The 121,896-nt window shown below is 47.3% G+C and overlaps 1 protein-coding gene across 4 annotated transcripts; it reads right to left on the bottom strand.

Moving 5' to 3' along the window:
• Positions 1 to 6,367: 6,367 nt before the first annotated feature.
• On the bottom strand, positions 6,368 to 106,271 carry CDYL (chromodomain Y like). Of its 4 annotated transcripts, none has more exons than XM_044926672.2 (7): positions 105,630 to 106,271; positions 39,422 to 40,088; positions 14,868 to 15,124; positions 13,616 to 13,788; positions 8,895 to 9,105; positions 7,364 to 7,507; positions 6,368 to 6,666 (listed from the first exon to the last, which is right to left on the bottom strand). In XM_044926672.2, the coding sequence occupies exons 1-7, from the start codon at positions 105,780 to 105,782 to the stop codon at positions 6,508 to 6,510; spliced, it is 1,764 nt and encodes a 587-aa protein (XP_044782607.1). In that variant the 5' UTR covers positions 105,783 to 106,271; the 3' UTR covers positions 6,368 to 6,507. The 4 variants fall into 4 exon arrangements, with proteins under 4 accessions (XP_044782607.1, XP_025120990.1, XP_025120988.1 ...); XM_025265205.3 differs by lacking the exon at positions 105,630 to 106,271 and adding an exon at positions 101,988 to 102,258; XM_025265203.3 differs by lacking the exon at positions 105,630 to 106,271 and adding an exon at positions 101,416 to 101,579.
• Between the last annotated feature and the right edge of the window lie 15,625 nt (positions 106,272 to 121,896).

Genomic DNA, 121,896 nt, shown 5'->3' with positions numbered 1-121,896 from the left:
TGCTGCACAGGCTCAGTTGCTCCAGGGCCTGTGGGAACTTCCCCGACCAGGGGTCGCACAGTATCCCTTGTCTTGCAAGATGGATTCTTAACCACTGGACCACCAGGGAAGGCCTCATTAAATCTACTTTTAACTCAGAAAACTTTAGGATTTCATTCCCACCAAAAAGTACCTTTTAAACCAATGTTGACATCATCCAATATCATTTTCACCAAGCAGATGTTTGTCGTTTGTCTGCATCTTCGGAGATGCCATCATAATGTTCCCTGGAGGGTGGAGAGGAATTTCTTGAAATGTTGTCAGTCCTTCCCCTGTTGCTAAGCAGTGAAGCTGTTTTTATTTAATTCAGTTCAGTTCACTCAGTCGTGTCCGACTCTTTGCGACCCCACGGACTGCAACATGCCAGGCTTCCCTGTCCATCACCAACTCCTGGAGTTCACTCAGACTCATGTGTTGAGTCGGTGATGCCATTGCATCCTGTCATCCCCTTCTCCTCCCGCCCTCAATCTTTCCCAGAATCAGGGTCTTTCAAATGAGTCAGCTCTTCATATCAGGTGGCCAAAGTATTGGAGTTTCAGTTTCACCATCAGTCCTTCCAATGAATATTCAGGACTGATCTCCTTTAGGATGGACTGGTTGGATCTCCTTGCAGTCCAAGGGACTCTCAAGAGTCTTCTCCAACACCACAGTTCAAAAGCATCAATTCTTCGGCACTCAGCTTTCTTTATAGTCCAACTCTCACATCCATACATGACCACTGGAAAAACCATAGCCTTGACTAGACGGACCTTTGTTGGCAAAGTAATGTCTCTGCTTTTGAATATGCTATCTAGGTTGGTCATAACTTTCCTTCCAAGGAGGAAGCATCTTTTAATTTCATGGCTGCAGTCACCATCTGCAGTGATTTTGGAGCCCAGAAAAATAAAGTCACCCACTGTTTCCCCATCTATTTGCCATGAAGTGATAGGACTGGATGCCATGATCTTTGTTTTCTGAATGTTGAGCTTTAAGCCAACTTTTTCACTCTCCTCTTTCACTTTCATCAAGAGGCTTTTTAGTTCCTCTTCACTTTCTGTCATAAGGGTGGTGTCATCTGCATATCTGAGGTTATTGATATTTCTCCCGGCAATCTTGATTCTAGCTTGTGTTTCCTCCAGCCCAGCGTTTCTCATGATGTACTCTGCACAGAAGTTAAATAAGCAGGGTGACAATATACAGCCTTGACGTACTCATTTTCCTATTTGGAACCAGTCTGTTGTTCCATGCCCAGTTCTAACTGTTGCTTCCTGACCTGCATACAGGTTTCTCAGAAGGCAGGTCATAGAAGGGTGATATTTTTTTAAATTGAGGTATAGTTGAATTACAATTTTATGTTTCCAGTGTACAACATAGTGATTCACAAATTTTAAAGGTTATACTTCACTTATCGTTATTACAAACTGTCGGCTGTATTCCCTGCACGGTACAGTGTGTCCTTGTGTGTGTGTGTGTCTGTGCACTCAAGTCATGTCTGACTCTCTGCAGCCCCATGGACTGCAGCCTGCCAGGCTCCTCTGTCCATGGGACTTCCCAGGCAAGAATACTGGAGTGGGTTGTCATTTCCTTCTCCAGGGATCTTCCTGACCCAGGGTTCAAACCTGCGCCTCTTGCGTCTCCGGAATTGGCAGGCAGATTCTTTACCACTGTGCCTCATGGGAAACCAATATAGCCTTGTAGCTCATAAATTTAACACACATCTCATCCCCTACCCCTATCTTGCCCCTCCCCACCTCCCTCTCCCTACTGGTAACTACGAATTTGTTCTGTATCTGTGTTTGTTTCTTTTTATTCTGTTTATTTATTTGTCTTTTAGGTTCCACATATAAGTGAAACCCTATAGCATTTGTCTTTCCGTCTCATTTCACTAAGCATAATTTCTTCCAAGTTGTTGCAAACGGCAAAATCCCATTCTTTTTCAGACTGAGTAGCATCGTATGTTGACGCCACATCCTTGTCTTCCGCTCGTCTGCTGATGCACACTCAGGTTGCTTTCATTTCTTGGCTATTATAAACAATCCTGCTATCAACACTGGGTTTCATGTATCTTTTCCAGCTGGTGTTTTCATTTTCTCTGGATATATGCTGAGGAGTAGAATTGTTGGATCATATGGTAGTTTTTAGTTTTTGAAACCTCTGTACTTCGCTAGGCACCAGCTGCACCAATCTGCATTCCGACTAACAGTGCAGGAGGGTTCCCTTTCTCCACATCCTCACCAACATTTGTTTGCGGTCTTTTTGATGATGCCTTTAAAAAAAAAAAAATTTATTACCTGGTGCTGCTCAAGGCCTTGCTTGCAGCACACGGGACCTTTAGGTGTGGCACGTGAACTCTTAGCTGTGGCATGTGGGAATCTAGTTCCCCGACCAGGGATCGAACCCACGCCCCCTGCATTGGGAGCAGAGAGCCTTAGCCACTGGACCACAAGGGAAGTCCCAGTGAGGCACATTCTGACAGGTGTGAATTGATCTCATTGTGGTTTTTATTTGCCTTTTCTGATTAACAGCATCTCTGTGCCGTCTTTGGTTAAGTGTCTATTCAGGTCTTCTGCCCACTTAAAAAAAAAAAACAAAACCTGGTTGTTTGTATTTTTGATATTGAGTTGTATGAACTTTCTATATAGTTTAGGTATTAACCCTTTACTGATCATAACGTTTGCAAATAATTTCTCCCACTCCTTTGGGTTGTCTTTTTTGGCAGTGGTTTTCTTTGTTGTGCAGAAGCTTTTAATTAGGTCCCCATAAAGCTCCTCATCTGTCAAGGACTTCCAATACTGTGTTGAATACTAGTGATGAGTAGGCATCCTTTTCTTCTTCCTGATATTAGAGAAAAGCTTAAAGCTTTTTAACCAAGTGTGATGTTAACTACGGGCTTGTCACCTATGGCCTTTATTATGTTGAGGTATGTTCCCTCTATAACCACTTTCTGGAGTTTTTATCATGGAGTGGATGTTCAATTTTGTCAGCTGCTTTCTCTACTCCTTTTGAGATGATCATAGTTTGTATTCTTCAGTTTGTTAATATGCCGCTTAATACTGATCTGCGGATATTGAAAAATGCTTGCATCCCTGAGATAAATCCCATTTGATCACGGTGTATTATTCTTTTAGTGTACTACTGGACTCGGTTTGGCAGTATTTTATTTAGGGTTTTTGCATCTATGTTAATCAGTGATACTGGCCTATAATTTTCTTTCTTGTGCTATCTTTGGTTTTGGTATCAGGGTGATATTGGACTCATAAGTTCGAAAGTGTTCCTTCTGCAATTTTTGGGGAATAGTTCGAGGACAGATGTTAACTGTTCTTTAAATGTTTGGGCGAATTTACCTGTGAACCCATTTGAGCCTGGACCTTTATTTGGGAGACTTTTAAGAATTTACTCTCATGGGGCTTCCCTGGTGGTCCCATGGTTAAGACTCCATGTTTCCCATGCAGGTGCACAAGTTCGACCCCTGGTTGGGGAACTCAGATCCCACACACCACACAGCATGGCCAAAAATGTATTAAATTTCCTTACTGTTAATTGGTCTCCTCATAGTTATTCTTTTTTCCTGGAGGTTTGGAAGTTCTTCCCTTCAGTCTTAGAAGTTCATACGTTGGAAGTTATCAATGTCTTCCAGGTTGTTCATCTGAGTGAACTCCGGGAGTTGGTGGACAGGGAGGCCTGGCGTGCTGTGATTCATGGGGTCGCAGAGTCAGACACGACTGAGTGACTGAACTGAATTGATACAGTTTGTAGTCTTATCTCTAGTTTATCTAGAGTGTCAGTTCTTTTTCTTTTTCATTTTGTGGTTTTATTGATTTGGGCTTTTTTTCCCTTAATGAGTCTGGTTAAAGGTTTATGAATCTCATTTATCTTTTTGAAGAACTAGCGTAGTTGCGTTGATCTTTTCTGTTTTTTTTTTTTTTGTTTTGCTCTGATCTTTCTCTCTTTCCTTAGGGTTCTGTTTTCTAGTTCTTGTAGGTGTAAGGCTGGGTTGGGATTTTTCCTGTTCCTGAAGTTCCTGTTTCCTTGTATTGCTATACACTTCCCAGAGCTGTTCCTGCTGCGTTGTATAGATTTTCAGATCATTGTGTTTATTGTTTTCATTTGCGAGCGGGCAGAACTCGGGGCCCAGCTGGTCCCAGGACAGGTGCCGGCCTGCTGGCGAGTCTGCAGGGCTGTGGGGGCCCAGGGCTGGCGTCTGCCTGCTGCTGGGTGAGGCTGGCCCTGAGGCTGAAGCTGCCTTGCTGCTCACGGGGGCTAGGCCTCTGGCTGCAGGGCCCCGGGGGCATGCCTGTGCACTGGTGCATGGGGCCAGGTCCCCACGGTCCTGGGCCCTCGGGTGGGCAGGGCTCTGTCCAGGGGTGGCTGTGGTTTCGTTGTGTGTGCTGGCGGGTGGGGCCGTGTGGCCAGTGACATCTCAGTCCTGGAGCCCACAGGCTGGTGGGTGAGGGAGGGGCTGGGTCCCGAGGCCAGTAAGCTGGAGGGGGTCCAAATGGCACTGCCAGCACCTGGGTCCAAACAAGCACCACAGTGTCCATGCCCCAGGGCGAGCGCTGGTTGCCCCCCACCCACCTCTCCAGGATCAGGGGGTAGGCCGGAGCCAGGTGCCTTGCCAGTGACTGCTGCAGACACCTGGACTGGGAGCCCAGCACGGGGCTGCCTGCTCCTGCAGGAGACTCGGACTGCACTCCGGTGTGTGGGCTGCCCGACGGGCAGAGGACCTGATGACGTTGCGACTGTCCCTCCCACACACGCTGACCGTTCTTTTTACCTGTAGTTGGAGGAGATGTTTTCTGGAAGGTTCTGGGCTTTTTCACGGACGGTAGTTCTGCACACAGTTTTTGTTTTTGGCATGCCCATGACAGGTGAGCTCGGGGTCTTTCTACAGCATCATGGCTGATCTCCTTGAGGATGTTCGTTATTACTATACGTGTCGGTACCGAGGTCCCTTGGTGGATGGGTCCAGCTCCTTTCAACTGTACCAATGTGATATGCCTGCCTGTGCCTGTTATTTCACACAAAAAGTAAACATGAGAAACTTTAGAAGTGAAGAAAGAATTAAGAGAAACATTTTAAATGTGTTAAGAAATATTAGTTTTATTTAACCAGTTTTCACAGCTGAATATTTATTCTATAAAAACTTTACAGATTGTACAGTTTATATATAGTTCAAACTACAGAACGAAAAAAGTAGGTCCCACAGATGCAAAAATACTGCACCAAGCAATCCAAGTAAAGGCAGATTTACACTCGGTAAGCTCTCCACGAGGCCGGGAGGAGGTCGGTTCTAAGTAGAAACTTCAAAACTGTACAAAAATAAGGTTTGATTTTATTTCACTCTTCATACATTCAATATGATTGCAAGCTCAGAAGCCTGACGGGGGGACAGGCTTCTGGAGTCGTCCCCACCCCTGGCGGGAATGTGGACGTCTATTTACACAGGGCACTCTCGGACAGCATCCTGTACTTGGTGTATTGTGTAGACGAGAAAGCAGAGACCAAGAACATGAAACGTCGATATTATAAGGTAGTTTTCTTAACAAGGAGTTCCTGCATTTAATAGTGTGCCAAAAGAATTTTAACTTATTAAATAAAATATATTCTAAGTGAACCTAAAAATTACACTTTATAAACATAAAAATACTTTTTATTTTTGGTGTAATACATCGATCATATCTGCAAATAGAAAACCAAAACGGTATATAAAGTAGTAGTTTTCACCCAGCAACAAGAAGCATTTATGTAGTTATTTTTCAAAAGGGTCAGAAAAACTAATTATAAACCTGCTAAGATTAACTTATAACTTAAGATACCTACTGAAGCTAGTCAGTGATTCACTAACACTGCAAAACAAGCCTTCCCCCAGAGAGAGTGGCTTCTTCCTGTTAACTGGGTAAGAATCACACATTTAAAAAAGAAGGAAGAATCAGTTGCTATCTCAGCATGAATCCTAGGCGTATTTTACTTTGGGGGTATATCCATCAGTGGGTGTTTAATCAGAAATACTTATCCAAAAAGGTAAGTCTTCCACATGATTTAGAATTTTCTATCTCTGAGGCTTTGGACCTCTTAGAGATAAGGATACATCTCATATCTTTCCATATTTCTCTTTGGGGCAGGGATGGCGAGGCTGGCTAACACCTCTTTCTTTTCTTCTAGAAGGAAAAAAAACAAGGAAAACATTGTTTCAGACTTTTCTGACACCCAAACCAAGAAAACACACTTTTTTATACAGTACTAGCTGAAGATAACAAAAATTAGAGCCTCAAAGAGCAACCCAGAGCTCACCTTTATACTTTTACACTTGTGTGTGTGTTAAGTATAAAATAATGACGTTTGGACAAAGGAGTTTTGTAGTTATTTATTTTAAAGTTACAGTACTTAAAAACTCCTTGGCAATAAATAGCTTGGCTGTCTCAAGTCCTGCTTCCCAGTAGGAGCTCCGGGCGAGCCTGGCCCGGGCAGTGAGGTCGGGCAACCCGGCCGTCAGAACTCATCGATCTTCCTCTGCAGGTACTTGAGCATGGAGTCCATGCCCTGAGCCGAGCCCCAGATCTTCTTCAGCACCTCGCACTCCCGCTCGTTGGCCTGCTCCAGCTCCAGCCTCATGTTGCAGCGCACAAGGGCCTTGGATTCCTCGAGCACCTGCGCCAGACGACAAGCAGGGAGTGAGTGGGGACTGTGGCTCCAAGCGCTGGTGCCTCGCAGCCCCTACGCTTCTGGAAGCAGATACCAGACCCGAGGCGGCACCTGGCAAGAGGAGGGCTTCTGCTAATGCATGCCAGGCCTGACGAGCGTGTGACACACATTTCACCCACTGTGGGTGCGGGGCAAACTCTCGACTTCAAAGGGCTGTTAAGCTATTTCTTGACAGCCATGCTCTCCACACCCTGGGCCTGCCCTGGCAGCAAGACCAGCTTTGGGCCTGCGCTAGCTTTGCAGGAACCCCACCGGTGATGCCCACCCCTGGGAGGCTCGCTGGGAAAGCCCACCGAGGGGACTTCTAACCAGAACTTACTCTCTGTAATGGGTTGCTGCGATGTCTGGGACAGCTTACACGGGAGCTGTGTCAGTTAACAGGAAATAACGTTTCACCCTCTCATTTGCTAAACGCACTTTCGTAAGTGCTGGACACACGCCAACAAAACACAAACCTACGTTCACTGAGGGGAGAAAACGCGTGGAGAAGTGCAAGGCTTTGGAAACGGTCAAGAATTTAGCAAGAATGCTCTTTGTACACCTCCACGGGACGTTTCTCTGCGCCTACGTCTAACTGCGCTCCCTTGGCTCCTGGCTCTGCGTGCACCCTGCAGAGAAAGGGCGGAACAGGAGCTGGACGTACGACGGGGTTGCAGGAGGCGAGCTCCTTGATGCGGACCATGACTTCCTGGGTGAAGGTCCCAGGCCAGAACACCTGGGAGACCAGCCCTTTGCCGCACGCCTCCTGTGCTGTTAGCTTCCGCCCGCTGAGCAGCATTTCATTCGCCTGGAAGAAAGAAGAGCAGAGCCTGTGTGAGCCGTGGGGAGAGGTAGCAGGGAGACCCAGCCTGGAAACTCTGCTCCGAGTTCAGACGGTGCCCAAGGGTGAAGCAAGCACCGTGGGGAGTGGCCCACTGGCCGGGGACTCTTATGGAACCTAAGAGTCTCATGTAGAGCAGAACCACACAGACTAACCAAGAAATCTAAGGTCCATCTGCTGTAGATCTGAAGCTGCAGCGATACGCGGCTCTGGGGGCGGGCCTGGGTCAGGGGGGCAGGGAGCCGAGCTGAGGCGGCAGGGGGTGCCCACCATGTGAGGAGCAGCGGATGCAGCAGGGCCTTGGGCGGCACCAGGCAGAAGCCCTCCGGGGGCGATGGGGGGCAGGTGTGGCCGCCCCTCCCGAGGACACATCTCTCCTCGCAGCTCTAGGCGTGGTGGGTCCCATGGGCCTCAGATCCATGACCACTGCCCCTGGCCACAGGCAGCAACCAGTGTTGTCCTGCCTCACCAGGACGGCCCCTGAGGCCCACGGGGGGCAGCCAGGTGGGGGGAGATGGAGCGTCCGTTTCCTGCCCCTTTTTTCACCTACTAATTTTAACGTCTGGTGGGGCTTCCTGCCTGAGGCAGGGATCCTGTTGAGGCCTGCTGTGTCTTTCCCAGGCGGGGGAAGGCGAGTTCTGAACCCAGAGGAGCGGCCCTGCACACAGGCCGGAGGTGGAGCCACCCAGCTGCTAGAGGCCATCAGGACAGCCGCCAGACCCCCAGGGACTCTGTCAAAGGGCAAAGCTGGAGCCTGCGCTCAGCAACGAGACACAAAGCCACCAGCTGCTCTGGCCCATGGCAGGCGAGGGTGCCCGGAGCTCCCGGGTGGGCGGGGGCTGCCTCACAGTTTGGCTTCTCCACGCCCACCTCCTCCCCAGTGACTGCTTCTGTAGCCCCCCGCCCGCCTCAGCCTCCTGCCCTGGTTGTAGGAGCAAGGACCACAACACATCCTTTCCAGAGATCCAGAGCTACAGCCCGGACTCCTGGCGTGGTGGGTTATGCAGCAGAGCAATTCTGCCCCTGAGGCGTCCTTCAGAAGTGCAGCTACCAGGCTATCAGGTCAACGCCCTTTCCACTGCAAACTCAGGTTGGTTTGGGTTACAGACCAGGTATCCACCACTGGGGAGGGTCAGTGTTAATTATGCAGGCATGGAGGCACCTCACCAAAAGGCGTCAATACACATGCTATGAACCAAACATGACAACTTCCCACGGGTTCATGAATGAGGACAAGAGCTGACCGACTCGAGTGTTTGATGGGAACTGCCCCCAGAGCGACACCTGTCTACAGTTAGGAGAAGCGGTAACCGAGGACGGGTCCCAGGACGAAGTGTTGAGAAGGGGTACTCACAGATGCTCCTCCCATAATCTTCGGGAACATGACAGTGGAACAGCCGTCTGGACTCTGCCCAAAGGTGGTGTAGGGCGTCTGGAACCACGCCTTTTCATTGGCCCAGACCACATCACAGAGAGGCAGGATGGATGCGCCTAGCCCAATGGCCGGGCCATTCACGGCTACGATAATAGGCTTCTTGAACTGAATGAAGGTGTTCACAAAGTTTCTAAAACAGAAAACAAATGGGGGATTACTCAAAACACTGCATATTTGAGCAACAGAAAGAAATCTACGTGTATGGAATTCAGTACATCAGGACGTGAAGGCCGTGCGCGTTGACCGTTAACGGGCTGACGGCCAGTTGCGTAACTGACGGCCTTCTGGCTGCGAAGGGCCCTGGCTTGTACCGCTGTGCTGCAAAGGCTGAGCAGCGCCCTGGAGGCTGGACAGGCAGCTGTGGCTACAGGACCCATGTGAATTCCCAGGGAGCGGCACAGCAGAGGGTGCTCTCAGCTTGGGCTCCAGGAACCCCGTCTTTCCCTGATGACAGGGAGGAGCCCAGGAAACCTGAAAGGCTGCAGACCAGTCCAGCAGCTCTCCTGCAGGAAAGAGGGCGTGGGGCCACACGGCCAGCCTGGGATGGGGCAGCAGCCTCAGGGCCTGGGTCTGGACTTGGTCTGTGATTTCAGTCAGCTCACTGATGAACTGAAGACACAGATAGTCCTGAGTTTATATGGACAGGATGGAGCGACTCAGACGCAGAGCCGAGACGCTCAGAGGCTGGTGCAAGACCCAAGACCCAACAGAGCACCCCGAGCCCAACACATGTCTGCACAGCACCTCCCACCATTAGTGACGACCATCGAGCAGGCCTCCCAGGGGGCCTGGGTTCCCCCACACAGGGGGCGAGGGGTCTCACAGCCCAGACAATGCCGCTGGTCTCTGTTTTAAGATCAGGCTGGAAAGCTGGGCTGCTCTTCAGTTTAGGGCCGGCTGGTGCAGCCTCCTCCCCACGCTGGAATCTTAACTACGTTCAGAGGCTGCATCTTGTGAAGACTGAACACAGTGAAGGAAAGGACAAACACGCTGGAAATGAATACAAGATAATTCCTTCAAGGCCATCTGAGCCTTGAAGGCTCAGAAGGACAGAATTCCAGATTCTAAACCCTACAGCCCCAGCTGCAGTACCAAAGGTAACAGTCTGGGTGCTGGTCCCGACAATTCAGCAATTTAATCTGTTCAGATGGGCTCTGAAAGTCACAACTTAGCATGCGGTCTCCCCTCCTCTGCAAACGCAGGCATGAGGGGCCATGGATTTCTGGCAGGAGGAGGTGTAGGGGGGTGGGTGGGTGTGTATACAGTGGGGAGAGGGGGCCTCCGTGTTTGGCAGCTGCACACCTCACTCAGGGGACTGTTCTCCAAGGCGTCTGCAGTCAGCCCACTCAGGGTCCCCGGAGGTTGGGAGGATTGAGAATTAACTCACGCCAATGAATGAGAGCGTGGGGTCCTGTCAGGAAGATCACCCTGGGATTCAAGAACACAAAGAGAGCCAGATAACCTCTAAAATAGGTCCTTGAAATAATCCCAGACCATCTCCATGAAGCTGTTCAGTTCTGCCACCTTCTGAGGATCAATGAACCGTGACGGAAATGCATCATCTATGCTCAGTTACAGACGACTGTCGACAAAGTAACCGCCAAGCTGTCTCCCAGACATTTTCCCCAAGTGGCCCCGCATTCAGCTGCTGTGAACGGGGCAAAGTGGAGATGGTTCTAATACTGACAACTGGAAGCCACGGACAGGGATGGCAGCCTCACAAGAAAGAGGGGATCAAACCAGCGTAACAATAGAGAGACCCTAGAGAGCAATGGTAGAATCTTAGACCGCAAGGAGATCCAACCAGTCCATCCTAAAGGAAATCAGTCCTGAATATTCATTGGAAGGACTGATGCTGAAGTGGAAACTCCCAATACTTTGGCTACCTGATGCAGAGAGCTGACTCGCTGGAAAAGACCCTGATGCTGGGAAAGATTGAGGGAGGGAGGAGAAGGGGACGACAGAGGATGAGATGGTTGGATGGTATCACCGACTCAATGGACACGAGTTTGAGTAAACTCTGGGAGTTGGTGATGGACAGGGAGGCCTGGCGTGCTGCAGGCCATGCGGTCGCAGAGAGTTGGACACGACTGAGCGACTGAAGTGACTGACAGAGAAATGGTAAAGGGAAGGGATACTCCATGCAGCACTAATCCTTCTCATGCTGTATGTTCGGAGAAATGTTTGGAGCTGAACTTTTCCCCCTAAGAAGATGAGTTTTCTTTTTTCTCTTTGCTTGGGATGATAGCCTTCTCTACACCTGGGGCCCCTCCCGGGAGCAGCATGAGCAGACCAGCCTGCCCGGGAGTGGACACCATTGCCCCTCCTCAGAGGACGCGACCGCGCCGTGCCGAGGACTCTGAGATGCCAGAGCGAGCACAGTCCGCAGAGAAATCAGTTTCATGTTAGAAACAAACAAAAGCTGCCAGATAGACGCTCACACAACTGCTCTTCTGCTCAGCAGAAACACGAGGGCTCAGCCCCGCGCTGCCGGAGGTGGGAGGCGGGAGCTGCCTGGGCCCCGGATGCTCAGGACCGTCTGTCTGCTGCTTTGGGGGGCGTAATGCAAGCGTATTTTAAACCTTAAAATAAAAACGCATGAGCATTCAGATGTGCCCCATACAACACACTGAATTTAAACTTCCGTTTCCTCTCAACTGAGTGAAAGGCTATGCTGGGAACAGTGGGAAGGAAAGAGATTATATTTGCCACAAAGTTAGCTTAAAAAGTGAAAGTGAAAGTGAAGTCACTCTTTGCGACGCCATGGACTGTAGCCTACCAGGCTCCTTGGTCCATGGGATTTTCCAGGCGTGAATACTCTGGATTGCCGTTCCCTTCTCCAGAGGATCTTCCCGACCCAGGGATTGAACCTGGGTCTCCTGCATTGCAGGCAGATTCTTTACTGTTTGAGCTACAGGGAAGACCTTTAAAGCTTAAAAAGACCAGTCAACAAAATCGAAGTTCTATCCATTCTTTTGGAGAATATCTGCCATCCCAGACCTCACCAAAAAGTTTAAAAACCACCTACAAATGGTAAGCCTCAGAAACGCTTTGGGGAAACAGGAACTGAGCTATCCAGGGCCAGTCTCGCCCTCTCTCAGCCGAGCTCCCCTGCACGAGTGCATCTGGGCCAGGACTGAAGGCGACAAGGGCAGGGTCAAGGGCTCATTTCCTCACGGGCTCTGCTCCCTCCTCAAGCCTCAGCTCCTCCTGGTTCCGCGGACTCCAAAAGTCTAATGCTATAAACCGATCGCTAATAACTTTATCACTCGTGTGCTGAATATTTTTATCACAGTTAATCTGCAAACTGGTTACCACCACCAATCCCAGCCAGGGTTAGCCCCACAGACACATGAGAAGCTCACAGTCTGTGCCTGACCTTTCTATTTCCTACCTTCCTTTTGGAAACTCAGCGGTGCTGTTCTGTGCCCAAAGAGTTAAGGAATTTGAGGCAGGACACCACAGAAACAAACAAGCAAAAAATATACACAGTAATAGCTTTGTGTGTATAAGCCAACTTTACACACAAAACATGAATTTCAGTGCAAATGAGCCAAGATAAAGGTTAAGTCGATCCGGTGTGACTATTTTTCAGATCCTGCATTAACAGAACTTCACATCAACAAAACACATCATTTAGAGAAAAACTGAGTGGATTTTCCTAAAGCAAGATTTGGCATTTCCCTAGAAGACCAATTCAGCTTTTTGTGGGGCATCCTGGAGTCTCAGAAATGGAGTGGGTCGTTGAAAAAAACAAGCATTTAAAGCACCTGGGGTTCAACACACGAGATGGCTGCTGATTTTTCTTCCTCAGCTCTGTCTGATCCCAACAATACAAGCCTGTGCCACGGTCAAGGGCAACCCCGCCCGGGGTGGGGTGGGGGAGGCGTGGGGGGCCTCAGAAAGCCATGTACGGCGGGGCGGGGGGCCGGAACTGAGGTAGAGAAACCAGCTCCCAAATCACACTATCAGGTGGAAATTCACTGTGATCTTACGGAAAACATGCAGCCACCACCTGAGGCATGAGTGTTGGTATTTTAAAAAGAACATTCAGTTCAGTCGCTCAGTCGTGTCTGACTCTTTGTGACCCCCATGGACTGCAGCATGCCAGGCTTTCCTGTCCCATCACCAACTCCTGGAGTTTACTCAAACTCATGTCATTAAGTTGGACCCTTCTTGTGTGACGTTATAGAACTAGCGTGTCATAAAGCCTAGTTGGTTGATTCTGGAGTTGACCAAATGTAAGTTATCACATGAAGGAGGGGGCATCTGTGCTGCAGGCCCTGAACACACATGGTGGATACTCCAGCCATGTGCTGCCCTGGGCTCTCCCCCAGACCCTACCCCCCTCCAACATGTGCTGGGCTCAAGCCAGCCTTGACATCGGCTACCTGCTTGAGGCAAGCTGCCCACAGAACAGACAGATGTGTTAACTCTTGCTAGCAGCGGGTCTCAGGGAGGAGACCCGTCACGGGGTCTGGTTCACGCCGGTGATCTTGTGGACCAGGGTGCGTACCTGATGGCCTTGGCCATCTTCCGGAAAGGAGACCCTCACTCCTTTCATCACTTATTTCAGGGGAGGAGACCCCCACCAGCAGGGTCCGGCTCACGCCGGCCGTCTCACGGAGCGGAGTGCTTACCTGATGGCCTCGGCCATCCTGGCGCTCTCCCTCTTGCGGTCGTCCGTCAGGCGCCGGATGAAGTAGATGAAGTCCAGGCCGCAGCAGAAGACGCTGCCCACAGCGCTCAGCAGCACCAGCTTGCTGTCGTCGGCCGCGGCCGTGCTCAGCGCGCTCTGCAGCTCCTTCATCACCTGAAAGGCACCCAAGAGTGTCTGCTCACCGCACCATCCCGACTCGATTCACTGGAAGCGGGTTCACGGCCTGACACTGCTTCCCACATCTACCGAGTGGCTCGCGATTTCCTTCTTTTCTGAAGCTGGGGGTGGGGAACAGTGGGGACCGAGTGTCGTCAAAGAGCTCGTCGGGAATGCAGTGTAACTCGGGGGACGTGTGCATCTGAGTCGCTAAGCAGTGCTGTCCCCGTGGCTCCTGGCGGGCAAGTTCTGTTCTATCCTCTTGGCATTTCTGCAGTTTGGACAGCAGGTGGCACATGCCACCAGTGCAAAGAAGCGGCTGGTCTGGTGCTGCTTCGTTTTTTGACACAAGCCTCCCATTCTTGGGACAGAAACCTCAAGTTTGGCGCCAAGTGCGGTAAGAGGAAATCCAGCATGGAGGTGTTTTCGGGGCACCAGCCATTTACAACGGTCCCTACGAAGCACTTACAAACACCAGTGTTCTAATGAGGTGCCAGGGACCAGCCCGGACCTGGTGCGCCCTGACCACTGGCCGACACTGAGCTGAAAGCCTGACCTACCATCCACAGGTGGGAAACGAACTATCAGAACTTACAATTTTAAGCATGAAATAGCTCAGGTTCAAACACCTCTGATTTTAGATATGTCATAGAACTAAGCTTTTGAGCCTCTAGGAGCACCCGTCTCCCTCACCCCCTGGAAGCTACTTAACGACCAGCAATAACCGTGTAGGAATCACTGCAGCTGAAGCGCCACTCCACGTGGAGCTGGAGGCTGAAGGGAAGGAAGGTGGGGTGAGCTTCTGGAGGGCTGGACCCCGGGGGGCCTTAACCAAGCCTGAACCGAGAGCTCTGGGAGCACACACCTCACACGTGATTCCAGGGAGGCCCACCCCCCGATCTGGGCGGACGAGGGGCTCTTGGCCAGGAGGTGGGGGCTCAGGGCACCCTGCACCTCCCTGCTCGTAGCTGGACCCGGCCCTGGGCGGGCAGGCGGGGGAGAAGGGCCCAGGGGAGCGGGGGCTTGGCCTGCGGGCCCGGAGACAGCGGCCCCGTGGCCCCTGCGGCAGCGCTCACCTCTGGGTTGAGCGAGTTGTTCTCGGACGACTTGGTGGACAGCAGGATGTGGGTGAAGCCGTCCTGCTTCCGGACCACGATGTCCCGGTACCTGTAGGCGCTCTCCGTCTGCCGCACGCTGAAGCGCAGCCGCTTGTCAAAGGGCTGGTCTCGCCTGTCATCGATGAACTTCCTCTTCCCGGCCGTCACGCCCGTGACCGACGTCTGCAGGGTGGTGGTCCCGTTGGCCGTCAGCGCGTCCATGAACGGGGAGGTGCCTGTAGGGGCCCAGGAGCACAGCGGTGAGCACCCATCCCCAGCCTGCCCTTGACTAGGGAGAAACGCCCATGACAGGCCCAGGGCTGACCGACAGTCCAAGAAGGTTAGAGACCAGAACCTCTGCAGAGTCTGCTTTCAAAGGTGTCTGCTGTCCTCACATGTCTGACAAGGAGCTTGCCCTCAGCCTTCCCTCCCAACAAAGAAAGATGGGAAGGAACAAGCTGGGGGGAAGCTGCAGGACTTGAGACTTTTGAAGAACGGAACTCAACAAGAACAGCTCTTGTGAAGATCACATGTCCTGGGCGTGAGAAGTTGAAAGAAAAAAGGAAACGGATTCAAAGAAATATTACTAGGGCCAAGGCCGTCTAGCACTGAGCCGAGACTGCTTCCGGGTGAGGGTCCACTCGGACAGACACGTGAAGCAGCCCCTGGCTTCTGCAGGCCTGCGGCCCCTGGGCTGCTTCCACGGGAGGTCTGGGCCTCCGTCCACAGTCCTGGTTCTGCCGCGTTTTCAAAGAGCCTCCTAGGCGGCTGGAGACAGCATCCCCACCTGCCACCCGGAAGGCCCGTCCCGCTGAGACTCCTCGCTCCCAGTACAGGGGGCCCAGGCTCGACCCCTGGCCAGAGAACGAGCGCCCACACACTGCAGACAAGACCCGGCACAGCCAAAGGGGTAATTTTTGAAAAAGGAGTTCAAACGTTAAGGCAAACAGTTATCCTCCTCCTGGTGTGAACTGTCTGAATATCATCTAACCTAGTAATAAATGTACAGAGCCTCTGGGTGGAGGAACGAAGGGAAAGAGACCTAAGAAAACTGGATGAGGCTTTACTAACGCAGTGAGAGAGAAGTTCTTAGAGAAGAACATTATGAGCTACAAGTCAAATATTTCCCGTGACGTGAAAGAAGACAAGCTGGAGCCGCTGGAGGATTGGGGAGTAGACATTCAGAAGTCAGATCATCTCCCTGCTAAAACAGGCAGACTTGCATTCAGTTGGTGGAACTGGAGATTTCTGAAGTTAAAAGCAGATTCACTCTGGGGAAAATCTGAGAGCAGTAATACATATACAGTACAAGACTAAAAGCGCATGGCAAAAGGCCTCCCCCCATCAGCCTGGGACCCATCACCACCCCGGTCATGGAGTCTGGTTTCCAGGTCTCCTCAGAGACAGGCTCTACACACTGCAGCACATACTGCACGACGCTTCCCTCTCACCCGCCGCCGACAGACCCGCACAGGGACGTTCGAGGCCCAGCGGCCTGCCTCGCTCGCCTTCACCAGACAGCGTCTCAGGCGCTGTCGTCCATCACCAGCTCAGTCTCCCTGCCCTTTTCTAAGGCTGCTCGGTGGTCCCCTGAACGGACGGTCTGTAATGCTGTTCACCAGCGACCCTCTGATGTTACCGCTGAAGCCGCAGCACATACCCCGGGCTGTGCTGTTCCTTCCAACGTGCCAGCAAACCTGCAGGGTCAGCTGCTGATGGACTCGGAAGCGGAGTATTTCTAACGGAAGAGCGTTTGACCAGGGGTCACCAGCGAGGGGGCACTGCTGGGTCTTCTGAGGAAGCCCTCAGGTGCCCTTCCTGTTTCTTTTAACCTTCAGGCTATCCTGCACTTGTTACAATGCAGTTTTAAGGTGCTGGGGGCGAGGTGACGGAAGGGAGGTGAGTGGACTGGTGGAGGTGCCATGCCACCCAGAGGGGCGGGAGCCCGTGGCTCACCCGAGCAGGGGGGACAGCAGCCAGGCTGTCAGGACCCGAGCTGTTAACTGGCACGGGGCCGGCCCTCCCACCCTGACCTGCTCCTCACGTCTCCAAGGGCCCCCCGGAGACCCCTGTCCACAGAGGCGGAACTTCCAGGCTACGGGTCCACCAGCCTGGACACGCGAGCTTGGCGGCAAGCTCTGCACCACTGAGGCGGCAGGTCCTGCGGAGCTCTCCGTGGTTCTGCATGTTCAGACATGGACTCCTGCTGGCTCGTGTGACCAGCCCTGCTGAACTGGCCTTCACTTCCCTGTTGACACTCTGCTGGCTCTTGGTGGACATCACGGGCCCTGCAATCTCCCAGGGGCTCGAGCCCCACCCCCACCCCAGGGACCCTCCGCTGCCCACCCCTGGGGCCTCGTGACTGTGCCCTCTTTGGGTGGAGAAGTGCTCACAGCAGGGCTGACCTTGGGCGCACAGGCACCAGCCTGGGGCCACCTCCCTCCTGACGTCTGTGCCCGTCCCACGCTCCCCTGGGGCCTCTGGACTCGCTTTTCCCTCTGTCTGGAACGTTCTGGGCCTGGAGCTCTGACAGCTGCTTTCTTCTGCTCATCTCAACGGCAGCTGCAACGCCGCCTCCTCTTGGACCCACGTCCATGGCCCCTCCTGGCACCATCCACGTGCCGGCGGCCCATTCTGGTTTCTTAAGTCCTCACCCCAGCTCTGTTTGTCTCATCTGACTTTTACTAACAAATCGTGGCTGGATGCCGCCAAGCTCCTGAAGGCAGGGTCCCCTCTATCGAGCTCACTGACACACCCCCAGCGCTCAGAACACGTGGTCACCGTTGACCAAGCAAATGAGGGGAGGGAACCCTGACACCCCTCAGCCCAGCCCCCTCCGCTCCGAGCGGAGGGTCAGAGGGCCACCTGGCCTCAGGACAAGCGGGGACTGGAAAGCCGCACTGCAGAGCAGAAGCCATGGCTCAGGACTCAGCGAAGAGGCAGACGCCGAGACCCAGGGCAAAGCTGCTCCCACGGCAGAGACCATGCGACACAGGCGCAGCTCGCCTCAGGCCTGAGCCCCGCCTGACGGACATGCAGGAGCTGACCGCTCCTGGGGGGCGGGCGCCGAGACCACCAGCCGCTTTCCTCGCAGGCACTGGCGTGAAGTCCAGCCAGGAAAACCCACGTTTTAGTACCGCCCCGAAACAAGTTTTATTTTAGAACGTCCTAAGAGCAAAAAAGATACACTTAAACAGGTACTGCTGACCTGTTAAAATTCACTGCTACAGAAAGTATATTTCTAAAATGAAACGTGCTTCCAACCATAAGAGAATCAGTCTCTGGATTTCCTCACTGGCCCACGAGACCCAGAAAATGGAACAAAACCCACCACACGACCGGTTCAGAGCGGACTCCGGGCAGCGAGGACCATGTTTGCCAGCGTGAAGGAGGCGGACACGGTGAGCCTGCGACTCACCAGCCATCTGCCTGGAGGCTGCGTCCATGCTACGGGCAAGGGCTGACCTGGGCGCACAGATGGGAGGCAAGGCGGCCCAGGAGGCTGGAAGAGGAGGGCCTGGGCGTCTCGGACAGCCGCAGCCATCCCTCTCTGTGATCTAAAGCCAGAGTCAGCAAGAGAGTCGACAGACTCCTCAGCCCTCCTTTACAGAGTCTGACTTTTCAAAACACTGTTATCCACACTCTCACTGAACCCAGTCCTATTTAACAATATAAAAGCTTATTATTTTATTCAGATTATATAATCTGCATGCTGAATTCATTGAGAGAAAACTTTTCAAGTAAACATGGAACTAAGGGGTAGACAGGCTTTAAACCTTCTCACTGCTGGCTTCCACAACACGTGCAAGGAGCCCTTTATCCATCAGTCACTGCACACGGCTCTCCTCCAGCTCCTTCCGCCACGGTCCCGGCCCACGGGGGCCTCCAGATTCATGGTTCCCAGGCTGGCTCTGGGCGTCTTCACAGGGCGCGCTGACACACAGTAGGTGCTGCAACGCGACTGGTACGTCAGGAGCCATCTGAGCACCTGTGCGCCCGACGCCCAGCGTGAGAAAGCGTGGGCTGCGCCTCCTGGTCCCAAGTCAGTGTGCACCCCCCCCAAGCTGAGCCCCCTGGGCCCTTGCCACCTCTGGGCCATAAGAACTGACTCCTCGGAGCAGGGGGGCACCCAGCACAGCCGGGACACACATTACAGATGAACATGCCACAGCGCTGAGTACACAGCACCGGGTCCACGCGCCTCCCGCCTTCTCAACAGCATCACCGGGGTCTCCCTCCCCCTGGCTGGTACCACCCTGGGAGGCAGGTGGCTGGAGGGGAGAGAAGGACACCTGTCCTGACTGTTACCTAGAGACGCGTGGGATCTCGGCTGCCCTGCACGTCCACATCTCGTGCGGCACCCCAACCCTGCTCTATCTACCCCGCTTCCAGTCTTTCTCCTCTCGCTTGACCCCCATCAGCCTCCCCACTTCTCTGCCTTCTAGTTTGGATAACTAGCTGTGTTAGCTGTAGTCAACTCATACACTCACTGCCTGTGTCCAACTCTAAGGCCACAACAGTGCACCTCCAACCTTTCATGAAAGTACCTCTCCTACAAAACGAGAAACTTTAAAACGTCAACTTAAATAAAAATGCCTCAGGTGAATAATCCGGTTTTTCTGTAAGCTGGGTCTCTCTCGTGTCTCTGACATCCCCCTCTTGGGAATCAATCAGGTACCACCACATGCTCCAGGATGCAGGCAGGACCACCTGCATCCCTGCTTCCTGAGATGCGCTGCAGCCACACTGAGCCCGGGCCAGGGGGCTCCGAAAGGTCGTACTGAGGAACCACGTGCATACAGCATCTGTATGCAATTAACTCATTATCTTTAAAGAGTAAAAGAACGCCAAAGGATGGGGTGCAAAAAAGCGGCTGTACTGTATGAAGCACACACAGAATTCCTTGAAATGACTAAACAGCTCACAAATGCCAGAGATACATGAAGGCAGGTAAATGGAAAACAGTGAAGTGATTTAGTTAAAAATCTACCGAGTACCAGAATTAAGAATCATTCTGAAAACCAACAGCAAAAACGACACAAGCTGTGACTTCTTCAGCTGATATTATTTTGTTTCTGGAGGGAATCAATCTAGGAATATTAAGTACGAAAAAGCCATGAGGAGGTTTAAAAAGATAAATACTGTCTTGCGAGAAAAAAGCAGCAATTAATGAAGACTATGCGATTTTAAATAAATGTTAGCTAATTAAATTTCCTAAAACCTACACAGGATCAGCCTGATTAAACCAAAGATTCTGAACTGTGAGGTTCACAGTCGTGTGACACTTGACGTGAGAAGTGCAACATCCCTCCGTCCACAGATTCTCAAACTGATTCACAGCAGCATCAGGGCGCAGCTTCAAAACCATGCTCCTGGGGCCATTCCCCACCACCTGGGGTTTCTGGGGTCCCTGGCGGGAAAGCAGTTCCCTTGCATGACTCTGACACCCACTGCCTGACCAGCACAAGTTCCGTCTTAATAGGACTCTCCGGGTCCCCAGAGGGAATGGCCTCGATCAGAGGACGGAGACCAGTCAGCAGGAATGGTTCCTCCCCATCAGAGGAGGGTCGTTAATGTCCAGATGACTGGAACAGACAAACAGGGAAATCAAGAGAGACCGACCATGTGACACAGACCGAGCAGTGAAGGACACGGACCAGAAGACTGCAGGGAGATGGGAGCTGCCGAAGTGTCAATCGGGGTCAGAGATGCAGAGAGCAGTCCACACGAGCGAGTGTGCTCCTCTCCATCAGCCATGGCAACCAGTGAACCAGAGGCAGCAGCAAAGTCTCGGGGTCGGGGAACCAGTGGGGAGTCTGGCAGCCCAGAGAAACGGCGACTTCACCGTTGCCTGATCAGAACTGCGCTCTCACGCTCACAGCTCAGTAGCCAAATGGTTATGTTTACAATTCTGAAACCGTTCGCAGTTCACGCCACGGGGGAGTGCAAACACCTCCAGGTCCGGAAGATGTCCACACCTGTCGTCAGATGGCTCCCGGTTCAGTGACGACTCCTCACTTTCCCCCATCCTTTTCAGAAAAGCAAGAGGGAGAAACGCCAGTCATCAATGGAAAGTGTCTCAAGAAGTCACGACGGGGAGGCGGAGGGGGACTACAGACATCGTGGGCCCGTCGGCACTCGGGGAACCGGGCGTCTCACTGAATCGGTTTCACAAGATGAAAACCGAGGTCCGGCGTTCAGCTGCCCTCCTGAGGTCACGGAGTCCCCATCCAGAACGTCAGAGGGTGCCTGCAACTCCCCCCTGGACCTGCCTGTCCAGTGGAAAACCTTGGGGCTGTCTGTCACCTGGAACTCGTGCTGCCAGGCCAGGTATGGGGAAGGGGCAGTCTAAGCACTCAGAGAAACAGCTTCGGCTTAGCTTTGACACAAACACACACACAGATTTTTGTCTTAAATAAAATATTAGCAAACATAATTTGGAACATAATTTTTTATTATGGCAAAATCACACAACATTTACCATTTTAGTCACTTTTGAGCATACAGTTCAGTGGCACTCAGTACACCCACACTGATGGACAACCACCACCGCCCACCTCAGAACCCTCCGCTCCCCAAGGCGAGCCTGTGAGGTGCGGAACGCTCACCCCTCATTCTCCAGGCAACCATCCCCCTCCGTCCCGCGTCCATGAACATTATGGCTCTAGTCGCCTCACGCAGGCACAGTCGTTCCATATTTGTTCTTCTGTGTCTGACATGTTTCATTTAGCATAATATCTTCGAGGTGGATCCCTGCTGTAGCCTGTGTAAGAACATCATTCTTTTCTAAGGACGAAGAATACTCCATTCCAAAAACAAAAAAAAACACATTTTGTTTATTCAAGGATTCCCTGGTGGCTCAGAGAGTAGAGTCTGCCTGCAATGCGGGAGACCTGAGTTTGATCCCTGGGTTGGGAAAATCCCCTGGAGAAGAAAATGGCAACCCACTCCAGTATTCTTGCCTGGAAAATCCCATGGATGGAGAAGTCTGGCAGACTACAGTCCAGAGGGTTGCAAAGAGTTGGACACAACTGAGCGACTTCACTTTCATTCCCCAATGGCTATCTGGGTTGCTTCCACGTTTTGGCTGTTGTGAATAATGCCGTTTGGACATTCGTATTCACGAGTGGACAAGTACCTGACCCTACGTCCGATTCTCTGGATGTTAACCTAGAAGTAGAATTAGTAATTCCATGGATTATATACAAATCTGTATCTGTTGACAGAAAAATAGACCATATGGTAATTCTATGTTTAATCTTATGAAGTTGTATTTAGTATTTTCCTAAATTAGCTAGACTGTGTTTAATTAGCAATTATAACCGAACTCTTGGAGAAGATCCAAGTCATGGACTGGACTGTAATGACTTCCACTTTCTCACTAAGTTTCTCTGATTTTCCTGGGATAGGGAAGCGGAGGAGACAAACGCTGGAAAGGTTACTACAATAAAACACAAACTGTACAAGCATCTGTAGCCGGTTTTGAGCTCTTGATTTAGAGACAAAATCCTCATAAGACACAGTATTTGTTTCCCTATGGCCAGGGCTCCCTTTCTCCCAGCCAGCCTTGCAGTCTGCAGGTACACAGGAGGCCGCTGCCTCCCTGCGGGTGGGATCTGGGCCTCGTCAGCCTGTGCATCCGGTCCTGAGCGCCAGCCTCGCGGTCAGAGACAGAATCTGCTGGTGACATTCTCACAGGAGAAGAGTAAAAGGAACCTGAAGACTTCTGTTCTCTGGAATGAAACACTCTGGTCAGCAATGGCACCATCAGTCCAGTTTAGTTCAGTCACTCAGCTTTCTTCACAGTCCAACTCTCACATCCATACACGACCACTGGAAAAACCATAACCTCAAAGGTCCATAGACTAGATGGACCTTTGCTGGCAAAGTAATATCTCTGCTTTTCAATATGCTATCTAGGTTGGTCATAACTTTCCTTCCGAGGAGTAAGCGTCTTTTAATTTCATGGCTGCAGTCTCCATGTGCAGTGATTTTGGAGCCCAAAAAAATAAAGTCTGCCGCTGCTTCCACTGTTTCCCCATCTATTTCCCATGAAGTGATAGGACCGGATGCCATGATCTTAGTTTTCTGAATGTTGAGCTTTAAGCCAACTTTTTCACTCTCCTCTTTCAATAGGCTTTTTAGTTCCTCTTCACTTTCTGCCATAAGGGTGGTGTCATCTGCATATCTGAGGTTATTGATATTTCTCCCGGCAATCTTGATTCCAGCCTGTGCTTCTTCCAGCCAGCGTTTCTCATGATGTGCTCTGCACAGAAGTTAAATAAGCGGGGTGACAATATACAGCCTTGACATACTCCTTTTCCCATTTGGAACCAGTCTGTTGTTCCATGTCCAGTTCTAACTGTTGCTTCCTGACCTGCATATAGGTTTTTCAAGAGGCAGGTCAGGTGGTCTGGTATTCCCATCTCTTTCAGAATTTTTTCACATTTTATTGTGATCCACACAGTCAAAGGCTTTGGCATAGTCAATAAAGTAGAAATAGATGTTTTTCCCAAATTCGCTTGCTTTTTCGATGATCCAGCAGATGTTGGCAATTTGATCTCTGGTTCCTCTGCCTTTTCTAAAACCAGCTTGAACATCTGGAAGTTCACGGTTCACGCGTTGCTGAATGTCACCATAAACTATGCAAACATCTACGTTCAGTTCAGGTCACAACTGGAGACACAGAGAGTCCGTGCTGTGTTCAGAGGTTTCCTGGCACAAAGGTCAGTCCTCTGCAGCCTGTCTTGTGCAGAAGAGCCTGCTGCTGGCTCCAATCTTCCCTGGGGGTTCAGCTGAGTTGCCCAGAGGGCACTCATCCCTCAGGGGACTTGGGTTCCTGGATCCAGAGAAGCAGGGAGCCCTCAGTGATCAGAGGGAATCTGAGCATCGTTTTTACTCAGCTCAGCAGAAATGGCAGTCGCGTGTGCCAAAGCTGTCGGCAGCAGCGTCTCAGACTGAGGGCTGGAGACCCTCACTGGGGAAGTGCGCTCTCTGAACAGGCTGGTGGGAAACTTTCACGCAGGGAGTCAAATCTTAATTACAGATGCAAACTCAAGCTATTTAGTTTAGTTTTACTTATGAAAAAGTAAAATAAAAAGGAAAAACTACCACCAATATAAATTTTACCATTCTAAATACACGTATCAGGGTAAGTGCCTAAAGTGAATCCAGTAAGACTGGTGATGCTTTAAATGCAATGCCCCTTAGTTTCTCACTAACAGCTTCCAGTGTAAGTCATATGCTGGTGAGAAAAAAGCTTAGCAAAAATCTTTATGCTATGTCACTTTAAAGTTTCAAAAAAGGAACAGAAAATGAGCAGACCCACACTCTTTAGTCCTGAAATAAAGGATTCTGAAGAAAAACAACTACAAGAAGGATAACAGCTACCTACACACTGCGCGTCTTCAGCAGTGGAATCTTACTGTTCATCTTACCTACGAAAATTTTATTTCTTGCACAAACAATCCTACCTTATTTGACACAGGACTGAATTCGCGCAACACTTTTCTTTACAAAATCTGCCTTGACTTTTAGAACCAGCTTTTGCAACTACTGCTTCAGTAAGAGAAGTAAGGAATCGATTATAATCTTGATTTCCTTAATAGTGCCTGCCCAATAATTTTAAATCCTACATATTAAAGGAAGACATACTTGTGGTCAGATATATGTAGAGTACAACCCAGGCTGTACTCCAGGTAACATTAGCTCAGTCTGCATTTACTGCGTTCAGTACATTCCTGGCTAAAACGCTCCAGCGCCGATTTCCTAGTGCTGGTGCAGGGGTGCCTCACAGAGGCCAAGACCGCAACACCCCTTCCTGGATCACACCATCACCCAGAGCGAGGCTCACAAGGTCAAGGCGTTTGTGATATTCACAGGGAGGCCTACTTCAGCCTTCCACCTGCAAAGCCAACAGCTAGGGACCAGGGGTGAACTCCGGTCATTGGGACTTTCCGTGCTGTCCGCGCGCTCCGTTGCAGCCTGGGTCTTGCGAATCACGCATCAGAGGACAACAGAGCAGCACCATCTCGTGTAAAGAGACGCTGCTCAGTTGCGTCCAACTCTTGGTGACCCCACGGACTATACAGTCCACGGAATTCTCCAGGCCAGAATACTGGGGTGGGTGGCCTTTCCCTTCTCGGGGGATCTTCCCAACCCAGGGATCAAACCCAGGTCTCTGATGTTGCAGGCGGATTCGCTGGTAAAGAATCTGCCTGCAATACGGGAGACCTGGGTTCTTCGTGTGAAATGACTTTCTCCCAACCCCCACCTCATCTCTGAATTAGCAACAGCTTAAATCAGAAGAGCACCTGCACCAACTTCAACTGTGTTCTCAGCTACCACGACTCGAGGTTCGCAGCTCAGTGTGTGTCTAGACCTCGATGGGCAGGAGAGACCAGTAAAGCCACAAAGGCAAAGCTGCTGAACGCACAACTCGCCCTCAGCAAGGTGAAGCCGGGCGACAGCACCGCGGGCAGCCGAGGCCCTGCACCTGCTCAGCAGGAGCGGAGCACAGACTTCGCTCTGGGCTTCCTGGAGGCCAGGGCAAGGCTGGAAACCCCAGTGAAAGATGACTCTAAATGAGAAATGCACTGCTTAAGTCGATGACCTGGTACTTCTAAGACCCAAGAGAAGTCCCTTCCTGAGGGTCTTCGAAAGATCAAGAAACACACACACACACGCTCAGGCTCCCCAAACCAGAAGGAACAAGAGACAACAAAGGCTAAGAGACAGCACACAGAGGAAGGAAAGTGCGAGTCGCGCAGATGTGTCTGACTCTCTGAGACCCCACGGGCCCCACGGCCCACGGAATTCTCTAGGCCAGAACACTGGGGTGGGTGGCCTTTCCCTTCTCCAGGGATCTTCCCAACCCAGGGATCGGATCCAGGTCTGCCACACTACAGGCAGCTGAGCCACCAGGGAAGACCAAGAATACTGGAGTGGGTAGCCGATCCCTTCTCCAGGGGATCTTCCCGACCCAGGAGTCCAACCAGGTCCCCTGCACTGCAGGCGGATTCTTTGCCAGCTGAGCTCTCAGGGCAGCCAAGTCCACGGGGTCACAGAAAGCCGGACGTGACCGAGCACACAACAGAGTGGACCGCACACTCAGTGGCCCCCCCCGAGTGCACCAAGGTGGCTCTCCCCACGCTCCCCCCACACACGAGGGTTTTCCTCCTTGAACAGACTCCAACACGGAGCCTCAGACGCAGAGCTGATCCAGGCAGAGCGGAGGGGTGGGGATGTGCCGGCCCCTCGTTGGCCCCCAGACCCGCCTGGCATAGACGTGGGGCTGGACCACCACCGCAGAGACACTGAGTGTCCCTGAACTTAGGACACTCTGTGAGAAAATGAGAAGGTATGGTTTTATTTTAAAAGGAAACAGGCGGTGAGGACTTGATGCCTGTCCTCAGAGCTCAGCCGCTGGGCTAGGGTGACCACCCGGGGGAAGGGGAGGGTCACACGGGTCACAGGGTAGGCCTGGGGCCAGAGACGGCCACCCCGGGCTCATCACCAGCCCTTCCAGACAAGCTCTAATTACACTTTCAGGGAGTTTTCAGACCATGAGAACGAGGTAAAAATTCAACCCACAGGGAACTTTCAGGAAGCATTCCTTGTGACGCTCACTCAGGATTCAGCTTTTTAGTCAAGATTTATCTCATGAGGACCTAAAAGAAATTTGCTCATAGGAACACAGAATATCTTTAACGTTCAAAACATCTGGTGTGAAGAATCACCTCCCGGGAAAAGGGTAAAGTACGTTGTCTGTACTGAAAACACATCACCCACCCAGTGACCCCACTCCAGGGATTTAACCAAGAACACTGAAAACATGTCCATGCAAGAGCACGCACACACGTGTTCACAGCAGCGTTATGTGCAGGAGCTAAACAAGGGAGTGACCCAGACGTCCATCAACAATGTGGAATATTCACGCTATGGAGTATTATCCTGCCGAAAAAGGAATGAGGCGTCCACTTAACCACTGTAACACGGATGAACTCTGAAAACACGCCAAACAAAAGAACACAGAAAATCCACACAGTTGATTTCATTTACATGAACTGTCTAGAACAGGGAAACCCACTGAGCGGAGAGCGAGTTACTAGTCGCCAGGGGCTGGGAGGAGCGTGGACAGAGGCGGGATTCCAATAGGCTAATCTCCTTCTGAAGCGAAGACAATGTTGAGGATCGGAACAGCAGCTAGGCTGCATAACATGAGGATGTGTTTAATAAAATCTGAAGTACAGCACTTTCAGAGCACGCATTTTACGGTATGTGATCTCTATCTCATTTTTCCAAACACAAAAAAATTACCTATTCAAATAACAGAACCTCAATAGATAGTTGTTGATACAACATATATGTTTACATTCAAATTACATAAGGTACTGTAAGATTAAAAACAGTGAAATCTGAAGTCAGATTACTGTTCCAAGAGGGGACATTACAGGTCAATGCCAATAGTAAGTCAGGATCTTACATCTATAATATTATTTAGTAAAGCAAATGCAACCGTGTATGAACAGCATAAAGTATCATAGCCAAGCTGAGTTAATTCTAGGAACTCGAGGCTGACTTGGTGTTTAGGGGGAGGGGATGAGGAAGGAGCAGAACCCAGAGTAACTGACCCGTTTAAAGGAACAAATGGGAAAGAAAAATCTCAACAGATGTAGGCAATGCAATATTAACTTGTGATAAAACACTGCTGGAAATAGAGCGAACCTTTTAACTAACTACGGACCCAATTCTGAACTCCACCGTATCCACGCCCTTTGCCGTCCCTGGGTCTCCCGCTGTGGACTGGTGGACTCTTGTAGCCTCGAAGCTGGAACAGAGACCTGAGGGGCTGTGGACAGGAGCTTGCCCCTCTGTGTCCTGGATACTGCCACGAGAATGAGACCAGATCAGCCGGAGGAGAAGAGGCCCAAGCTGCTGCCCCCGGAGGTTCTGGCTGAGGCCGTTCAAGGCCCAACAAGGATTTTCAGTTTCACTCTCATCTGAAGTGGCTGCAGGCTGGGCTCCCGAGTCAGACCGCCTTGAGCCCTTCCTGGCTCCCCCGCTCACTGGCAGCCGCCCCACACGGCGACCGTGGGATCAGGCAACCGACACGCGTGAAGCACCTACCCAGGCCCTGACGTGCATCCCGCACACACTGGAGACACGCTACTCTTACTGCACACACAGCACTGCAGTGCTCCTTTCAACCCGCCTTTGGACCTAACTGCTGTTTCTCATCTCCTCAGCTGTGTTTCAGTAACAAACATGTCCATCTTCTATAAGCCTAGAATGAGGAAAGAGAGTCACTTTCAAGACTGTGGCTGTAGTTTTTAAACTGAGGTAACACCAGTTTACAACGTTGTAAGTTTCACGTGCACAGTGTTATCACCCGCCTTCTGCGCGCCCTGCAGCGCGCTCGCCAGCGGGGCCCGTCGTGTCCGTCTGTCCCACGCCGCTGCCCGTCTGCCACTCCTGCCCTCCTCCACCTCCCTTCCCGTCTGGTAACCAGCACCCTGTTCTATGTTGTCCGTTCATTCACACACACACACACACATTACATACGAATGACATCATATAGTACTTGTCTCTCTTCATCTGTTTCATTTAGCACAATACCTTCTAAGTTCATGTTGTCTCAAATGGCAAGATTAGATTTTTAATGGCTTAGTATTCCTTTGTGTGAGTGTGAGCGTGTGTGTTTATGCCTCACATCTTCTTTATCCATTCATCTGCTGATGGGCACTTCGGTTGCTTCCACACCTTGGCTCCTGTAAACGCTACAACGAACACAGAGGTACATGTCTCTGACTTAGTGCCTTCACATTCTTTGGGTAAATACCCAGAAGTAGCACAGACGGATCACAGCTCTGTTTTTATTTCTGAGAAACCTCCACACTGTTCTCTACAGCAGCTGCACCGGTTCACATTCCCACCGGAAGTGCAGGAGGGTTCCCTTTTCTCCAACCCTCACCAACACGTGTTACTTCTTACCTCTTTGGTAACAGCCTTTCTAATGGGCATAAGGTACTACCCCATTGTGGTTCTGATTTGCATTTCCCTAGTAATTAGTGATGTTGAACATCACTTCATGTATCACTATTTTTATTCTTGGATTACACCTTTAAAAATCACGGTTGAATTCAACACTAATATGTTCCTATTTAAAAATAAGTCAGATCTAAGAGAAGAGGTCCCAGGAAACGTTCAGCACCTCCCTGTCTTGTGGCTCCTGGACAGGCAGCTGAATGCACACCTGGAGGGAGCCCCGTCGAGATCACAGACGCCCACCCAGCCGCCCCGAGGTCCTCAGATCGCACGTAATGGCCTCATGACGATGGCTAAGCAGCGTGCCCGACATAACTCTACAGCAAACAGCCTTGATGATGAAACCTGGATCAGCACAAAGAACAGCAAGCAGAACATGAAAACAAGAACTTCAATGATGCCGTTTATAACAACATCCAAAAGTATTAAAAGAGAATCCAAAGGAATCAGCTAATGAAAGACACGTAAGGTCTCTACTCACAAGACTACAGAACACGTGTGCTGACTGTAAATACGCCAATCTCCCCTAAATGACCAGTGACCGCAACCTCAGCTCGGACCCCAGGAGGGCTCTGTTCTCCTGGGGAGTGGAAACCTAAAGCTGACCCTACCCTGGACGTGGACATGGACAGGGCCAAGAGTGACCAGGGCCCTCCTGAACAAGGACACGGGGGAGGACTTCCTCTACCAGACGCCAAGACCTCAAGACACTGCAGTTAAGACAACGTGGGACCGGCTGCAGGACGAGAGAACAGACTAGAAGCCTGGAGACGGACCTGCAGGGACAGCCCCGGGTGTAGCCAGAGGTGCTTATGCATCAAGGGTGACAGTGTACAGAGCCTGACAGCTACATGTCCTCCAAGGCAGAGAGCCCTAAACACGAAAGCTTCTAGAAGACAGCGTAAGACAGTGGGTCTGGAGACAAGGAAAAGATTTAACAGCACAGAAAGCAACAGAAGAAATGGATAAACTGGAGTACATAACATTAAGAACTCTTGTTCATCTAAACACCATCAGAGAACTTAAGAACTCGTCCGCAGATTGGAAAAGGCCCACATCACAGCCCCCACAGAGGCCTGTCTCAGGCGCTGTGCACAGAGCACACACAGGGCTTCTCAGATCACTAGAAGCCACTGGACTGTCATGCCAGGTCCTGTTCACGTGGAGACGTGAGGAAGGTCGAGGTGCTTTCAGGACCATCAGGGGTGAGGGCCCTGCTTCTAGGATACCACCAGACTGTGCTCCCCGAGGGGAAGGGGCTAGCAAGGCCGAGGAGGAAAGAGCCTGGGGGCCAGCGGATGGGTGACCAGGGGCCTGCCCACAGCGCCCACAGGCCAGACCCAGGCACGAGCCCAGCTACCAGTCTCATCTCCGCTGCCGGCAGCCCCTTCACAGCAGAGCTGAGTGTGGCATCAGAGCCCGTCTGGCCCCAAAGCCCACAACACCTCCCACCTGGCTCTTCACAGAAGCAGCGTGCTGACCCCCTAGGCTAGACTGCCCTCTTTGGTCCAGAGTATTCACCAAGCAAGACCTGGGAGAGAGGTAATCCCCTGGAAGGCCTGAAGGGGATCACCGTTCAGCATGAGGACTATTTCTGAGCCGAGAATTATTCAACCAGACTTTGTGTCCTCGGTGAAAAGCAAGAAGTATGGCAATGTCACAGAATCACCAAAGTGAACTACTTAAGACGAGAATCACGGCCTGTGTTTAGAAACTATTCACTTAAAAAAAGCGATTCTGGGGCTGCTTGAAAGAAGCCACGTTTGCTCCAAACAGACGCCTGTAAGTGATCTCTCTCCTTGATCGGAGCGGAGCAGACACAGGCAGCTCCTGACGACGCCGAGGGGTGAAGCGCCCCCAGCTCGGCGGGAAATTGCGTGTGCGCGCATCCTGACGCCACGCTGTCTGCACCCCGCACACACCTCTCTGAGGGCGGGTGTAACATTCCTGTGAAAAGTGAGGCCCAGCCGCCTCCACAGTCCCTCGCCGGGGAAGTCACCCCTTCTGGCCACCTCCACTGCTATTTCTCCTGCTTTGAAAACAAATGAACAAACAATAGCCCAGGCTCCCCTCTGAGCTGTCTTAATTGTATTGGAAACTTCAAAATGACTATGATGATTAAAAACAAATGAAAGCAATGGTAGTTTTAGGAGAAAAAAAAATTCATCTTGAAACCATATAATTTTGACTTTGATCACACAATATCAGGGTCAATACTGGGGCTGCTTATTTTCCCCAAACTCAAGAGAAAGCAAAAATAAAACAAACAACCCTGGCTCACAGGACCGCCTTACAGAGGACATCCCCAGAATCACATGTGGTTTTGCTGCTTCTCAACCACCCCCAGCAAGAGTCTGACGTTTCTGGGGAGTAGAATAACTTCTACGCTCTCAAATGATGAGAACTCACTCATACTCCTTGAGACACCTACACATCTGCTAAAAAGCTTCTTCTTGTATCTCAACTTTTTACTCCTAACTTCAGAGTCCTCGCCGCCTGGCTGTCCCCTCCCACAATCTTATGATCCTCTGTACCTTTCCAAAACACGCGCTGAAAGAGGCAGGCTTCCTTTCTGTACTTGGGGAAGCAAGACAAATCAAGCCAGTAACTGCTTCCCTCTTGATATTAACAGCCATGTCATTTTTAAAGACAGAAAACCACTTTCTCAAAATTGAAACCGAGAGTCTATTCAATGCTTAGAAGAGGCACTCTCACACTGATTATTAATGAGGACTTTAAAGCTCACTATGACTGGATCCTTCGATCAAAGTTCTAAAATCAACAACTTTTGCTAAAAACAGGTGCAGCCGCTACGGAAATACATTTTGGAAGCTCTTCAAAAATTTAAAATGTACAATTACCATATGACCCAGCAATTTCCATTTCTAGGTATTTATCTGAAAAGAATAAAAATGCTAACTCAGAAACACACACACTCTCTTTTGTTCACAGCAGCATTACTTACAATAGCCAAGATAGGGAACAACCTAAGAGCCTGTGGATCAATGTATAGAGCTGTGCGGTGTGTACATACACACACCTGCTGTGTAACACCTCAGAATTTACCACTTGCAGACACGGCAGAACTGTGGACACGAAGGAGCTGAGGACACAGAGGCCACCTGTAAGTTACACGGGGACTTTCACCTGTGTGCAGGGCTGGCACCCCCAACACCCCTGCGGTGTTCATCAAGGGTCAACCGTAATTAAGTATCAACCACCTTGAGATACAAGTGTGTCTATGTCACTGCTGGACTTGAAAAGCTGGTTCCAATTTTTATGTGAGCTAACTATATTTTAAAAACCAGTAACTTCAGGCTGAGCAGCAGCCACCCAGCATTGGTCACCTGATTTCAAACCCCACCCCCAACGCTGGTTCTCCCCTGGCTGTATGCCAAGCCCCGTTATATATCCACGTTATACACAGAAACGGTTATACCATTTCTATCTCATGGTTTCCAAAACTCCAAGACCTGTACTAAAAGGGAATACTTGGCAGTTAAAGCGACTTCTCATTCATAAAACTGAGCGGCACAGTTAACCTGTCCTCCTCCGTGGTGACGGCGATTAGGCTTAATGCCAAGAGCCTGGAGACAGGGAACAAGAGGAGCCTTGCTCCTGCCACACCACCCCTCTCACAAGCCCGCAGGGTCCCGTGGAGGCCGAGGTCAGGGGGCGTCCGGCCGTCCCACACTCTCCCACTTCTCGTGGTACCACTGTCTGTGCGAGCACCACGCTGACGTCTCAGTCCTGCCGCCCCGTCTGACACGTGACAGGTGGACTCACTCACGGGATGAGATACAAAACCCATGGAACAATCACAATTGTGGGCATGCCTCCTAACACACCACGTCTCGTTAACTACTTGACTTGAGGGTTGAATTAGAACCAGAGATTGTTCCTGTTAAGGCTCTGATCCCTGTAGACTCCCAGAAATTGCCATGACGACAGGTAACAGGAGCATCAGTCCCGTGGGCTGGAGAGAGAAGGCTGCTGTGGAAAGCTGACCCCCACTCGAGCTGCCAGCCCTGGGGAAGCGAGGGGCTTCCAGACACAGGACGCGTTTCAGGCTCCACGGCCTTCACCCCTGACCCAGAGGAAGCCAAGTGTTTAATTCTCAAAAGCAAACTTTAAGGCTCCTGACCGCACCCCCCTCAGGATGAAGCAGGTCACGGGAGAAAAGGCACCGGGACTCTCATCAGCTGCCGTAAACCCCTGAAGGCAGATGCCAGACAGGCCCGCACACTCTACCTGCTGGCGTGGCAGCCCCCGTCCTGTGTGGGGTCAGAGGGATGTGCACACACACGGGCTCAGACACGAGACGAGCGTGGTCCCCAGTAAGGCTGATGTGGACGTAAAGTCTTCACATTTTGAAAAAGTTAAAACTAGCCACCCCTCTGCCCCCACCCCCTCCCAATAGGCAAGGGATATATTAAGAAAATCAACAAAAAAATGAAAGCAAACAAGCAACTGTAACAAACAATGATACCATTTTTCTACCTTCTCATCAGGCAGGTAGATTTATGAAGAGTTAACAGGTGAATGGGCACCTGGTCTTCAAGTTGGTTTAGAGATGAATTTGCACCCATCGATCAAAACCTTAGGTCCGCTGTAGCCCTTGCATCCACGCTTGCTCACACCAGCAAGTGTATAGGCTCAAACGACTCATGAGAACCGCATCTCTACATGTGCGTCCACGTGGGTATAAACACACATGTGGGGGGCGGGGGGCGAGGAAGTGAGGCAAAGCACAGAAACGGTGAGCACGCGGATGAAGGGCACAGTGCTTTCCTGGCACGGTCTCCCAGCACGCCCGTAAGGCGGAAATCATATTAAAAAAAAATCAAGCTTACAGCTTAAAAAGAAGTGAGACAGAGATACGAATCTTAACACAGAAAGTTCTCCAAGATGTGACGTCAAGTGAGAAAGACAAACCCAAGCACGTTTATGGAGCAGGACTCCACGCTGAAGAGTACCAGCAGACAGAAAAACATCTGGACTGACACACGTCACATCATGAACGGTCCCTCCGGGGAAGGAAGCGGGACTCTGAGGGGAGCGGCTGATGGTACACTGTCCCGCTCGCTCAGTGTGCTTGTCCAATTCACAGCATTTATGGATAACTTGTGGATTTATTTATTTATGGATTAAGACAGGGGTCTCAATAACATATATTCACTTACAAGGGAAAAAACTATATAATGTGGTTCTCCCCTAAAGGACGCTCCGAGACACGCAGGCCCCACCGCCGCCCGTGCGCGCGCCTGAGGCCAGGCTCGCACCTAAAGGCAGAGCCCGGGCCGCTGAGCAGGGCCGCCCGGGCCCAAGCACAGCGCCCGCTGCCGAGAGGCGCGCGCCGGAGACGTTCACGCGTCAATAACCACGACCACGATAAGGACGGAGAGCTGTTCACCTGAGTGTGAACACACATCCAAGGTGTACCATAAAATTAAAAAAGGAACCTACGTGGCAGAACCGTAAGACAAGCAGGAGCCCACTGATGTATTTAAAAGACGCGCGTGTCTGTACAGTTTCTGGAAGGAAAAGGCTGTTAGCAGCAGTTCTCAGAGGAGGAGGTGGTGGGACCGGGGAGGTGGGACTTTTACCTTTTCTTTTTCCTTTGAGATGTTTTAAGATATTACAGAAAAACCAGACAGAATTTTTTTTGCCAACCCAATATTTTATGTCTTCCTGTTCTTTAAAAATTTTAACTGTTAAAATACTTAATAAAAAGAAATTATGAACACCTGAAGACAATTTTAATCAACACTGAATAGGAACTAAATCTATAAGAACCTAAAATAAGGTAGCGGACAGTTAGATGAACTTAGTATTAGCGGACATCCTGCTCCACAAAACCACAAAGTTACAGGAAAGCAGCACAGGATGGCACTGGAGCCCCCTGGCCCCCGAGAGTCCAGTTCGGGAGGCGGGACGGGGCCTGGGCACGTGCCCAGGTGCTGCTGCTGCTGCTCTGGGGATCACAATCCCGAGAACTGCGGGCACGGGAGCAGACACCACAGAGAGTGGGAAGAGAGAGAAACCACACGGTCACAGGGACCCCAAAGTGGGCTCACCGGTCAACGCTGCCCAGAGTCCCAGGTATCCCTGAGTGTCCCTAGAGACCCTCACAGGGGAGCGGGGGGGGGTGTCCCCCAGGAGCAGAGCACAGAGTGCAGAGGTCCAGGGGGGCTCCTCCCGCGGGGACCCAGGCTTGTCCAGGCGGCTGGGAGCGTCCAGGACACAGGGGCCCATCAGACAGGAGATGCCAACCAACATCCGCTGCTTTCAAAGGGAAATCCCTCATGTCGCGCCCTTGGGCGCACGTTTAATTGACTGTCTGCTACTATGTGGCTTCAAATGCCCTCTCGTCCTGCGGGCACTTCCTGCGGCGGCCCCGCCGGGACCCTCTGCACCCCAGTCTCCTGGCTTCTTAACCTCCCTGGATTCAGCTCCCACTTTCGGCATTTTCCACGCTTACGCAGTAAGCGGCCCAGGCTGCCTCTGACAAAGGAGCTCTGGGCTTCCCTGACGGGCACAGGGGCCAGAACCCGTCACCTGTCTCACGTTCTCAGCGCAGGACTTTACGTGCACCTCTCTGGCAGCATCACACTTCCTCCCGGGTCCTCGCTTTGACTGAAAACGCTCACGAGATGGAAAACGTGGTCCGTTGAGGTGTCTCCTCAGTCATTTTCCTCCTGAACCTGCTGTTAGTAGCTGACTCTTTGCGACTCCGTGAACTGTGTAGCCCACCAGGCTCCTCTGTTCATGGGACTCTCCAGGGAAGAATACTGGAGTGGGTTGCCATGCCTTCCTTTAGGGGATATTCCCGACCCAGGGACTGAACTCTCATTTCCTGCATGGGCAGGCGTGTTCTTTACCAATGAGTTTGGACTTAAAATCCAGCTGCCAACCCTACACCGTAACACTGATGAGGTTTAGATGTCATTAGAAAAAAAAGTTTGCAAAAAAAAAAAAAAAGAAAAAAAAGTTTGCTAATAACATTTTCTCAAAGTCATACTTGTGGAATGGTGATCAACAACATATTTGAATTCACAAAAAAACAAAGTAATGATAATATAGTTTTTAAAAGCAATTGCTTTTGTAGGATTAATTCACCAGGCAATTAAAAGAGCATAAAAACAGAATCATTAACTTATTAATAGACTAGAAAGACAGCTGCACTGCCTAAATTTAAAACTTTTTCTATTTCTGAGTAAAGCAATATATTCATCTTTTAAACCTCTGTTTCATACTTTAAAATCATCAAAAACTAAACACATATGGTTAGTCTGTAAGAGTCACTGTGTGTATGTTAAAATTCTCCAGAAACATTTACTCTTTTGGGTAACAGACATTTAAATATCTGTTGTGCTTGGTAGCAAAAATATCCCCCCACACGATTAATGTTTTGAATAGGAGATGGTTCGTTTCCCAACGACTCCACGAGCAGCGCTTCAATTAGTTTTAGAAAAACAAATCAGGGTTCTGGTGCAGCTCTAAAATTAACCCTGTGTTAAGAATGTGCGAACGTGGACCAACTCCTCAGAAGGGCCTCAGCCCAGCTTGTTGTGAAAGAGACACGCCAAGGGCGAGCACAGGCTTTTCTGGAAGGTTCTGTGCTCTGGCCCGTGGACCTGTCTCTGCAACAGCACCCGTTACCTTGAGCATGACCCAGGGACAGGGCCACACAGGATGCGCGCCAGCTCTTCTGCAGCGAGCACTGTCCTGCCTGACTCACACCTGCCACACGCAGGCTTGGCTCTGGCCAAGGGGCATGGGGCGCTGAGCCCCGTAAGAGAAGATCCCTCCTGGAGCCCAAGTCTAGCGCCTTCTACGCAGCAGGGTGACGGGAGGTGAGGCGCCCCGACCCGGACAAGCAGCCCTGACACCCCTGCAAGCCGGGCCCGCCATGGCCCTGCAGACACTCCCAGGGGGCTGCCCGCCTCCCCACCATCTGTGTGGGGGGGAGGATCTCAATTTGTGGTGGATTTGAGGGGGCAGGAAAGAAGGACACTCCAGGGGCCCTGGGGAGTACATCACTCTCACCCCAACCTACCCACCCCCACAGAACAAGATGAAAGGCCTGTGAGATTTAACGCTCACATGCTCCTTGTGGTTTTAACCACAGCCACCCTTACAGATACTGAAAAAAATTTTTGAAATGGTCAGAGTACTAAAAAAAGAAGTTACCAACTTTTAATTCAAATAGAAGCCACAGCACACCTTGCACAGAACTCAAGGCTTCTACTAAGGGCAGCCAACCCTGCAGAGCTGTGCCAAGAGCAGCACGTTGAAACAGAAGGGTCAAGACAGCTTTTAGTTTGTGGGCGATCAACCACAGAATCTGAGTCCACCCACCGGGACCGTGGCTGCCTAGACCAAGGCAGAGTGAGTGAGTGTGAGTGTGTGTGTGTACACACCTTCTTCAGTTCAAAGGCGATGTCTCTGTCACAAGGCTTCTGTATACATGTGTCTTCCTAGAGCAGTGGCGTGTGAACCTAGAGCAGGATGTGTGTGTGTGTGTGTGTGTGTGTGTGTGTGTGTGCCTCTAGCCCGCAGGCTACGTGGGCTCTGTCACAGTGACTGCAGGTCTTAGAGTGTGTGTGTTGTGTGTGTGTAACCCAGGGCAGGTGTGAGTGAGTGTGTACCCCCTTCAGCCCGCAGGCTACGTGGGCTCTGTCACAGTGACTCAAGTCTGTCCCCGCAACGGGAAAGCAGACACAGACCATCAGCGTGAAGAAACATGGCTGCGTTCCAGTAAAACTTTATGAAACAGAAATCAGAGCTTCTTATGTTTCATGGCTCATGAAGTATTATTCCTCTTGATTTTCTCAAACATCGGAAGATGTGAAAACCGTTCTCAGGTGACAGGCCACGTTGCACAGGCCACACAGGGTCTGGCCCGCAGGCCCAGGCCCCGTCTGCAGCAGCAGAGCCAGGCTCAGAGCAGGGCCCGGCATCTGCCACGCAGGAGGATGCGTCCATCTGTCCATCTGGCGGGGGCAGCCAGCAATGGTACGGAGAACAAGACGGGAGGAACTGAGAAACAGCGCAGATTCCCGCTCTGTTTGAACCCCACAAGCTCTGCGACTTGACCTCCCCATGAAGTGGAACACCATCAGGTCTCGCCTACCCCCCAACTGCTACAGCCCTTCCTGACACCAAGTTCAAGGCCCGTGGCTCACACGAGCTCCCAGAGGCCGAGGGCAGGGAGGGGCAGAGCACCCAGGCAAAGTACGCGTCAGACAAACAAGCCTGTCCCCGTCCCTGGGATCCAGGGCCCGAGACCAAGCCGGGGGGACCCACCACGGCAAGACGGCCGAGTGGGGTCTCCGAGGAGCAGAGCCCCCCACGCCATCACTGCACCCTGTTCCGCGTTCGTCCACTGAGTGTGGCCCAAGGAACATGCACACAGTCCAGGGGCGGCCCCAGTCCTGCCCACGGGTGGGCTGGGGGAGCAGTGGGTCCCAGACCAGAGGGGACCGGAGTCCACGAGGTGAGGGAGGGCCAGGGCAGCTCCCGGCAGAGAAGACCGGGTGCCCCGGAGGCAGCAGGCAGGCAGGGGAGGCCAAGCAGACTCGGAGGCACCTGCTGACCAAGGCGATGGTGGAGCAACCCATCTGGCAACTGGGGATGCCTGTCCCGTTCAAGAACGGATGGGAAGTGGATGGGGGCTCTCAGAGGGCAGGAAGCAAGGGGACCGGTAAGAAAGCCGTGGCAGGTGAGAAGGCGCCAGGACCCACCGTGAGGCAAGGCTTACGTCAGAGAAGACGCAGCAGAACCCTAGAGGCGGTGGCTCACCAGGCTTGGGGAACACGCTGGGAGGGAAGCCGTCTCTGCTGACGCCCAGGTGTGCGACCCAGCGGTCAGGCAGCCCACAGGATGACCACCTGAGCTGCATGGTCCAGGGGCAAGAACAGTGTAAAAACAGTAGAAAACAGCACCCGTGCTGAACGGACCCCTCCTCCGAAATAAAGGTCACAACAGCTGTTTCAGAGAGGCCCCCCGAAATCCCAAAGGCTCTATTTGTGGTCGATACCCTCACTGAAAGGCATTTCTGGTTCTTTAGATGAGATGGGACAGTAAGAACCATGACTTCTCATCACTACTGCTCACACTTTGAAATTTCAGATGGATTCCTAACATGAGACCCAGTGTGTTAAGATGCATAAAAGCAGAAACTAAAGAAATACCAGCCACGACCTACCTAGAGGGGGGCGTTGTTTAAACCAACGGCAGGCGGTGGGCTAGCCTGCCGGCAGCCAATGAGACAGAGCCCGTGCTGACTTCAGAGGCCGACGCCCCAGGCTTCCGGTAAAGAGAGGACGGGCCAGTGAGGTCTCTCCAGGGTTCCCAGAGACACACCTGCTCTGTCGGGAGCAGGGCCCGTGGAAGCTCCTGGGCTCAGGCCGGCCAGCTTGCCTTCCGGGACAGAACCACGGAGGTGAGGGGGCCCCCCACGCCCCTCTGAGATCATCACTCACCTTTCCCGTTTACGGCCAGCCCCGTGGCCATGGCCGCCGTCACGGGGCCAGACGCCTGTGGCACCAGCGGGTGTATCCGGGGCCGGCTCCCCATCCGTGCCCGCTCTGCCCCAGGGCCCAGTAGGGCCCCCACGGGCTTCTCGGCCGCCGCCTCCGGGGCCGCCGTGTCCTCCGGCCCCTGCTCCACGGGGTCCGGCTTCTCGGGGCTCTCGTCCTGAAAGCCGTCCACCGCGGTCCTGCTCTTGATGGGGCTCTTGGGCACGAGGATCTTGATGCCCGACCGGGCCAGGTCCATGTTCTTGCGGGCGGCCAGGCCTGGTGCGGGGCTCTTCCGGAACTTCTGGCTGGTGGCAAACAGCGGGCTGCTCTTGGCCTCATGCTCCTTGCCCACCACTAGGGCTTTGGGGGCGGCCTTGGAGAAGCTGCTGTTGGTTGATCTGGAGATCTGCTTCCGAGCATTGTTCGGGGAGGTCCGGTTGGTTCTGGTGAAGGTGCCCTCCTTCTGCTTCTCCGTGTGGCGCCGGTTGAAGTCGTGGATGTACTCCTCGCAGTTCACCAGGTGCTGCTCTGGCTCCCAGGTGTCGTCCTCACTGTCGTAGCCTTTCCACCTAACCAAATATTCCGTCTTCCCTTTCTTGTTTTTCCTTTTGTCAACGATCCTTTCAACCTGTTTAGAGAGGAAAAGAGAAAAGTATGAACACGTTATCTGAAAAATAAACTGTGAGGGTAACTAATAATAATGGAACATCAATCAGTTCAGTTCAGTCACTCAGTCATGTCCAACTCTTTGCAACCCCATGGACTGCTGTACGCCAGGCCTCCCTGTCCAACACCAACTCCCAGAGTTTACTCAAACTCATGTCCATTGGGTCAGTGATGCCATCCAACCATCTCATCATCTGTCGTCCCCCTCTCCTCCTGCCCTCAATCTTTCCCAGCATCAGAATCTTTTCAAATGAGCCAACTCTTCGCATCAGATGGCCAAAGTATTGGAGTTTCAGCTTCAACATCAGTCCTTCCAATGAATATTCAGGACTGATCTCCTTTAGGATGGACTGGTTGGATCTCCTTGCAGTCCAAGGGACTCTCAAGAGTCTTCTCCAACACCACAGTTCAAAAGCATCAGTTCTTTGGCGCTCAGCTTTCTTTATAGTCCAACTCTCACATCCATACATGACCACTGGAAAAACCATAGCCTTGACTAGACTTTTGTTGGCAAAGTAAGGTCTATGCTTTTTAATATGCTGTCTAGGTGGGTTATAACTTTTCTTCCAAGGAGAAAACGGAACATCAAAAACGAAAAAAAAAACTGTTACCAGGTGATGTAAATGGTTGTCCCCTCTGGAGCCAACCTGTCTAGAAACAGAACACTCAAGGTTTTAATGGTTTTCCTGAGATTAAGTCAAAGTGCTAAAATTTTAGGCCCAGAATATATGAACGTGCGTTACGTTGGTTATTTTTCTGGTGTGATTCAAAGAGGGCCCTCTTTTTACTTTTTATAACGAACCCTGAAGGCCTGAGCCAGTTTCATGGTCACAAGTGGGCAGTGCCGGGCATCGCCCGCCCTCTGCCTGGTCATCGTGGCACCAACAGCAGGCACTCCAGAAACAGAACAGCTGCGGTCTGTGCCAGGTGGTCCGCACCAGCCCACTGAGGAGACAGGGTCTGTACTCCAAGTATTACTCAGAAGCACTCAGTTAGAATCAAAAAGGTCAACAGAGGACCTAACGCTTTCTTGGTAATCAGGTTATTTACCTTTCAAACTGGGTTTTAACTAGTTTTACACCAACATCTTTAAAGGAAGATGCTGTTAATCTCTGAATTTCACAATCAACACATCCCACAACAATTCATGCACCCTTGCCATGAAACATATTGCTATTACCATTACTGTGACAAATTCCACCACCTTAATTAATGTCCTACATGTTAGTAGGAGACTGCCTATGATTCATGTGAACAAAATACATTTAACATAAATGTCTCCCAAGTTCTTGCGGAAATACTTAGAATCTGCTGTTATCTCTCCGGTCAACACAGAAACCACCAGCCCACTTCCCCAGTGGCAGCAGGCACCTCATCCCTTGTAGGCAGAGGCCTCAGCCACACAGTCGGCAACTCTTTAATTAAGGACGTAGGTCTGCGCCACCATCAAGGTCTTCAGCAAAGTCACAGGTTAGGCCAGGTGACACAACGGTGTACCTGCCCACCCCAGCAGGCATCGCCCATTGGGAATGCTCAGCATTCCCAAACAGCAAAAGCTAAGTGCAGCTGGGGATACCTCCCCTATTGTCAAGATATCCCCCTCAAACCCTCCAGCGTATCTGGGGCACAGAGAATCAAAGCCCGAAAACTATAGAACCTTTGGCCACCTGACACATAGAGCTGACTCAGTGGAAAAGACCCTGGTGCTGGGAGAGATTGAGGGCAGGAGAAGGGGACAACAGAGGATAAGATGGTTGGATGGCATCACTGACTGGATGGACATGAGTTTGAGCAAGCTCTGGGAGCTGGTGGTGGACAGGGGAGCCTGGTTTGCCGCAGTCTAGGGGGTTGCAAAGACTCGGACACGACTGAGCAGCTGAGTAACAACTACAGAAAAGCCTGAAGTTAAATACACGTTACTGCTTCTGTGCAACAAGGATGAAGGGTGAAGAAAGACCCTGTTTCAGCAGAAGGTAGACTTTAGACCCAGCAGATGACTCCCCATCACACCAGCCTCAGGCCTGCTCGGTGGACCCACAGGGTCCGGACGGCAGCGCGTGGAGCTTGCAAAGTGGATTTTCTCCCACTCCTTTGCTCGTGAAGAGTTGTGTTTAATGGCGTAAAATATTTCCATTCAAAACATGTATTTCTGGAAAATTCCACGCAAATCAATTTCATGGCAGCAATAACTTAAAAGTTTTAAATACAAGGGAGTAAAGAGATTACCTTGTAAAAGCGAATTATGTTTAATATTTTCTTTCTGTATCAATTTCTACCCCAGAAGCACGAGGGAGGCTGAACCAGGAGAGCCCGTTTCCCTTCCGCCCTTCCCCTCAAGCTGCCGCCGGGTCTCGTCAGGAAGGGCGGGCCTCCTCTGTCCCCGTGTCGCGAGTGCTCCCTCCGGGACGATCAAGGTGCACAGGATCCCCCCCCCAGCCGGTCCCCCAGGGCCTGGGCAGCGCTGTGAGCGCGCGCCGGTGAGACGCTGCTCGGACCCCGGACGGAGGAGGCAAGAGCCGCAGCCAGGAGACCAGGGCTCGTGAAGGGCCGTGCGGGCGGCCGACCACGGTGCTCCGCCCCCGCAGCACAGAGACAACACGACTCCACTCATGGGCACTAAGGCCGGGGCTTATCATTTTCACGCGTCCCCTAGAAGATGACGCTTTTGGTTTCCTTCAACTATTTGAAACCCGGAAGGCTCCCAGCGTGCGCCGCAGCAACAAACAGGCAGGCGCAGGTGCCCTGAGCGCGCATGTGCAGCTCTAACTCTCGCGGGGACGCGGCGCCCAGGGCGCAATCTCGCGGGCGCCCAGGGCGCAATCTCGCGCGGCTCCACCAACTCTCGCGCGGGCGCGGTGCGTGCGAGCGCGTGCGGACAGCGCGTGCAGCTGACGCGAGTACAGAGACGGGACGCGCCCGGACACACGGTGGGTCAGTCGGGCCACCGCCGCCTCGGGCCCCTCACACCAACTTCACACCAAACCGGGACATGACCCCCCCTTCAAGGACAAACGTCCTCCCCCGCTCTGACAGCTTGAAAGTAAAGCGTTGTGTATTCCTTCTCTGGCTGAAATCATCCCCCACAAGAGGGCACATCGCCTGCATTCACCAAGATTCTACTAGAAGCTCGATATTATCTCAGAGCGCTTCTGTGGTGAGGAACACCTGATCACAAGACAATGCATGAAGAACTCTTTGGGTTTTGAGTCCCTTCCTCTTGAAATCCACCTCATAACTGGTTCTGATAGCTAGTATCGACGCACTTTCTTAAAGTGTTAATATATACAAGCATCCACTTCTAGTACAGAATTTCAATGCAAACATTTTTTATGAAACAAATTCTTCATAAAAGCACTGAACTGCAGATACATGTTCTTTTTGTTAGGATTTCCTTCTAAAACTCAATCTACAAAATCAAAATGTGAAAGAAGTAAAACCAAACCTTCCTTAACACAGCAAAGTCCTCTGACAGTTTACAGAGCAGTAGAATTAATCAAAAAGGGTCATTCCAAAACCCAGCCCACTTTCACCGACCTCAGAGCACACAGCAATCAGGGCCCAGGAATGAGTTGGGATGGGCTGAGCGTTGCACAAAACAGAAAGAAAACAAAGGTTCTCCCACTGCCTGTGGCATGTGGAATCCTAGTTCCCAGACCAGGGAGGGAACCTACACTCCCTGCATTGGAAGTGCAGAAGTCTTAACCACTGGACCGCCAGGGAAGTCTCTCTATGAAGCTTTCATAGCAAAAGTAACACATCATCTTTGTGACTTGGAGGTAAGCAAAGGTATTTGAAGTCACAAAAAGCAATGACCATGTTAGAAAATTGGTAAGCCAGACTTCATCAGAAAACAATGCTGAGAAAATGTATAAACAAGCCACAGATGGGGAGATAATATCCAGGAAAAAGTATCTCCAAAGACTGGTCCCTAAGACTACTAAAGAAGTCCTTGAGTTCAATAACAAAAAGACCAAAATGTAATTTAAAAGTGGGCAAAAGATTTAAGCATACATTCCCCAAAGAAGATACCTGAATGGCCAGTGAAACACAGTAAGAAGGGATGAACCCTCATGGTTCTTGAGGAAATGCAAATAGACAATGCTATACCACCCTTAGAAAGCATCACTACAAACAAAGCTAGTGGAGGTGATGAAATTCCAGTTGAGCTATTCCAAATCCTGAAAGATGATGCTGTGAAAGTGCTGCACTCAATATGCCAGCAAATTTGGAAAACTCAGCAGTGGCCACAGGACTGGAAAAGGTCAGTTTTCATGCCAATCCCAAAGAAAGGCAATGCCAAAGAATGCTCAAATTACCGCACAATTGCACTCATCTCACACGCTAGTAAAGTAATGCTCAAAATTCTCCAAGCCAGGCTTCAGCAATACGTGAACCGTGAACTTCCTGATGTTCAAGCTGGTTTTAGAAAAGGCAGAGGAACCAGAGATCAATTTGCCAACATCCGCTGGATCATGGAAAAAGCAAGAGACTTCCAGAAAAGCATCTATTTCTGCTTTATTGACTATGCCAAAGCCTTTGACTGTGTGGATCACAATAAACTGTGGACAATTCTGAAAGAGATGGGAATACCAGACCACCTGATCTGCCTCTTGAGAAATTTGTATGCGGTCAGGAAGCAACAGTTAGAACTGGACATGGAACAACAGAATGGTTCCAAATAGGAAAAGGAGTTCGTCAAGGCTGTATATTGTCACCCTGTTTATTTAACTTCTATGCAGAGTACATCATGAGAAACGCTGGGCTGGAAGAAACACAAGCTGGAATCAAGATTGCCGGGAGAAATATCAATAACCTCAGATATGCAGATGACACCACCCTTATGGCAGAAAGTGAAGAGGAACTCAAAAGCCTCTTGATGAAAGTGAAAGAGGAGAGTGAAAAAGTTGGCTTAAAGCTCAACATTCAGAAAACGAAGATCATGGCATCTGGTCCCATCACTTCATGGGAAATAGATGGGGAAACAGTGTCAGACTTTATTTTTCTGGGCTCCAAAATCACTGCAGATGGTGACTGCAGCCATGAAATTAAAAGACGCTTACTCCTTGGAAGGAAAGTTATGACCAACCTAGACAGCATATTCAAAAGCAGAGACATTACTTTGCCAACAAAGGTCTGTCTAGTCAAGGCTATGGTTTTTCCTGTGGTCATGTATGGATGTGAGAGTTGGACTGTGAAGAAAGCTGAGCGCTGAAGAATTGATGCTTTTGAACTGTGGTGTTGGAGAAGACTCTTGAGAGTCCCTTGGACTGCAAGGAGATCCAACCAGTCCATTCTGAAGGAGATCAGTCCTGGGTGTTCTTTGGAAGGAATGATGCTAAAGCTGAAACTCCAGTCCTTTGGCCACCTCATGTGAAGAGTTGACTCACTGGAAAAGACTCTGATGCTGGGAGGGATTGGGGGCAAGAGGAGAAGGGGACGACAGAGGATGAGATGGCTGGATGGCATCACTGACTCGACGGACATGAGTCTCAGTAAACTGGGGGAGTTGGTGATGGACAAGGAGGCCTGGCGTGCTGCGATTCATGGGGTTGCAAAGAGTTGGACACGACTGAGCGACTGATCTGATCTGATCTGATACCACTATATACCCATTAAAATGGCTAAAAAGAAAAAAACACCAAGAAGGTACAACTGGAAGATTCATACACTCATTGTCAGCAGGATTTTAAAGTGGCACACCCATTTTGGTAAAAGGTCTGTCAGCATTTTATAAAACTAAACAAATACCCACCCTATGACACAGCAATTTCAATCATTACTTACCCAAAAGGAATGAAAACATACATCTACAAAAAGACTTGTACAGAACTATTTATAGAAACTGTGTTCATAAAGGACCCAAGCTAGAAACAGTCCACGTTTGCAAGTCACTGGACAAACGAGTATGTACAGTAAGCTCAGCAAAAAGAAATCAACTAGTGACACACACATACGGGTGAGTCTCAAAACCTTACACTGACTGAGAAAAACCTTCCCTACAAGACTGCTCACTGTATGATTCTATTTAAATGAAAATTCTTGAACAAGCCAACCCCCCATCCCACCCCCACCCCTATTACTGAACAAAACAAAGGCTCTTAGGGAACTGACTGTGAAGGGGCATCAGCTAGCCTCCTGCCTGGGGTGACATTTTCTAGCTCAGAGACTGTGGGCTGTGCAGGTATGTGCCTTTGTTGAGGTCAGCTATATAGTGTTTAGGACAATAGTATACTCTGACTATAGTTTACTAGACTATGACTATCACTCTAATGGCAGAAAGTGAAAAGGAAAGAGCCTCTTGATGAGGGTGAAGGAGGAGACTGAAAGAGCCAGCTTAAAACTAAATATTAAAAAAACTAAGACCATGGCATCCAGCCCCATTACTTCATGCAAATAGAGGCGGGAAAGGTGGAAGTAGTGATATATTTCCTCTTTTGGGGCTCTAAAATCACTAAGGATAGGGACTGCAGCCATGAGATCAGAAGACATTTGCTTCTTGGCAGGAAAGCTATGACAAACCTAGACAGTATGATGAAAAGCAGACGTTGCCGACAAGGGTCTGTATAGTCAAGGCACCAAATAATTGATACCTTTGAACTATGGTGCTGGAGAAGACTCCTGAGAGTCCCTTGGACAGAAAGGAGATCAAACCAGTCAATCTTAAGGAAAATCAAACCTGAATACTCCTTGGAAGGACTGATGCTGAAGTTGAAACTCCAGTATTTTCATCATCTGATGTGAACAGCTGACTCATTGGAAAAGTCCCTGACACTGGGAAAGATTTGATGGAGAAAAGCACGTCAGAGGATGAGATGGGTGGATAGTGTCACCAAGGCACTGAACATGAACTTGGGCAAACTTTGGGAGATGGTGAGGGACTGAGAGGCCTGGCGTGCTGCCGTCCATGGGGTCACAAAGAGTCAGACACGACTGGGCAACTGAGCAACAACAGTATTATTTAAGTGTTTATAGTGTAGTATTTAAGGCTGTTAGAAAAATTTACATCAACAGAAAAAAGCCATAAACAAATATGGAATTCAAGTTAATCAACTGTGTGCTAAATGAAGTTTATTAGTGGGGAATGTTCCGATGTGGACACTTAAAAGATGTGCTGATGGACAGATGGCAGGATGACAAGCAGAATGCTCAGGGAATAGTCTGCAGTGGGCCTATGAATGCTCACTGTAAAATCTTTTCAACTCAGATGTTTAAAATTTCTGTAATTAAAACATATTGAGTAAAAAAAGTCAATATTCATTCTTGATTTTAAAAATGCAGAAATAAAGGAAACCACAATAACTGTTAGGAAAAATGAGTAAGTTCAGTAGTCACAGAATTAAATTAAAAAAAATCAGTGAAGGTCAAAAAATGTTTTTTAAATTAGGTATTTTTATGTAGTAGTGTAAAATAAAACTGAAAATTTTTAATCTCCATTTACAATATAACCAAAAAGCAAAATATCACAAATACATTCAATAAAACATCTAAAATATCCATGTTGAAAATGCCAAAACAAGACTGAGAGAAATCAAATACCTATAAACTGAAAGATACACCATTTATAAATCAGCACTGGGTATTTGTCAATTTGTCCTAAACTGATACACAGATACAACAGAATCCCAATAAAAAATCCCAAAGCTCTTTTATATAAATTGACAACGCTAAAATTTTGTATGTCAAACAAGAATCTAAAAAAGCCAAGACATCCTTGAAACAGAAACACAAAGTTGGAGGGCTTATATCACCTAAATCTGAGAGTTACCATAGGGGCTAAAATTAAGACAAGAGTAAATGCCAATGAGGATCAAGACAACTGGAACTTTCATACATGCTGGTGTTTAATGCTACCAGAAAATCCACTTAAACAGAGGTGGGCGACCAGCAGGGGCAGCTCTCACCCCTGCATCCATAGCAGAGCCGAAAGGAGAAGACGCTCCTTCTTCCCGTCAGGAATTGGCCAATGAGAAGCCGACGCTCTGTTTACCAGGCCCACCCCCTCCCTTGTCCCCTCTATAAAAGCTGCTCCTTCACTTGAGGTCCAGACTTACAAGTGGTTGCCACAGATGAGACCCTGAATTGTAATTCTCTGCTGATCCTGGATAAATCCATCTCTGCTAGAGAAATACTTGGCTATTTGCTTCAGGTCAACATGGGTGAGTGTGGAAAATTGTGTAACAGCTCCTTAAACACATACCTACCTCAGCAATCCTGTTCCTACACATCTACCCGAGAGAAATGGGAACATATGTCCATGGACAGACCTGTAGGAGAACGGACACAGCAGCTTCTTCCTAACAGAAACAGCTGACACAAGTGTCCATCAACAGGAAAGCGTATGAAGGAAATGAGGTATGTCCACACTTTGAACTGCTGCCCACAACACAACAGCACAAGCATCGACTTGTGCAACACAAGTGAATCCAAACATCACCATGCCCAGTGAAATGAGACAGAACACCGCATTACACCGCTTGCACGAGGTCCCAAGGAAGGCAAAAGCAACCCGTGCCGAGAGGTCAGTGCAGCGCTGCCAGCTGGGAAATGAACTCCAAGAAATAACACGGCAGACGACCCAAGACAGTGGCAGGGGCAGACACAGAGCAAGTGGGGGGACGTCCAGTTGCCTGGAGAAGGCACAGGCCCCACCCCTCAGAGCCAGACCGGGAGCCCCGCTCACTCTGCCACCACACATTACCCACAGAGTCAGTCCTGATTCCTTCTTCAGTAGGGACTGACTGACTGCTGCTGTTACATATACTCATTAACTTATTCTTGAAGCAGGCTGGTAGAATGTAAGGATAAAAATTTTGATGGATAAAAATTTTGATGGCCGTGTTTTTACAACGTGTTAAATGCTAACTTAACTTTCTAACAAAAACAAACACGTTATGATTTAGGTTATCAGCAAATGTGGATTTCCATCTGCCCCATGAAAAATGCACAGAACATCCCATCCTTACTTCCCACCTTCCCTCCTGGCGGGAAGACCAGATACTGGAGGTGAAACCGTAGATACTGTTACCGTTCTCACTCGGTGGTCAGCAACTCTACATGCACACGCAGTATGTGGACTCTGTTTGCTAAAAGTCATAACACTCACCCCAGCCATCCACTTTTTCTTCTATGACTTACACAAGTGAAAACAGATTCAAAATTTTTAAAGAGTAAGCCACTTAGAAATTTCACCAGTTAAGTCACATTTCTGGTATTTTGTTCTGAATAAGAGTAGGATGGTATCTGGTACCAATGAAACCATTTGCTTCTTGCATCATGACAAACCAACCACAACCTGAATCCACTCTATGTGTGTGTGTTGTATAAACAAGAGTGAATCAGAACTATTCCTGCACAGCTGCCACAACTGGAAAACTATAAAAACTTATTTCATAACATCTGTATTAGTCTTTGAGGTATTCAGATACCTCAAAATAGAAAAAAAGCATTTGTTATTCTTCACTGACAACACAGACCAAAGATGCAAAATAGAGAGCCTGAAGAAATAATAAAGAAATTCCTGTTCTGAATCAGAATGCTTTACTGTCTGGTGTTATTAAATGGATGGAGACAAAGATGAAATTGTTCAGGAAGTGAGAACAGATAAACTATGACTTCTGACTTTGAGAATGTTCCTTTTCCTAACAAAATAGCAAAGTTAGAAACTACAGTCCTACAGGCAAGCCTCCATATATCCTCAATTATAAGAACTCTCCCAAAGTATTCACTTCTAAACCTACATGTTCCACAAAGAAAGCCAAGCCTAAAAGCCAAAACTTGCCAAAATTAAGTTAAATAAGAATATACCAGGTGCCCACGAAGCACTTAGTAAACGTAACATCTGTGACAGACTTCACTGATGCCCTCTGGTGAAAATCTTTCTCATAAATGGTAAGCTGAGTCACAGAAAGGACACCTTTGTGCAGAAAAGCCCCCGGGTGCTCCGCTAACAGGAACGAGTACACCCACCAGAGAAATACCACCATCCTCTCTGGAGGAAATGCAACTGCTCTACAGCCCACAAGAGACTGTGAGACTCTGCACCAACACACATGTGCACAGACTCAGACCAAGGGCAGACAAACCGTTTAGGATCCAGAATGTAACTGCTCTGGCTGGAAACCCAAACCTCAGCTCCTGCATGGAGATGCCATGGAAGCCACCCTGAACGGCCCCCACAGTGCAGAACCGGGACCCATGCTCACCTCTCCCACTGTAATGTGAGCGTTAGAGACCATGCGAGCTGTACCAGGGTACAGAGGGGTGTTTGTAAGAAAGCGCCCCTTTCATAAATTTTTTTCTTTTCTGGCTGCACCAAGGGGCATGTGGGATCTTAGCTCCCTGACCAGGGATTGAACCCATATCCCTCACACTGGAAGCACGGAATCTTAACTACTGGACTGCCAGAGAAGTCCCACACCCCTTTCTGTTTCCTCTGAACCCCATCTAGGGGAGACTGTTCAGAGCAGAGGGGCACTAACAAATAGTATTTCTATGCAGAACCCCAGCAGCCTTTGGACGATCATGGAAGGGGTAAGCAGAGTCAACGTTTGCAGACTCTGAGCCTGACAAACCAGCTCTTAGAGGTTCTGATTGTGAGACCCTGACAGTCTGGCTGTAGGCCCTTGAAGCAGAAGGATTCTAAAATCCAGTCCTGTTAACCAGCGTCAACCCACCCACCCATTCCACCAAGACCTATGAAGTCCCTGCAACATGTTGCGTTTCTGCTTTTTCTGAGGATACAGGAGGAAACAAAAACAGTATTTATTTCTATATTGGGAGTTAAACTCAAGTGAATGGAGTCAGACAAATTAATAAATGTGAAATACATTAAATACACTTAATAGCCAAGAAGAGAAAAACCACAGAAGACGACAGGATAATGGCAGAGAGGCTGGTCAGGAGGAGGTGGTCTGTGGACACCCAGAAGAACGGCCAGCCAGAGAGAGTGGTGGACACAGACCCCAAGGGGCAGGGGAGAACCCGCAGCGTGACGGCAGCAGGAGGAAGGCCAGGGGGACCCGAGTGGAGGGAGCAGGGGAAGGAGGGAAGGACCAGACCAGGAAAGCTGGGGGTGGGCAGAGAGGTAAATTTAGCTCCTTACAGCCAAGCTGTATTCAGCGCTTGCTCTCAATAAGATGGAAGCCATGGAAGGTTCTGGGCAGAAGAATGATGTCTGCTTTGCATTTCCACAACTCCAGCTACTCCGTGGAATTAAGAAGTGTGGCAAGGCAGCTGTGCTAATCCCAGTGGGAGGAGGTGTGATCTGGACTAGGCTGGCGATGTGGAAGAAATGGTGAGAAGTGGTTGGATTTGGGGTCTATTTTAATGGAGTGCTGATAAGATTTCCTGATGGATGGAATACAAGAATAGGAGAGAAAAACGAAGAAAGAAGGCTAACCAGGATATCTGGCCTGAGAAACTGGAAGATGAAACTGACATTTACTGAGATACGAGAAGATACAAGAATTCAGCTTTAAACACATTAAGAGGAGACGTGGAAGAGGTCATGAGACTCACACATCTGGAATGTGAGCTAAAGATAGAAATTTGGAATTTGTAGGAATTAAAAGTCATTAAATCCACGAGATCATGAAGGGAGTTAAGTATGGAGGGGTGGGGGGAGTTTGAGGACTGGGCCCTGAGAAAGTCAAACATTCACAAAACGGCAGGAAGAGGGGAGTCCAGCGGAGACTGTAAGGGGAGGAAGGAGATGCTGGACGAGGGCCAGGAAGCGGTGTCTCAGGACCAGGTGTCTGAAAAGGCCAGTCCACTGCACCTCACGGTCTTAGCAGATCCAGTCAGACCCAGAAAGAGCACAGAAGAGGCTGACACATCCTTTCCATGGAAAAAACAACTACAAAACTTGGCAAAGTTGAAAAACAACTACTTCGGGGCCTGGAAATCCAACAAAGGCGACCAACAGGTTGACGAGCGTGTACTCGTGAAAATCAGCTGACGTCTGCGAAGAGCGGGGGCGGGGCCCTGCTGCCAGCTCCGACGCATCAGTGCCCCCGCCCCCGCCGCCGCGGGGCTGGCCTGGGGCGTCGGAAGTTTAGCTGTCAAGGGGACCGACGGGACTGACTTGACTGGGAGCAGAGGTTAGAAAATCCACTCCAGGAGAAGGCTGCAGGTCTCCTGGCCAAAGGCTGAGGCCCCAGTAGTGGTGGCTGACAGTGGAGGAACAGGCAGAAATTTAAAGGGAGGGCCTGGAAACGAGACGGGCCCTGAGGGGTGTGATGAACCGACCACATGCCCTGCACACACAGGACGCTCGAGGCGGCTAGCCTAGAGCAAACCCAAGGCAGCTTTGCAAGTCATCTGCATTTTGACCGCACTCCCGACCCAAACACAAACCCAACGTGGAGGTAAAGCCTTCTGGGCTCAAGGTGTCTGACCACAACTTGACCACAAACTACATAGAGACAGGAGTGACCTCTGCAAAGTCAAGAGGAAAATCCAGGTAAGAGATGGGGTGGAAGGAGCTGAGCAGAGAAAATGCATGGCCATGCAACACAAGGCTACAGGATTCCTCAGATTACATTCACAGTGGACTTAAAACACACATACCACCCCCTGCAAAATAAAAACAGGAAAGTCAGGAAAAAAATTAAAATTCTGAAATACACATAAAACACCAATAAAGTATGAGTCATACTCAGAAAATAAAACAACAAAAACCATCTCTCAGTTTAACCAAGATTTGGGTTTAGCAGAAAAAGACTTCAGATCAATTCTTATATATCTATGTATCTTAAAACCCAAAAACACACACGCACATCACCACCTCCAAAAAGAACAATGTTTAAAGAACTCAAGGAAAATATGACACTGATTCAAGTAGGAAGAAACAGACCCTACAAAAATAGAACAGAAATTCCAGAGTTGAAAAATACAGTAAGTGAAATAAAAAATTCACTAGATGGACTAAACAGCAGATGAGAAGGGAGAAAAATCAGTGACTCTGAGAGATTGACAGACTTTACCCAAAGTGAAGAACAGAGAGGAAAAATATATTAAAAGGGCACACATACTACAGAGGACATAGAAAAGAGGAAAAACAGAAAAAAGATATTTTAAGAAATAATGACTGAAAATGCTTCAAATATGAAAGGGATTGTTTACAGATTCAAGAAGCTCAATGAAGCCCAATCAATATAAATAAAAGGAAATCCTTAGGTTTAGAGAGTCAGCTGTTAAAACTTTTGGAAGCTAAGGCCAGGGAAAATCTTGAAACCAGATGGAAAATAAGCTAATGTGTTCAGGGAAACAACAATATGCTGAATCGTTGGCTTTTCATCAGAAACCATGGAATGTAGAAAGCAGGATAAAGACATATTCAAAGCACCAGAAGAAAGCCAACAATTCTGTATCCAGCTAAACTATCCTACAAAAATGAAGCCAAAATAAAAACACTCCAAATAATGATACTGAGAAAATACACTGCCAGCAGAGCTGCCTGACCAAAAACACCAAGGGAAGTTTCACAGGTTAAAAGAGAAAGATTTCAGACAGTGATGCAAAAGCAGAAGAAGAAAGGAAGAGCACTGGAAAGAGTAAGTATGTAGCTAAATACAAAGACTGGTGAATATAGGTTGCTTTTCCTACTCAACTTACTAAATGAAGCAAGATTATATAAAGCCAACATCGTAACACTGTACACACCTAACCTATTAGATACAATGTGTATAACTAAAGTAGCACAAAGGAAGGGGGAGAAAAGGGAGCTTCCCTGGTAGCTCAGTTGGTCAAGAATCAGCCTGCAATGCAGGAGACCCTGGTTCAATTCCTGGGTCGGGAAGATCCACTGGAGAAGGGATAGGCTTCCCACTCCAGTGTTCTTGGGCTTCTCTGGTGGCTCAGCTGGTAAAGCCTCTACTCGCAATGCGGGAGACCTGGGTTTGATCGCTGGGTTGGGAAGATCCCCTGGAGAAGGGAACAACTGTCCACTCTAGCAATCTGGCCAGGAGAATTCCACGGGTTGCAAAGAGTCAGACATGACTGAGCAACTTTCACTTTCAAGGTAATATTAACCAGAAGTAGACTGTGATATGGGGAAGGCAATGGCACCCCACTCCAGTAACTCTTGCCTGGGATTTCCTGGAAAATCCCATGGATGGAGGAGCCTGGTGGGCTGCAGTCCATGGGGTCGCGAAGAGTCGGACACGACCAAGCGACTTCACTTTTACTTTTTACTTTCATGCATTGGAAAAGAAATGGCAACCCACTCCAGTGTTCTTGCCTGGAGAATCCCAAGGATGGCAGAGCCTGGTGGGCTGCTGTCTATGGGGTCGCAGAGAGTAGGACACGACTGAAGTGACTTAGCAGCAGACTGTGATTAGTTAAAATGCTTATTATAATCCTTTGAGAAATCACTAAGAAAATAAAGATGTTTTAAAAGTCACAGAGATTAATATGATAAAGGCAAAAAATGTTTAACATAAAAGAAAACAGGTTCCTTCCCTGGTGGCTTGGTGGTAAAGAATCTGTCTGCCAAACCAGCAGAAATGGTTTGGATCTGTGATCCAGGAAGATCCCACATGCTATGGAACAGCTAAGCCCAAGCACCACGAGTGAAGCCTGCGTGCCCCGGAGCCCATGCTCTGAGACGAGAAACCACTGCAGTGAGAAGCCCACACGTTGCAACCAGAGAAAAGCTCATGCAGCAACAAAGACCCAACACAGCCCCAAATAAAGTTTTTAAAGTTCCTTAAAAAAAAAAAAAAGGCAGTAAAGAAGAAACAAAAACAATGAGATAAGCAGAAAACAACTGGGAAACTGACAAATGAAAACCACGTCAATAACAACACGAAACATCATAGAACCAAGCACTCCAACAAAGTGCAGAGGGCGGCAGAACAGATTTAACAAAGCAGCTACATGCTGTACAGGAGATACAGCTTTAGATTCCAAGGTAAAAAATAAGGTAAAAGAACACGAAAACAGGTAACCGTTTGAGAGTGATTATATTCATATTAGACAAAACAGACTTTCAGTCAAGAAATATTACAAGAGATAGAGAGGAACGCTTCGTGATGATAAAGGTCAGTGTATCAGGAAGGCATGACGACTATAAATGCACGCGTGCACCCAAGAGCCCCGACACATGAAGCAAAACCCGGCAGAAGGAAAGGTTAAACACACAAGCCTACGTTTACAGGTGACGATTCCAATATCCTGCTATCAATAATTGAGAGAATAAAACAGAAAATAAGCAATGCTATAAAAACTGGATGCTGGCATCCAACTCACCCCACCGGACGTTTACAGAACATGCCATCCTGTAGCAGAATACTCATTCTTCTGAAGTGCACACAAAACATTTACTACCATGGCCCATATTCTAGGCCCCGAAACAAGTTTCAGAAAATCTGGAAGGGCTCAAGACATGCAAAGATATCCTACCCAGACACATCATACTCAACTATCAAAAGCTAAAGACAGAGAGAGGGCTTGTTCTCTGACCACAAGCAGTTAAATTTCAATTCTGGAAAATTTCCCAAACTTCACATTAAACAACACACTTCTAAGTATGTCCCACTGGTCGAAGGAAAAAAGCACAAGGGAAATTAGAAAGCATTTGCAAGTAAATGAAAATGCATCAAAATTTATGGGATGCAGTCAAAGCAGCGCTTAAGAGTAAATTTTATAGCTTTACACACCTATTCAGAAAACAAGAAGCTTAAAAAAAAATTAATAACCTAAGCTTTCCATGTTGGAAAACAAGAACAGAAGAGTAAACCAAGCCCCAAACAAGCAGATGGTAGTAAGTAACGAAGACCTGAGGAGAGGTCAATGCAACAGTGGAATACAACCACCAAGAAAAATAATAAAACCAAAAGTTGGTTCTTTCAAAAGATCAACAAACGGATACACCATTAGCTAGACTGACCGAAAGAAAAAAAAGGAAGAGAGCACACAATTTACCAATAACAGAAATGAAACAGGGACATCAGTATGTGACAGAAATGTTAAGGACTACAGTGAAACAGTATATAACAAGAACAACTCTATGCCAGCAAACCAGGCAACTCTGATGCAATGGAGACGTGCCTAGGAAAATGTAAATCATCACAATGGAGCCCAGAACAAACAGGGAATCTACACAGACTTACGAGTCAATAAACTACTAGGTAATTTAAAGTCTTCCCACAAAGAAAAGCACAGGCTCAGATAATTGCTTCACTTATGAACTATACAAAATATGTAAAGAAGAAAAAAGCAGTACTATACAAGCACCGTCGGAGAATAGGAGGGACCACCTCCCAAGTCATTCTGTGAGGCCAGTTTTACTGACCAGAAAAGCCAAAGAAGGACATCATAAAAACAAAGCTAAATAAAAGCAAGTGAGCGAAGAAGAGACCCCTGCAGAACAGTATTTCCAGTAAGCACAGACACGGAAATCCCAAGCCATATTCACCAACATATAAACAGGATTAAACACCACGTCCAAGTAGGATCGCTTCCAAAAATGCAAGGTTGGTTTCACATCTGAAAATCCACTAATGTAACACCTTATTTATTAGAACAGAGAATAAAAGCCGCGGGGTCATCTTGGTGCCCAGACACGCTTGTGCAGTGCTGCTTTTCTCTTCATGATGTATTTTGTAGAGTTCCTAAGTGAAGCTATCTGAGAACCATTTGAACCATTTGAACCATTTGACAAATATAAATTCATGACCAAACTTAAACTAGAAACTTTCTTGCTGGGTAAGGAAATCTACAAAAACCTTCCAGCTACTGTAACACTTAATGTGAAAGGCTGAAGACATTCCCCCAAACACCCTAGAAAGTACAAGCGAGATGTCAGTTCTCAGCACCCCTCCTGACCATCAGACTACAGGTTCTACACAGCACAAAAAGGCAAACACAGACAGATCAAGAATGTAAAACTGTCTCTCTGCAAATGGTATGATTCAGGATGCTGAGGAACACTAAGGAATCTACAAAGTAACTATGAGAACTAGTAAGTGGGTCTGGCCAGCTTGAAGGGTACAAGTCCAACATATAAAACTAGACTGTATCTCTATATAAGAGCAAGGGATAATCCAAGAGCAACTCCAATATCAAAACATTATCAAAAAGAATAACATACTGGGGAATCAGTAATCAATTTAATGACAGAAGTTCAAGAATTTTACATTGAAAACGTCAAAATGTTACTGGGAGAAGCTAAAGATATAAATAAATAGGGCTCATCTTGGTCAACGTGAGGCTGACGTTTGCTAATCCAAAACGGACAAGGAAGTGCTTGACTCTGCTTTTCCTGTCTTTGCCAAGATGATGTTCTCAACAACGGGGTCCATCTGAAGAGATCTCATGCTGGAACCATCAGGCGCTGATGAGCCGGGAGAGGCTGTCAGGCCTTTAGCAGTGAGTCAAACCAGAGAGCTGCCACAGATAATCTCAGAAATTACTGCTGTGGAACTCTCTTTGAAGCTGTAAATGAGGACATGGTCTAGGAATTATAAACTAAGGATGAGAAAAATTAAAGAGCTGTCCTGAAGGGAGAACTCTGCACATGGAGGGCGCTGCCGGACGACAGATACTCAAATGTATTCGTGCTCTGCCCCAGAGGAAGGCGACTTTGGGAATCCTTGCTGATTAGGCCACGTTTGCAGCTCTGAGCTGACTTCGTTGCAGGGAATACCGTTTTAACGGATACAACACTTATTACTTACTGTGGGTTTTATGTTTATATGGCTGGAGTAAAACAATTAGGGTAAGCTGTTGCCAGGCCGAGCTGGCGTCTTATTTATGAATGGGTTTAGGGCTGCTTTATAGGCTTAAATCAAAACCAGTCAATTCATCCACAAAAGCCTCAACACACACAAACACTGAACATTCTTTCAAAGCTAGGACACACGGACTGTAGCAGGTATCGGATCTAATTACAGGGACGGAGACTTTCCACTTTTCACCCTATAGCGTTTTGTTTGTTTAACATAACATGAAGGCAACAACAGAAGACCAGACACACGCAGACCCGCTTGGCAACTCAAGACCAGGACTTGGATCACTTTTTGCTCCTGGTTCCTTTCTTGTTTACTACTAGGGCTTTGAATTATCTAAGAAGGCTTGCTGGGATTTAACGGGGAATATACACTTTGTGCTGGCTGCTGGATTTCAAGGAGATGGTCAGGATAACCAGATTCAAATGGCCATGCAACCCAGGGGCTGAGGAAACTGGGGACAATTCAGCACCAGGAGGTGCTCTGTGCTGAGCAGACCTGGACCAGCACCGCAGCAACAAACCCGACTCAGTCTACCCAGCCATAGTGATGATGCTCGAGACGCGTTATTTCCCCCCAGTAAACAAAAGCTTTACAAAGTAATCTGCAGGACTATTTACTCGTTTAATTAAGAACTCTGCATTACTCATTAATATTTTTTTTCAAATAATACTTTAACTGCTGAAAATCTTTATTAAGTACCCAAGTATCTGCACCCTTCCTGCTCCACACTCCCAAACGGAGGACCAGTCGCCCCATTCACCAGTCAGCACTTCACCAACATAGATTCCGGTGTGCGGTTTTCGTAACCTAACTGCTCTTGATTATCGAATGACGTATTTCTATTTCCTGATCTAAGTGTCATCACAAAATGTATTATATTCAGTGGTGTCCCTGAACACCATTATAAATTTAGAGCTACAGAATTTCTATAACAGAAGGAATTCCATGAACACTTTAAAAACGGATTTTTACAGAACAATGACGACTGTATTTTAAGTGGTCTCAAAATCATTAATGGGAAAATAAAACCACACTGAGTCTCCCACCACCACCTTTATTAAAATACAGACTTTCTCACTAAAATACAAACTTTACTTGTTATCTAACCAAAGGTCACCAAACTCAACTTTTTAAACACGCAGCAATTTTAAGAGGTACTGAACGCTACATCTTCAATTATACCTCAACGAGGAGGAGGGCAGAGCTGCTTTTGTCTGTTTAAAAGCCAGCTACCTCCCCAGTGCCTGGCACACAGTCAGTCAGTATCTCCTGAGTTAATCAAGGAAAGACACGCGATGACGGCATCTGGCTGCAGCGTGACTGAGAAGACTCAATTATCTAAGGCTAAAAGAAGGTAATGGTTATTGCCTGCACTATTTATAAAGCCTTTTTACTAATAATATTCTTTTTACCCACACAACTCTATGAGTAGGTTGAACACGTGTTACTTTTACCAGCTTATTCATGAGGACACAAATTCCGGAGGGAAAGCTGAGGTCCCCTGGCCAGCATGCTCTCTGCAGTGGCAGGGCTGGGACATGCCCTCAGGCCCGTGCTTCCTGGCCGTGCGCCCTGCCCCTGCTCCTGTGAAGCACCCTCCCCCATACCCCACCCTGGCCCCGTTGATCCTGGCACGTTTCGCTGCTCCATCTTGCTGAGTGTACACGTGAGTATCACCGGGGCACAGAGCTCATAGGTTTGTTTCCAGCTGCATCCCTTCAACTTTTAAGTGCCTGGCACACAGCAGGTGCAAAATAAATAGGAATTCTCTTTAAGATTTTTTTTTTTTGGATGTGTGTGAGTTGACAGACCTAGTCCCTGTATCAAAAAGCAGAGACATCACATCACTTTGCGAACAAACGTCCATCTAGTCAAAGCTACGGTTTTTCCACAGTCATGCGTGGATCTGAGAGCTGGACCATAAAGAAGACTGAGTGCCGAAGAAATTGATGCTTTTGAACTGTGGTGTTGGAGAAGACTCTTGAGAGTCCCTTGGACTGCAAGGAGATCCAACCAGTCCATCCTAAAGGAGATCAGTCCTGAGTGTTCATTGGAATGATTGATGCTGAAGCTGAAACTTCAATACTTTGGCCACCTGATGTGAAGAGCTGACTCAGTGGAAAAAGATGCTGATGCTAGGAAAGACTGAGGGCAGGAGAAGCGGGCGACAGAGGATGAGATGGTTGGATGGCATCACCGACTCAATGGACATGAGTTTGAGCAAGCTCCAGGAGACAGAGGAGAACAGAGGAGCCCGGCGTGCTCCAGTCCACAGGGTTGCAAAGAGTTGGAAATGAGGATTGAACAACTGAATTTGTTAAAATGTTGCTTCTATTTTTTGACCAAGAGGCATGTGATATCTTAGCTTCCCCACCAGGGATCAAACCTGCATCAAACCTGCACGCCCTGCATCCCCTGGACCAGGGAAGTCCCAGAAGGAATGATCTAACGGCTTAAACTTGTGGGGGAGGGGGTCTGTTCTGGAATGACCATTTAGGGGAAATTTTATGTTAAAAATAAAAAATAAATGAACAAAGTCCTTTGAATAGTAAAGATTATATTCAGGAGCACTGAAGTGAGAAAGAATAAAGAAAATATACTTAAATAATTGCCCCCAAATAAACTATTAATAATAAGCAACATACAAAGCAGAGAGCACTTAAAGAATCTTTGAAAAAAACATACCACGTAAGTATCACACTGTTCAGTACTGGCTTTACTTTCTGTAACTTCTGTTTATAATTCTGTTAACTTCAAAAAGCACGAGGCAGATCATCACTGACGTGCTTTCCTAAGGGCTTCCCAGGCGGCACTAGCGCAAAGACTCCACCTGCCGAAGCAGGAGGCACGAGAGGCGCTGGCTTCATCCCTGGGTCGGGAGATCCCCTGAGAAGGAAACGGTAACCCACTCCACCATTCCTGCATGGAAAATCCCATGGACGGAGGAGCCTGATGGGCTACATACAGTTCATGAGGCCACAAAGAGTCAGACATCACTGACTGACTGAGCACACATACTTCCATAGACTCATTCTGCCAAAAATTAGTTATTATCTGTTTCAGTAATTGGTTCAGTTCAGTCGCTCAGTCGTGTCCGACTCTTTGCGACCCCATGGACTGCAGCATGCCAGGCTTCCCTGTCCATCACCAACTCCCGGAGCTTGCTCAAACTCACGTCCACTGAGTCGGTGATGCCATCCCGCCATCTCACCCTCCGTCATCCCCTCTCCTCCTGCCCCCAGTCTCTCCCAGCATCAGGGTCTTTTCCAGTGAGGCAGTTTGTTGCATCATGTGGCCAAAGTGCTGGAGTTTCAGCTTCAGCATCAGTCCTTCCAATGAACACCCAGGACTATCTCCTTTAGAATGGACTGGTTGGATCTCCTTGCAGTCCAAGGGACTCTCAAGAGTCTTCTCCAACACCACAGTTCAAAAGCGTCAATTCTTCGGCGCTCAGCTTTCTTTATGGTCCGACTAAGTCACTAAAGTAATCTGTCTCTTGCCTCTATCACCTTCAAAAACAAAAGACCATCCCACCCACTCCTAGGCACATATCTGGACAAAACTATAATTCACAGAATTACATGCACCCCTGTGTCCACAGCAACACTCTACACCACAGTCAAGACATGGAAACAACCCAGAGGCTCACTGACAGATGACCAGATAAAGATGTGGGGGGTGTGTATATATATACACACACATACATATACACACAATGGAATATTACTCAGCTGTAGAAAAGGATGAAATAATGGCACTTCCAGCAACATGGATGGACCTAGAGATAATCAATATGATTAAGTCATTGTAAGTCAAAGACAAATACCATATGATATCACTATATGTAGAATCTAAAATATAACACAAATGAATTTATCTATGAAATGGAAATTCACAGACAGAAAACAGACTTGTGGTCACCGAGGGTAAGGGGTGGGGGAGGATGGATTGGAAGTTTGGGGTTCGCAGATGCAAACGATCACATATTTACTACTGTAGAGCACAGGGAACTATATTCAAGACCCTAAAATAAACCATCATTGGAAAGCAATGTGAAAAAGAATATTTATATGTATAAATAAATCATTTTGCTGTACAGCAGAAATTAACACAACATTGTGAATCAACTACAGGCCAACAAGATTTAGAAAAATAATCAAGAATAGAATGACCTGCACAGGTGTCGCAGGGGCTTCACAGGGAAGCCTTAAGGAGACCATCTCAGACTCATCCATGCAGTTGAGGCCTAAGACCCTCAACACGGAGTACCCCCTAAAAAATCAAATCAAGACTCAGATGCACCATCAGAAGGCTATACATAGCCACACATCAAAAACTGTCCTGGTCTACTACTTCTCCAAGAAGAATTCTTCTGGTCAAAATACCTGGCTTTTCACTAAACGGCAAGAAAAATTCAGGTCAGCCACTCATGATGTAGCTTCCTGCCTGCCTCTGAGACCTTTGCTGTCATCAATTTCAACAAGAAAGCTGTGATTTGTTCTTATAGTCCTGCTCATTTACTCATTTATCAAAAACAGAACATTTTCAAAATCCTAACAAGAGGCATAAATCTGGCCCTGGGTACTAACTAGCAACTGATGTGAAATTGACTGGTAATGTTTGGTAAAGGATATCAAAGGTAATTCTGTCTAAAAGTTTTCACAAAACTCTCCAAACTCTATAAAAATCTGCTATAGGAAAGAATTTTAAGCAAGAAATCAATCTGCTATTCTTGAGCTTTACCCTAAATTCATTCATTTATTAAACAAATATTGAGTGCCTGCTATTTGTTTGAGACCTTGGATATTATATGTGGATTCCTTTGCCTCCACCCCCAAAATCCTGCCTTACAGAAGTTACTTTATTTCTGGAAAAAGCCTGCCAAATTTCAAAGAATAGGTGATTATGATTAAATTTTAAGGAGACCATCCCAGATTGTCTTCCATCAAGTTAAAGCCTAAGACCCTCAACACTGAGTAGTACCCCCTAAAAAATCAAATCAAGACTCAGATGCACCATCAGAAGGCTAAATAAGTTATATTTAAATATAAGTTTAGTTAAATAAGTTATATTTAAACTTCATTATGTATAAGTGAAAGAACAAACAAGTAACAGAAATTTTAACCCTGGTCATTAACCAGACCCCTCCCAGGCCTTTAAGTGTGAGACATGTCCGCTGGCAAGAATGCTCAGAAAAGCTTTAGCAGATCTCCCTAAACATTCTTAAGGCAATCCCAACCTGCAGGAAAAACCCCAAAACTCCTGCAAATAGTTCCTGGTTCTGTCCCTAGATTGCTGGAGGCTTCCTGCATCTTCCAGGTTGCAGAAAAACACAGCTGCTGTTAAAATAAAACAGTGGTTGTGAATGTTTAAGGGCTGGTTTGTTTTCTGTCTGCTCTAAAGCACAATGTTCAGTTCCGTCACTCAGTCGTGTCCGACTTTTTGCGACCTCATGAATTGCAGCACGCCAGCACCAACTCCCGGAGTTCACTCAGACTCAGGTCCATGGAGTCAGTGATGCCATCCAGCCATCTCATCCTCTGTCATCCCCTTCTCCTCCTGCCCCCAATCCCTCCCAGCATCAGAGTCTTTTCCAATGAGTCAATTCTTCGCATGAGGTGGCCAAAGTACTGGAGTTTCAGCTTTAGCATCATTCCTTCCAAAGAACACCCAGGACTAATCTCCTTCAGGATGGACTGGTTGGATCCCCTTGCAGTCCAAGGGAGTCTCAAGAGTCTCCTCCACACCACAGTTCAAAAGCATCATTCTTCGGCACAATGTTACAAGTCTGAATTTAAAAATCACCACTTCAATCTTGGGGAAAAAAGTGTTAAAGGCAGAACTTGATGTCTGTCATGAGCTTCATATAGTGACTAGAAAATCCTACTTCACACTCTTAACTTCTTCAGTTCATGACAAGAAGAAACTGGAAAGACCCTTACCTTGAATGTTCTACCTATAATCACTCAACAGTCACCACCGAGTGTCAGGTTTAGAACACAAAAGTGATTTGAGACCCGGACCACAGGATGCTCGATCTGTAACAGCCGCTTGGCCAGTGGAAGACGGTGGAAAAAAGGCAATCCAGTCCACCCAACAGGACGCCAGGGACCTGCAAGAGCTGGGTGGCACCACGGTACCTCGTGAACTAAGGAGATGGGTATTTTCACGTACCAGTGTCTTCCCAAGACCTCCTGACTCTCCGTGCCTGGGACAGGACCCAGACTGCAAGCCGCCCTCACACACAGATGCTGCACGTGCACACGGCCCCCTGCAGGACCACTAGAGACTTAGAGGTTAGGTCAAGGCTGGGTTTCAAGCACGGGATCGACATGACCTAACTTGGGAATTATCAGCTTGTGGGGTGGTTGTGTACAAGCAGAGTGTGGGCATGAGGCTGTAGCTGAACCCTATTAGGAAACTACTTGCTGCCCAAACTGGGAAACAGAAAGAGAAGCTACAGAGAAGCTTAATTTTATAGATTCAAGAGGATAAGCATATGTGCTGGTTTGCCTAAGACAGTCTTGGCTCACATCTGCTGTCTCCATGTCCAATCTGGTCTCACACATGTCCTTTTTTCATTTTTAACTAAGTATTATGGTTCACCACCATTAACCTAAGTTTTTGTTTTGATAAAACCTCTACTGTATATACCTTGCTTCTGCCACGATCTTACTAGTCATGTGCAAGACACATGTGCAGTGAACACAGGTCTCGTTTAACCACGTGGTTACATCTGAAAGTCAACCAGCTTTCCAGGCCCTTTTCACTGGTGAATTCTCTCAAACATTAGAAGGAGAATTAGCTCCAAAGCTTCTCAAATTCTTCCCCCAAAGAGAAGAGGGAATACTTCCTAATTCACCCTATGAGGTGTATCTTGATAATAAAGCCAGATAAAGATGTCACAATAAAGCTACACATCTGTATCTCTTACAAACACGGAAGCAAAAATGAAAGTCACTCCGTCATGTTCGACTCTTTGCAACCCCACAGACTATCAGTTCAGTTCAGTTGCTCAGTCGTGTCCAACTCTCTGCAACCCCATGGACTGTATCATGCCAGGCCTTGCTGTCCATCACCAACTCCCGGAGTTTACTCAAACTCATGTCCATTGAGTTGGTGATGCTATCCAACCATCTCATCCTCTGTCGTCCCCTTCTCCTCCTGCCCTCAATCTTTCCCAGCATCAGGGTCTTTTCTAATGAGTCAGCTCTTCGCATCAGGTGGCCAAAGTATTGGAGTTTCAACTTCAACATCAGTCCTTCCAATGAACATTCGGGATTGACTTCCTTTAGGATGGCCTGGTTGGATCTCCTTGCAGTCCAAGGGACTCTCAAGAGTCTTCTCCAATACCACAGTTAAAAAGCATCAATTCATCACCACTCAGCGTTCTTTATAGTCCAACTCTCACATCCATGCATGACTAGTTGGCAAAGTAATGTCTCTGCTTTTTACTATGCTGTCTAGGTTGGTTATAACTTTTCTTCCAAGGAGTAAGCGTCTTTTTATTTAACTGCTGTAATCACCATCTGCAGTGATTTTGAGGCCCAAGAAAATAAAGTCTGCCACTGTTTCTCCATCTATTTCCCATGAAGTGATGGGACCCGATGCCATGATCTTCGTTTTCTGAATGCTGAGCTTTAAGCCAACTTTTTCACTCTCCTCTTTCACTTTCATCAAGAGGCTCTTTAGTTCTTCACTTTCTGCCATAAGGGCGGTGTCATCTGCATATCTGAGGTTTTTGATATTTCTCCCGGTAATCTTGATTCCAGCTTGTGCTTCCTCCAGCTCAGCGTTTCTCATGATATACTCTGCATATAAGTTAAATAAGCAGGGTGAGACAATATACAGCCTTAACGTACTCCTTTTCCTATTTGGAACCAGTCTGTTGTTCCATGTCCAGTTCTAATGGTTGCTTCCTGACCTGCATACCATGGACTATACAGAAGCAAAAACCCTCAACAAAATACAGCAGACTCTCAATATTCACAGCAGTTATGTTGAAATAAGAAGGCAGTGTCTCCTTGGTCGATTTCAGCTAAAGGTGCATGTCAGGTGACTCGAATTTTCCACGACTTTCAGAGCATCATGAACAACCATGAAGGCACCATGATACTCATTTTGGGGTTACAAATAACTTTAGCATGTAGGAGAATTCACAAACATGGAATACACAAATGAGGATCAACTGTATCGCCAAACTGAACCCACATTAAAGGGACTATGACCAAATGTGATTTATCCCAGCAACAAGGGTAGTTCAACAGAAGAAAATCAATATATCACAAATTAATATATCACATTAATAAAACAAAGAAAAAAAACCACAAGAGCACTTCAATCAATGAGAAAAGGTTCTGATAAAAGCGGACCCTTTCATGATGAAAACATTCAACAAACTAGGAACAGCAGAGAACCTCAACACAATGAAAGGCGTTTATGAAAATCCCACAGTTAACATCTTACTCAACGGTGAGACAAGGATGCCCCACTTTCACCACTGCTATTCAACACGGTAATGAAGTTCTAGCCAGAGCAATCAGATAAGAAAAATACACAGAAAGCATCTAAATTAAAAAAAGAGCTTTAGTAAAGCTATCGCTATTCACAGATGACAGGATCTTGTACACAGAAAATATATGTAAAGGACTCACATGAAAGCTAAGAAAGCAAATCAATTCAACAGAGTTTGAGGACACAAGATCAACACACAAACGTCAGTGTGTTTCTAGACACCTGGCGATGGATAGTACTCAGAGAGATCTACAGATTCAATGGAATCGCTATCAAAATTCCAACAGCATTTTTTTGCAGAAATGGAAAAGCTGTTCCTCAGATTCACATGGAAGGGTTTCTGGTGAGTCACAGCAACCTTCAAGTAGAACAAAGCTATTAACAGGAGGCTCATGCTTCCCAATTTCAAAATTCAACCCAATGCTATCGAAATCAAAACACTGTGGTCCTAGCGTAAGGGTAAACACACAGGAACTGAACTGAGGCTCCAGATGCACACGTCCACGGCCCACTGATTGCTGACACGGATGCCAAAGTCTATTCGGTGGGAAAAGAACAGTCCCTTTAACAAAAGGTTCTGGGACAGCCAGAGAGCCACCAGAGAAAGAATGAAGGTGGAACCCCACACCTCACACCATATACGAAACAACTCAAAACGGACCAACATCTTAATGGAAGAACAAAACCCACAAAACACTTAAAAGAAGACCTGGGGATAGACCTTCATGACGATGGAGTCAGCAATGGATTCTCAACACCCAAAGCACAAGCACAAGAGAAAAAAAAAACAGACAAACTGGTCTTCCATTTTACAATTCTGTATCTCAAAGGACACTATCAAGAGAATGAAAAGATAGCCAACAAACAGGAGAAAAGAGAAAAGATCTGCAAATCATGTCTGTGATAAGGGTTTAATATTCAGAACAGATAAAGAACTCCTCCAACTCAACAACAAACAACTCAATGGAAAAACACATGGGCAAAGGACTAGATATTTCTCCAAAAATATACAAATGTCTAATAAATACATGAAAAGACGGTGAACATCGTCACTATGCGATCTCACCTCATACCTACTAGGATGGCTATGCTTTAAACAAAGAAAAACAGAGAAAGTAAATGTTGGTGGTGCTGCTGCTTGGAACGTAAAATGGGAGTTAACTGCTATACGGTAGTTTGGTGGTTAAACATAGTTAAACACAGAATTATGATACCATATGACCAAACTACGACCCACCATACAACACGTATGACCCGCTCCTAGACACACAGGGCTCTCTTACTATCCTGGAGTAGAGTGCTCCTGGGAAACCGCTCATAAGCTGAAATGCTGCAAGATGAACGATCCATGAACTTAAGACACGTCTTGCTCTCAGACACACCTAATAAGCAGAGATCAGGCCCAGATGTTCACACAGTTCAAAGCCTTGGCGGTCCGCTGGTGAGATGCTGAGTGCAGTTCTGGGGCGGGGGCCTGTGGGGCGGCCCCTCTCAAGGCTGGGGTGCCCGCTACCTGCGCAGCAGCTGCGAGACACACTCCACACTTTGCTTTCCACCTTTTTCCAGAAAAGTAAAACTCTTCTTCCAACTTCTTTCATTACTGAAAGCAGATACTAAGGGAGGTCTTTTGTAAAAGTTAATAGGTGTAAAGCAAACTTTAAAAAAAAATGGGGTGGGGGGCCTGTACACCCAAAATAATTGGAAAGAGACACCGATAAACTTGCATGTTAATTTTCACTGCAGCATTATATACAGTAGCCAAAATGCGGAAGTCACCCACATGTCCACTAACAGACAAACGGAACAACAAAAGATACACCAGACTATTTCCAACCATGAAAAGAAACGCAGCTCTTACACATGCTACAACGAGGATAAACCTTGGAAACCATATGTTAAAGGAAGTCAGACACGAAAGGACAAGTATTACGTGAGTCCACTGACGTAAAACACCCAGAATATGCGCAGTTCACTGAGACAAAAAGCAGCATAGTTTGGTTCTTTCTCAGGGACGAGGAAAAGAGAACGAGGTGTTTTCACTTGAGGTACAGAGTGTCTGTCTGGGAGGATGGAAAACTTCCGGTAACAGTCAGTGGTGACGCTTGGACGATACTGAATGTTGCTGCTCAGCGCCACGGAGTCTCACACTTAAAATGGCTATAACTGCAAATTTTACATGCATTTCATCACTGTAAATAATAAAGATATAGACAGATTAGATACAATACCCAGCACTTGATCAAGACTCCTGAGCTTGGAATCTCCACACTGACAAGGAAGGCGTTCCTAGCAGAGACAGATCAAAAGTTACTGCCAGAAGTTGGCAGTATTTTATTACAAGTGCTGTGTACAAGTATGGGGCTTCCCTGATAGCTCTGCTGGTAAAGAATCTGCCTGCAATGCAGGAGACCCCGGTTCAATTCCTGGGTTGGGAAGATCCACTGGAGAAGGGATAGGCTACCCACTCCAGGATTCTTGGGCTTCCCTGGTAGCTCAGCTGGTAAAGAATCCACCTGCAATGCGGGCGACCTGGGTTCTACCCTTGGGCTAGGAAGATTCCCTGGAGAAGGGAAAAGGCCACCCACTCCAGTATTCTGGCCTGGAGAATTCCGTGGACTGTATGGTTCATGGGGTTGCAAAGAGTCGTACGAGTATACATCATTGGGAAATGGAATTGGGACTGTTCTCTGAATATTTCCTCTTTCTGTTAAACTCATCACAGATAAGATTAAGAATCTTAAAGGTAAAGGTCATCATTGAAATATGAATACTAGTGGGAACTGAGGGAAGCTAGCCCCCTGTTCACACAGAGGCGCAAACTCAGTGCTAACATTTATTAAGGAGATGCTGAATCCTCCTGCCTCTGCTCTCTACAGATGGGGAAGGACCCCAACTGTCACTTCACCCTGACGCTCCCAACATGACCCTGCCATCCCCACAGCAGAAACAGCCTCTCACGTGTGAGCAGAGACGCCCACAGGCTCTCAGGCAGGATGAGGCACAGCTTCAAGGACCTCCCGTTCTGCACAGATTCCAGTTCCTTCATGCCCTCCAGGTTCATCCTTACGCCGCAGCATCCACGGACCCTCCCCAACCCAAAGCACACAAGTGGAGCTTTGGGGCCGCAGATTTGCTATCTGTATGACCTGGATATCATTTGAAAGATGAAAACATCTTGCCCATGATTACAAGAACTTGAAGGCCATGAAACGAGGGCTTCATTCTCCATACTGGACAGCAGCAACGTGTGGCAAGGGGAACCCCCACCCTAGCCCCCACCCTGGCCACGGTCTGAAAAAGCAGCCGAATGACTGGACACGCTCACAGTGGTTTGTGGAGAGAGGCTTCTTCTGCTGGCTCCGTGACACCGAGGTCACTTTCATCACCTGAACCAGAGCTCCTAACCTTCAACCCTATCAGGTCAGACGGTTAAATATACCTCTTCCGCTTTCAACTCTCAACATGTGAACTGACCCTGCGTGGTTCACACAAAATTACAAACTATTAATCAACCAACAATCAATCAATCAGTAGTGTCACTGACACAGAAACCCATTTCAGCTCACTGAGGAACGTGAAGCAGTCCCTTTATTATTGACTGATGAGAATCCACTACATTCCCACCAACAAACATTCAGGTATATGATTTTGTAAATCAATTTGCTACAATTATTGCATTTCCCTCCCCAAACTAATACTGTTGCTCTATTTTTTCATGTACTGTTTAAGCTAAAGGGGATTCCCTTTACGGCTGTGACAGTTTACTTTTAAAAGAGAAGGTAATTTAGAAGCTAATTTAGAGGAAAGTGACCGGCACGGGTGGTCCTCGTACTGCAAGTCAAGAACTTTGGTCTGGGAACGTACACTACGGCAGCAATTACCTAACAGAAAGGTAGATGCGTGTTTTAATGTACAGGACTGTACTTTATTAAGTTTTTTAAGAACACACAGATCCCCAAGGACACTTTAAGGTCAAGAATCCCTCTGTGACAAGGATCGTCAGCCCCCTGCTGTGCATGCTGTACTTCTGAACCTTCACTCACTTCACTCAGCGCATGAAGGAACCAGAGCTCACGGGATGAAAAGGTGAGAAAGAGGTGAACAGTCATAAAGTCAATGAGAATCTACATGACCTCATTAATGAGATCAGTACAATCAAACATGAGATAAAAACAAATGAACTTGTTTACAAAACACGGACTTGTGGAAGGGGTAGGGGAGGGGTAGATTAGGAGTTTCGTATTGACATATACACACTACTATATATAAAACAGCTAAACAGCAAGGACCTACGGAATAGTGCAGGGAAGTATACTCTGTATCTTGTAATAACCTGTAACGGTAAAGAATCTGAACATGCGCGCACGCATGCGTGCGCGCGCACACACACACACAGAGCTGAATCAGTCTGCTATACTCCTAAAACTATCACAATATTGTAAATCAACTATAATACAAAATAAAATTTTTAAAACCAAGATATCAAAATTTAAGAACTGAAGTATAGTTGATTTATAATATTGTACATTCTGTAGAGCAAAAGATATGTATTTTTAAAAGTTACAACTGGCAGGAGACAAGGAAAAAGCACCGCCAACATAGCACTATCACTCATAGCGTGAAGAGTCTATGACCGACGGAACATTAGCACGAGCACGCCTTTGACAAGAAAAAGAACTAAAATGGCCAAAGAAAAGTAGGTCCGGTCTCACTATTTAGATAACTGTACACCAATTTCGGTCCATTAGACATAAGGCTGCGGAGAAGGCGATGGCAACCCACTCCAGTGTTCTTGCCTGGAGAATCCCGGGGATGGGGGAGCCTGGTGGGCTGCCATCTATGGGGTCGTACAGAGTCGGACACGACTGAAGTGACTTAGCAGCAGCAGACATAAAGCTAATAAGCAGCAGTGTCGATACAAATACAGGCAAACAGACATTCGACGTGAATGTGAACAAGAGACTGTCTGGAAGGCAGTCCAGTGACGCACAAGACTTTTAACTGTGTGTACTTTCGGACCCAGCAGTCTATTTGAAAAACTGGTAAATATCCTAAAGGTCAACAAAGAAAAGTTAAATAAATTATATAGCATATCCATATTTGGGAATAAAAACCAGGAGGCTCTCCAAAGAGGTAGGGCAGGTGGACACGTACTGTGACCAGTAACCATACATAAGACCTACTTCAGTTCTACAAGTAAAAGCAACACAGCCGTATTCATATGAAGTGAAGTGAAGTGAAGTCGCTCAGTCGTGTCCAACTCTGCGACCCCATGGCTACCAGGCTCCTCTGTCCATGGGATTTTCCAGGCAATAGCACTGGAGTGGATTGCCACTTCCTTCTCCAGGGGATCTTCCCAACCCAGGGCTCAAACCTGGATCTCCTGCATTGTAGACAAGACGCTTTACATCTGAGCCACCAGGAACTCCAAAAAGTGAAAGTTGCTCAGTCGTGTCTGACTCTTTGCCATCCCATGCACTACACAGTCCATGGAATTCTTCAGGCCGGGATACTGGAGTGGGTAGCCTTTCCCTTCCCCAGGGGATCTTCCCCAACCCAAGGATCGAACCCAGGTCTCCCACATTGCAGGCGGATTCTTTACCAGCTGAGCCACAGGGGAAGCCCAAGAACACTGGACATCTGGGTAAAAGTCCTGTCTCTCTCCAATACATACAGCTACACACACACACACAGGCGTGCACGCGTGCTCTGAAAGGGCAGGCGGGAGACTGAGAAAACAGAGGGCTCCCTTTCCACCTGCGATTGTTACTGAGATCTCAGCAGGCGCTATTACAAGTCCCGACTGACACGTGACCAAGCTGACTCTGAGATTGGGCGGGGCGGGGCGGGGCGGGGTGGGGGGCAGGGGGCACTGAATCACAGAGAGAGTAAACCAGGATGGGTGGTGATGCTGATAGCTGGCCCTGCGACGTCCCATCACCGAGGGGCCCCCTTCTCCCAGCATGTCTGCATCACCGAGGGGCCCCCTTTTCCCAGCACATCTGCATCATCGAGGGGCCCCCTTCTCCCAGCACGTCTGCATCATCGAGGGGACCCCTTCTCCCAGCACGTCTGCAGCAATGCCGCACGCCAACAGGAGCCCACCGAGACCTCACCCCCAAGAGGTCTGCTCTGCTCCGATAACCCTAAACCCTCAGCGACCCGCAACAAAGCTTCCAAGAGCACCGACGCCTCTGACTTCCTGGGCTTGCGGTGCATGTAACTCAGCAGGACGGCTGAGCCGCTGTTCAGCTTCCTTTTCTGAGAGGCTCAACTTTAATTTATGTAAAGGCTGCTTCTTCCCTCATGATTTCAACTCTATAGTAATTCGCTAAATATAAAAAGAGCTGCTTACACACAAAGTTTAAGAGAACTTATTACTCCGACATTTTTGGAAAATGCGTTTTGTCCCCAAAAGTTTGCTAAGAATAATTTTAACTAAAAGTGGAAATGAAAATAGTGTGAGTGCGGTACAGACCCACTGAAGTTAATGCTCATTGTTATCAGAAATAAAAAACACGAATGTCACAGCACCAAAGCTTCTGTACACGAGTCTGAGATAGAGATCTTCAGATGAATTCCACCAAAACAGTGAGAAACAATTTCATTCTGACAACAATTGATACCCAAACCAAAGGAGAATAGCCCAAAGTGAAAAAGACAGGATGGGTCTGTTTCAGAGCAGAGATCTAAACTTCCTAAACATGTAAGTGAGCAAAACTGAATGCCATCGGGGGCAGCAGAATAACAGTGACCGAGGGGGCGTGGTCCCAGGAGCAGCCAGGGAACTCATACGAGAACATCCATCCCTGCCCTCAGGTACAGGACTGGGTGTGTTGGTCGCTCCGCCGTGTCCGACTCTTTGCGACCCCATGGACTGTAGCCCGCTAGGCTGCACTGTCCATGGGATTCTCCAGGCAAGAATCCTGCAGTGGGTGGCCTTTCCCTCCTCCAGGGGATCTTCCCAACCCAGGGATCGAACCCAGGTCTCCCACACTGCAGGTGGATTCTCTACCAGCTGAACCACAAGGAAGCTCTCAGGCATGGGTGAAGCAAACATTATCACCAGATGCTGGAAAAGCTCGCATGGGTTGAAACAATTAAGAAAGACTCCTTAGCCAAATTAAAAAAAAAAAAAAAAAAGGCCTGGATAGGAGAAGATCTACTGCAAGATGTTTTCAGAAACGATCACACTCTTGACGGTGGTGTGTTAGACGTGCTCCTGGTGAGTGACGAGAGTGACGGCTGGTGTCCCCTGTCCTGCTGCCCAGGAGCCCTCAGCCCACTTTGGGTGAGAAAGTGAAATCCACGTGTAAATACTAAGGGGGACGTATATATAAAACCGTAATTACTCAGAAGATCCTGGTGGTCTAACTGATGATTAAAACGATTAGCGTCGAGCAAGAGAACCAGGCACAAGATCAACACGCAAAAGGGCCCCAGTGATTTTCCTACAGGCTGGCAATCAATGAAAAGCCAATCTTTTAAGAACTCTCATTCATAACAACTAGAAAAATTACCTAAGAATAAACCTAACAAAACAAAACTACCATACGCAACCCACATGTACATAAATGCATAGACACACATACAACCAACTATAAAGCTTTAGCTGAAGGAATTATAGCTAAAATAGAGATACCATGCTCAGGCATGAACAGCAGAAGGCTCCAACTTCCAATCCATATGAATCTAGAATTCAATACAATCTCCTGCCATGGAAACTCCAAAAGAACTTTTCACAAAACCCGACAGGCTGATTTTAAATTTCCTATAGAAGACAAATGTGAAATTTAAGTCATTATAATTCTGAATCCCAAGAAAGACAGGACTTGATATGAAACTTGATATGAAAACACAAAGCTGCAGTAATTAAAACAATGTTATAAATAAAGAATATGCAAATTGGCCACCAAAACAAACTGAGTCAAACTGACATAGCCACTCTGGAGGGCAATTTTAAATTAAAAATGCTCACACTCTTCCATCCAGCTATTTCCTCAGCGTGTGTACACGAGACACAACACCCCGGAGAGTTCACTGTGGCGCTGGGCGTCTCAGAAAAACATAGGGCTTGCAGACAGGCTCACGTCGTCCAGTGGGGAAGAGACGGGCCCACCGGACACCAAGCAGAGCCCGTTAGAGCTTCCGAGGGCATTTTGGGGATGGAGAAAGCTGCAACAGTAAGACCACTGGTGTGAAGTGTAAACGCGCTGGCAGTGTCTTCTGCGCTCATTGTATGCACACAAAATCACAGGATACAAAAACCTAGGAGTCTTGTTAGAAGGCAGGTTTTGAGCCCAGGTTCGCAGCTTCTACATCTTTGAGCAGCTCCACGAGATGCTAACGACTGAGGAGAGCGAGGGTGCGAGATGCTCTGGAAGCTCCCAAGGAGACTGATCCAGGGGTCGCTGGGGTGGGAAGGGGGCGGGGGTGAGAAGACAGGAGATCAGGAGCCGGGGTGAAAGAGGGCGCCTGCCTTACTGATAACGTTCACATTTCCTGTCTAAGAACAATGTGGCTAAGTGTGGTGTCATTAAAAACTAGTTTAAAAAACCGCTACAGGCCACTCCTGAGAGTCTCGCCGCTGCATGCTAGAGCTCTCCCAGGAGTCAGATCACAGTGGGTGGGCGGGGGGTGGCGGGGCAGTCAGCTCTGCCCTCAGAAGAGGCTCGGTAATTGGCCAGAAGAGTCCCCTTGGAGGGAACTTAAGCTGGCGGTGACGGCCCACCCCCACTGCAGAGGTACTCTTACAAACACTATTTTAAATCAAGTATTCTATCTCTGCTGAAATTTTTAAAGTAAGTTTATTAAAAATAAACAACTGCTATTTTTATTTGAAGTCGTATCTATGCAACATAATGCAGAAGTTTTTCACGTGGCTTACTGTGTGCATCACCTCTATCGAATATTCCTGCTAATTAATCTTTCCAGAGGAAATCGTTCTTAACTACGGAAGAATTAACAAACGTGCAGACAGCCCCCTTCTACGGTGACAGCTAGGAAAGAGTCTCCAGGCCTGGACCTGACAAGCCGGGGATCTGACCCCGAAGCGCCGCCTGCTCCGGGTTAAGTCCTGACCTGGCCTTCCAGGCTGTTCACAGCAACCACGTTCCTGCCCCCTTTAACCAACCAGGTACCTTCACCGCCAAGAGCTGGACGAACATGAGCTATCATACTCAGTTTCGGAAATTTCTACAAGTAAAAGCAAAATTTACTCATCAGGTTGGGCAGGTGGGAGCTAATTCACTCTCTGATTAGCATATTAATAGGTCTTAGTGTCTTGAAATAGACTCTGGTTTATATAGGCATTATTCCCATTCAAAAGCACCGTCTAGTCTAGCCTAATTTTTTGTCTAGTGTGAAAATATAATTCAAACCTTTATTCTAGCTAAAGCCATTGTTAACCATGGAGCTTCAAGAAACAATTCCTCCCTGTTTTATCAGATTCAAAACAAATACAGCTGAACTCAACGTGCAAACGTCAGGTGTGCAGAAACCAACTGCAGGACGGAGTCGAGGAAATCGGTTTCTCCCTATTGTACTACAAGGAAACGGGGAACGCAGAGGAAGTACCAAGCGGGGAGAGACCCGGGACACACGGGACAGAGACACAGAGATGCAGTGAATATCCGAGCTACATGGCCAAGAGTTCTACAGGATTTTCTGTGTGTTTTCATTTAAGTGATGAACTAACAAAAAAACAGCTCAATCATTAAGCTCAATTACTCTTCTTAAGGGTTAATCTGCCACTGAAAGACACACACGGAACATACGCCTACAACTGGCCCGGCGTGGAGACTGGGGGCGGGGGGGGCCAAGGTTACTGCCCCTTTAACAGCCGACCGTATGTTACTCAACTCCGAGAAACACGCCAGAAAGAGCAGAGCGAGGGCTATTCTGCTGTCCACCGGGTGGAGAGAGCAATGCTAAGACTACCCACGAAGAAAACACAAAACCCCAAGCAGATCCGAGAGCCTGAGCTAGCCTTTCCTCCTGGGACAGCAGAAGGCAAACGTCTGGGACCAGAGCCGGGTCTCTCCGGCCCTTGTACCGCTGACCCAATGGGGTGACTGAGGCCTCTGTTCTGCAACATGAACTGTTCTCAGAGGGCATGAGTACCTCCCGCTTTGCAGGCATGTGGTGATGTCTGAGGGGAGGTCCTGGAGTCTTGCACTTCAACAGGAGCTTCTCTGAGTCTCAGCTACTGCATCCTCGTGAGGAGAACTGGAAGAGGGTGGATCAGGCAAGTTGACTGCCAAAGGCCTTTCTCACTAATAGTCTATGAGCCTCTGAAATGTGGCAAGTAGTCTAACCACACTGTTCTCTGCCTTTTATCTACACCAGCTACGTCTCTAAGTGACTGAAAACCCAAGCTTCACAAAAGTTACAGAACATACACTGGCTTCCTAAGGGGAAGATGGCAAACTCTTAGAACACGCACAGAGAACAAAGGTATTTCAAAATCAGAAAGGCTAAGAGAGCAGAGAAAGCATGCCAAGTAACGAGACACGTCACGGAAAAAGACATGAAATTTTCATTTTTGCCACTATGGTGAACAAAATGCCTTAACTAGTCCTTCTAGTTCAACAAGCAAAGAAACGCTGAGTTATTTTAAAATGTACCATTCATAAGCGGGCAAGTAGGAAAACCTTCAAGAACATAAACATGAAAATGCAACAATGAAGCAGGATAAACACGATCAGCAGTCTGATGCCTCCCTGAAGGCTCCCACGGACGCCTGGTGATCCAGAGGCCTGGAGACGGAACCTGCGAGGCGGGACGTGAGGCCAGAGACCCAGAGGCACAGCCGAGACGCCAGGCGTCCCACCCCCTGCCCTACCCCCAGCAGAGGGACGACCAGGGAACGCTCGTCATCGTCAGCCCTGGCTGCAGGAGGGAGCTGGCGTGAGAACGGGCAATAATTCTGACCCATGTTCCAGCCTCAAGCAGAGCAAAGGCCCCGTCTCCTCTCAAGACAGGAGGAACTCAGGGAGGATGGGGAAAGGAGACGGTGTCAGTTTTCTCAAGGCCCTAAAAAAATTATCAAAATCTTCAGGAATAGCCAGAAGATCGCAAACCACAAAAATACTGCTGAGAAGGGAAAAATCATGAAGAGCCACGAGACTCCAATGGGCCACGATCTATGCAGGTGGGAAGCCACAGGGCATGGATGGATGCAAACGGAGGAGCCCCAGAACCATCGGCAGGGACCCTGGAGAGCATGGCACACCCACAGCGGGCAACCTCTGCACACTCACCCACGGGTGAGTGTGGAATCCAGGCCAGGGCTCAGGGGCCTGCGGCTGGCTAGGCCCTCGGAGTTCTCGAGACCGAGAGGGCAGAGTTCCTTCCGCTGAGGGAAACCGCCGGGGACCAGCTAAAACTTGAGCAGACACGGATGGCTGGGGCAGCAGACAGAGGAGGTCCAGGTGAGAGCTGAAGGCGAGGGTGCAGGGCGGAGCCAGGTCTCAGGAGGACCAGGCCCGGTGCCAACAAGAGGGAGCTCAGGGCCGCGCCTTGAGAAACCCTCTCCTGACCCGTGCCCCACTTCCGGAAGTGCAGAGGGTACTTTTAAATAAAAATGAACAGCAGAAAAAGGACAGTGGTTGAATCTCACACAAACATATTACAAAGAAAAAAAGGAAAAAAGCAATGAAAGCACACAGGAAGACATGCTCTTGAAACAGATAAATGTTCCCTAATAGTTCCTAACAAACCAAAAGTCAGTTCTCTGTAATGGCAGGAGGACTGAGGTGGTCATGAGAACACTGATAACATTTATGAAACATGAACTGGAAAAAAAAATTTAAAAAGCTACCTAAAGACAGTGCTTACAGAAGCCAGTTCAGTTCAGTTGCTCGGTTGTGTCTGACTCTTTGCAACCCCATGGACTGCAGCACGCCAGGCTTCCCTGTGTTCCTGGAGCTTGCTCAAACTCATGTCCATCGAATCAGTGATGCCATCTCATCCAGAAGCCAAGGAAAGGGTTAAATCTCAAAAATAACAACCCTAAGGTCTAAGAAAGGTAACTACGTGTTTCCTTGGCTTGAGGACCCTGCCTAATCCCCAAAGTTATGGCTGCAAACATGGTGGTGGGAGAAGACCAGACCTTAACAGCTGAAGGTGCCAGGTATGAGAGTTCCGAGTTGGGAAAGCAACGAGCAATTCAGGGCTTCTAGGCAGCACCAGAATCATAGAAGGAGCAACACTCAAATCTGGAGCATATAGTGCTGAAATCTCCGGCTGGCAGCTGAACTGCATATGCTCAAAGGGAACCACCAGTGGCCTGGGGAAAGCAGTCAGAGACAAGTGAGAAACTGTTTCATTTAAAGAGGAGCATGGAGCCAGATCTGTGAATGTGATGCTCTGTCCCAACTGTGCTCAGCTGGGACACAGTTGCAGAAGGCTTGAGACGTCAAAGTACAAAGCCCAAAGCTGGCAGAGCAACTAGAACCCAGGGAAACCCCAGAAGAAAGACCATGTAGAGAGCAAGGCTATTTCTACCTGGATGGTAAGCCAACTTCCAAATCTTACAGGCCCTGGGTGTGAGAATGAAGAAACATCAAAAAGGCAAGAACAGATCAGAGATGTAAAATGCCTATCAAAGGAAAAATGAAGTTCACAGCTTGACTCCAAGCATTTATTAATAACTGCTATAATATTAGGCTGGTGCAAAATTAATCATGGTTTTTGCTTGTTGAAATTTGCCATTTGATATTGGAATACATTCTTAAAATGATGCATAACATAACCACATTTAACGCACATTTCTTGCTTTATGTTTTTTTTGCTAATGATTTCTAACTTGCTGTTTATCTTATATTTACTTTAAGCTATGGAAACCACGTTATTCAAAAAGCAAATTTGAGCGATTTTTCTTATCTGAGTTCAAAATGGGTTGTAAAGCAGTGGAGACAACTCACAACATCAACACATTTGGCCCAGGAACTGCTAACGAATGTACAATGAGGTGGTGGTTCAAGAAGTTTTGCAAGGAGACGAGAGCCTTGAAGATGAGGAGCGTAGTGGCCGGACACTGCAAGTTGACAATGACCAACTGCGAGAATATTGAAGCTGATCTTCTTCGAACTACACGGGAAGATTCTCAAGAACTCAGCATCACCCCTTCTATGGTTGCTGGGCATTTGAAGCAAATCCGAAAGGTGAAAAAGCTTGATAAGTGTGTTAAGTCACTCAGTCGTGTCTGACTCTTTGCAACCCCGTGGACTGTAGGCCACCAGGGTCCTCTGTCCCTGGGATTCTCCAGGCAAGAATACTGGAGCAGGTTGCCATCTCCTTCTCCAGAGTGCCTCATGAGCTGACCAGAAAAAAAAAACCCCGTCATTCTGAAGTATCGTCTTCTCTTATTCTGTGCAACAACAACAAACCGGTCAACAAATGGATCGGACTGTGACATGCAATGAAAAGCGGATCATACAGGATAACTGGCAACAACCAGCTCAGTGGCTGGACTGAGAAGTAGCGCCAAAGCACTTCCCAAAGCCTAACTTACACCAAAAAAAGGTCCTGGCCACTGTCAGGTAGTCTGCTGCCAGTCTAATCGACGACAGGATTTCTGAACCTCTGCAAAAGCATTACATACGAGAAGTATACTCAGCAAATTGATGAGATGCACCAAAAACTGCAAAGCCTGCAGCCGGCACTGGTCAACAGAAACAGCCCAATTCGTTCCCACAACAACCCGACCACACTTGATATAACCAGCGCTTCAAAAGCTGAACAAACTGGGTTACAAAGTTTTGCCATCCACCATACTCACTTGACCTCTCACCAACCAACAGCCACCTCTTCAAGCACCTTGACAACTTTTGGCAAGGAAAATGCTTCTACAACCAGCAGAATGCAGAAAATGCTTTCTAGAGTTCAATGAATCCCGAAGCATGGATTTTTTTCTTTATTCCTACGGCATAAACAAACATTTCTAATTGGCAAATGTGTTGATTGTAATGGTTCTTGTTTTGATTAGTAACGATGTGTTTCAGCCTTGTTGTTTAGCCACTCAGTCGTGTCCACCACTTTGTGACACCATGGACTGCAGCACGCCAGGCTTCCCCAGCCTTCACTACCTCCCAGCACTTACTCAGACTCATGTCCTGGCTACAATGATTTGAAATTCATGGTCTGAAGCCATAATTATGTATTTGCACCAACCTAATAAAACTCCAATAATCCTCAGAAGAATGCCACGGTCCAGGGTCACTATAACATGTCCAGTTTTCAACTAGACAAGCAAAACCACAGCAAAGAGTGACCCACATGCAGATAAGAAGACAGTCAATAGAAACTGGCTCCAAGTGAGCCTAGATTTGGGATTTAAGGCTGCCAACAAACAGTTCAAAAGACTTGGAAAATAAGCTCAAAGGACTGAATGCAAATACGAAACCAGTGAGTAAACGTATAAAGGTGATGTCAGCAGAGAAACAAATGAACAAGACAAATAGTAAAATGAACTCAGCAGACGGACTGAACAACAAACGGATGCTTTCTTCTAACACCTGTAGTGACCCTGAACACAGAAGAACCTGAAGGCAAGAGAGGGCTGAAAGATGCGTAGAATCTTCAAAGACGTGTGACAGCAGGAAGCAACACACTAACTGGAATCCCAGAAGAGAAACAGAAACCATTTCTGAAGATGTCTGAAATATCCACCGTAAGTTCAACACACCTTGAACAGAATAAAGACAAAACTACTAAGACACATGTTGGTCATACTGCTAAAAGCCAAAGATAAAAGCTTGAAATCAGCCAAAGAAAAACGATTCATTATATACAGGGAAACAAAGACAATAAAAATAAGAACAGACACTGACTTCTCGTTAAGAAACTATGAAGTCTGAAGACACTGGAACCAAATATTCTAACCGCCAAAGGCGGCGGGGCAGGGGGAAGCAAAAACAAAAAACAAAAAAACCTGTCAACCAAGAATTCTAGTATCCAGCAAAACTATTCTTTAAAGTTGTGGGTGAAACGAGGACGTTTTCTAACAGAAAACAATTTATCACGAGCAGATGTGACTGTAAGAAATGCTAAAAAAAAAAACAAAGTTCTCTTGTCTGAATGGCAATCATGCTAGATGGTCACTTAAATGTACAGGAAGAAATAAAACCAGAGACAGTCACTGTGTGAGTACACTATTCACACGTTCCACATGCACTTATTCAACCAAGAGTGGGTTGAAAATATTCAGGGGAAAAAAACTTCCATAAAGTCTCCAAAAGCAAAACTTGAATTTGTAACACACTGGCCACCATTTACATAGCACTTACACTATTAGATATTATAAGTGATCTAGAGATGATTTCAAGGATACAGGAGGATGCGCACAGAGAGCATGAAAGCACTACACCATTTTGTGTAAGAAACGAGTATATGCAGACTTGGTATCATGGGTGTCTTACAACCAACTCCCTATGGACACCAAGGGATGACTAGATATATATGTAATACATAATTTCTTAGCTTCTATAAAAGATGACAACTTAAAGCAAAAATTACAGCACTACCAATGGGTTTACAAGGTACATAAATGTAACATACGCAATACTGAGGATAAGAGGAGGAAATGGAAATACACTACAGGAGAAACCATTTAGATGAAATACATATGATGCTACTACGACAGGTAAGAGGGAGGAAACTGAAATATACTATTGAAGAAATTCTGGGTTTCACCCAAGGTGATTCAATACCAATACTAACTAAATTGGGATAAAGCCAAAATGCATTTTGCAATCCCCAGAGAGCAACCACTACACACCCCTCAAGAAAAAAAAAAAGCAATGAAATATAGCTAGAAAACCAACAGAAAAATTAAAATGAAGAATTTAAACTTTGACAAACACAAAAACCAGAAAGAGTGAATTCATAATCTAATTCAACACATAGAAAATTTCAGATGGTTCCACTGATAAATTCTAGTCAACATTCATAAAGAATAAAAACCAACTTCAGAAAGTGAGAGAAGGGAATGCTTCATAACTCTTTTTATGATACAAACATAACTCTGACATGAAACAAGGAGAGGAAACTACAGACCTATTTTACTGTATGAACACACGGACACAATTCCTCAAGGCAGTAACAAAGATTAAAAGGACCAAACATCCTCACATCGTTCACATACTCAGATCAAAAGCGTATCATATCCACTCTTAGACTCACAGTAATAAAACTACGGAACTATCATGGGTAAGAAATCTTAAGCCATCAGAAACTCAGATGACTTAGAAAGAAAAGGGCAGATTTTTCATCAGCTGCAAAGCTAATAAACTTTAACTGTCAACCAATAAAATCTATTCCCAGCTAAAAAGTCATTAACAATGACAACAGTAAGATTATCTTTAGATGTACAAACGTCAAGAATTTACTACCTCAAATCCTTGCTAAAATAATTAAAAGATGTAACACAGTCTACCTCTAAATACATATCCAAGAGAACTGAAAGTATATATTCACATAAAAGCTTCTACATAAACGTTCACTGCAGGATTACTCCACACACACACACACACACACACACACACACACAGAAATAACTCACATATCCATCAATGATGAATGAATAATCAAAACGTGATTTAGTCACAAAATGGCACATTATTCAGTCATAAAAGATGCAATATACTGATACATGAAAACATTATGCTAACTCATTAGCATATCAGAAAAGAAACCAGGCAGAGAAACCACATATTGTACAAGACTCCATTTACCTGAAACGCCCAGTACAGACAGACTGACAGAGAAATTAGACTAGTGTCGCCCAGGGGCCCAGGGGCCCAGGGGCCCAGGGGCGGGGACTGACAGCCAATGGGTATGGAGCTTCTTTCTGAGGTGTGGAAATGTTCTGAGATTAGGTAATGGTAACATGAGTACAGAAATGGTAGGGACCTAACAGAAGCAGAAGATATAAAGAAGAGGTGGCAAGAATACATGGACGAACTGTACAAAAAGATCTTCATGACCCAGATACTCACGATGGTGTGATCACTCACCTAGAGCCACACATCCTGGAATGCGTAGTCAAGTGGGCCTTAGGAAGCATCACTATGAACAAAGCTAGTGGAGGTGATGGAATTTCAGTTGAGCTATTTCAAATCCTCAAAGATGATGCTGTGAAAGTGCTGCACTCAATATGCCAGTAAATTTGGAAAACTCAGCAGTGGCTACAGGACTGGAAAACCTCAGTTTTCATTTCAATCCCAAAGAAAGGCAATGCCAAAGAATGTTCAGACTACCACACAATTACATTCATCTCACATGCTAGCAAATAATGCTCAAAGTTCTCCAAGCCAGGCTTCAACAGTACATGAACCATGAACTTCCAGATGTTCAAGCTGGATTTAGAAAAGGCAGAGGAACCAGAGATCAAATTGCCAACATCTGCTGGATCATGGAAAAAGCAAGAGAGTTCCAGAAAAACATCTACTTCTGCTTTATTGACTACACCAAAGCCTTTGACTGTGTGGATCACAACAAACTGTGGAAAAGTCTGAGAGAGATGGGAATACCAGACCACCTGACCTGCCTCTTGAGAAATCTGTATGCAGGTCAAGAAGAGTTAGAACTGGACATGGAACAGACTGATTCCAAATCAGGAAAGGAGTACATCAAGGCTGTATATTGTCACCCTGCTTATTTAACTTATATGCAGAGTACATCATGAGAAACACTGGGCTGGAGGAAGCACAAGCTGGAATCAAGATTGCCGGGAGAAAATCAATAACCTCAGATATTCAGATGATACCACCCTTAAGGCAGAAAGTGAAGAGGAACTAAAGAGCCTCTAGATGAAAGTGAAAGAGGAGAGTGAAAAAGTTGGCTTAAAACAACATTCAGAAAATGAATATCATAGCATCTGGTCCCATCACTTCATGGCAAATGGGAAAACAATGGAAACAGTGACAGACTATTTTGGGGGGCTCCTAAAATCACTACAGATGGTGACTACAGCCATGAAATTAAAAGACACTTACTCCTTGGAAGGAAAGTTATGACCAACCTAGACAGCATATTCAAAAGCAGAGACATTACTTTGTCAACAAAGGTCCGTCTAGTCAAAGCTATGGTTTTTCCAGTGGTCATGTATGGATGTGAGAGCTGGACTATAGAGAAAGCTGAGCACCAAAGAACTGATGCTTTTGAACTGTGGTGTTGGAGAAGACTCTTGAGAGTCCCTTGGACAGCAAGGAGATTCAACCAGTCCATCCTAAAGGAAATCAGTCCTGAATATTCATTGGAAGGACTGATGCTGAAGTTCAAACTCCAATACTTTGGCCACCTGATGTGAAGAGCTGACTCACTGGAAAAGACCCTGATGCTGGGAAAGACTGAAGGTGGGAGGAGAAGGGGACTAAAGAGGATGAGATAGTTGGATAGCATCTCCGACTTGATGGACATGAGTTTGAGTAAGCTCTGGGAGCTGGTGATGGACAGGGAGGCCTGGTGTGCTGCAGTCCATGAGGTCACAGAGAGTCAGATGCGACTGAACTGACTGAACATGAGTACAGTTGTGTGAATATACTAAAAACCATGGATCTTTACACTTTAAAAGGAGGAATTCTATGGTATCCAAATTGTATCTCAAGAAAGAGAAAAATGGAAAGAAAGTAACGTGCGATTCAGGAACAAAAGTCAGTCCACATACAAGGGAAGAGCTAAGTGAAACAAACATTCAAACTTGTGATGTTTTTTTTAAATTGGTTTATTTTTAAAAGAGAACAAATACTAGACAATAATCTTGATCAAGTGGAGGTGAGGTTGGAGATCTCAATGAAGAATAGTGAGGTATATCCTTTATGCTCTCAAGGAAGACAGATAAACTTAACTAAAACATATTGCATGCACATCCCATTTCTGGTACATTAAAAAGAACAGAAACATTCTCAGTGAGCATAAGATGCAGTGAATAGATATACTCAAAAGGTAAAGAATACAATGTCCCTGTCACATTTCAGAAGAAATCACTGAATGATGCGATCATTCGGATTAACAGTTAAGCAGATTCTAAAAAAATTAATGGCAACCACAAGGTCAGTCAACAATCTGTATCTTCCAACCAGAAGAATGAAGAAATACCCAATCCATACAGAAAAACCTCTCAAACCAACAAATGACTGGGAAAAGAAAGGATAAAAGAGCAAACATTTTAACAAGCCCAAATGGTTCAGAAAGCGTAACACTAAGCTCATAAAAGACATCACACTGAAGTGTTAAAAATCTTACTATATGTTGCTATCAAGAGACACTTCTAAATAGAACCAGACTTTTTTAAATTAAAAAGGAAAAAGATATGACTAGAAAATACTACCTAAAACATGTTAGTGTAGCAACATATGGAAACAAATTTGATGGAAAAAAATTCATTAAAAGGAGCACTACACATTGCAGGGTGTACAGTCAATGCTCGATAAACTTTTACACGCACGTGTGTGTGTGTTGTGTGTGAGTGTATATACACACACACACGCACATACACATTACAAATACACACACTCAACTCTGAACCAAACAAATCTTGAACTTAATCCCTTTTATAAGATCACAGAAGGAAACCTCCAGAATTAAAATTTCATAAAGACCACAGGGTAATTCAATTAGAAAGTACATAGTAAAGAAATATTTTCACTTTAAGAATATTTAAATTTAAGTACATTTAAGTACTCAAAAAATAGACAAACTCCTTGTGGGGCTGTAATTTTTTTAATACTTTTTGGATTTTAAAACATGAAAAAAGAATCCTAATCAAGCAAACAAGTTAATTTACTTTAAATAAATAGAAAAATCTAAAGAGACTTAAGGTTTAAAAAATAAAACTTGTATGATATACGTGGCCAAAGCTGAGCTCACAAGGTAATTTTAAAGCCTTCATTAAAGAATAGCATATGTTCAACTCAGTAAGCGAGGAAAAGAACCAGAGAACAAAAGAAGGTAGTAGGAAACCAAGAGCAAGCAATAAGGTAGAAGATATAAAGAATCAACAAAACAAAAAATGGATTCTTTTAAAAAAGAATCAAATGAGATAAAATATTTGTAAGAAAAAAGCACAAAAAAACAAAAGCATGTCCAAGGTATATAATCATAGATCCAGTATGTATAGGTTTTTAAATATCCTAAAATACTCTAATATAAAAAACTTCAGGCTGCAAGTGACTTAATAGAAAGCACCAATAAATCAATACAAGGTAATTCTCTAATGAATAATCAAATAGCTCTTCCATTTTAAAAGGAAACAGAAGTTCAGATGATTTTATAGACAGGTGAAAATTTCAGAAATAGAAAATCGAAACACAGAAAATCCAAGGATTCAGCAAGTGTTTCATAATTTAAAAAAATAATAAATTGGTTACCTTTCTTTCAAGGGACTATTGCAACACATACAATAATACAGCGTGACTAGCGTTTATCCCAGAAATGCAAGGATGGCTTAACATCAGATAATATATTAATATACATTAAAATATTCAAAGGAACAAGGGGCTGAAATGCCAATCTTTAATAAATGCAGAAAGCACATCCCATACGATTCATCAACCATTCAGGATTAAGAATTCCTCACATGCTAGAAATAAGAGAACTTCAACCAGATTCTTTTTTAAAAGAGCTATCTTAGCAACTATCTACAGCTTTTCCTTAATAATAAAATTTCATAGAACTCTCAGAATTTCAAGTAAGAATGCTTGTTTTTATAACTGATACTCAACACTGTACTGATGGTCCCAGCCAAAGTAACAAGGTTAACAACTAACAGGTATAAATTTGAAAAGAAAAAAACATACGGTCATCCCTATTTCCACAAGATGATTATCTACATATAAATCCAAAAGCATCCACTACATTTTCAAATGAGATAGTTCAAAAAGGTGGCTGGACACAGTGATGGAGCATAAACAGCCTTCCCATGCACAAATTATTAACTAGTTAGAAAATGTAACTTTGAATAAATCTAAGAAAGGCTGTGAAGAACTTTTAAAAGTGGGTAATAAAACATTAGTTAAGAACCAAAAGGTAGGGAGCGGTGAGAGACAGCTTCCACACCGCCCCCCCCCCCACCTGATTCATTCATCTCTCCTTCCCATTAGCTCCTCCCCAGCATCATACAACACTATAATCTCTATCTTAAAGCAAACAAACTGTGGAGCCTACCCAGCCCTCCTAGCTCCCTTTTGGAAAAACTGGTCCTGAGAACTGCCTCCATCTCTCTTTTCCCACGCTCTCATGAGCCCACGCCAGGTGTAGTCCCTGGACCCCCCACCAGCCGCTGCCAAACCTACAGGTCAATCCTAGGTCGTCCCAGCGGCACACAACACAGTCGTTCCCTCCTCCCTGAAATGTTCCTCATCTGCTTCCAGCGCACCGCAGTCTTTCTCCTGCTTTGCTGCCCACACCGCTTCTGGGTCTCCTTCACAGCATCTTCATCCCCCTGCCCCGCCAGCTCTACATAAGAATGTAGGCAACATCCAACTTTCATGTCTCTTCTCCACCTACACTCACCGCCTGGGGACCCTCCTTCCCCGGCTTTTAAAACCACGGTCGTAAACCGTGGGGGCTGACTCGCCTCAGTCGTGTCCGACTCTGCGACCCCGCGGACTGTAGCCGGCTGCCATGCCCTCCTCCAGGAAATCTTCCTGACCCCGGGATCGAACCCGAGTCTCTTGTGTGTCCTGCACCGGCAGATGAGTTCTGTTACCACTGAGCCACCTGAGAAGCCCCAGGTTTATCCAATGAAGACGTACGAACTCCGAGTCCAGGTCAGTGAGGGGAATTGCACCAGCTCGGGAATTGCACCAGCTCTGCAGAGGCGGACATCTCTCAAACGCATCTCCCGCCGAAGCACGTGACCTACACGCTAGGCTTGTAGCGCCGCCGCTGCCGCTCACCCATGCCTGGATGTCTAAAAGGCATCTCGAACTTAACGCGTCCAAAACCCAACTCCCACTCATTCACCCCCTTAGCTCTCCCCAGCGATAAAACGAAAGCCAAGCCCTGAGCAGTCACGCCTGTCTGAATAACTAACTGGCCGACCCCATTCTCTGAGTGACGCAAGCCGGAAAACCCCGGGTTCTTTCAGCTTCTTCTCCTTCCGTCACACCCAATCCTTGAGTCAGGCGTGCTCAGCTCCACCTTGGACACAGACCCCGGGGGCAATCACTCACTACTCCACCCGCCCCCCGGGTATCAAACGCCAGCAACTCTGCTTTCTCCCTAGTCCCACCCCAGCTGGTTCTATAACAGCATCCAATACAACCCTTTAAAAATGTGAATTTGAGTATGTCACCCCTCCGAAGGCTCCCCGCCTCAGTAAAGGCCAAACTCGGAGTATTGGGCACATCTACAAAGGGCCCCTGCTTGGACCCCAGACCCCGACCTCAGGTACCAGCTGTCTCTCCAGCTCCAGACACACCAGCCTCCAGGGGCATTCCTTCCTTTCCAAGCCCCAAAAGTCACCGTATCGGTGGGGCCTTCTCTGACAACATAAAATGAACCCACAACCCGAGCCCCCGGCTGCCACCCCCTTAGCCTGCTGGCACCACGAGAAGCTGAGCACCGGTGGGACTGTGCACCTCCAGTGCCACCGAGGGACCCACGTACGCAACCCTGGCCTGGCGGGGAAGAGGAAGAACGCGCCACCAGCAGCTGCTGAGCCATCTTTCAGAAAAGAGAACAAGGTCAGCGTATCCGGCAGGGCAAGTTTCCCAGGCTTATTATAAAGCCGTACCGAATACAACAGTCAGGTGTGATCAGGACAAGACAAACATCAGGTAAACAGAAAAAATTGGCGCACGTGTGTGCACACACACGGAAACTTCACACACGGCAGAGGGGCAGACAGGTGGGGGAGAGGGTGACCGGTTCAACAGACGGAGGCAGCAGACGATCCACAGCTGAAAGACAAACCAGATCCCAGCACACACCATGAAAACAAACCGCGGGCTTTCTCACCATAAGACGCAAAACTTTTGGATGAGAAGACGACAGTGATCTGGGGATAGGAAGCATTTCCTAAATGAGAAATGAATGAGGAAGAAAAACTGGATCACATTAAAATGTAAATTTTCATTAACTTTGTGGGTGAAATACGTATGTTACGGATTTTAAAATCTTTTAAGAGTGAGGATGCATGCATATTTACAAGACGAATAACAAAGAGGATTAATTACAAAGAACTTCAACAAGTCAAGAAAAAAGTAAGAAAAATGGACCGATTAACATAAAAAGGTTTTTATACCATGATACACAACTCCTTCAGTGCTAAAGTCTGTGTGTCTTCTGAGCAGCATGGATATAATTCTGCTTTTATGAAATAAACGTGACTTGTAAATGCACCCTTCTATCTGCATTCATGCACAGAGCTGTCCCTAACGATGGGCCTCTATGGTTTATGCTGGATAACCTGGGTGTTAGGGCAGGGGATGCTTTTTTCCCCCTTTGACTTCCACCTTCTTTTCTCCTTAGACACGCACAGAGCCTTTATGTACAAACCGTGAGTACGGTGATGAGACCATCAAATTCAAAGTACCTGCCTGCCAAACGAGCGTCAGCTAATTCAAGTAGAAGTGACCTTAAGAGACCAAACTCTTTATTTCAAAGAAGCTGCTGACACCACCAAACATTCTCGGGACTTTCTCCTCTTTTAGGATTGCCCTCAGACAGCCTTTTGAATATCCCCCATGGCGCCAAAAATTCACAGAAAATGAATCTGAGAAAGAATCAGAGTAATTCTAAACTATAAAGTTTTAGTGAGTTAAGTTGGTGATATGCTGTAAATCAAAAGTGGTTTCCCGCACACTTTCAAATTCTCTTTTGGACAAAATTCTGGGCGAGTGGAACCTCTGACCTCTCTTTCCATCAGTGTTTTGTGCTTCGCTATAGCCACCTGTTCAACCTACAATCCTTGGTGATATCCAAAAACTGTTATCTGTGTTGATGCATTAAGTTCTTGCTCCTGGCAAATTCCCTTAATCTCATACAAAGCCAGTTCATTCTCTACCCTATAATTAGTCACTAGTTTTAGGTCCATACAAAGACTTCCACGCTGCTGGGCACAGTAACTCCCGGGCGCTCCCAGGAGCAACGTGAGAACATGTTGCTGTTTCAGTCACATCTTCTCTACGTCCACTTAGTGATCCCAAGGATGGAGGCCACGGAGAGAAAGGCCAAGTGGGGATGCTGGTTGGGATCCTGCTTGGTTTTTTTGAACCACCATCGTCTGTTAACTTATACTAGAGAGTTCAAGAAATAAACCCTTAATACTCCAGTTCTCATGGCAAGAACAATTACTGGATTCCTTTTGTTCTTGTTAAGGTGTTAGCTAGCATGTGTCTTAGAGAATAATCTCTAACACCTTAAAATAAACCCTAACTCACCCGGGGTAACGCCTCCCAGACTCTGAGAAACTTTTATAAAGCTTGCAAAAGATCTGCGTGTGTGCTAAGACGCTTCAGGCGTGTGACCACATGGACTGTAGCCTGCCAGGCTCCTCTGTCCATGGGATTCTCCAGGCAAGAATACTGGAGTGGGTTGCTATTCCCTCCTCCAGGGATCAAACCTGCGTCTCCTGTGTCTCCTGCACGAGCAGGCGGATTCTTTATCACGGGCACCACCTACATATACATAGACAGAATGTCACATCATGGTTAATTGATCATCCAAACTTAAAGATTTTTTTTAAGGTTTAAGCAAGGTTCACATTTAAAGGGTATCATTATAAACTCTCTTGAAGAAATTTTTCAAATGCCACTTTTAACAAACCCATATGTCGTTTAAGAATGTTAACCAAATAGCTCCTCGCTAACCCCTGCTAAGGTATATGGAACACAGAGAAAGGTAAACCTCCCCACTGGTTCCCCGTGTTTTTGTATCATTACTAACCTCTTACACGTAACAGACAAGCAGAAACCTGACCGATGACCCAGCCTAGACCGATAATGATGTCCAACCGGACTGAGAACTCCGTCTCCCACTCAGGACAAAACCTTCCAGGAAAGGGGAGGGACGACAGATAAGCCGCAAGCAAAGCTGGATTCAGTTCAGAAGTTGGTTTGGAAACACAGAGTGATGCTATTGTTCACTCGGTTTTCTCATTAAACTTCCGTGAACAGTTCAACGCTGCATCGCCTGATGGTGCAGGAGGGGGAGAGCACAGCAGAGCAGCAGGCGGGAGGAGAAGACCTCGGCTCCCGTCCCGACCCGGGGAGACAGAGAGATCAGACGAGCTTCCGTTCAGAGCAGACCCTGCAGCCACCCCCGGGGCCACCAGCCCCCAGTGCACACGACCCCAGAAGCCCACCTGCCCCCACACGAGGATCACAAGCCCCTTTCTCCTCGGGCAGCGGGTGCTTTAGTGCGACTCTCTGAGGCTTCTGTCCCCGGGGGGACACAGAGGAGACTTTGGGGGAGGCTTGTCAGGTCACACAGCCGGGCCAGCAAGAAAGGGGGGCTGGTCGACTCCGGCATTTCCCCCGACTGGAGGAGACGCTACTGTCTCAGAAAGCTCGAGGAGGAGCGGAAGCCAGTGGTGCTTCCACTCTGGAGGGGGCCTTCTCCCCTGTCTCTGCCGATCAGCCGTCTACGCTGACTGCCTATATACACCTGTATACACCAAGAGAGGCTCCACAAGTCCTGGTCAAGGCAGCACCCCCACCTCCGCACACGCTGCTCCTCCCTTAAGAGTGATCACGCAACAGTCATACCTGTTGCTATGAGTGCAAAGGGTACACCTGTGAGAAGAGGGAAGTCAGAGGACTAAGTCCGGGGGGTGGGGGGACTGGAGAGCCAGGGCAGCCTCCTTGGGACTCTGAGGCGTAAGGCAGGTCAGGGGGTTCCCTCTGAACTGCACAGATGAGAAGTGAGGTGAGCCAAGGGGGCAGCTGGACGCCCACTTGCAGAGCACCGAGCGGAGCAACAAGCCAGAGCCTGTTTGGGTCAAGGGCCTCCAAGGGCTCTTTGCAGACGGAAATCAGGCTTCAGGGACCAACCTAGCCGAGAGGACAAGAGATGCAGGATGGAGGGAGCGAGCAATGAAGGACGGAGCCCGGGAGACAGGACGTTTCCTGTGGGCTCTGGCCAGCCCAGGGTCAGGAGGCATGCAGCAGGCGGGCCCAGCGCCAGCACCCCCTCCTCAGAGAAGCAGGGGAGGAAACTGTCCCTGCATCTTCATTCAACACCCAGACGACTTCAGACAGAAACTGAATGTCTTTCCAACGTCAAGGGTACAAACAAGGGCTGAAACAAGATTTCTTAAATTGCTTATCGGTGACTCAGTTCAAATATTTTCATTCACATTTCACCAAAATCAGCTAATCCTTCCGCCACCCAGCGCCGCCACGGAAGAGGACAGGGCCGGTCCCTGCCCTTAACCCGGGGTTAAGCGGGTGGTGAGGAGCTGAACAAAGACACCAACTCCCGGCTCATCTTCCTGAAGCATCAAGCCGGCCCAAAGATTTATGGAGCAGCATTAACTGGCAATCACTCTTAAAACACTTGTCAAGCCAAAGATCATTCCGTGCAGCACACTGTTGGCTCCACAGAAGTTTCCAGAGGATGAGAAGATTCAAAGCCAGGTGGGGCCCGCAACCCCCTTCCCTCCCTGCCTGATGACGACGTTCGCTCTCTCCTCCACTGTCAGGAATCCCTGAGCGCGACACTTTGGAGAAATGACCACAGAATTAAACTGAGCTCTGTCGCTTACATCCCCCAACTTCTCACAAGTCATTTTTGATGGCTCTTTCAACCCAGGGCTTTTCTCTCTGTAAACAGGCTCTTCAGCAGCTGGAGGGGCTCAGGAGTCCCTGTGATCTGCGACCGCAGGTGCCTCCGCCAGTGTCCCTCTGCAGCCTGTCTCGAGAGCACACTCCCTCAGGCCGCCTCACTCAGCGGCTCCCTCTCCCCTTCCAGCTCTCTGCTCCTAACACACTAAGGAAGCCAGGGAGCCCAAGCGCATGGTGCCGAAAATACAGGGGATCGGCCTCCGAGAGAGACCTGGAGGGTTCGGTGCAGTCTGCGGTGTGACAACCTGTTATGGTCAGGAGCACTTCTTCTGCCTTGGTTCTCACATTTTCTGAGCAGCTGAGGCTTCCAGATCAGTTACATGTTAAGACAATCTGCCCGCAACTCTGGGCTGCTCTGAACTCCCAACAGTCATCTACTGATGAAAAATGTTACCATTGTAACCAAAGGCATTCATGACCTGCAACCAACCGGGGGTGCGGAAGCCGGGCTGTCAACCAACAAAGGCTGCAAACTACCAACCTCTTGAAAGCCTCACATGGCAAAAACAAAAAGTAAACATACTTCCCAAAAATACTGTGCTAACTTCTCCAACTAGAGAACACTATTGGTTAGACCCCCCACACATACACACACTTTTCACCCGGCGGGTAAACATAAACGCTGTGGCCAATATTTCAAATACTCTTTCCAGGAACACACTTTTCCTTCAAATTATTTGTATCAAGTTTAGAAATAACTTTCCTCCACAACACCATATGGCTTTTCAAACAAGACACCTAAATGCACAATTCTCACATATATGGTATAATTTCAAATAATGCAACTCCAGTCACTATATAACATTTGTATTTCAGCTGAAGTCGGCAATTATTAACGGCTCACCACGTTCATACCCTCAGATGAGGCACTAACATAACCCCCAAAACAGACAGCCGATCTTTCCAGGAGAGAATATTCATCGTATTTAATGCCGAGAAAAAGTCACGCACTGTTGTTGTTAGTTGCTAAATCGTGTCCGACTCCCTGAGACCCCATGGACTTAGCCTGCCAGGCTCCTCGGACTCCGTGGCATTTTCCAAGCAAGAACACCAGAGTAGGTTGCCATTTCCTTCTCCAGGGGATCTTCCTGACCCAGGGATTGAACCAGCATCTCCTGCGTTGGCAGGTGGTTTCTTTACCATCTGAGCCACCTGGGAAGTAATGCTTACTTGACTGACTTATGCGTTACTTACCTATAAGTAATGCTTAAACAAACACAAATCATCAGTATCGCAAAACAAAAAGGAAATGAGTCACCCAGAGTCTGAAGAGGAGGGAGGTTTCCTGCTAACGGTGACCTATTCTGATAAGCTTCTGAATGAGGATGGGCACTGGGGCTGCCCAGCTGGTGAAGCCACCGTGTCCTGGCACCACAGAGGCAGGGGAGGGACGGGGGCGGGGCAGAGGTGGATCAAGCAGGCCAACCGCTGTGGCTTCACTGGCTCAGGCCAAGCCCACAGGCCAACCTTAGGCGAAGGGAAGTCAGACAAGAATCGCGTGTACAGCAGGAAGGCAGAGCGATGGTGCCGTACAGTTTCAGAAGCACTCGCTGTAACTCTTACGTCCATTTGCATAAAGTTACCCCTGAAATCCAATCCACACTTTCTTTGCATTCTATCTTTAGGTAAACCTTAAGTGTTGGCTCAAGCTCTTGATCCCTACTTGTGATACCACAAATTCCAAATCAGAACCATTTCTTCAGATCCTGGCAAAAAAAAAAAAAAAAAAAGCAAACAAGTTTCCGAAAGGCACTCTCACTGCAAAATAACTAGATCATCAATAAAATACAACATCTTAACACCTCACTGGGCTTGCGGTAAGCAAGGAAAATATCCATGAGCCCCAGGAACTTCCTCCAACCCAACCCAACCCAACCCAACCATAAGTCAGTCAGTCATAAAAGTAGACAAACACCAAAGAGGAAGAAAGCCAGCCAGACTGATGAGGATGGGGAGGGGGAGGACCAGAATATTTAGAACCAAAAAATACAACTGTTAAAATGAGACTCAGTGGATGAGTTAATGGATGATTAGACACAGCTCAGTGAGATCCAAGGACATACCCCAGAATGCAAACAAAAAAGAAACAAGGAGATGCCTAAAAGAGAGCAAAACATGGGAGGTCCAGTGAGTGCCCCCTTGGGATTCTGGGGGGGAGTTTAGAAGCCCAGTGGGATCAGATGATAAGATGGCCAACAATCTTTCAGAACTGGCAAGGCACAAATCCACAAGGAAAGCACAACATACACCAAATGGTCAATAAATAGGAAGTTACACGAGAGATACACAGTAACAAGACTAGAGAGCACCAAAGACAAGGAGAGGATCCCAGAGCGCCAGAGGCAGAACACACACCTCCCCCAGACTGACAACCACCCCCTCAACAATAATGGGGGAACCAGAGGTCACGGGAATAACAGCTTTAGGATGCTGAAGGAAAATACTCAAGCAACTGATTTGATTCTAAATAAAAATAAGGGCAAAATAAAGACATTTCCAGGTGATCAGAAAACCAGAGACTTTCCCACCAACAACCCCTCACTTGAGAAATCTCTGAAGGATATACTTGAGAAAGGGGGCAGGAAAAAAAACAAACCCAGAAGGGAAAGTTCCGAGATAAGACTGATAATCAAAGAAACTGGCAAAGATGCAGGTGAAGCTAAACAAATGCTGTCTGTATGGCACAGCAAGGTTCTGCCTGATGAGGTTTTGTGCACAGAGGGTGCTGAACACTGGAAGAGAACAGCATGTGAGCTCCGGGGTGGGCCAGTGCCACAGGACCTAACGTCCTCGCATCATCACAAGTGCAGCTGAAACACCAACTGCAGGCTTCATGGATGTAAAATCCCAACAAGAGCCACTTACAGACTGCCAACAGCATACAGCCCCACACCCGGTCACGAGGTCTGGGCATTGCTTCGCCGCAGGTTCTGGCTGAAGCAGAGCAGAGTTTGGCAAAAATGATGTCAAAGTGGTCAATGAAGGGGCGTGAAACCCCCGTTTTAGCTCAAAGGTCTCAAGAACAAGTTTGACTCTTTTCTGGGAGTCCTAGATCCCTCTGAGAAACAGAAAAAAGCTGCTGATCCTCTTCCCCAGAAAAACACTTAGGACCTGAACAAATTTTCACACCAAAGCAAAAGACCTTCCCCAGACATGGGTCCTCCCAGGCCTTGACCAGCTTAAAAAGCTGGAGAGAGTTTAAGTCTGTGTGGGAAACAGTAAAGTTAGACATTCTCCCCATCCCAGACTTAAAACCACATACGCCAATGAGGGGCTGAGTGTAAAAGGAACACCTGGGCGCCAGGTCTGGGGAGGAGGAATCTGGAGGTAAGTCATTCCTTTAATTCACTCTATCATTTAAACATGATCTGACAATCAGTACAACTGCTGCAAAATCTGAACTGTGGGAAATAAGGGCCAGAAAAAAATTCTTAAAGACAGCCCACACCAACCTTACAACCTGGTGCACAAGTACACCAAATGACGGAGATAGAAAAACAAGACGTTCCAGAAGCAGTCCCTAGCCTCACAACTGAGTGTTTTTAATGCCCGCTTCCTGGAACAACCCGGTTAACCAGGGGCAACAACAGTCAAAGAGCCTGCAAAATGGACTCGTGCGGTCCACCTGGAGCCCTATTTCTGCAAACGCACATCCCGACCCCTCGGTGTCGTCAAGACAGGCTGGTGCAATCCGGAGGTTCCCAAATCCACCCTTAAGAAGGAAGGTGTGTGAAGCAGAGATTCTGGTCTCCATTCAAACACAGCAAATTACAAGCTTAGGGGTTGGGACCCAGAATCTGGTCTAGTCTCCATCCAAACACAGCAAATTACAAACTTAGGGTTTGGGACCCAGAATCTGCATTTTAATAAGACCCACGACGACGCTGTGTGCCTACAGACACACACAATATACAAATAAAGACCCCTTTCAAAAGCTCGATTCAGACCCGGATTTATGTAGCTCAGACACTCAAAACTTAATGAAGCATGTCCCACGTATCATGAAAATACGTTCGGTGGTTAAAATCATTATAGAGCACAAGACATCTTAGGTATCCCAGCAAGAACAGAAAAACGTAAGTACACAGGAGCTGGAAGCAAATTCAAAGGAGACGCACAGGAGGTGCCTCCATCGTCCTGACCAGGCAAATGCATAAACGCCCTCAGCAATTCACGTTTAACAGACTGCGTTAATTTTCAAAACACACACACGTGACTCTGCTACCACACAATTCCAGCAAATAACTCTATTTTAATTTTTTTTAGTTGGAGGAAAATTGATTTACGATGTCATGTTGGCTTCTCCCCTACAACGTGACTCAGCGTGTCCCTTCCCTCTTGAACTTCCCTCCCACCATCCCCTCTCTAGGCTGACACAGCAAGGGCCAAGCTCCCCGTGTCACACTAGCTGTTTTACATACGCTACTGTGTATGTTTCCAAGCCACCCTCAGTTCATCCCACCCTCTCCTCCCCCACTGTGTCCACAAGTGTGTTCTCTATGTCTGTGTCTCCACTGCGGCCCTGCAGAGAGGTTCCTCGGTACCATTTCTCTAGATTTCCTATATGTCTGTTTAATATATGACATCTGTTTTTCTCTAACTTACTTCACTGTGTAAAACAGGCTCTAGGTTCTCTCTTTTCTTATTTCAGGGGATCTCAATCTTAAGAGCCAACAAACCACACACTACAGATGGCTGGTTCATCTTGACCAACGTTCATGGAAGGTCTCCTGACCTTTGTGACTTCCATCCGAACTACACGGACAATCTGATCAACAACTGTGCTTCTGGTCCGTGTGTGGAGAAGTCTCGCAATGCACAGGAGAGAGGCACAATCTTATCCCAGAGGGAGGAGAAAGGCTCCAAACACTTAACTCTCCCCCAAATCTTGATTATCATTCCAAACTAATCAACCTGAAGACACGTTTTATAAGCCAGATATAATTCCATTCTTAAAAGCTTACTTCCATTTTTGATTGCCTGAAACACCCATGTGTTGGATAAATACCCTCTCAGAAGGCCAAGACCAGATAACTGAGGTCTTCCTGAAATTTAAATTAGCTATTACACTAGTTTTCAGAGGGAGAAAAGCCCACACCCAACGAGAAAAAGAATGATCAAGGTAAAAGAATACTATTTCCATTGTTTTAGAGTCTTCGCTCAGCTCACATGAATTCAACCTGATGCTTATTTGACCACTAGATAAATTAAGATCCTCTGGAGTTCAGGGTTTTTCTTTGGTGATAAAATCAATTCACTTGACACTTTGAAATCTCAAAGGAAACAAAGTCTGCTTTCAAGGTGTGAGCGGGCAGTGGTTCTTTTTTTTTTTTTTTTTAAAGAATGGAAGAAGATAAAGATGTTTCATAGGGTAAAGTTACCAATTGCTCTGAGATGCTAATGTTACTCAGGCTTCCCTCTTCTCTGAAGCAGTGGTCATCATTCCCATTTCACAGATGAGGAAGTTTGGAGGAGATTCAGCTACTTAAGATACAGCTCTTCCCTTCCTGACCCAGAAGGGAAGACTGGAACCCACACTTCTGGCTCTAAAGCCTAGCGCTGGGATAGGGGTTAGAAGCCCTTTAACTGCTCCACACCCCACCCTCCATGCTCCCCAGCCCCGTGCAAACCCTGCCTCCAGAACAGCTGACCGTCTAAAGCTGAGGTCAGCAAACCAAGATCCACAGGACTGATCGAGCCCACTGCCTGTTCTGTAGAATCCATAGGCTGACTGTATTTTTCTTCACATTTCCAAGTGATTCTTTTTTTTTAAAAAGGAAGACAATTACATGACATGTAAAAACTATATGAAATTTGAATTTTACCACCCAGGAAAAGTTTTACTGGAGCATGGCCTGTGGATGCTTCTGAGCGGCAGCAGCAGAGCTGAGCAGTGGTAACAGACCACCTGGCCTGCAAGGTTTCGGGTATTAACAACTAGCTGGTCCTCTACACAAAGTGTGTGCGTCCCTGACCTAAAGGATGCCTGACTTCTTCTGTACACTATAAACTTCGCAGGATGGGTGAATGTAGAAAAATCTGCCTCCCCTGCTGGAGATGCAGGGGGTAAATCGATTCTGCCCCTCAACCAACAAGAGCTCTTCAACGCTAGAAAAAGCTGATGTTGCTTCCCCCTCGCTGGGCTCTGTTCTCTTCTGTACTCATGAGGCACGGCTACCTTGACCACTTCACCACTGACCAAGGACCTATCACTTCAGACCAGAAACCGTGCTAAGTGTCAGAGGTCTCATTTCTTTTCAGGTGAGAAAACAAAAGTTAAGGAACTCACCCCAGTTCAAGAGGCTACAGGAGACGCCCTGTTCTTACCATCCCAAGTTACTTCAAAAAGCAAGACTCTGAACTTCCTCTCTGTCAACATATCCCTGTGGAATTGTGGAGGTGGAGCCCAAACAAGAAACTTCGACTTCGATTTAAGCAGAACTGGACAAGACCAGGCAACTGGTGCCCGGGGAACTGGTTACTAACATATCTTGGTGCTTCCCACACGGGTCCCCTCCCCACCTGACGAGCAGCCAGATGCAGTGTTTACTTCAAACAACTGCCTCACAAGGAATACTGCCTTGATTACACCAGGACAATGCTATACCTTTAGAAACCAAACCAGACCTCAGAGAGGCATGTTAGATCAGTTACAACACAAGAACAACCATCTCCTTCTGAGCGCTCTCTCTGGGAACCGTGGGTCTGCTTTACATGTTTCTTTCATTTAAACTTCACAGCTAGCTCTACGAGGGAAGCTTTGGTTCCAATTTTACAGATGAGGACACTGCGCTTTCAAGGTTAATTTGCTCAAGGTGATGTCAATAACTAGGTTTTCTGACTCCAAATCCAGGCTCTCAATCGCTACGCAGGACTTTCAGATAAACTTGCAATCCTAATATAGACACAGTGCTGCCTACAAGTAAAGCAGAAGTGAGAAAACTCGCTTGGAAAGACACTGACCACGTTATTGACTGTCACCTCAACTGGACCCCCTGCAACACCTTCCCCCAAAATCAGAACTCCGAATGATGAGCTCCACCGTGCAAGTGGGTTGTTTCTCTGTGACTTTCTTCGTTCTCCCAACAGAAGCTCTTGGGAGGCACAAACCATTCCCGTCCCTCGTCCTTCCCTGGCTCCCCATGGAGCGTCCACAGGACAGGCATTCAATGACATGCTCTATGAACGCAAGCTCTGCCCAGAAGGTGACTTATAAATGAATGCTGCCACCAGAGCAGAAAGCCTGAAGATACAGAAGAAGCAAAGAACTAAATTTGCTTCACAATGCACTCGTGGTGAAGGTGCTGTCTTCAGAAGAACTGGTGACACGTGATATACAACTCACGTGTAGGGTGCTGCCCTCACCCAAACACTAAGGGCACAAGTGACCCCATTGTGTATTTATGACCACAAAAATGAAGGCAGCGTGAGCATTCAGGCCTAAAATCCTCACCAACAGTCTAGTAGAAACCAAAACCCCTCTTGCCCTGGTGCTATGTCCCAGCTGTATGTCTCAGCCTACTTCCGGGCCTTTCCCAAACACCACTTTCTTAGAAAGAATGGAAGCTTGAGAACAGGAGATTCCCCACCCCGCCCCCCCTCCGCCCCTTTAGTACCCTAAATGGGGCTTCCCAAATGGCTTGGGGTAAAGAATCCTCCTGGCAATGCAGGAGACTTTAGTTCAGTTCCTGGGTTGGGAAGATCCCCTGGAGGAGGAAATGGCCACCCACTCCACTATTCTTGCCTGGAGAATCCCATGGACAGAGGAGCCCGGTCGGGTTGCAGTCCACGGGGTCGCAAACAGTGGACACGACTGAACCCAAATGACCCAAAACAGCATCTTGAATACAGTAGGGGACAGCCAATGTGTAAAGGACTTGAACAGAATGGCACACTTTCAGTGCCAGCTAAGGTACAATGACCACGTACAATGTGGGGCAAACCACGGATTCTACGGAAGGCAGCCTCCTCCAGAGAACTTTCGCACCAAAAGTTGCTAGAAGGCCACCACGGATGGCAGGCAACACACAGCCGCATGCTGTGCCAAGGGCGGTAACGCACCGGCAAGAGAGGACACCTCGGAAGGCTCAGCCGGTTGTTATTAAGCGATCGCGGGGGGCCAAAGGAGCTCTACCCGTTACAGACGCTTCCTTACGTCCCTAAACATCCAGGTCTCTGAACGCATCGGAGGTGAACCCACCGAGTATCTACAAGTGAAGTCTCTTACGAAGCTGTATGTACAAACACGCACCCGAAAGCAGAGTGCTCTCCAAGCGTCTGCACTCCCCAGGAAGTCGACTTTGCAACGAGTCAAGAAGTTACATCGGGGCGCACAAGACACGCCTGGAGATCCAAACCGACAACCGCACCGCTCCAAGTCGACGCTGGCAAACCCTTGGCCCAGAACTCGCGGTTCCGACGGGGGCCCCCTTCTCGAAGCTCGCACCACCGCGGCGCAAAAATGAATGACGGTTGGATCCGCGTTAGGTTTAAATTTCCTGGCTCCGGCCACAATACCAAACCTAATTAGAGCATGCGGTCAACGCTCGGCCCTCTCGGCGCGGTATCGGGCAGCGCTCGGGCCGGCAACAGAGTCAGGAGACAGTCGCACTCGTCCTCGCGCCCCCCCGCCCCCCAACCACGCAGGCGAGAGCCCCCCACCCTGGAGCGCTCCGCCGGGCGCCCCCGCGCCCCGCCGCCGGCTCTCTGGCCCCGTCCGCGCTTCGGCCCCGCGGCCGGGACGCCCCCGGCCCGCAAACTCGGGCGCGCGCGCTTCCGTCCAGCAACCCGCGGCCGGGGCGGGGGCCGGGGGAGGGGAGCTACCTCGTACAGCTCCTCGGAGGCCATGGCGGGCGGCGGGGCGCGCGGCGCGGGGCAGGGCCGGCGAGGCGCCGAGCCGCCGGCGGCCCACACTTTGTTCCAGTCGGGTCCCTGCGTGGCCTGCGCTTCCTGCTCCGCGCGGCGCCGGGCGGGCGGGCGCTCACTCCCGCCGCTGCGGGCCGCCGGCCGGGTCGGTGCGCAGGAACAGCTGCGCAACGCGCCCTCCGCGCCGCGCTCACTCCGCGGCGGGCCGGCTGGGGCTCGGGCTCATCGCGCCGCCGCGGGGCCGGGCCGGGCTGGGGCGGGCGCGGCGGCGGTGCACGGCGGCGCGCGGGCTCCGCGGCTCCCCCTCTCCGCGGTAGTGCAGAAAGCTTCCTACTTGCGGCCGAAAAACCTGCCCCGGCTACTGAGCATGCCCAGTGCGGCCGCCCGGCCCGGCCGAGCCGCGCTCCGGGTTTTCCGGCCGCCCGCGCGGGGGGGGGGCGGGGCGGGGCGGCAGGCGGGCGGGGCGGCGCGGGGAGCGGCGGGCCGCGCTGGGGCTCGGCGGCCAGGCGGGCGGGCAGGAAGGGGCGGGGTCTGAGGCGGGGGCGGGGCCGCGGGCGGGGGCGGGGCCTGCTCGCCCCAGGGCCCTCCGAGGTCGGGCCAGGCCGCGCGCCCGCCTCGACGTGGGGGGCGTGGCCGCGGCGCACGGAGGCGGGGCCTGCTCGCCCCAGGGCCCTCCGGAGGTCGGGCCGGGCCGTGCGCCCGCCTCGACGTGCGGGGCGTGGCCGCGGCGCGCGGGGGCGGGGAGAGGGCGGGGTCAGCTCGTCCCAGGGACCTCCGGAGGTCGGGCCGGGCCGCGCGCCCGCCTCGACGTGGGGGCGTGGCCGCAGCGCGGGGGGCGGGGCCGTAGGTGGGCGTGGCCTGAGGGCGTGGTCTGCTCGCCCCAGGGGCCTCCGGAGGTCGGACCGGGCCGCGCGCCCGCCTCGACGTGGGGGGCGGAAGGCGGCGGCTCGCACGGGGGTGGGCACTGGCTGGCCCAAGGTTGGGCTCGGGGCCACGCCGTCCGGCGCCCGCAGCCCGCCGCCCCGACGGCAGTGGCGCGCCGAGCCCGTCCGGGCCGGGCCAGCCCGCCGAGGGCCGGCAGCTTGGCCAGGTGGAGCCCCCGCCCCTCCACGTGCCCGCCTCCCCCGAGGCCGCTGCCAAGACCCGGAGCCGGAGCGCGCGCCCGCTCGGCGGCAGGCTGGGGGGCGGGGGCCGGGGCGGCGCGAGGGCGCGGCCGCCTGCGCCCGGCCCGCAGCTTCCCCCGCGCCGGGCCTCCCTGTTCCTCTCGAGCGCCCGCCTCCCCAGAAGAGGAGCTGGGAGGAGGGGCCGGGCTCCGGGGAAAAGTCTGGGTTCCAAGGGAACGGGGCTGTCAGTCGTGGTTCTCCTGGGCGGGGCGGGGTGGGGACGGCGGGGACAGCTCGGTGACCGGTGATGGGCAGGCTCCCCCTGCATTCGCCGCGGGAGAGGGACATCGTGGACCGGCCCCCTGGGCACACCTGCCGGGACCCTGGACGTCTCCCCATCGTTGCGAAACGAGGAAGAGGCTGCGTGGCCCGACTGCCCCAAACGGCCGGCGACCGCCAGCCTCCCTGCGAGGAGAAGGGGACCTCGCGAGGCCCTGCGGGCCGGCCGCTTTACGTGGCCCCCCATCAAACCCAGCCCTCTCCGTCCCCGGTGCATCCTCCCCGGCCGCCCCGTTCCTGGTGCCCCGGGCTCCGGTGAACTAGAAACCGACCTCCGAAAAACAAGGCTCCTCCCACCAGTTTCCTTCTTCAAACCCCATTCGATGGTGCCCCGTACGCAGTTTAATGACCAAAAGGCTTCTCACACACGCCGCAGTCCTTCTTGCCACACCGTTCTCTACCTACAAAAGAAGCTCCCCCCAACCCGGTGAATTGGAATTCCAGCGTCCCCACGCCCACGAACGAGCGCAGCGCCTGCCCTTAAGTCACTTCAAGTCGAATTACCATTGTCCACGCCGCCTGCACCCCCTCTGCCTGGAATGCCCCCCCTTCAACCGTGAACTCCTGCTCCGACGTCACCCCAAAAGCAAAGCCTTCTGACTTCCAGGACCGAATGAGTCACCGCAGCCACTCGGAGCTCACCTCTGCGGACTCTGTTCTGTCCGCCCTTCTCTCCCACCCCCCGTTTCTAGACTACGACCTTCTCCCAGATCGCATCTTCAAGTTTGACTCTCCAGCCCCCACACTATACCTACAAAACAGGGATTTTATTCTGTGAATTGGAATCCGGGCGTCCACAGCAAAGCCCCTGACACCTAATACAGCTCTGATTCCATTATCTTACGCCTTGACAACAGTATCGCAAAGTTTCCACCTTCTCAACCCGTTCAGGAGCTAGCTCCCCTTGACCGCCCAGCCAATTCTCTCTCCCCTCCAAACACGAGCAGCTCTTTTCCTTTCACTGAACGTGTTATTTTCTACATCTGCTTATCGCCTCTCTGGCACACAAATTCATCAACCGTAGTTGTAAGCTCCTTGAAGGCAAGGACTAGCACCCTGTAGCCTCCAAGTCTCAAAGCGGTGGTCGCCCGGCTATGCCGGTGGTCCCAGACTTGCAGGAGGTGGTTCAGAGTCACACAAGCCCAATAAAACACGAATAAAAAAAAAGAGGGACCCTCAGTATAAAATGAACACACACATCTTAACTAGAAACCTCTCTACAGTCACAGACCGAAATAAATATAAAGCCCCCACTGTTACCGAGGGGAGGGGAGGAAGACCGGAGGCTGTGAAGACATCCACAACTGCTACTCTCAGATTTGGGGCTAGTCCATTTGATACACATGCGATCAAAACACAAGATTTCCCTCACTGTGGGGGAAAAGGAAGGGGGGATTACAGCATTAAAAAAAAATAAAGGTAACTCCAAAAAGCGGATGTATACAGACCTTCAATCCTGATGACCTGGATTATTTATGCTGCTGTGACCAGCATAAATATTAAGAGTAACCGCTAGGTAGAAGTCACCTCGGTAACACACCAGGAGTAAGCAAGCCATTCCCCTAAACTCATCTCTCTCTCTCTTCTCCCATGATTAGCTGGTTTCCATCTTAATTTAAGAACAAGGCAGAGAGGACCTGTACTGAAGTGCCCAACCAGTGACTGAGAAACTGAGGTCAGCTGTCCACTTTGTTCCTCTCATCCACCTAAAACACCACTGGTTTGTTTAATACTGTTTTGTGTATTTCACCTCGTTAGTTCAATCTGTCTTACTTTTAAGCAAATTCTACTCTCTCCCCTCTCTTTTTAAATATAAACATCTTAGTGGTGCCCATAACAGAAGCAAATATGTCCAAGATCATTTAAGGGCTTTAAATTTATACCACCTTTTATCAAAAAGTGAAGTTTTGCAGTAGTTACCATGACCACGTGTGTGGGTGCTGTGAAAGTACTTTCTCGGTGAATTGAGAATAAAAGTGCAATCACATCCCTAAACTCATCAAGGAAGATATCCGCATTGTGCCAAAAATACATGCGGCACAACAGTTTGTACTAGTGAAATATACAAATCTCAAATAGTACTGGAATGTCGAGAAGGAAGAAGAGGGACACGTGTGATCAAAATACACATCTACCGGTTCTAAGCTTCAGTTCTTACCTGAGGTGAGTGTGTGGTGGATACCAGCAGACACCAGCTAACTCCTTTTCCAAATTTATACGGACAGTGGGTAACGGACAGTCGGCACCACTCAAGACTCTTCAGATCAGGAGTTAAAGCCACTCCGCATCTTGGCAGAACAATGGCTAACATCTTAAATTAGAAGTTCTTTGCTTTCCCCACTCGATATCCCAACCAATCACTTCTTCCATTCTCCCAAGAATCTGCATTTCATCTACATTTGAATCCCAAGTCTCCCAAAAGGAGATGGGGGATGGGACAGGAAAGACAAAAGAAGCCAAGCTCGAGCAACCACTGCTCTCAGAGTTGGAGGCATTTTAAGGTTGGGTGGCTTGGAAAAAGGCCGATAATGATCCCCTTCATTATGCACCCCCCAGAGCAAAATCTTATCTTGGCTACCTCCACAAAAACCTAAAATTTAACTGTAGTTTTTATCAAGAAGTGACCTAAGTTCGTTGGCTTGTGCATACTGAGACCAAAGAGAAGTTAAATGCCATTCTTGTTATAGAGTATTCATCCATAAAAGTTGGGGAAATTCCTATCTCAATCACTCAAAAGAAAGTAAGACAATTTCAGGCCTTACAAAGCAAAACAGAGAAACACAGGAAACTCATAAAATGAATTCAGGTGCTAGGCCCTTTTCTGAATTTAGAGCCAACCAAGCCTTCCCTGAAAGCTTGAATTGGATACCAGTGGCCCCTGCTTTTATAGACAACCAGCAACCTTGGTTTCCTGATTTCAGCTGCTGTTTCCCTCCCTGGCAAAATCGTCAGTTTCCCCATTTCAACCAGCAACTTCTTGCCTACGTCCTTCTTAGTTCCAGGTTTTATTCTCTCCTTCGTATGGGAACAAGTGCCTAATCCGGCTGCCACGTTGCCATTTCCTGGCCAAATGCTATGACTATTTGATTTCTTTGCCCTAGCGATAGCAATTCTGAGACTTCTTCACATCTGGTTTCACCAATTTCCTCTTAGGCTGAGATTCCACCATTGGTCAAACCTCATCAATTTACATCAAGGGTTATTTTCTTCCTCAACTAGATTTAGTGTTTAACCACAATTCCTTTTTATCTTTAAGCCAAAGCTGATTCTACCAAAAGAATCCTTGTTATATGTCTTTGGTATCTTTCTTTGATGGAAGCAATTGATCAAGACTAATAAAATTTCTCATTTGTAACTTTATACATTGTTCCACCTTCTGGAAGGAGAACAGAACTAAAGTTCATAACGAGTACACAGCCTCGAGACACTGCCTTGACATTCGGTTGACTTTATAACAGGGCAGTAACTAATTCATTTTAGATTCCTGAAAAAAACATCAAATGTAAATGTTCCCTGAATTATTGTGATGGCTGGGTCATTATGTTTGTCATTCAGGGGAGACCATCCCAGTAATCTTATTACCTTCTGGCCTTTTCTAGAGAGAAAGAGATTATCAATAAGAGCAAGTGGGCAGAGATGAGTACATACAGTCTGACTGGTAACACCAGGTGCAAAGGAAGCAGTGGGACTCAGAATATGCTAAGGAACAGAGCAGGTGGGGGCTGAAACCTAAAGCAAAGAGTAAATGAATTTGAAAATAAAGCTCAGACCACACCCACAAACGGAAACATGTCCTGGGGCTTGATATTATTCAATCTCCAGTATTGCCCAGTGCAGAGGTTCGCAAATTGTGGTCCCCTGACCAGTAGCAACAGATTCACCTTGAATCTTATTAGAAGGACAAATTCTCTACCACCAGCCGCCTACTGGCACCTAGCAATCTGTTTAACAAGTTCTCCAGGCGATTCTGACGCATACTGAAGTTTGAGAAGAACTGGTTTAGAACAGTTTTCTTTGTGGTGGTGGTGGGGTTTTTGTTTTTTTTTAAATCAAGCTAGAGATTTCAAACCAGTAGTGGATCTTTAGATTATTTTAGTAGATCTTGATTAGCATTTTGAAGTGAGACAGGATGGATAGAATGGGATGGACTTGGAAAAGGAATGAGTGCATCCATGCTCCACTAGGGACTACGTTTTTGTTTAGTCACTAAGTCATGTCCAGCTCTTGTGACCCCATGGACTGTAGCCCGCCAGGCTCCTCTGTGCGTGAGATTTCCCAAGCAGGAATTCTGGGGTGGGTTGCCATTTCTTTCTCCAGGGGATCTTCCCAGGGGACTATTGTTTCCATTAAATAAACACATATTTTAAAAATATAGATAAATACGTATATGTTTATATATATGTATATACACACATATGGATATATATACACCCACATTCATACATACATATATTATTATACATTAGGTCATAATGTAAAAGACATTTCTTACACTTGATCAGGACCATAGAATTTGAAAACCACTGTTTGGCAGATGAATAACAAACCCCTGCAAAGATGGATTGTTAATTATATATGAATGGTGTAGCCAAAGTACTCTAAAACCATTTTCTTAATGATCCTCTTTTTGCAGAACAAATTATTTCTCCATAAATGCTACTAAGGTGTTCAGACCAGGCTCCTTTCTGAATTAACATGTATTATAGAGTAATATATTTTGAACTAATGAGGATTTAGGCCTTCTCTTTCCAAAGAACGTAAAAGCATTTCCAAAGAATATCCCTAGCAGACTGTGCAAAGTGAATACAGTTTAATTTGGTAAACAGCAATATTAAAAGAATGAATAAATACAAACAAAAAGGACTTGCCCTGAGCCAGAACTGTTACAAGCCCTTTGCAGATATTAACCTCTTTCATTCAATAGCACCTAATAAAAATTATAGCTAACATTTACAAAGAAGCCTTATCTTTCCATAAATCACCTTTTGGAATAGGCACAATAGTTTTCCCCAGTTCTGTTAAGTGGGGACACTAGAATTTACACTCAGGTCCAGGTAACTCTGCTTCACAGCTGCTGCTGCGGCTGCTCAGTCTCTTCAGTCGTGTCCGACTCCGTGCGACCCCACAGACGGCAGCCCACCAGGCTCCCCCGTCCCTGGGATTCTCCAGGCAAGAACAATGGAGTGGGTTGCCATTTCCTTCTCCAATGCATGAAAGTGAAAAGTGAAAGTGAAGTCGCTCAGTGTCCGACTCTTCGCGACCCCATGGACTGCAGCCCACCAGGCTCCTCCACCCATGGGATTTTCCAGGCAAGAGTACTGGAGTGGGGTGCCATTGCCTTCTCTGGCTTCACAGGTGAGGCAGTGGTAAAGAATCTGCCTAAAGCAAAGGACAAAAGGAAAGATATAAGCATCTGAATGCAGAGTTCCAAAGAATAGCAAGGAGAGATAAGAAAGCCTTCCTCAGCGATCAATGCAAAGAAATAGAGGAAAACAATAGAATGAGAAAGACTAGAGATCTCTTCAAGAAAATTAGAGATACCAAGGGAACATTTCATGCAAAGATGGGCTCAATAAAGAACAGAAATGGTATGGACCTAACAGAAGCAGAAGATATTAAGAAGAGGTGGCAAGAATACACAGGACTGTACAAAAAAGATCTTCACGACCAAGATAATCATGATGGTGTGATCACTCACCTAGGGCCAGACATCCTGGAATGTGAAGTCAAGTGGGCCTTAGAAAGCATCACTATGAACAAAGCTAGTGGAGGTGATAGAATTCCAGTTGAACTCTTTCAAATCCTGAAGACAATGCTGTGAAAGTGCTACACTCAATATGCCAGCAAATTTGGAAAACTCAGCAGTGGCCACAGGACTGGAAAAGGTCAGTTTTCATTCCAGTCCCTAAGAAAGGCAATGACAAAGAATGCTCAAACTACTGCACAATTGCACTCATCTCACACGCTACTAAAGTAATGCTCAAAATTCTCCAAGCCAGGCTTCAGCAATACGTGAACCATGAACTTCCAGATGTTCAAGCTGGTTTTAGAAAACGCAGAGGAACCAGAGATCAAATTGCTAACATCCACTGGATCATCGAAAAAGCAAAAGACTTCCAGAAAAACATCTACTTCTGCTTTATTGACTATGCCAAAGCCTTTGACTGTGTGGATCACAATAAACTGTGGACAATTCTGAAAGAGATGGGAATACCAGACCACCTGACCTGCCTCTTGAGAAACCTGTATGCAGGTCAGGAAGCAACAGTTAGAACTGGACATGGAACAACAGACTGGTTCCAAATAGGAAAAGGAGTTCGTCAAGGCTGTATGTTTTCACCCTGCTTATTTAACTTCTATGCAGAGTACATCATGAGAAATGCTGGGCTGGAAGAAATACAAGCTGGAATCAAGATTGCCGGGAGAAATATCAATAACCTCAGATATGCAGATGACACCACCCTTATGGCAGAAAGTGATGAGGAACTAAAAAACCTCTTGATGAAAGTGAAACTGGAGAGTGAAAAAGTTGGCTTGAAGCTCAACATTCAGAAAATGAGAATCATGGCATCTGGTCCCATCACTTCTTGGGAAATAGATGGGGAAACAGTGGAAACAGTGTCAGACTTTATTTTTGGGGGCTCCAAAATCACTGCAGATGGTGACTGCAGCCATGAAATTAAAAGACACTTACTCCTTGGAAGGAAAGTTATGACCAACCTAGATAGCATATTCAGAAGCAGAGACATTACTTTGCCAACAAAGGTGCGTCTAGTCAAGGCTATGGTTTTTCCTGTGGTCATGTATGGATGTGAGAGTTGGACTGTGAAGAAAGATGAAAGGAAAGTGAAAGTGAAGTCTCTCAGTCGTATCCGACTCTTTGTGACCCCATGGACACCAGGCTCCTCCGTCCATGGGATTTTCTAGACAAGAGTACTGGAGTGGGTTGCCTTTTCCTTCTCCAGGGAACTTCCCAACCCAGGGATCGAACCCAGGTCTCCCACATTGTAGACAGACGCTTTACCGTCTGAGCCACCAGTGAAGAAAGCTGAGAGCTGAAGAATTGATGCTTTTGAACTGTGGTGTTGGAGAAGATTCTTGAGAGTCCCTTGGACTGCAAGGAGATCCAAACAGTCCATTCTGAAGGAGATCAGCCCTGGGATTTCTTTGGAAGGAATGATGCTAAAGCTGAAACTCCAGTCCTTTGGCCACCTCATGCGAAGAGTTGACTCATTGGAAAAGACTCTGATGCTGGGAGGGATTGGGGGCAGGAGGAGAAGGGGACGACAGAGAATGAGATGGCTGGATGGCATTACCAACTCTATGGAGGTTAGTTTGAGTGAACTCTGGGAGTTGGTGATGGACAGGGAGGCCTGGTTTGCTGCAATTCATGGGGTCACAAAGAGTCGGACACGACTAAGCAACTGAACTGAACCGAACTGAACCAGTGGAGGAGACGCAAGAGACTCAGGTTCTCTCCCTGGGTCAGGAGGATCCCTTGGAGGAAGACATGGCAACACCTCCAGGGTTCCTGAATGGAGAAGCCCATGGACAGAGGAGCCTGGCGGGCTGCAGTCCACGGGGCCGCAGAGAGTCGGACACGACTCAGCACAACAGCACCTGGGTACCTCTGCTGTCCGAGCTCAGTGTCTTTGTTACCACCCTTTAGTCATTCATTCAGGAAATAGTTCTTGTCCACTTGTTGTGTGCCACGGGGCTTCCTGGTGGCTCAGCTGGGAAAGAATCTGCCAGCAATGCAGAGTTCAATCCTTGACTTGGAAAGAGCCCCTGGAGAAGGGAGTGGTTTTCTTACTTGGAGAATATCATTGACAGAGGAGCTTGGTGGGCTGAGGTCCATGGCGTCCCAAACAGTTGGACACAACTGAGCGACTAAGCACATGTTGTGTGCCAGGCTCCTTGCTAATCAGTGTATATACAATCATCCCTGCTCTCAAGCAACTAATCTTCTATTGCAAAAGATAAGCTTTAAATAGTCAGGAAAAACTGTTATAAAATGAAGGGAAATTGCAGGAAGCTGTGAGCACACATGACCTGGCCACGAGTCTGCTCTGCTGCTTCCCCAAAGACAGTGTCCCTCAGCCCATGGACACTCCAGACATGCTCAGACACCAGAAGAGCCGGATTACGGAAAAGCTATGTTCAAACAATTTGATACCCACCAAAAAAACACATCGAAGTAGCCATCATGGGAGGAATCAACATTTTTACTTGCACATGATTGCCTTATAGTTTAGCCTTTAAAAATGAAATATTACACATTCTAAATTACTTAATGCACTGGTCATAGCAAACACCCTCTTCCAACAACACAAGAGAAGACTCTACACATAGACATCACCAGATGGTCAACACCGAAATCAGATTGATTATATCCTTTGCAGTCAAAGATGGAGAAGCTCTAAACAGTCAGCAAAAACAAGACTGGGAGCTGACTGTGGCTCAGATCATGAACTCCTTATTGCCAAATTCAGACTTGAAGGAAGTGGGGAAAACCACTAGACCATTCAGGTATGACCTAAATCAAATTCCTTATGACTATACAGTGGAAGTGAGAAATAGATTTAAGGGACTAGATCTGATAGACAGAGTGCCTGATGAACTATGGACGGAGGTTCATGACATTGTATAGGAGACAGGGAGAAAGACCATCTCCAAGAAAAAGAAATGCAAGAAAGCAAAATGGCTGTCTGAGGAGGCCTTATAAATAGCTGTGTAAAGAAGAGAGGTGAAAGGCAAAGGAGAAAAGGAAAGATATTCCCATTTGAATGCAGAGTTCCAAAGAATAGCAAGGAGAGATAAGAAAGCCTTCCTCAGCGATCAATGCAAAGGAATAGAGGAAAACAATAGAATGGGAAAGACTAGAGATCTCTTCAAGAAAATTAGAGATACCAAGGGAACATTTCATGCAAAGATGGGCTCAATAAAGAACAGAAATGGTATGGACCTAACAGAAGCAGAAGATATTAAGAAGAGGTGGCAAGAATACACAGAAGAACTGTACAAAGATCTTCACGTCCCAGATAATCATGAAGGTGTGATCACTCACACTCACCTACAGCCAGACATCCTGGAATGTGAAGTCAGGTAGGCCTTAGGAAGCATCACTACGAACAAAGCTAGTGGAGGTGATGGAATTCCAGTTGAGCTATTTCAATTCCTAAAAGATGATGCTGTGAAAGTGCTGCACTCAATATGTCAGCAAATTTGGAAAACTCAGCAGTGGCCACAGGACTGGAAAAGGTCAGTTTTCATTCCAATCCCAAAGAAAGGCAATGCCAAAGAATGCTCAAACTACCACACAATTGCACTCATCTCACACGCTAGTAAAATAATGCTCAAAATTCTCCTGATGTTGAAGCTGAAACTCCAATAGTTTGGCCACCTGATGCGAAGAGCTGACTCATTTGAAAAGACCCTGATGCTGGGAAAAATTGAAGGCAGGAGGAGAAGGGGACGACAGAGGATGAGATGGTTGGATGGCATCACCGACTCAATGGACATGGGTTTGGGTAGACTCTGGGAGTTGGTGATGGACAGGGAGGCCTGGTGTGCTGCAATTCATGGGGTCACAAAGAGTCAGACATGACTGATCAATTGAACTGAACTGAAATTACTTAAAGAATAATTTTAAAAGACCTGTGTACCCATGCCCCAGCTTAAGAATATTTCCTTATTCTAGCCAATACTTGAAGACAGTGGAATAATTTATGGAAGGGGGGGAGTACACCATATTTTGTTAGTATTCAGGGCGTGTTTAGGACTTCCCACGTGGCACCAGTGGTAAAGAACCCACCTGCCAATGCAGGTGAGGCGTAAGAAACCTGGGTCCGATCCCTGGGTTGGGAAGATCCCCTGGAGGCGAGCACAACAACCCACTCCAGTATTCTTGCCTGGAGAATCCCATGGACAAAGGAGCCTGGTGGGCTGCAGTGCATGGGGTTGAAAAGACTCAGACATGAGTGAAGCAACTTAGCACGCATGCAGCTGTTTTTAATAGTTTTTTTTATCATGAATTTAGATTTACAGAAAAATTGCAATGATAGTATGAAGATTCCCACATATTCCCCACAGCATTTCCCCTATTATTAGTTTTATTACTTATGTATTTCTTGGCCACACCTTGTGGATTGGAGGATCATAGTTCCCCAACTGGAGATTGAACCTGTGTCCTACGCACTGGGAGCCAGGAGCCTTAACCACTGGACTGCCAGGGAAGTCCCTCCCGTGTTATTAACACCTCACGTTAGCATGGCACACCTGCCACAATTAATGAGCCAACACCAGTACATTTTTGTTAACTAAGGTCTTTATTTCGATTTCCCTAGTTTTTCCTAATGTCCATTTTCTGTTCCAGGGTCTCATTCAAGTCCCCGCGTACACTTAATGATTGTGTCCCCTTAGGCTGTGACAGTTTCACAGATTTTTCCCCTTGTTTCTGATGATCTTGGCATTTTTGAAGAGTCTTGGTTGGATATTGTGTAAAATGGCCCTCAAACGGGATTTGTCTGATGTTTTCCTCATAATTAGACTGGGTTATGTGTTTTGAAGAGGAGACCACAGAGGTACAATGCCTTTCTCATCATATCAAAAGCACAGACTATCAGCACAACTTCTCACTGCTGATGTTGGCCTTGATCATCTGGTTAACACAGGGCTTGGCAGGCTTCCCCAGTAAAGTTACTTGCCCCACCCCTGCCCTTTCAGTTCTGCCTGTTTGGGAAGGAGTTACAACAGGCAACACACACGCAACAAGCAAGGACCCATCCTCCTCCTGGAAGGCAGGATGTCTGCAAAAATTACCTGGACTTCTTCTGCACAGAGTTCTCCCACACTTACTAATTTATTCAGTCATTTCTTTGATCATGAATTCCCGGATATTTATTTTGTACTCAGGGTTGTAACACACACTTCCTTACTCGTAGTGTTATGCTGATTGTTCCAACCTGGGCCACTTGGAGCTTTTTTTGGCTCTTGTGGGATGGGTGTGTGTGCGTGGGTGTGTGCGTGTGGTTCTTTACTTCCTGACATTGTTAGATGCTCCAGGCTCAACTTGCATATGTTCTGCACCAGTTCTAGAACCAGCCGTTTCTCCAAGTAGCCATGGTTCCTCTTACTGAAGAATCATTAATAGGAAGCAAGGTCTGGGTGCCAGGTATGCACATTACTACTGGGACTTTTTTGAGTTTTGATTAGGTGGTAACAAAGCTAATGAGCTAGAATCTAAAGGATGAACTAGGTAAGAAGATGGCGGAGATGGCCCCAGGCTGAGGAAAGAATGTGTGCAGAGGTCTTAGACGTGGAAGGAGCAGGTCTTTGAGAATCTGAAAAGAGCTCCTAGGGCTGGCATGCAGAGAACCGGAAGAAGAATGTAGAATGGAATTAGCAGTCAGGCAAGTCTGGGGGGTCATGAAAACGCCCTGGGTGTCTTGAGCAATGATCTGACCCATATTTTTGAAAAGCTTGGCTCTGTGAAGAACAGGTGGTTGGGGCAAAGTAGTTAGGGAATGATTACCCTATTACCTTAACTTCAATGCTTATTTTTTAGGTATCAGCTTATTTCCAAATAAATTCTGGTGAATGCTTTGCTGACACCAAGCGCATGCCCGGCCTGATCTGAGGTGATGAGCAGCGCCTTTAGGACCTCCAGTGCAACACTGAATAGAAGTGGCCGGAGGGGACATCTTTTCTTGATTTTAATTACTGGGGGAAATTTTTCACTATTAAGAGTGATATTTGTTAAAGAAATATTATAGGCATCTTTAATCAGATTAAGGAAATTCCTTTCTAATACTAATTTTCTAAACTTTTAAAATTGTGAATGTATATTGAATTTTATCATCTGTTGAAATGGTCATATGATTTCATCCCTTCATTTTATAAACATGTTGACTTGCACTAATTATTCTCAATTTTAAATCAATTTTCTCTTTCTGGAATAAACCAAAACTTTGGGTTGGCTGTATCATGCTTTTATACATTGCTAATGTTGTTATGCTAGTGATGTGGATTATGAATCCGTGTTCATGAGGAAGCTTGGCCTGGAATTGTCCTTTCATATGTTCCTGTCAGGATTTGACAGCGAGGTTATGCATCTCTCAGAAGAGGAGCTGACATGCGCTTCCTCCTTCCCAGCGTTCAGTTTCTGTATAAACGCCATTATTTCTTCTTTTATCATCTGTATGCATGCACTTGTAAAGTCATCTGTCCTGGAGCATTCTTGTTGAAAGGCTTTAAGTTATAGATTCAAATTTACTGATGAAGGAATATTCAGGTTTTCTATTTCTTCCTATGTCAATTTATCCATTTATCGAAATTTTCAAATTTAATGGCATGAAATTGTTCAGAAGGTTTTAATATTGTTAGGGTCAGTCTGTTTTTCATTTTTCACGTTTCGTGTGACTTCTTTTATCAGTCTTGCCAACGCTATATTCACTTATTAGTCTTTTGAAAATACTGACTTTGGACGTCGTTGATTCTATTTGGCTATCAGAGAATCTAGTCTCTGTTCTATTTCACTACGCTCTTTCCATTATTATCTCCTTTTCACTTTGAGTTTTATTTGCCATTATTTTTCTAATTTCTTTAAATGCCTTTGTTCATTGACTTTTAGTCTTTCCAAATGCATGTCTTTAAACCTATAAATTCCTCTGCATCCCCAAAGTCTTGATAATTTACATTTTCATTAAGTTCAAACCTGATTTCCACTTCCACTGTGTTTTCTCCTTTGACTTATGGGTTATTAGAAGTATGCTTTTAATCTTAAAATAGAGAAATTTTCTAGGTTTTTTTATGTTATTTGATTTATTATTTAATGGCATTGTAGTAAAAAAACATAATCTATAGAATTTCAATCCTTTGGATATATGTTATAATGAATTTTATATATGAATATATATTCAGGTTTAGTATTTATGTTATTCAAATCATCTATCAGGATAGGTGTGTTAAACTTTCCTAAATATGATTATGAATCTGTTTTTATGTTTTTTTAGTCCACTTATTTTTTACTTTACATGTTTTGAAGCTATTTATTAGGTACATACAAGTATAAACTGTTATATCTTGCTACTAAATGAAGCATTTTATTATTGAGTGAGTGAGTGAAGTCGCTCAGTCGTGTCCGACTCTTTGTGACCCCACGGACTGTAGCCTACCAGGCTCCTCCATCCATGGGATTTTCCAGGCAAGAATGCTGGAGTGGGTTGCCAATTCCTTCTCCAGGAGATCTTCCCGACCCAGGGATTGAACCCAGGTCTCCTGCATTGTAGGTAGACGCCTTACCGTCTGAGCCACCAGGGAAGTCCAAGATACTAATCATGCTTTTGACTTTATGTCTATTTTGGCTTATATTAAGATACCTGTAACCAACTTTTAAAAATTTATGTTTATATGATAGTTAAATCTTTCTCCATCTTTGTATTTTTAAACTTTCTGTATCCTTATGCTTTAGATATGTCTCTCATAAGCAGCAATTTTATCTTTAAATTCCATATGACAACCTTTAAGTGTTTTTATTGGGGAGTTTAATCCAGCAAATTTGGAAAACTCAGCAGTGGCCACAGGACTGGAAAAGGTCAGTTTTCATTCCAATCCCAAAGAAAGGCAATGCCAAAGAATGCTCAAACTACCACACAATTGCACTCATCTCACACGCTAGTAAAGTAATGCTCAAAATTCTCCAAGCCAAGCTCCAGCAATACATGAACCGTGAACTTCCTGATGTTCAAGCTGGTTTTAGAAAAGGCAGAGGAACCAGAGATCAAATTGCCAACATCCACTGGATCATGGGAAAAGCAAGAGAGTTCCAGAAAAGCATCTATTTCTGCTTTATTGACTATGCCAAAGCCTTTGACTGTGTGGATCACAATAAACTGTGGACAATTCTGAAAGAGATGGGAATACCAGACCACCTGATCTGCCTCTTGAGAAATTTGTATGCAGGTCAGGAAGCAACAGTTAGAACTGGACATGGAACAACAGAATGGTTCCAAATAGGAAAAGGAGTTCATCAAGGCTGTATATTGTCACCCTGTTTATTTAACTTATATGCAGAGTACATCATGAGAAATGCTGGACTGGAAGAAACACAAGCTGGAATCAAGATTGCCGGGAGAAATATCAATAACCTCAGATATGCAGATGACACCACCCTTATGGCAGAAAGTGAGGAGGAACTAAAAAGCCTCTTGATGAAAGTGAAAGTGGAGAGTGAAAAAGTTGGCTTAAAGCTCAACATTCATAAAATGAAAATCATGGCATCTGGTCCCATCACTTCATGGCAAATAGATGGGGAAACAGTGGAAACAGTGTCAGACTTTATTTTTGGGGGCTCCAAAATCACTGCAGATGGTGACTGCAGCCATGAAATTAAAAGACGCTTACTCCTTGGAAGGAAAGTTATGACCAACCTAGACAGCATATTCAAAAGCAGAGACATTACTTTGCCAACAAAGGTCCGGCTAGTCAAGGCTATGGTTTTTCCTGTGGTCATGTATGGATGTGAGAGTTGGACTGTGAAGAAAGCTGAGCGCTGAAGAATTGATGCTTTTGAACTGTGGTGTTGGAGAAGACTCTTGAGAGTCCCTTGGACTGCAAGGAGATCCAACCAGTCCATTCTGAAGGAGGTCAGCCCTGAGATTTCTTTGGAAGAAATGATGCTGAAGCTGAAACTCCAGTCCTTTGGCCACCTCATGCGAAGAGTTGACTCATTGGAAAAGACTCCGATGCTGGGAGGGATTGGGGGCAGGAGGAGAAGGGGATGACAGAGGATGAGATGGCTGGATGGCATCACTAACTCGATGGACGTGAGTCTGGGTGAACTCTGGGAGTTGGTGATGGACAGGGAGGCCTGGCGTGCTGTGATTCATGGAGTCACAAAGAGTCGGACACAACTGAGCGACTGATCCAATCTGATCTAATCCATTTCCATTTAAAGTAATTACTAATATGTGTAGTTTTGATTCTACAATATTATATAGGTTTTTCTGTTTATCCTGCCTATTCTATATTTTTTCCCCTTCATTGATTTGTTTCAGATTGAGAACTTTAAAAAGAATTATTCTATCTTTTTTCTTCTTACCTTGGAAGTCATATGTTCTTTTACAAATTCTATAGTGGTAACTCTAGAACTTATAAAAGTATCTTTCTCTTAAATAACTGTAATAGTAATATTACTCTTTTATATAGCCAACATTTATTTAGATTCACCCAACATATTTAACCTTTTTAATTGCCCCTCATTCTTTTTACTGTATTTCTAGTTTACTGTCTGGAGTAATTTTCCTTCTGCTTGAAAAATAATATTTTATTTGTTGAAGATTGCTGCTGATGAATTCTCTCATTTTTGTTTCTCTGAGCATATCTATTTTATGTTTATGAAAGAGAATGTCACATAGTATAGGATTCAAGGTTGGCAATTTTCTTTTTCTTTTTTTATAATTAAATAATTAAAGGATTTCTCTGGTGGTCCAGTGGCTAAGATTCTGAGCTCCCAATGTGCTGGGGGCCTGGATTTGATTCCTGGTTAGGGAACTAGATCCCACATGCCACAACCAAGACCCAAGACAGCCAACAATAAATAATAAATACAATAAATATATTTTTAAAACCCCAAAGCAACAACAAAAAATCACCAAGCTTTCCCCACAGCATTATTAAGATATTATTGATGTTTAATACCGTGTTTCAAACTGTGGTGTTAGAGAAGACTCTTGAGGGTCTGTTGGACAGCAAGGAGATCAAACCAGCCAATCCTAAAGGAAATAAACCCTGAATATTCATTGGAAGGACTGAAGCTGAAGCTCCAATACTTTGGCCTCCTGAGACAGGAGCCAACTCATTGGAAAAGACCCTGATGCTGGGAGATTGAAGGCAGGAGAAGAAGGGGACGACAGAGGATGACATGGTTAGATAGCATCATCAACTCAAAGGACATGAATTTGAGCAAACCCAGGGAGATGGTGGGAGAGGAGGAGCCTGGCGTGCTGCAGTCCAAGGGGTCGAAGAGTCAGACATGACTTAGCAACTGAACAACAACACATTGTGTAGACTTAAGGTGTAGAACATGATGATTTTATATATATATATATATAGACAAAGTGATTAATACTATAAAGTTAGTTGACACCTCTGTCACCTCTCGTAAATACATTTTGTGTGTGTGTGTGGTTAGAACAGTTAAGATCTACTCTTACAACTTTAAGGTATATATTACACAAAAAGCAAAGGAGAAAAGGAAAGATAGAAGCATCTGAATGCAGAGTTCCAAAGAATAGCAAGAAGCAATAAGAAAGCCTTCCTCAGTGAGCAATGCAAAGAAATAGAGGAAAACAACAGAATGGGAATGACTAGGGATCTCTTCAAGAAAATTAGAGATACCAAGGGAACATTTCATGCAAAAATAGGCTCGATAAAGGACAGAAATCGTATGGACCTAACAGAAGCACAAGATATTAAGAAGAGGTGGCAAGAATACACAGAAGAACTGTACAAAAAAGATCTTCACGACCCAGATAATCACGATGGTGTGATCAGCGACCTAGAGCCAGACATCCTGGAATGTGAAGTCAAGTGGGCCTTGGAAAGCATCACTATGAACAAAGCTAGTGGAGGTGATGGAATTCCAGTTGAGCTATTCCAAACCCTGAAAGATGATGCTGTGAAAGTGCTACACTCAATATGCCAGCAAATTTGGAAAACTCAGCAGTGGCCACAGGACTGGAAAAGGTCAGTTTTCATTCCAGTCCCAAAGAAAGGCAATGCCAAAGAATGCTCAAACTACCGCACAATTGCACTCATCTCACACGCTACTAAAGTAATGCTCAAAATTCTCCAAGCCAGGCTTCAGCAATACGTGAACCGTGAACTTCCTGATGTTCAAGCTGGATTTAGAAAAGGCAGAGGAACCAGAGATCAAATTGCCAACATCCACTGGATCATGGGAAAAGCAAGAGAGTTCCAGAAAAGCATCTATTTCTGCTTTATTGACTATGCCAAAGCCTTTGACTGTGTGGATCACAATAAACTGTGGACAATTCTGAAAGAGATGGGAATACCAGACCACCTGATCTGCCTCTTGAGAAATTTGTATGCAGGTCAGGAAGCAACAGTTAGAACTGGGCATGGAACAACAGACTGGTTCCAAATAGGATAAGGAGTTCGTCAAGGCTGTATGTTGTCACCCTGTTTATTTAACTTACATGCAGAGTACATCATGAGAAACGCTGGACTGGAAGAAACACAAGCTGGAATCAAGATTGCCGGGAGAAATATCAATAACCTCAGATATGCAGATGACACCACCCTTATGGCAGAAAGTGAAGAGGAACTCAAAAGCCTCTTGATGAAAGTGAAAGTGAAGAGTGAAAAAGTTGGCTTAAAGCTCAACATTCAGAAAACGAAGATCATGGCATCTGGTCCCATCACTTCATGGGAAATAGATGGGGAAACAGTGGAAACAGTGTCAGACTTTATTTTTGGGGGCTCCAAAATCACTGCAGATGGTGACTGCAGCCATGAAATTAAAAGACGCTTACTCCTTGGAAGGAAAGTTATGACCAACCTAGACAGCATATTCAAAAGCAGAGACATTACTTTGCCAACAAAAGTTCGTCTAGTCAAGGCTATGGTTTTTCCTGTGGTCATGTATGGATGTGAGAGTTGGACTGTGAAGAAAGCTGAGCGCTGAAGAATTGATGCGTTTGAACTGTGGTGTTGGAGTAGACTCCTGAGAGTCCCTTGGACTGCAAGGAGATCCAACCAGTCCATTCTGAAGGAGGTCAGCCCTGGGATTTCTTTGGAAGGAATGATGCTGAAGCTGAAACTCCAGTCCTTTGGCCACCTCATGCGAAGAGTTGACTCATTGGAAAAGACTCTGATGCTGGGAGGGATTGGGGGCAGGAGGAGAAGGGGATGACAGAGGATGAGATGGCTGGAAGGCATCACCGACTCGATGGATGTGGGTTTGAGTGAACTCCGGGAGTTGGTGATGGACAGGGAGGCCTGGCGTGCTGCGATTCATGGGGTTGCAATGAGTCAGACACAACTGAGCGACTGAATTGCCTGACTGACTGACAGTTACTAAATGTAGTTACCTTACTCTATATTAGAGCCCCAGAACGTATTCCTTTTTTAACTGGAAGTTGAAATCGTTAAGATTAATTGGTTCTGGTGAGGTGTCAGTTTGAGTAGAAACACTTGGCCATTCATCAGTATATGAGGTTCATAAATCATATGTATTAGGCATGTATAAGCCTAGTGACTCTAATTCATGTGTATTCAGTACTAAGAATAAACAGAAATGTAAACTGGTCTAACTATTGTTATATGTGTGTGCGCACTCAGTCCTTCCCAATTCTTTGCAACCCCACAGCCTGTAGCCGCCAGGCTCCTCTGTCCATGGGATT

This window comes from Bubalus bubalis, chromosome 2, assembly GCF_019923935.1.
Source record: "Bubalus bubalis isolate 160015118507 breed Murrah chromosome 2, NDDB_SH_1, whole genome shotgun sequence".
Classification (NCBI taxonomy): domain Eukaryota; kingdom Metazoa; phylum Chordata; class Mammalia; order Artiodactyla; family Bovidae; genus Bubalus; species Bubalus bubalis.
This window is presented reverse-complemented; position numbering and strand designations above follow the sequence as displayed.

Excerpts from the sequence above, each read along its gene's own strand:
- CDYL (XM_044926671.2), bottom strand. The coding sequence starts at position 100,340 with ATGTCATTGAATGCCTGTCCTGTGGACGCTCCATGGGGAGCCAGGGAA. Across the intron at positions 40,089-100,127 it reads AGGTGACAGTCAATAACGTG|GTTGAAAGGATCGTTGACAA; the intron begins GTCAGTGTCTTT and ends CTCTCTAAACAG. Across the intron at positions 7,508-8,894 it reads AGATTATGGGAGGAGCATCT|GCGAATGAAATGCTGCTCAG; the intron begins GTGAGTACCCCT and ends TCTTTCTTCCAG.